We start from the raw sequence: 112298 nt of genomic DNA, 5'->3' as shown, positions 1-112298 counted from the left end.
CAAACGTTTCGTGAAGGGGTGGTTGGGAAGAGAGAAATACATTTTTCTAACAATTTTGTATTACAATTGAAGTTTATTTTAACTGTAAATCAAATGACAAGGATATCTATATGTCAGTCACATAAAACAAATATTGAGTGGCTCAGAGTGGAATGGGCGGAATATTATCACTCGGTAAAATTTGGACTTTTCTATTTCACTAGGCTCCATCTCGTGAAGTAGAAAAGACCACATTTTACTAGGCGATAATATTCCTCCTGATCCACTCAATATTTGTATACTATACAATAGTTGAAACAAAATCTAGTAAATTTACTTTCGCTTTGATATGTAATTCTTCCTTAATATTCAACTTCAAAATCGAAATTTATATCATCTCCTAACATGTACCCATTGATTATTAATAAAAGCAAAACACTTTCTCAAAGCTAGACAGAATTTCGTATTAAACACACCTTTTTTTCAGCAACTCTTAAAATCGCATTTTTCTTTAAATTATATAAATTTCGACGGTAGAACAGCCTATAAAACTTCTTAGTAACGATTTTTTAATGATGGCATTCAGATGTGAAATATAAATAGAAAGAATTAGGTACTGGGCGCTATTTTCTTTTGCATAGCATTCTTCAAATACCAGCAGCATGCATTAATATACTGTACATGTATAAACGCTGTGAAGTGCCTGACAACGATTACAGAATCTCACTCCAAAAGAAAATTGACTGTTTACTTGCAATATTAGTCACAATTAACAGCCTAATGCAAGTTTATCTTCAAGTCCAATACAAATGCAATGCCTAACAGCGCAGCAAATAAAAAAAAAACTTATTTAAAAAGCAATAACAAGCAAAACTGTGTTCCACCAAGTTATTTCATTGTGTCTACTATCTTCTAAAAACTACATGTACTCAATTTAAAAGGTAAACAATAGCGTCCAGATTCACTACTTACAAGACGTGTTCATCTTCTTTCAACGTCATCTCTGTCAATGAAATCAAAAATACAAACAGAAGTTGATTGAGATTAAGCAGCATTGAAGGAATTATAGTTGTAAAATACACCTTAGTTGAAAAACTAGGCAAAGCCAGTGGTATTGGAAGTTTCGCAAGTTTGGCACTCTAAATGAAGACAAAGAAGCCCCTCTTGCATTGTTGAAGATAATGGACATTCCTGTTTGTCAATGCTTGATACCAATAAACGTGAAACAATATCGGGCTGAGCTGTTCACGAAAAGCAACTGGCTTTGTTTGAAGATTGCAAAAAGACTTGACCGTGAGAAGTGGACCATAACACTGAAAATCACTTTAATGTTGTCATTGCAATCTATGAAAACCATAAATATAACGCCTAAATAAGAACTAGCAAGCATAATAACTAGTAGACTCACCTCGGAACTGCTGTGCCAGATCAAGTCTTCCAGCCTTCTCCAAGGCCTCGGCTAAGATGCTTTCATCAAACCACCCACACCGTTTCTTCCACTCGACAAGCATCGCAAATATCTGATTATCCACGTTACATGGGTTGTCTTCTTTAATCTTGAACAGCTTTACACTAGAGCAGCCTAACTCTGTTGCCAGTGTCTCCCATTTCGGTCCCAATTTCTCGGCAAGCCGACGGAAGTGCTTCTCGATGGCAATGTCCGACTAAAAACAAATAAAAACCGTCTTAGGAACAATACAAAAAAACCCCAGATTTTGAAACAAAGTAACACAATGACGACAGGAAATTGCGCTAGTGCCCGGGTAAATGGAGAAAAGATAAAAGACAATGAAACATCTGAACAGATCAAGACACCGGACGACACGTTCAATTTCCTCCGTCGTGATCCACTAATTCACAATGGAGTATTCTATGTTTCCTTTGCATCGACCAATAGAAACTGCCAAGCAGGATACTCACGGCAAGCCGAGACCTATCTTCAGGCTTTCCCATTGATGTGGAACCATCATCTGGCGAGTTTTCTGGGGTAGGAGCAAAATGAAGTAATTTTAGTCTCCTTTGCAATGATAAGAGACTATTTGGTTACTCCAGCGAACAATATTCTAAATATGACTCGCTGTCATTTCCGTTTAAAATTAATTTTATTACTTTTTAGGGGTGTCAATTAGTTTTCCGGAACTTATTTATTTATTAGCCATTGTGTTTTCTTACGATCCCTGGGCAAAAGAAATTCCATCATAGCAACATCTCTTCAGATTGTTAAAAAAATAAAAATAAATAAACATTTTATTAACATTGTGGCAGTAGTAGAATTCCTTCCATAATGGAACAAAAAACTGTGACCAATTTGTATTTCTTCAATTCAGCTTACTGCGTCCGCAGACATTCAATCCAATCACTGTAAATCAACTCTAAGATGTACCAAAATAACTAAGACACCATTTCTTATCATTTAAGGTGATTTGATAACTGCATTAACTACAGTTATTAAAAGCGGTCTTGTCCGGACCACACGGGTCTTAGTTGGCCTTATCACATTATGGTTATTTTATTAGGGTGCCTGGATGTCTATAGAATAATAAGTGTCATTTCTTAGAAACTTATAGAATTCAGAAATCTTCAAAGAACTCTAACAGATATATGGCACAAATAGATATTTTGCTTCACTCTGTAACGGACATTTGGGGGTACACCATGGTGTCTCGTGTTACACGTGAAAATAGCAACATATTTGCACTATATTTCTTAAGCCTGTCAAATTCAAATGTTCATAACATACATAAGTATCTTTATTGCTTTATATAATATATGTATTGAATTTTAGACATTTTCGATGAAAACCAACATAAATATGGCTCAAATAATTCAACAATGTCACATGTAACAGGAACGGTGTCAGTTTTACAAGTGAAAGCGTGTTTTTTTGTCATGTAAGAAGGAAATTAAGTTGGAATATGAAAAATGTACGTTTAAGGCACTAAGATCAACCAGTCCTACAAGTTTAAACTGCAAAGGTTAAAGACAATATTTTGCATCCAATCATATATAACAATTTTACACTTTGGACCCCTTATTTATGGCATGACTCATGTGAGAGTTAACAATTTTCAGAAGCCTTCATTTTTGTGTAAGAATTCCAAATTTTAGCATTGGCAGTCACCAAAATGCACACCTTTAAGTGGCAGTCATGGACTAGTTTTGAGTAAAGTTTCGACCTTTGTGGGGGTCTCTAAAGACGCGTGATAAAACTGAAAGCGATCCCATTCTAAACAGTCTAAATTTCATCCGGAATCAGGGTTCTATTGAGCTTTACACTTTTATGGGTCAAAATGACACTTTTATCAAGATTTCGGGGCAAAACAATGATCAACCAATGAGTCAGAGAAATGTCATTTTGACCCGCTACTTGTCTGTATACCTGTCCCTCGCAGCTTCTTCCTAACATTCTTCACAGTGGGCTCATCAAAAGAGTCCAGCAGACGCTTCACAGCCGTCCTGTCTCGGACGCCACGCGCCCTTTGACCGCCAAAGAAGACCTTTAAGGAATCCTGTGCTTCCATCGAGCTGTGGTCGACATCTGCTAGCTCCGCCACAACTCTGGCCGTGTCTCCTTTTTTACAGAAAATGTGTACCATCACCTCTGATAAGCCTCCATAATCACCATCCGACAGGTCTCGATTCTTGAGGACTTGAACACATTTCATCGCCTCCTAAAAAGACAATCAGTAAACATACATGTCTAACACAATATCAGTCCATACACTAATTAAAACCTGGTGTTACCTTTGGAACTCTTATAAACGCTGTTTTTGCAACAATTTATAAACATTCTAACGCTTTTAATGGGCTCAAATTGGTGGATTTTACCATCTATTTGCTGCTTCCGTGTTTGTTAACACCATAATTATTTCACAAGCATGTATTTATTATAAAGTGCATGTATTCAAGAGCATAGGCTCGATATGGTACAGCACAATAAAGCAGAGAATATTAAATGAACAACGGAAGACGGAAAAGTCGTTGACAAAACTGTCTCGACCGAGTTTCTGTCTCTAGTCTCACAATAAAAGAAAAAAATAAGTTTCACACGAACGCGCATTATCTCACCTTACAGGATGGGCAGATTGAGCGGGCTTCATCCTAAAACAAAAGCAAATAATTTAGTTCAGGATCCAACAAAATTCTGGTGTATGTCACTTTTTATCTCTATTCCAATGTGTAGTCATAAACCAATACACATAAACATAAAAGGCATGTATCACACAGATTAGAAGGGTTCAGCGTTCAAATAGAACTTATGTACACTATTTTTTAAAGAAATATAAAGTTATCTCATACCCTGCTAGGACTTATTTTCTATTACTCCAGAAAAAATACAATCGAAAAAAGACCATTTCTATGTAAGCATATGAAAATGTCTAATACACAATGTTATCTAAAAAAAAAAAAATATAGACTGGCATCCAATAAATCGATTGGTATCAGTTCGAAAAAAAAAATCTGTTGTTCGTACTTATTTAGGTTTACTTACAACAATTATCAGTACGACTTCCAAAAAACACCCAAAATCCAAGGCATTTTTTGAAAAGCAAATATCTCTCTAAACTGTTATACTTACATTTCGGCACCTGTAGCACGGACTCTGATTTTCGGTCACTGGTATCGATCCCTTATATTTTAAGAAGAACAAGAGAAAACAAACACAGTCTTGTTAATGTTGTTCATAAGACAGTTGAGGTATACTCATCGCTTATTCTATTGCTTATACTTAGAGCAGAGAAGCTGAATTGCGAAGGACGCGGCTACAACGTGGTCAAGCCGGAGTCATGTAAAGGCGATTTACGCAGTCGCCATACGACCCATCTATGACCACGGCGCACAGCCAGAGACTAACAAGACTTTAGGGGCCCTGTCACACTTTTGCGTATCCTAATTCCTTATGAGTTGCGCACTGACATTTTTTTCATACGCAGTCGTACGCACAATACGCACCTCATATGCATCTTTATCGTTTTGTGTAGGTTGTATGTACGCAGATTTACACATGGTACGGCCCAGCACGCAGGATAGTTTTGGGCATGCACAAAACTACGCTGCGTACGCTGTTGCGCAGGTCATAAAATATATATACGCAGCGCATCGGTCCCGCATCGGTCGAGTGCGTTACGAGTACGCTATGTGTTCGGGACGCACCCCGTCAGCATACAAGCCGCCTGTATTGGACGTATACAAAGCGTACTTGCAGCACAGATGCAACGCACGCTGAACGGCGAGCGGCGGAAATGCGGCGGGAGTACGCTCAGAAGTGCGTCAAGCATGCGGTCGGCATAAGTCGGGTGCGTCCGGAATACGCTCGGCATGCGCACTGCATAATGTAATAATGTTGTGCACTGCATACGCATCTCATACGCATCTCATACGCAATGGATGCGCTGAATTGGTTACTTGTACGCTAGATGTGCGTCGCACATAAGTAAAAGTGCTTAAGCCCCTGTCACACCTTTGCGTATCCTAATTCCTTATGAGTTCCTTATCAAACATTTTCAATACGCAGCCGTACGCTCAATTAACGTCGAAATGTTTTGATCACTTTGACTTATGTGTGACGCGGTCAAGTAACGAATTCAGCGCATCCAATGCGTATGAGTTGTGTATGAGTTGCGTATGCAGTGCGCAAGTTTGCTATCCGTGCGTTTCGCATAAGTTACGAATAAGTACAATGCGCTGCCCGCTCGTAGGACGAGCGTTGCTAATTCTTGCAATACGTCGCACTTGATATGAGTTCGTTCAGCGTGCGTTGTAGCTGCGCTGCAAGTACGTTATGTATACGTCCAATATAGGAGATCAGCGTATTACCGCGTGTGAACGGCTTATCCCCCATGAACACATAGCGTACTCTTACCGCGCTCGACCGATGCGGGACCGATGCGCTGCGTATTTATAACTTATGACATGCGTAACAGCGTACGCAGCGTAGTTTTGTGCATGCCCAAAACTATCCAGCGTACTGGGCCGTACCATGCGTATGCCTGCGTACAGAAAACTTACACAAAACGATAGAGATGCATATGAGGTGCGTATTATGCGTACGACTGCGTATGAAAAGAATGTCAATGCGCAACTCATAAGGAATTAAGATACGCAGAAGTGTGACATGTTGATATTTGCTATTCAGGGTGAGTCCAAAAGAAAGTGACCCGGATTAAAGGGTTTTTGTTATTAAAAAGCAACCACATTATAAACCAATGAAGTATGTCTTAAAAGAGCATGTTCTCCCACTCAACAGAAAAAAAATACTGAAATTGATCCATGCCATCAGAAGTTATGCATTTTTAACTAAAATAACCCATTTTATAGCCGTCCATTGAATGCCATTGGAAGCTTTTGAGCTTATTGAAATTTACAGAGTACATACAAGTATGTAACTACAAATGAGATGTTAATAATTGAAATCAAGACTTTAACATTATTTTTACTGTCAGAAGTGTGTTTTGAATATGAGGAACAAGTCAATATTTTTTCCCCTGAAATATTGAGGGCTTTTTCTTATGTTTTCCTGTGCAAGTTCTCGTTCATTCATCGAGGTGGGAAAACATCCATGTTTCATTGTACTCAGTGGGTATTCATCAGTTAGTAGTACGGTAAATGATCAGTGGTGGACACCCGAGTTTTGTGATCTTTTTATTGAAATAGTCATAACTTGAAAATAGAGTATGCAAATTACGTGAAATTTCTACAGTTACAAGTCAATAAAATGTATTTTACCCCTTTTTTATGAAATGGAGCAAGCCAAATATTTTAAAAATATTTTTCAAACTCGGTCACTTTCTTTGTTACTCACCCTGTACATGTATGTTGGTATGCCATACAAAAGTATTAGCCCTGAATAAAGTAATTGGGAACAATAAACATGAATAAACAATGAATTTTTGCAATAACAGTTGGAAAAGTAAATCAGCAGAAAAACAGCCCGGTATGCATTGACATCTGGCTTTAGATTTTAATTTAGTAAAGTGCTCTCTCGAAAGAAGTGGGAACAAACTGGAAGCACCCAGAATATTTTAAAGAAACTTTACATCGATGCAATGTGTTTACATGGACTTTTTGTTTATGTTAATTCTTCCTCGAGACTTACCCTCGGTGGTATAAAGTGGAAGTCAACCCTGTCTCCATTTGAAACCTCTTCTGTGTCGGAACTAATCTGGCAAATGAAACCGTCGCAACGGGGTGCTTTGTTCATTTGGCAATCGTGGCGCTCGACTAGAAAGGTGAAAGAGTCCGTGGGTAGCTCCCAGATTCTTTTGACTGATATGGTTTGTTTCTAATAGGGAGAGATGCATCAATATCGATTTTTTGTTTATCGATTTTTTCTCTTTGTTGTCTTTTTGAAGAAAAAAAATGAATAGATTGAAATACGACTGCGAAAAGTTGTGTAAGGACAAAGTTATACTCGTTATTTTCGTGTTTCCAGAAAAAAATGAGTAACCATACAGTATAGTGATTCTACCATGATCACTGTTACCAAAATTGGTTGACTATTGGACCAACGATGGGCGAATAGTAAACACATTCAACTATCGGGCAAAATTGCATGTACATATTGCGTTGTTTTCATTTTTTCCAACGGATTATTTGCCCAACATTAATTTGTACAGTTAATTATACACTTTGTGCATCAAAACATCAAATAATTTGTTGCATTACCAAATTCCATGATTTATGCGAAAGGCCCTACGCCAGCTGCGATATGTTCGCTTCTGTCATTGTTCCTTTGTAGTATTCATGTACTGTAAACACTGTAATTGGGACAGGCGACTATTGTATGATTATATGGTTGTAGACCAGTAAAAAAAAATGCCATAGTCCCCCATGATAAATGCTCCACTTCAGAAAATCAAGTAAAATACTCACAACTCTCCAAGATGTTCAAGACACACATCAAATTAAAGCTTATTACATCATCTTTCATTTTCTTTTCAATTTTTTTGGGGGGTTAACTGATGACTTTTAGAAGAATTGTCCATCCAATGATGGTCACCCCTTAAAAAAGTCCTGCAGCCCATCACCATTTTGATAAACGATGTCTACGGTCCATTCAAAATAGAGCGCTTTTAGGGCCCCAATTTCATCCCATTGCACAGAACTACACGCTCACAGTCCTCTGCACGGCTTCCACCCATATTTTTTTTACCAAACCCTCAAGTTCATGGCCCAAAATTTGCTCGAAAAGCGAAGAATTTGAGGGCATGCAAGTTGTGATTTGGCCGGCGATTGCAATTTTGGTCCGATTTTTTTGTTATTGGCCTGCAACCTTTAAAGAAGCGAAGTTTTGAAAAATTCTCCCATAACCGCTTGTACGGCATGGGGTAGGATGGATGACTTATATTTCATCAATAAATTGGGAGAAAACGTTCTCTGAGTTCGATATCTGCCCTAAAAACAAACCTTCTGTTTGCGGCTGGCGTGCTGTAGGGCACCCTCAATGCGAGTTAATTGAGTTCCAGTTCCTTCCAACCCCCAAATTACACCCCCCCCCCCATTTGTTTTGGTCACAATTGCTTTATTTTGATGACGGTATATCGGTCACTTCTGATTTAGGTGAAAAATTACGGAACCACCATTGATGATCCTTATTTGAAACGCTGCCCCCCCCCCCCGGCCACACCCCATAAAAAACACTGTCGTGGCATATAAAGCGCATGCGCCCGCCATTTTGGCAAGGAACCATTTAATAATTAAATTTAGGTTGCAGACCAGTAATAAATTCTTAAATGCCCCCACTTCAGAAACTCAGGAAAAATACTTACAACTTTCCAAGGTGTTCGAGACATACATCAAATGAAAGGTTTTTTTTCATCATCTCTCATTTTCCTTTCAATTTTGGGGGGTTAACCAATGACTTTGAGGAGAAATGTCCATCCAAAGATAATCATAGCTGGAGTCAGTGTGAATAAAATCACTTCCACATTTCTTTGTTTTTTATTGTCCCAGTCACGTGGTAGCCATGCCCAGGTCATCTAACACTAGATCCTAGTATGGACCATGGTACATCCACTAGAGGGGGTGTCAGTCTTGTGATCCGACTGGAGGGGTTGGAAATTGGCGGGAAAACCTAGTGTGCTTGTGTGCATTTACATAGGCTTGTGTACAAATGCATTGTTCACATAGGGATTACCTCGATCACCCCTGTGACCAAAATGGAACTGTCAAATGGCATTGCGGAGATTAGTGTCAAGTTTTATTGACTGTTTAGGGCCTGAGGGATACCAGGGGTAAAAAATGGGCCTGAAGCCCATCGCTTTTTTGAAAAACGATGCCTACACTCCATTGCAAAATAGAGCACTGTCTTGTAGGGCCCCAATTTCATCCAAATTGCACGGTTTCTACCCCTATGTTTTCTACAAACCCTCAAGTTCATAGCCCAAAATATGCTCAAATACCGAAGAATTTGAGGGCATGCAACTCGTCATTTGGCCGGCGTAGACAATTTTGGACCAATTCACTGGCCTGCAACCATATGCAAAAGCTGACCAAGATATCGTGATGAATGCACTGTCAAATACACTCTTGAAAATGTTGAATTGAGAATGCATCAATCATTCGTACAAATGTCAGTGTACCACATGTAATATAATTAACTTCATATTGAAGGAAATGGTTTAGTTTATTCGAAAATGCATCCTACGCGCCAAGAGTAAAACTTAGAAACGGTACACTTTGTAGGTCTCTGTCTCAAACAAAGAGTTCTTCACGATAAGAAAATTGGCTTTGTTGTTCCATGCAAAACCTCTATAAACAGGTGTTGTGTTGTGTTGTTTTTGAAATGAAATGCGTGAAAAACATATATCAATTTCTCTTGGGTATGAGCCAGTCTTGACGCCATACTTTTGACAATGGAAGTTGTCTAGGAAAGGGTCTGATCTGCAGGTAAAGACAATCACATAGACATTTGGGAAAACATTAACACTACCTGTAATGCAGGACATGCCAGTTCCCAACCCTCCTTGATGTTCTCGATTTCAGCGTGCACGTCTCCTGACCTGCAGACTATCAGTGATCTGTAAGTGTCCAATGGCTGGGAGCCCATTTTCTCTTCCATCTCCACAACTTTCTGTGCGGCGTGAATAAAAGACGGGTTTCGCAAGTTATATTATAAAGACGCATATTCAATTATTTTGCGTTTGTATGTACACATTATTTGTTACCTTAAATATTACTCTTTAATTACATTTACCTCGGTTTTGAAGTATATTTAAATGATAATGGCTTTGCATTCTTTTTATCCACACCAAAATATTCCACTCCTTGCATTATGTACCCAAAATATCAGTTGATAAAGTGTCAACCATTACTTACAAAGAATCAGGTGCTTTACCTGTTCGACAACTGGCTCATTGTTCCAGAGATGAAACCGGAAACTATAAAGATCCTCAGACTGATCAAAGGGGCTCCCAAACACTCCAGCCTGCATTATCTTGGTGCTCGTTGCGGAAGGTTTGCCAACTAGAGCTGCCCCTGTGAAGTGTTTCATCAAGAGAACGACGGTCTTGCCTTTAGTCGACACCACGACGCCGTCAACACCTGCATCAAGCGTCTTCCAGGTTTTGAGTGAGCCTTCTTCGCCATTGCACAACTGTGCACGCAGCTCCCATCCGCTTCCCTCCTTTGCAAAGTGAGGGAAGGACAGCACCACGCTGTCCAGAAACTCCAGACCTGTTGGGCCACACTGGATCATCGGTGACAAGACACAATTTGACGGATCGATCCCGTCAACAGGTGGCGCATTCGGGTTGACGTAGATGTAAACCTGCTGTAGTGATTTTTTGGGAAGTGCGCCACGAGGGATGTACAGGTGGACATTGTACTTGCCCAAGGACAGGCTTCCACCATCATGGTCGAAGTAACCGATTGCAATGTACGGCAACTGAAAGGTGTTATCCTTCAGTGTGTCTTCGCTGCAGTCTTTGGCGAAGTTGTCGTGTTCCTGAAGGATCCTCTTTAGGTGTGTTGCCGGAGTGGGTGGGATGCCTGTTAACAAAATCAGGATGCAAGTTACACTGTAAACAAAGCATTGGTTAAAGTCAATGCAAACCATGAAGAAAATTACTATTAATGGGTGATTGAGTGGCCTTCAAATCATGAGTTTACGTAAAGGTTTGCTGCTTCCACTGCTTGGAAGTTCTCAAAATGCTGAATTACTATAGCTTCCTACTCAACTTGATTGTAAACAACATTGGTTAGAGTCAATGCAAACCATCAAGAAAATTATTCTGAATGGGTGATTGAGTGGCCTTTAAATCATGAGTTTACGTGAAGGTTTGCAGCCTCCACTGCTTGGAAGTTCTCAGAAAAATGCTGAATTACTATTATAGTTTCCTACTCAACTTGATTGTAAACATTAAAATCTTAACACATAGACAATGTCATATAATTTTAACGTAAAACACACTGCACATTCACACAAATTTGACGTATAGGCCTACTAATTGAGCTTGGGTGAAATGTGACGTGTACTATTTCGAGCTGGGTTGAATTACATTATCCACATATGATTTATGTCTACACACTTTGAAGTTTCTCTTCTTTTTCTGGGGGTGATTGCACAACTGATGATGTCTCTGCTTGAAGAACTTCCTGCGGTTCAAAAGAGTAAAAGCGAGACACTATAAATATCTGTATTTTGGTATATATTTTTTTAGAAATCCAAACAATCTGATAAATGAAAAAAGTCGTATGCATCAGTAAAATTATCATCGGCAATGCCAACTTCTATGCGACAATTTATAACTACGTTCTCAATGTAATGCGTTTGAAGATATGAAAGAAACCAATATGCATCGGTCAATTAAAGTAAACCCGTAAACCAAATGGAGCTAACTGGAACTTGTAAGTAAATACAAAAAAATATCATGCTTTGGATTGTTTACTTATACAATGTACTTTTTCAAAGGTCTGATTGAAAGGAAACAATCACAATGTTTTACCGTTCGCGAGAAAAACCCCGGTTGTTTACATCGGACGCAACGGAAATTTTGTGGCATACCCACTCAGGTTTGTTTATGATGTAAATCGAGGATTTTCACATCGTTCCTCTTCCCTTTTCCTTTGTTTATATTTACATGTTTTTGCTCTCATTGGTGTTATACAATTCATCGATGATTTTGCACGTGTGTGTCCTTGATTTGCACAATAAACAAACGCGTTGTGTGCGTGGTACATGATACATGTACACACTTTACAAATACACACATACTGGAATTCGCATCCTTCTGGACGGAGACATTTCTTTGTTCTTGTGTAGTAAAGTTTTTGAGTTTGAAAGTGAAGTTTCAAAATGCTCTTATTTCTTATTATTCTTATTATAACCAGAATTAATTTACTTGTCTGAAATTTGGACTTAATATCCCTTTTCTAAAACTCTTCCATTATGCGACGGATCAACCCAACTTGGAAATTCCTAGTTTTTGAGTAAAAGCCATATATCTATTTCGTGAAAAACTTGTATTCATCTATAGAAATTGCCCTCTGGAGACGTATACAATCTTTTGTTCCCTATTGTGTGCACGTCTCCAGAGGGTACCGTGTATAAATGTTGTTTCTTACACATCCACAGAGTGCGAACCACTGTGAGACTGGATAAAACTAGCACTGAATGTTTCGTTCTTGCATGGTAGTCGCTAAAATAACACAAAACGCCTACTTTTTAAAAGATGGTTGTGTGGACGTTCATATCCTACTTTTAAATGAACTTTCTATTTAATATAATCTCGTATAAAACGCGTTTTGTAGCCCAATTGGACGCATTCCAAGCCGTATCGTCCCTTTAAGCTTAATAGCAAGCTGGGCATTGAAAATGAACAGCATTCAGAAGTTATGGGTAAACCGTGTATACTTACCGATGATAGGCCACGGGATACCCCTCTCTGTATTAAAAGGGGAAAAAGAGCTGTGAGAATAACAACTTCTACAATGTCAAAAGGAAAAACAAAATATCCGGAAATGACATTGCATTTGAATATTTTAACCCATTCAAAAAGACGGAACTTGGTCATCCGTTGCGTTGAATCTAGCTGAGTCTCCGTAAACATAATAAATTATTGACACAATTATATCGACAAATACTGTAAACTTGTTAAGAGTGAAATTAAGTTTATATTTTTTGACAGAAAAATCCTAAACGGAACGAAAACAAAAGAATCAAGACGATTTCGATCATTTTGACTCAATGGTGTACGTTTTTGGACTGTTGTTAAAGTTGTGGTTTCTTTTCCTTTCGTTTGCGCATTTGTTTAATTGCGACTCTAGTGTAAGCTGAAGATTGAATTCGGTCAAGGAGATAGTAAAATGCTTTTAGGTATTGGAATAGCGTTTTGTATGCTTTAGAGTTTTTGTTCACCGAAGCTAAAACCTCTTAAACGGGTAGGCTGAGATCTCTATACAGATGTGGCATAAAAAAAATCAACTGAACCCAATTTTTTGAAAATAGTTCATTTTCTGCTTGGTACGAGAGCTTTTTTTCCCCAAAAAAACTGAATCAAAGTGGAGTTCGGTCTTGCATCATATTAAGTTAGATATAGGCAGTCTCGATTACTTCGACCCATTTATTTTTTAATGTTTGGGGGATATAAAGTTAGTCTGTGGTTGCTTCATCTCAATAAAAGTAGCCGAGTCTCTGTAGACAAAACAGGTTCTCAATGGCGGTATGAGAAAAACGCTAGTTTTTAAGGTATAAGGAAGCTGGATATTTTTTTTTTTAATGAACAACAGCAGACTTTTTACTTGTTGCACAGACTAGATTGTAACAAAATGCCAACATGATATCTTGAATATTTCTTCCATTCCTCCCTTTTTCTTTTTTTGGTCGAAATTTCTAACAAATTGCTTCAAAAAGCTGAACTTAAAAGGCTTTCTTGTAAGTTAAAAATGAAACTCCCCCAGTTTTGGAATGTTCGACTTTCACACTCAGTCTATGGTTGCAATAAAATGTTATAGTGTATTTGTAACAAATCTTTACCGTTTGTTCTCGGTCTTTCTTTTTAACCAGAACTGTATGGGTAATTAACCGGGAAAGGAAATGGGTTACTCCATTTCTGATATAATTACTTAAATAAATGGCGATTTTTGTGGCTGAACCCCCCCCCCCATGATTCCACATAGTCGCTTGAGCAATTGTTCCAAAAGGTGTATCCAACATCCTTCAGATATCATCCACTGGCCCGTGACAAGAACTGATCATGTAATTCAGTACAGAAAATATGCTGCCCTCTGAAATCATATAAGCCTTAATGTTATTGATAAATAGCGCACAGGGAATCAAACTTATGAACACCAAAGTAAACAAAGAAAACGAATTTTTATACTTACAGAATGCTTTGTGATCCGAAATGTTACATGTAAGGGAATAAAAAAAAATACATTAATTAAAACATTATTGTAATACAATCGTGTGTCTAAGAACAGCAAAACCGGGAAAATGTTATTGGATTTGACTTTTGAAAGAATACAAATCAGACATTAATTACATTGTATCTACCTAAGCGTATTCGTAAACAAAATAAATGACCTATGGCTGCAAATGAAATAAAACGCTCATTAAAATAAAAGCAAGCTGTACAGTATTTCTTAAAATTGAACAACAGCAGGGTTTTTGCTGTTTTGCAGAAGGAAATTGAAACGTTGAAACATGTAAACATCATATTCCCTCCTTTCCTTTTTTTTGTTTCAGGCTAAATTACCATAATTGCCTCTAGTGGTTGAATCTATAATTATAGTCTTCATTTAAGTGCAAATTAAAACACCACCATGTAATGAATTACATTTTTAACGACAACAGACAGATTCCCGGAAGTAAGGATAGCTTTAAAAAAAAAGTGTTACACCCGGAAATCTTTATTTTGGAAAGAAATTAAACTGAGCCCACTCTGTTTGTAAAATTACAATGTTAGGTTTGGTAGTTTCATTTTTTTCCTGTTTAAAATTATATGTTCTTTCCCCTTCGCTTGCATAGACAAACTAGTTAAAATGAAACTTAGTTTCTGAGTTTTGAAATAATGTTTTTGATATTCGAAGGTAAGAAAGGCTGATTGTATCCTGTACATACAGTGCGTTCTTTTACCCAAGAGAAACATCTTCCAATGGTCGACTGATATGGATAGTTGCAACATCGAAAGAAAAGTAACCGAAACCGTTTTTTGGGGAATCAGTTTATGTTTGGTTCGGTGTGAGAGGTTTTTTTGTGGGGGGGGGGGGGTTAAACTAAATTAACACTTGTTTAAAGTGAAGATTGGTGTTGAATGACACCATTTCAAAACTACGGTGGCCCTGGAACTACATTTTAATATTGACCTTTTTAATATGAACCTTGTAAAGGGTTTGTTACAAAAGACGGAGTCAAAAAGTGCATCCAACATCCTTCAGATACCATTCACTGGCCCGTGACAAATACTGATCGAGTCATTCAATACAGAAAATGTTATTGATCAATAGCGAAACCGGGAACCAAACTTAAGAACACCAAAGTAGGCAAAGAAAGCGAATTGTACACTTACCGGCACCTTTGTCATCCAAAACGTACCATGTAGGGAAATGAAACAAAATTTAAACATTAGTTGAAAGTATTGTTATACAATCGTGTGTCTAAATAACAGCAATGTCGGGAACATGAAATTGGGTCTGACTTTGGAACGAATAGAAATCAGACGTTAATTACATTGTATCTGCCTCAGATTCTTCGTAAACAAAAAATTATCATATTTGATATGTTTTTCTCTTCCACTTCTTTTCCCATAGGTTATGTACATGTTTTCATTCTACAAGCCACTTTTGGAATTATAATACATACAATCAACTAAGAAAAAAACAACTGAACTGTTTGTAAATATCGAATTTTTGGTTTGGTTGGTGAAATTGTTCCTTTTTTTATTGTTGACTTCAAAACGTATGTAAATTTGTTGAAGTGGAAATAGGTCAAAGAGATATGCGGTATAATGCTTATTGGGTTTTTGTTTTACCGAAGATGAAACCTCTTAAACGGGTCGGCTTAGATCTCTAGACAGTTGCAACATCAACAAAATTCCGACTGCAAGTTCAAAGCCGATTGACACTGAATATAGTCATTCGTGTTAATGCGTTTAATAATTGTCGACAAGGTCAAAAAGGCATCCTAAAATATATCACTGAGAGGCTCTTCAAAATATTTGCAATTATTCTCCAGACCGCGTCATTACTAAATAGAGAAAAACTGCTGCATTCGGGAATTATGTAAATGCTGTTAGTGTTAATATTATAACAGTGACAGAAAATCCGCCAGATATGGCGAAACAGCGATGCAGACTTAGGAACTCCAAAATAATACCAGGGAAGGCGAAATCGTATACACTTACCGATCTCTGCGAGTTTACGTTCGGGAGCAGTATTGAGAAATTAGTCTATTATAAAATTGTGTGCCTAAAGTCAAGAAATATGAAACAAAATGTCATACGATTTGATCATTTTAACAGGACTGAAACGAAAGAGTCGATTCAAATTTCCCAATAGTTGTAGCATCAAAAGAAGTTCAACTAGACCAAATTGCTGCAAGTATGTCGTAGCTGACTTGGTTTTAGACGTTTTTTTTCCGGTAAACTAAACTAACACTAGTTAAAGTGGCGTGTAGACTTGAAAGACATCAAGTGAAAAGAAATCTTCCAGGCCTTAAAAGCAATTGAACCGTATACAAGTTTTATAGTGAACCGATATTTCCAGACAGAGACTGAAAAAGTCGGAAAACAGAAAATCTGAAAAAGAACTACGTTAGTCGAAGCTCGGGTGAAAACTCGATCTTTAAGATTGAAGAAATTTCACTCTAAAACGAAATTTAGAGAGAAGCTTCCAGAATTATTACTACATCGTGTTATTATGAAAGAACAACAGCTGACGTTTTAATTGTCTTAAAGAATGAAAAAAAATAGACAGAAAACGCTGTAACCAAACGAAAACAGAAATATCAAGACAATATCGATCATATTGGCGTTCGTTTGACAGTTTTTGGGCTTTCACTCAGTCTGTGGTTGCATTGAATATCAGTCATTCTTAGTCTGTAGGCCGTACATTTGCTACAATTCCTTGCCGTTGGTTCTGTTTGGATGTTGAATCTGTAAAGTCTATGTTTAAGTGAAAAGTAAAACACCGATATGCAATTATTTTTTTGCTAATGAATTAATAAATTAATTTAACGAAGACTGACATATTCCCGAAACTCAACTGAACCCGCTCTTTTTGCAATTAACTGATGTTTGGTTCAGTAGGCGAATTGTTTCCGTTTTTAAAGTTATGGTTTCCTTTTCCATGTGCTTGCAAAATGTTTGATTTCTGACTTGAAAAGAAATGCCAACTAGTTGAATGTGGAATTAGGTCAAGGAAATATGCAGTTTAATGCTTGTTGGTATTCGACTGTTAAAAAAAGCGAGTTGTATTCTTTGCGTGGTGAGTTTTTGCATTGAAGATGAAACCTCTTAAACGGGTCGACTGAGATCTCTAGACAGAAAGTTTCTTAACAAAATTAATGTGTAAACAGAAAACATCAAAACAGTCTCGATGATTTTGACCCGACGACATTTGTTAAAATGTTGCCCGGACTGTATTCCGACTGTGGTTGCTTTGTTGAATAAATGAAGACGTTTATGTTGAATCAGTTATAAACTGAGGATGTACCTGACCGAAGGATCTCTGGTTACCGTGCGAAATTCAACTAAAGACACTTTTTTTTCTGTAAATATCTTGTGTTTTGGTGCAGCATAGATATACGATTTGATCATTTTAAATGAAAGGGTCTATTCAAATCTCGCGATAGTTGTAACATCAAAAGATATTCAACAAGACCAATTTTGTGGAAGCATGTCATGGCTGGCTCGATATGAGAGTTTTTTCGGTAAACTAAATTAACACTAGTTTAAAGTGGAGTGTACACTTGAAAGACATCTAGTGAAAAGAAATCTTGCAGCCCTCAAAAGCAATTCAACTGTATATAAGTTTTATAGTGAACCGATATTTCCTGACAGAGAGAAGCTTCTCGAATAATTTTGAAAGAACAACAGCAGACGTTTTACTTATCTTGAAGGATTAAAAACAGAAATATCAAGACAATCTCGATCACTTTGGCGTTCGTAGGACTGTTTTGGGGACTTTTACTCAGTCTGTGTTTACATTGAATCTCAGTTAAGCTGAGAGTCGGTACATTTTGTTACAATTCTTTACCGTTTGTTCTGTCTAGTGGTTGAATCTGTAGGTATTCATTTAAGTGACACTTAAAACACCGGTGTGTAATAATTTTTTTTAAATTTATTAATTAATTAATTATGTTGTATCTGCCTCAGATTCTTCGTAAACAAAAAAGTGATCATATTTTATATGTTTTTCCTCTTTCACTTTTTTCATAGGTTATGTAAATGTTTTCATTCTACGAGCCACTTTTGGATGAAATGTTGATGAAACGCTGGTTCTTTTTTTACCAGAACTGTTTGGTTAAATACAAAAGGTGGCATCGATTGTGGGGGGGGGGGGTTGTCTCTTCTCCCATACTGATTTAATTACTCAAATAACGGACCATTGCATGTGGCCATATACATGTAGCTCCCCCCCTCCAATGATCCCACATAGCCGCTTGAGGAATGTTGCAAAAGACGTCATAAGTCATAATGTGTGTTCGACATCCTTGAGATATCATTCACTGGCCCGTGACAGTACTGATCATGTCATTCAATACAGACAATCTGTAGCCTTGGTCAATGCTGTCGTCGTTATTCGTCTCGTACGCGGTCAATCGTCGGCATATATCCTCACGCGCTATGCACGTAAAAATACAGCGCGAACAGCGACCTCACGCGGCCACTATTTTTATATGCAAATCAGTTGGGGACGATCGAGAGCCTTGGTTCAATCGTCCATGTGAGGTTTTGGAGGTGGTGCTCATTATGTTAATAGCCTTAGCTGACCTTAAATGTCGTTTTCTTATTGGTCCATTGTTGCGTGGATACTTGCATAGTGAAACGTGGCACCGTACATAATACATACACGTACACGTTGTGTGTCTCTGCACACGGCACCAATGCACAAAAACTGTGGTTCCTGTCACGTTTGCAAAAGGCGAATAGCTGCAAATAATTTGATTACGTCCGGATTTACCAAGGTGTGATTGGACACTCCACATATCAGCCCCGCCTACACTTATCTGTATTCGCATACGAGGTCGTACGCTAGAAATCCAGCGAAAAACATATGCTTTTGCTGACGATTGAACCAAGGCTCTCGATCGTCCCCAACTGATTTGCATAAAAAATAGTGGCTGCATGAGGTCGCTGTTCGCGCTGTATTTTTACATGCATGTGCATAGCACGTGAGGATATATGCCGACGATTGACCGCGTACGGGACGAATAACGACGAGAGCATTGACCAAGGCTAGACAATCTGCTGCCCTCTGAAATCATATATGCCTCAATGCTATTGATAAATAGCGAACAGGGAACCAAACTTAATAACATCAACGTAACCAAAGGAAACGAAATGTATACTTACATAACGGTTTGTCATCTGAAACGTACCATGTAAGGGAATAAAACAAAATAAAAACATTAATTAAAACAGTATTGTAATACAATTGGGTGTCTAAAGGTCAACTGCAAAGGAAAACAGTTCATTAAATTAAAAGCAAGCTGGACAAATTTTTTGAATGGAACAACAGTAGAGTTTTTTCTGTCTTAGAGAAGGAAATGGAACTGGTTTTCTTGTAAGTAAAAAATATAACACCCCAGTATTGGAAGGTTTGACTTTCACACTCAGTCTATGGTTGCGTAAAAACTCAGTAAATGTTACAGTCTATTTGTGACAAATCTTTACCGTATGTTCTCGGTCTTTCTTTTAACCAGAACGGTACTACACCGGCCGCGGGAAAGGCAATGGGTGCGTCGACTGGACAAAAAAGGTGTCTTCACTCCACTTTTGATTGAATTACAGACTGAAATAACTGGCGATTTTTGTGGCTGTCCCCCCCCCCCCAGATGATTCCACAAAGTCGCTTGAGCAATTGTTCCAAAAGACGGAGTCGAAAGGTGTATCCGACATCCTTCAGATATCATTCACTGGCCCGTGACAAGTACTGATCGAGTCATTCAATACAGTAAATCTGCTGCCCTCTGAAACCATATATGCATCAATGCTATTGATAAATAGCGAAACCGGGAACCAAACTTAAGATTACCAAAGTAACCAAAGAAAGCGCATTGTACACTTACCGACACCTTTGTCATCCAAAACGTACCATGTAGGGGAATGAAACAAAATTTAAACATTAGTTGAAAGTATTGTTATACAATCGTGTGTCTAAATAACAGCAATGTCGGGAACATGAAATTGGGTCTGACTTTGGAACGAATAGAAATCAGACGTTAATTACATTGTATCTGCCTCAGATTCTTCGTAAACAAAAAATTATCATATTTGATATGTTTTTCTCTTCCACTTTTTTTCCCATAGGTTATGTACATGTTTTCATTCTACAAGCCACTTTTGGAATTATAATACATACAATCAACTAAGAAAAAAACAACTGAACTGTTTGTAAATATCGAATTTTTGGTTTGGTTGGTGAAATTGTTCCTTTTTTTATTGTTGACTTCAAAACGTATGTAAATTTGTTGAAAGTGGAAATAGGTCAAAGAGATATGCGGTATAATGCTTATTGGGTTTTTGTTTTACCGAAGATGAAACCTCTTAAACGGGTCGGCTTAGATCTCTAGACAGTTGCAACATCAACAAAATTCCGACTGCAAGTTCAAAGCCGATTGACACTGAATATAGTCATTCGTGTTAATGCGTTTAATAATTGTCGACAAGGTCAAAAAGGCATCCTAAAATATATCACTGAGAGGTTCTTCAAAATATTTGCAATTATTCTCCAGACCGCGTCATTACTAGATAGAGAAAAACTGCTGCATTCGGGAATTATGTAAATGCTGTTAGTGTTAATATTATAACAGTGACAGAAAATCCGCCAGATATGGCGAAACAGCGATGCAGACTTAGGAACTCCAAAATAATACCAGGGAAGGCGAAATCGTATACCCTTACCGATCTCTGCGAGTTTACGTTCGGGAGCAGTATTGAGAAATTAGTCTATTATAAAATTGTGTGCCTAAAGTCAAGAAATATGAAACAAAATGTCATACGATTTGATCATTTTAACAGGACTGAAACGAAAGAGTCGATTCAAATTTCCCAATAGTTGTAGCATCAAAAGAAGTTCAACTAGACCAAATTGCTGCAAGTATGTCGTAGCTGACTTGGTTTTAGACGTTTTTTTTCCGGTAAACTAAACTAACACTAGTTAAAGTGGCGTGTAGACTTGAAAGACATCAAGTGAAAAGAAATCTTCCAGGCCTTAAAAGCAATTGAACCGTATACAAGTTTTATAGTGAACCGATATTTCCAGACAGAGACTGAAAAAGTCGGAAAACAGAAAATCTGAAAAAGAACTACGTTAGTCGAAGCTCGGGTGAAAACTCGATCTTTAAGATTGAAGAAATTTCACTCTAAAACGAAATTAAGAGAGAAGCTTCCAGAATTATTACTACATCGTGTTATTATGAAAGAACAACAGCTGACGTTTTAATTGTCTTAAAGAATGAAACAAAAATAGACAGAAAACGCTGTAACCAAACGAAAACAGAAATATCAAGACAATATCGATCATATTGGCGTTCGTTTGACAGTTTTTGGGCTTTCACTCAGTCTGTGGTTGCATTGAATATCAGTCATTCTTAGTCTGTAGGCCGTACATTTGCTACAATTCCTTGCCGTTGGTTCTGTTTGGATGTTGAATCTGTAAAGTCTATGTTTAAGTGAAAAGTAAAACACCGATATGCAATTATTTTTTTGCTAATGAATTAATAAATTAATTTAACGAAGACTGACATATTCCCGAGACTCAACTGAACCCGCTCTTTTTGCAATTAACTGATGTTTGGTTCAGTAGGCGAATTGTTTCCGTTTTTAAAGTTATGGTTTCCTTTTCCATGTGCTTGCAAAATGTTTGATTTCTGACTTGAAAAGAAATGCCAACTAGTTGAATGTGGAATTAGGTCAAGGAAATATGCAGTTTAATGCTTGTTGGTATTCGACTGTTAAAAAAAGCGAGTTGTATTCTTTGCGTGGTGAGTTTTTGCATTGAAGATGAAACCTCTTAAACGGGTCGACTGAGATCTCTAGACAGAAAGTTTCTTAACAAAATTAATGTGTAAACAGAAAACATCAAAACAGTCTCGATGATTTTGACCCGACGACATTTGTTAAAATGTTGCCCGGACTGTATTCCGACTGTGGTTGCTTTGTTGAATAAATGAAGACGTTTATGTTGAATCAGTTATAAACTGAGGATGTACCTGACCGAAGGATCTCTGGTTACCGTGCGAAATTCAACTAAAGACACTTTTTTTTCTGTAAATATCTTGTGTTTTGGTGCAGCATAGATATACGATTTGATCATTTTAAATGAAAGGGTCTATTCAAATCTCGCGATAGTTGTAACATCAAAAGATATTCAACAAGACCAATTTTGTGGAAGCATTTCATGGCTGGCTCGATATGAGAGTTTTTTCGGTAAACTAAATTAACACTAGTTTAAAGTGGAGTGTACACTTGAAAGACATCTAGTGAAAAGAAATCTTGCAGCCCTCAAAAGCAAATCAACTGTATATAAGTTTTATAGTGAACCGATATTTCCTGACAGAGAGAAGCTTCTCGAATAATTTTGAAAGAACAACAGCAGACGTTTTACTTATCTTGAAGGATTAAAAACAGAAATATCAAGACAATCTCGATCACTTTGGCGTTCGTAGGACTGTTTTGGGGACTTTTACTCAGTCTGTGTTTACATTGAATCTCAGTTAAGCTGAGAGTCGGTACATTTTGTTACAATTCTTTACCGTTTGTTCTGTCTAGTGGTTGAATCTGTAGGTATTCATTTAAGTGACACTTAAAACACCGGTGTGTAATAATTTTTTTTTAATTTATTAATTAATTAATTATGTTGTATCTGCCTCAGATTCTTCGTAAACAAAAAAGTGATCATATTTTATATGTTTTTCCTCTTTCACTTTTTTCATAGGTTATGTAAATGTTTTCATTCTACGAGCCACTTTTGGATGAAATGTTGATGAAACGCTGGTTCTTTTTTTACCAGAATTGTTTGGTTAAATACAAAAGGTGGCATCGATTGTGGGGGAGGGGGGAGGGTTGTCTCTACTCCCATACTGATTTAATTACTCAAATAACGGACCATTGCATGTGGCCATATACATGTAGCTCCCCCCCTCCAATGATCCCACAAAGCCGCTTGAGGAATGTTGCAAAAGACGTCATAAGTCATAATGTGTGTCCGACATCCTTGAGATATCATTCACTGGCCCGTGACAGTACTGATCATGTCATTCAATACAGACAATCTGTAGCCTTGGTCAATGCTGTCGTCGTTATTCGTCTCGTACGCGGTCAATCGTCGGCATATATCCTCACGCGCTATGCACGTAAAAATACAGCGCGAACAGCGACCTCACGCGGCCACTATTTTTATATACAAATCAGTTGGGGACGATCGAGAGCCTTGGTTCAATCGTCCATGTGAGGTTTTGGAGGTGGTGCTCATTATGTTAATAGCCTTAGCTGACCTTAAATGTCGTTTTCTTATTGGTCCAATGTTGCGTGGAAACTTGCATAGTGAAACGTGGCACCGTACATAATACATACACGTACACGTTGTGTGTCTCTGCACACGGCACCAATGCACAAAAACTGTGGTTCCTGTCACGTTTGCAAAAGGCGAATAGCTGCAAATAATTTGATTACGTCCGGATTTACCAAGGTGTGATTGGACACTCCACATATCAGCCCCGCCTACACTTATCTGTATTCGCAAACGAGGTCGTACGCTAGAAATCCAGCGAAAAACATATGCTTTTGCTGACGATTGAACCAAGGCTCTCGATCGTCCCCAACTGATTTGCATAAAAAATAGTGGCTGCATGAGGTCGCTGTTCGCGCTGTATTTTTACATGCATGTGCATAGCACGTGAGGATATATGCCGACGATTGACCGCGTACGGGACGAATAACGACGAGAGCATTGACCAAGGCTAGACAATCTGCTGCCCTCTGAAATCATATATGCCTCAATGCTATTGATAAATAGCGAACAGGGAACCAAACTTAATAACATCAACGTAACCAAAGGAAACGAAATGTATACTTACATAACGCTTTGTCATCCGAAACGTACCATGTAAGGGAATAAAACAAAATAAAAACATTAATTAAAACAGTATTGTAATACAATTGGGTGTCTAAAGGTCAACTGCAAAGGAAAACAGTTCATTAAATTAAAAGCAAGCTGGACAAATTTTTTGAATGGAACAACAGTAGAGTTTTTTCTGTCTTAGAGAAGGAAATGGAACTGGTTTTCTTGTAAGTAAAAAATATAACACCCCAGTATTGGAAGGTTTGACTTTCACACTCAGTCTATGGTTGCGTAAAAACTCAGTAAATGTTACAGTCTATTTGTGACAAATCTTTACCGTATGTTCTCGGTCTTTCTTTTAACCAGAACGGTACTACACCGGCCGCGGGAAAGGCAATGGGTGCGTCGACTGGACAAAAAAGGTGTCTTCACTCCACTTTTGATTGAATTACAGACTGAAATAACTGGCGATTTTTGTGGCTGTCCCCCCCCCCCCCAGATGATTCCACAAAGTCGCTTGAGCAATTGTTCCAAAAGACGGAGTCGAAAGGTGTATCCGACATCCTTCAGATATCATTCACTGGCCCGTGACAAGTACTGATCGAGTCATTCAATACAGAAAATCTGCTGCCCTCTGAAACCATATATGCATCAATGCTATTGATAAATAGCGAAACCGGGAACCAAACTTAAGATTACCAAAGTAACCAAAGAAAGCGCATTGTACACTTACCGGCACCTTTGTCTTCCGAAACGTACCATGTAAGGGAATGAAACAAAATGTTAACATTAATTGAAAGTATTGTTATACAATCGTGTGTCTAAAGAACAGCAATGTCGGGAAAATGTAATTGGATCTGACTTTGGAACGATTAGAAATCAGACGTTAATTACATTGTATCTGCTTCAGATTCTTTGTAAATAAAAAAAAAAAAAACGATCATATTTGATGTTTTTCCTTTTTCACTTTTTCCAACGGTTATGTACAAGTTTTCATTCTACAAGCCACTTTTGGAATTATTATAGAAACGATCAACTAAGGAAAACAACTAAACTGTTTGTAAATATCTTCTTTTTTTGTTTGGTAGGTGAAATTGTTTTTTTTTTTAAGTTACATATATTTTTCCTTTAATTCCACTTGCATATTGTGTGATTTGTGACTTCAAAACATATGTAAATTAGTTGAAAGTGGAATTAGGTCAGGGAGATATGTTCTATAATGTTTTTAGTTTTCGAAAGCAGAAAAAAAGTGAGTTTTATCCTTTACTTAGTTAAATATTTTTACCCAAGATGAAACCTCTTAAACGGGTCTTAAACGACCGGTCGGCTTATATCTCTAGACAGTTGCAACACCAACAAAAATCGTACTGAACCCAATTTTTTGAAATTATTACATTTTTTGGCAAAGTATAAGAGGTTCCTTTTTTCCTGTGAACTAAATAACATAACTTTAAAGTGGAGTTTGGTCATGCGTCAGTTAAGCAAAATCAATTAATTTGACCCTACGACATTCAATGGATTATTTACGGGATTCAAACTTAGTCTGTGGTTGCTCTGAATCACTGTAAAACTAGCTGAGACTCCGTGAACAAAAGCATTCAGAAGTTATGGGTGAACCGTGTATACTTACCGATGATAAGCCACGGGAACCCCTACTCTGTATTAAAATGGGAAAAAGAGCTGTGAGAATAACAACTTCTACACTGTCAAAAGGAAAAACAAAATATCCGGAAATAACATTGCATTTGAATATTTTAACACATTTAAAAAGACGGAAGTTCTGGGTGAACCGTGTATACTTACCGATGATAGGCCACGGGAACCCCTGCTCTGTATTAAAAGGGGAAAAAGAGCTGTGAGAATAACAACTTCTACAATGTCAAAAGGAAAAACAAAATATCCGGAAAGTCATTGCATTTGAATATTTTAACCCATTTAAAAAGACGGAACTTGGTCATCAGTTGCGTTGAATCTAGCTGAGTCTCCGTTAACATAATAAATTATTGACACAATTATATCGACAAATACTGTAAACATGTTAAAAGTGAAATTAAGTTTATATTTTTTGACAGAAAAATCCTAAACGGAACGAAAACAAAAGAATCAAGACGATTTCGATCATTTTGACTCAATGGTGTACGTTTTTGGACTGTTGTTAAAGTTGTGGTTTCTTTTCCTTTCGTTTGCGCATTTGTTTAATTGCGACTCTAGTGTAAGCTGAAGATTGAATTCGTTTAAGGAGATAGTACAATGCTTTTATGAGAAAAACGCTAGTTTTTAAGGTACAAGGAAGCTGGATATTTTTTTTTAATGAACAACAGCAGACTTTTTACTTGTTGCACAGACTAGATTGTAACAAAATGCCAACATGATATCTTGAATATTTCTTCCATTCCTCCCTTTTTCCTTTTTTTTGGTCGAAATTTCTAACAAATTGCTTCAAAAAGCTGAACTTAAAAGGTTTTCTTGTAAGTTAAAAATGAAACTCCCCCAGTTTTGGAATGTTCGACTTTCACACTCAGTCTATGGTTGCAATAAAATGTTATAGTCTATTTGTAACACATCTTTACCGTTTGTTCTCGGTCTTTCTTTTTAACCAGAACTGTATGGGTAATAAACCGGGAAAGGAAATGGGTTACTCCATTTCTGATATAATTACTTAAATAAATGGCGATGTTTGTGGCTGAACCCCCCCCCCATGATTCCACATAGTCGCTTGAGCAATTGTTCCAAAAGGTGTATCCAACATCCTTCAGATATCATTCACTGGCACGTGACAAGAACTGATCATATCATTCAGTACAGAAAATCTGCTGCCCTCTGAAATCATATAGGCCTTAATGTTATTGATAAATAGCGCACAGGGAATCAAACTTATGAACACCATAGTGAACAAAGAAAAAACGAATTGTATACTTACAGATGTCTTTGTGATCCGAAATGTTACATGTAAGGGAATAAAAAATGCATTAATTAAAACAGTATCGTAATACAATCGTGTGTCTAAGAACAGCAAAACCGGGAAAATGTTATTGGATTTGACTTTTGAACGAATACAAATCAGACATTAATTACATTGTATCTACCTCAGATTCTTCGTAAACAAAAAATTATCATATTTGATATGTTTTTCTCTTCCACTTTTTTTCCCATAGGTTATGTACATGTTTTCATTCTACAAGCCACTTTTGGAATTATAATACATACAATCAACTAAGAAAAAACAACTGAACTGTTTGTAAATATCGAATTTTTGGTTTGGTTGGTGAAATTGTTCCTTTTTTTATTGTTGACTTCAAAACGTATGTAAATTTGTTGAAAGTGGAAATAGGTCAAAGAGATATGCGGTATAATGCTTATTGGGTTTTTGTTTTACCGAAGATGAAACCTCTTACACGGGTCGGCTTAGATCTCTAGACAGTTGCAACATCAACAAAATTCCGACTGCAAGTTCAAAGCCGATTGACACTGAATATAGTCATTCGTGTTAATGCGTTTAATAATTGTCGACAAGGTCAAAAAGGCATCCTAAAATATATCACTGAGAGGCTCTTCAAAATATTTGCAATTATTCTCCAGACCGCGTCATTACTAGATAGAGAAAAACTGCTGCATTCGGGAATTATGTAAATGCTGTTAGTGTTAATATTATAACAGTGACAGAAAATCCGCCAGATATGGCGAAACAGCGATGCAGACTTAGGAACTCCAAAGTAATACCAGGGAAGGTGAATCGTACACACTTACCTATCTCTGCGAGTTTACGTTCGGGCGCACTATTGAGATATTATTCTATCATAAAGTTGTGTGCCTAAAGTCCAGAAGTATGAAACAAAATGTCATACGATTTGATCATTTTAACAAGACTGAAACGAAAGGGTCGATTCAAATTTCCAAATAGTTGTAGCATCAAAAGAAGTTCAACTAGACCAAAATTGCTGCAAGTATGTCGTAGCTGACTCGGTTTTAGACGGTTTTTTTTTTCGGTAAACTAAATTAACACTAGTTAAAGTGGCGTGTAGACTTGAAAGACATCAAGTGAAAAGAAATCTTCCAGGCCTTAAATGCAATTGAACCGTATACAAGTTTTTTAGTGAACCGATATTTCCAGACAGAGACTGAAAACGTTGGAAAACAGAAAATCTGGAAAAAAAAAACTACGTTAGTCGAAGCTCGGGTGAAAACTCTATCTTTAAGATTGAAGAATTTTCACTCTAAAACGACATTTAGAGAGAAGCTTCCAAAATTAGTACTACATCGTGTTATTATGAAAGAACAACAGCTGACGTTTTAATTGTCTTAAAGAATGAAAAAAAAATTAGACAGAAAACGCCATAACCGAACGAAAACAGAAATATCAAGACATTCTCGATCATTTTGGCGTTCGTTTGATAGTTTTGGGGCTTTCACTCAGTCTGTGGTTGCATTGAATATCAGTCAGTCTTAGAGTCTGTAGGCCGTACATTTGCTACAATTCTTTGCCGTTGGTTCTGTTTGGGGGCTGAATCTGTAAAGTCTTTGTTTAAGTGAAAAGTAAAACACCGATATGTAATTATTTTTTTTCTAATGAATTAATATGAATTAATGTAACAAACACAGAAATATTCCTGAAATTCAACTGAACCCGCTTTTTTTGCAATTATCTGATATTTGGTTCAGTAGGCGAATTGTTTCCGTTTTTAAAGTTATGGTTTCCTTTTCCATGCGCTTGCAAAATCTTTGATTTCTGACTTGAAAAGAAATGCCAACTAGTCGAATGTGGAATTAGGTCAAGGAAATATGCAGTATAATGCTCGTTGGTATTCGACTGTTAAAAAAAGCGAGTTGTATTCTTTGCGTGGTGAGTTTTTGCATTGAAGATGAATCCTCTTAAACGGGACGACTGAGATCTCTAGACAGAACATTTCTTAACAAAATTAATGTGTAAACAGAAAACATCAAAACAGTCTCGATGATTTTGACCCGACGACATTTGTTAGAATGTTGCCCGGACTGTATTCCACCTGTGGTTGCTTTGGGGTCCGCTCATAAGTCCGACGCCTCATAGGTCCGACGCCTCATAAGTCCGACAAAATCGCATCCCCTAACCAAATAAAGGCCCATAAGTCCGACGCCTCATAGGTCCGACGACTCATAAGTCCGACGCTTCATAAGTCCGACAAATTAAACGCCTCGTTTTTCCGTTGTCCGTTGTTCCGTTTAAATTCCAAAAAAAAAAGAATTGTTTCAAAAAGCTGAACTTAAAAGGTTTTTTCTGTAAGTTAAAATAAAACACCCCCAGTTTTGGAATATTTTTTGGACTATTGTTGCATTAAATCTTAGTAATTTTTAAGACAAATCTTTACCGTTTGTTCTCTGTCTTTCTTGTAACCACAACTGTATGAATCATAAACCGGGAAGGCAATGGGTTGCGTCGATTGGACAAAAAAGGTATTTTCACTCCACTTCTGATTTAATTACTTTAATAACTGGCGATTTTTTGGCGGCACCCCCCCCCCCCATGATTCCACATAGTCGCTTGAGCAATTGTTCCAGAAGACGGAGTCAAAAGGTGTATCCGACATCTTTCAGATATCATTCACTGGCCCGTGACAAATAATGATCGTGTCATTCAATACAGAAAATCTGCTGCCCTCTTAAACCATATATGCATCAATGTTATTGATCAATAGCGAAACCGGTAACCAAACTTAAGAACACCAACGTAACCAAAGAAAGCGAATTGTACACTTACCTCTTCCTTTGTTATCCGAAACGTACCATGTAAGGGAATGAAACAAAATTTAAACATTAATTGAAAGTATTGTTATACAATCGTGTGTCTAAAGTACAGCAATGTCGGGAAAATGTAATTGGCTCTGACTTTGGAACGAATAGAAATCAGACGTTACTTACATTGTATCTGCCTCAGATTCTTCGTAAACAAAACAATAATCATATTTGATATTTTTCCTCTTTAACTTTTTCCATAGGTTATGTACATGTTTTCATTCTACAAGCCACTTTTGGAATTATTATAGATACGATCAACTAAGGAAAACAACTAAACTGTTTGTAAATATCTATTCCTTTTTTTGTTTGGTAGGTAAAATTGTTCTTTTTTTAAGTTACAGATTCTTTTCCTTCAACTTGCATATTGTGTGATTTGTGACTTCAAAACATATGTAAATTGGTTGAAAGTGGAATTAGGTCAAGGAGTTATGCTATAATTATAATGTTTTTGGTTTTCGAAAGCTGAAAAAAGTGAGTTTTATCCTTTATTTAGTTCCATATTTTTACCGAAGATGAAACCTCTAAAACGGGTCGGCTTAGATCTCTAGACAGTTGCAACATCAACAAAAATCGTACTGAACCCAATTTTCGGAAATTATTACATTTTTTGCAAGGTATGAGAGGTTCCTTTTTTTCGGTAAACTAAATAACATAACTTTAAAGTGGAGTTTGTTCTTGCGTCATTTAAGCAAAATTTAAACATTAATTGAAAGTATTGTTATACAATCGTGTGTCTAAAGAACATCAAAGCCGGGAAAACGTTATAGGACATGACTTTTGAACGAATAAAAATCAGACATTCATTACATTCATTACACAAAAGGTGTATCCGACATCTTTCAGATATCATTCACTGGCCCGTGACAAATAATGATCGTGTCATCCAATACAGAAAATCTGCTGCCCTCTTAAACCATATATGCATCAATGTTATTGATCAATAGCGAAACCGGTAACCAAACTTAAGAACACCAACGTAACCAAAGAAAGCGAATTGTACACTTACCTCTTCCTTTGTTATCCGAAACGTACCATGTAAGGGAATGAAACAAAATTTAAACATTAATTGAAAGTATTGTTATACAATCGTATGTCTAAAGAACAGCAAAGCCGGGAAAACGTTATAGGACATGACTTTTGAACGAATAAAAATCAGACATTCATTACATTGTTTCTGCCTCAGCATATTCGTGGACAAAACAAATGACCTATGACTGCAAAGGACAAAAACGCTCATTAAATTAATTTTAAAAGTAAGCTGGGCTTTTTTTAAAGAGTAGAGTTTTTGCTGTCTTGCAGAAGGAAATGGAAATGTTGAAACATGTAAATACAATATTTCCTCCTTTCCTTTTTTTGATTTAGGCTAAATTACCGTGATTGCGTCTAGTGGTTGAATCTATATAGACTTCATTTAAGTGCAAATTAAAACACCACCATGTAATGAATTACATTTTTAACGACAACAGAAGGATTCCTGGAAGTAAGGATTGCTTTAAAAAAAATGGTGTTACACCAGGAAATCTTTGTTTTGGAAAGAAATTCAACTGAACCCGCGCTGTTTGTAAATATATAATGCTTGGTTTTGGTAATTGAAATTGTTTCCTGTTTACGATTGAAGAAATTTCACTCTAAAACGTCTAGTCCCTAGTTTCCGACTGTGGGAGTGAATCTTCACTCGATTGGAGTGAACTTTCACTCTTCAGAATTTAGAGAACAACAACAGACGTTTTAAATGTCTTAAAAATTGAAGAAAAAAATTAGACAGAAAACGCCATAACCGAACGAAAACAGAAATATCAAGACAATCTCAATCATTTTGACGTTCGTTAAAGTCTTTGTTTAGGTGAAAAGTAAAACACCGATATGTAATGAATTTTTTTAATGAATTAATTAATTAATTTAACGAAAACAGAACGATTCACGAAATTCAACTGAACCCGCATTGTTTGTAAATATCTCAGTTTTGGTTCACTAGCTGAATTATTTCCGTTTTTAAAGTTATGGTTTCCTTTTCCATGCGCTTGCAAATTGTTTGATTTGTTACTTCAAAAGATATGCAAACAAGTTGAAGACGGAATTAGGTCTTAGAGACATGCAGTATAATGCTTGTTGGTATTTGAACAGAAAGCGAGTTGTATCCTTTACGTGGTGAGTTTTTGCATTGAAGATGAAACCTCTTAAACGGGTCGGCTGAGATCTCTAGACAGTTGCAACAAAAACAAAACATTAACAAAACCCATCTTTTTAACATTATTTTTTTTTCGGTTCGGTTTGAAAAGTTCCATTTACCTGTGCACTAAATAACATACGTTTAAAGTGTAGTTTCGTTTTGCATCATATTAGTGAAATGGGCAATTTCGAATCTTTTAACCCTAAAGGAGCCGGGTTATTATGACCACTTCGCTGTTTCCCCTCCCCTTTTTAATCTCAGCCATTGAGTGACGACTAATTATTAAACTTGGTGCATGCATATAGAACAACTTAATATGAACATACCCAAGCAATGTCATGACTATAGGTAAAGGGTTTTAGAATCACTTAATTATTCATATGCACCAATGACAACTCTGCTTTGTGTACAATACATATGGGGAAATTGAAAAAAATTCTGCGCGGTAACCAATGGTCCGAATTTTCTATTTTTCGCATCAAAAGATGCGCAAGACTCGAAGCTAAAAGTCAGGAAAGCTCTGGGCGGGAATTTTTTTTTGGCAAGGGTATCGCAGAAAAGTGGGGGGGGGGGGCGGGGTCCGCCCCGACTCTTTTAGTGTTTACACAACGACATTCGTTTGAATGTATTGGGGATTTAAACTCAGTCTAAGGTTGCCTTGAATCTCAGTAAAACTAGCTGAACCTCCGTGAACAAAACAAATTATCAATGGCGGGGAAAGAAAAACGCTATTTTTAAAGTAAAAACCAAGTTGGATAATATTTTAAAATAAACAAAAACAGACTTTTTAGTTGGAAAAGAAAATGGCAGTTAAACAATTCTAAAATTGTTTCTAGAATATTTCATCCTTAACTCTCATGTTTTTGTTTAAATTCCCATGATTGTATCTAGTGATTCAACCTGTATAGTCTTCCTGTGATGGAAAAGAAAAACACCAACATGTCATGAAATGAATTTGTAACGAAAACAGAAACATTTTCGCAAGCAAAGGTTGGCAAAAGAATAACACCACCGATTTGTTTTTGTTTTCGAACAAAATTCAAGGGCATTGAAGTTTTTTTGCAAATATCAAATGAAGATATTTATGCCGATTCAGTAGTTAAACGGAGGATGTACTTCACCAAAGGATCTCTTGCTACCGAAAGAAATTCAAGTAAAGACACTTTTTTTCTTGTTTTGGTATTGCTACAAACATAAGGTCTATAGCTGTTCCTAGGCGTACCTCACGATACGTCAGACGATCAGACGATCCTCGTGGAGAAAGGGGCTTTAAACTGTTCGGAAAGTGCCTTTAAATGAGCTTGACGACCAGTTATAAAGATCCAATCATTGCCAAGCTCGGCACGAGGGGATACAAAGGTGGCAACAAGTAAAACGACAGACGAACGAAAATCTTTTTTGCCCGGAATTGAATTATTTATTTTAGTTGAAGGTATTACATTATTATCAGAGCTATACGTATAACTTCCATTAGAAGAATAAGTTTTAAAACCAGAAATTTGTCTAAAAAGCGAGACTCATCAGGTACAGTTCGCTAGACCTTGGGTAGGTTTCGGAGGATACTTTTTAGTAGGAAAAAAGGCACGGCTAGAAGGATGAATAGTGAAGGAAGTGTACGTTAGGCCGTAAAAAGGCACTTTCCGAACGGTTTAAACCCCCTTTCTCCACGAGGATAGTCTGATCGTCTGACGTATCGTGAGGTACGCCTCGGGATAGACCTTATGTTTGTAGCAATACAAACACAAAGGTTTCTTGTCAAATTTACCAAAAAAAGACTGGTAAGAGCTTTTACATGCCGGCATTCCTTACTACTTATACTAACCTATAAACTACTTCACTTTCCGGTTTATGTTTTAATGATCCGTTCCTTACAATCCTTGTAATTTCCCGCGTTGCGTTTTTACGGCCTAACGTACAATTCCTTCACTATTCATCCTTCTAGCCGAGCCAATTTTCCTTCTAAAAAGTATCCTCCGAGCCATGCTTGTAGTCTTCCCCACTTTGCTTTTTTTAAAATATCCTCCTAGCCATGCCGGCTTGTCTTCCCCATTTTCCTTAAAAAAAATCCTCCTAGCCATGCTGGTTAGTCTTCCCCAATTTTCTTTTTGAAAAATATCCTCCTAGCCATGCCGGCTAGTATTCCCCAATTTCCTTTAAAAAAAATATCCTCCTAGCCATGCCGGCTAGTCTTCCCCAATTTCCTTTTTTTTAAATATCCTCCTAGCCATGCCTGCTAGTCTTCCCCAATTTCCTTTTTTTTTTAAATATCCTCCTAGCCATGCCGGCTAGTCTTCCCCATTTTTCTTAAAAAAAAAAATCCTCCTAGCCATGCTGGTTAGTCTTCTCCAATTTTCCTTCCAAAAAATCCTCCTAGCCATGCTGATTAGTCTTCCCCAATTTCCTTTAAAAAAAATATATCTATATTATTCTAAGGGAAGTTATACTTATAGCTCTGATAATAATATAATACCTTCAACTAAAATAAATAATTCAATTCCAGGCAAAAAAGATTTTCGTTCGTCTGTCGTTTTACTTGTTGCCATCTTTGTGTCTGTGAACATTCGTATCCCCTCGTGCCGAGCTTGGCAATGATTGGATCTTTATAACTGGTCGTCAATCTCATTTAAAGGCACTTTCCGAACGGTTTAAACCCCCTTTCTCCACGAGGATCGTTTGATCGTCTGACGTATCGTGAGGTACGCCTAGGGTTAACTATAGACCTTATGTTTGTAGCAATACAAAAACAAATGCCATCATACTTTTTCCTCTTTTCCTGTGCTGGTTTAGCCATATTACCATGATTGTGTCTAGTGGTTGAATCTGTTAAGTATTAATTTAAGTGAAAAGTAAAACACCACCAGATAATGAATTAAATTTACTCAGTCTATGGTTGCATTAAATCTTAGTAAATGTTTTAGTCAATTTGTGACAAATCTTTACCGTTTGTTCTAGGTCTTTTTTTAACCAGAACTGTACGAATAATAAACCGGGAAAGGCAGTGGGTTGTGTCGATTGGACAAAAAAGGTATCTTTACTCCACTTCTGATTCAATTACTTAAATAACTGGCGATGTTTGTGGCTGTACCCCCCCCCCCCATGATTCCACATAGTCGCTTCAGCGATTGTTGCAGAAGACGGAGTCAAAAGGTGTATCCGACATCCGATATCATTCACTGGCCCGTGACAAATACTGATCATGTCATTCAATACAGAAAATCTGCTGCCCTCTGAAACCATATATGCATCAATGTTATTGATAAATAGCGAAACCGGGAATCAAACTTAAGAACACCAAAGTAACCAAAGAAAGCGAATTGTACACTTACCACGTGCTTTGTCATCCGAAACGTGCCATGTAAGGGAATGAAACAAAATTTAAACATTAATTGAAAGTATTGTTATACAATCGTGTGTCTAAAGAACAACAAAGCCGGGAAAATGTAATTGGAACTGACTTTGGAACGAATAGAAATCAGACGTTAATTACATTGTATCTGCCTCAGATTCTTCGTATACAAACATTATCATATTTCATATGTTTTTCCTCTTTCAATTGTTCCATAAGTTATGTACATGTTTTCACTTACACGTTTTTGCTCTGATTGGTGTTGTACAATTCATCGATGATTTTGCACGTGTGTGTTTTACACAATAAACAAACGCGTTGTGTGTGTGGTACATAATTATGTACACACATTACATACACATAAATATTGTTTCTTACAGATCCACAGAGTGCAAACCACTGCGAGACTGGTTCAAAACTAGCACCCCCCCCCCCCATTCGTTCTTGCATGGTAGTTGCTAAAATAACACAAAATGCCTACTTTTTAAAAGATGGTTGTGTGGACGTTCATATTCTACTTTTAAATGAACTTTATCATTTCGTATAAAACGCGTTTTGTAGCCCAATTTGACGCATTCCAAGCCGACTTTGGAGCAGACTTTTTACTTGAAGAAGGAAATGGTACCTTCACAATTGCAATTTTTAAGGTCATTTCGGTCAAGAAAAGTGTCGTTTTGAACCGGAAAAGGTTAGAGCAAATTTTGACGCGGATTTCAGATTGCTCTGACCCGGAGGTTTTTTGAGTGTATTAGTCAGGCAGCTTAGGCCAGCTTTTGGAATGGATGTGGACATTCCGGACAAAAGCGCCAAATTTTCCATACATGCTCCTCATTGCCTTAGCTTTCAATTTTTGATAGGAACCAACTTATCCAATAACAATATGGCGGCCATCTTGAATTTTAAAGATGGCTGCCATTGAAAACCTATTTTTACCCATATCTCATCTCTTTTTTTGAAGATGGCCTCCGGCATTGAGAACTGCATGTATTGCATCTTTATGCCACTTAACATTGAAATCTTAGTGTCTAAACATATATTTTCAGGGTCAAAGAACGCAAGTGAACCATTTGGGTCAGTGCTAAATGGTTAATTTGTCCAGATACATTGCGGTGGCCATCTTGGATTTTAAAGATGGCCGCCATTGAAAACCTATATCTACCAATATCTGTTCATCTAAGCCACTAAGGATTAAAATGTTGGCGTCCAAACATTCAGGGTCAAGGAATGCAACTTTACCATTTATGACAGTGTCAACTATTCAGTTTGTACACTATTGTGGCCATCTTCGATAAAGATGGCCGCCAGATAATAATTGCATTTACTGATATCTCAGCTACTACTTTATATCAAATCACAGTCTAGGTACGTGTCAAAACATACATTTTTAGGGTCAGGAAATACAACTCTTTTATTCAGAAGAGACCAAGATGATTTTAGTTATACACACAAAATAGTCAAACTGAAGATAAAATCTCCAACAGAATACCGTTGATATATACTGCAGTCACTGAAAATACTGTATGAAGTATAAGTAAAACAACATTATGTGTGAATAAATGTCATCACTCACAAAGGTTTACAGTTTAAAAGTGCTCGCCCTAATCCTCACAGTTGCAACCGCAGAACCTATTGCACTTAGCAAGGTGCTGCATGCACGTCTTGCACCGAATACACTTTGATTCTTGAAGCCACATTAACTAGTTCACTGCAGGCTTTGGAGGCCACATGTAACATGGTCCAGACAGGAACCCATTACTGTTTTTGTTCATGTTCGAGTGCCTGATCATAAACAGGCTTGTCCCCATTGCTAAAACATCCATTATCCCTCAGCAACCCGGATTGCGACATTGCAAGTCAACAACAAGCCAACTCTTAATCTGGCACAGCAAGCTGAGGATGGGTTTCAAAACGACAAATAATTGGGGCTATTTTTGTGGATCTTTCAGTCACATATGCAACTGTAAACCACTGCCGCCTCCTGAAAAAAAAGATCTTAAAGTTGACCCAATACCTCGCATTTACGGATCATTTTCGGAGCCCTTCTCAAAGACAGATGCATCTTTGTTTTTCAGAACAAAACAAAAACGTTGTCGACGGCAAGAAAACGTTCTTCCTCAAGGCACTGTGCTAGCTCCGTTGCTATATAACGTCTACACAAAATAAATCACAATTTAATAGACCAGGACACTGAGCGTTTCATCTACGAAGACGATCTTTGTCTTACATCTCAAAAGATTCCGTTCGAAGCCATAGAAGCAAAACTTACCTCAGCGATTAGCCGTCTCTATACTATGAGCGCAATCATCTCCGTGCCAATGTCGGTAAGACCCAAGTGTGTTCATTCCATCCCAGGAACGTTAACCGCGAAGCCAACCGACCCCTTAACATCAAATGGCTCGGAACACCATTGGCCCCTTGGTCCCTTGTAGCCATCCTGTCTACCTTAGGGTGTCCCTCCATCGTATCCCGTCAAATCATCCAAATTTAGTTCCCCATCATAAAGAAGTTGAACAACCTCCGAAAGAAGAGCTAAACCACATACCCTAAGATGAACCGTTTTGGCTCCGCGCCATTCTTCAGCAGAGTATGCGTGCCCCGCCTGGGAGAGATCAGCCCATACCATGAAACCTGACCTAGCCTTAAACAACATGCAGTTTGATCACTGGATGCTTGAAACCCACTAACACAAGTAATTTGCACCTCCTTGCTGGAATTTCCTCTTCGGATTTCCGAAGGGAAGTTGCCAGCCTTGCTAAGATGTCCAAATATTGATAAATGACGAGTGTCGCCTCCTCCAGGGACGGCAAGCTTCGGCACAAAAGGCCGAAGTCAAGAAAAGCGTCCTCATCCATGTCCACTCCTTCACAACATTCAGGGAAGTGGCAAGACTCCAACACTGGAAGCAACGACTGGGAGCAAACGCCCACCGATTGTCATGGTTATACTGTAACAACGGTGGAAAACCTCCCAACAGGTGCTACATCGACATGGGTTCAATGGAAAACTATCAGCCGCTTGAGAACCAGGACTAGCCGATCACAGACCCGCCTTAATCAAATGGAGCTACACTAGTGGTTCAGCTGCATGAAGTTGTGGAGAGGTAGATTTGTATCAAATCCTGTGGTGCCAGAGATTTCTACCTGCCTAGGTTCAAAGATGGCTTTGACCCAGTAAACAGGACGGTATTGGGCCGATACCAGCTGATTATGGGTTTGTTGTGGCAGTACCATACAGTTTAAACGGTACAAGACCAGAAGCGGGTTAATGCTGGCTCGATTTCGCCAAAGCGGTTCCGTGTTGACGGTACAGACGCCAAAGAGAGTCGGAATTGATCCAGGGCTCGCCCTATTAAGTGGCAGGCGGCTATGGTAACACCGTTCAGAGCCTGCATCGGACAAGTGCTGGTCTTTTTAAGGCAAGCAAGACGGCGCACATCCTGAATCGGGCCATTGCAGGTCCTTACGATAACCCATGATGAAAAGACAGCAAAAGGCCTGAATCGGGCCAGTGTTGGTCCCTTTATGGGAAACTATAATGGCAAAACAGTACACAACCTGAACGGGACCGGTGCCGGCCCTTTCAAGTCAAACCAGAATGACAAAAAGGTACATAGCCTGAATCGGGCCAGTGTTGGTCCTTTTACGGCAAACCATATGGCCGCCTTATTAAGTATCTGGGCAAACTGACCATTTTGACACGATCCCAAATTCATGTAGTACTAATCCGCATTGTTTAGTTGCGTTCGATGACCCTGAAAATATATGTTAAGACACCGAGATTTAGATCCTTAGTGGCTTAAAGATGCAATACACGTATTCGGAGATTAAGGTTTTAAATGGTGGCCATGTTTCAAATAAAGATGGCCACAACACTGTATTTGGACAAACTAACCATTTGACACTATCCCAAATGGTGCAGTTGCATTCCTTGACCCTGAAAATGTATGTTTAGACACCAAAACTTTCCTCCTAAGTGGCTTAGAAGATGAGACATTGGTAGAAACAGGTTTTTAATTGCCGCCATCTTTAACATCCAAGATAGCCACCATAATGTCATTGGATAAGTTGGTTCCTATCAAAAATTGAAAGCTAAGGCATTGAGGAGCATGTATGGAAAATTTGGCGCTTTTGTCCGGAATGTCCACATCCATTCATAAAGCTGCCTGGCTATATGAAATAAAGAGGATGAGGGAACATTTTTAGACAGAAAACTCTTTAAGACGTTCAATTATTGTTCTACAAGTGAGAGTCAATTGTTTCCCTTGTCATCCTGTCATCAGTTGATGGTTTTAGTATTGAATATTGTGCATGAAACCAACCACTCATTTCCAAATAGAGAACAATTCTGCTACATCGTGAAATTGTTATGAATGCTACTGAAATGAGAGCGTATCCGCCAACCTTTGCGAAAGCATGAAACGGCCTTTAGCATTCCGAAGTTATGGGTGAACCGTGTATACTTACCGATGATAGGCAATGGAAACCCCCGAACTGTATTTAAAGGGGAAAAAAGAGCTGTGAGAATAACAACTTTTGACATACTACAATGTCTAAAGGAAAAACAAAATATCAGGAAATGACATTGCATTTGAATATTTTAACCCATTTCAAAAAGACGGAACTTGGTCATCCGTTGCGTTGAATCTAGCTGAGTCTCTGTAAAGAAAATAAATTATTGACAAAATTATATCAACAAATTCTGTAAACTAGTTAAAAGTGAAATTAAGTATATATTTTTGACAGAAAACTCTTAAACGGAACGAAAACAGAAGTATCAAGACGATTTTGATCATTTTGACTCAATGGCTTACGTTCTTGGACTGTTATTATTTGTTGTGGTTTCTTTTCCTTCCGTTTGCAAAAATATTTGAATTGTGACTCTAAAAAAAATGTAAGTTGAAGATTGAATTCGGTCAAGGAGATAGAATAATGCTTTTAGGTATTCGAAAAGCGTTTGTATGCTTTAGAGTTTTTGTTCACCGAAGCTGAAACCTCTTAAACGGGTCGGCTGAGATCTCTATACAGATGTGACATTGAAAAAAATTCAACTGAACCCAATTTTTGGAAAATAGTTCATTTTCTGCTTGGTACGAGAAGTTTCTTTTTCCGGTAAACTGAATCAAAGTGGAGTTCGGTCTGGCATCATATTAAGTCAGATAGGCAGTCTCGATTTCTTTGACCCAACGACTTTTTTTTATGTTTTGGGGATATAAACTCAGTCTGTGGTTGCTTCATCTTAGTAAAAGTAGCTGAGTCTCCGTAGACAAAACAGGTTCTCAATGGCGGGATAAGAAAAACGCTAGTTTTTAAGATAAAAGGAAGCTTGATATTATTTTTTTAAATTGTACACTTTCCGGTAGCTTTGTCATCCGAAACGTACCATAAAAGGGAATAAAACAAGGTTAAAACATTAATTGAAACTGTACTGCAATACAATCATGTGGCCAAAAGAAAATCAATGTCGGGAAAATGTTATTGAATTTGACTGTTGTACGAATGGAAATCAGAGGTTAATTACATTGTATCTACCTCAGCTTCTTTATGAACAAAACAAATGATCAATGACTGTGAATGAAAAATTAAAATTCAATTAATTCAATTAAAAGCAAGCTGAACATTATTTTGAATTGAACAGATTGAATCTATAGTGGTTGAATCTGTAAAGTCTTCATTTCATTAAAGTAAAACACCACCATTTATTTAATTAATTTGTTTAACAAAAACAGAAAGATCACCGGAAGCAAGGATTGGCTATGAAAAAGTGAAACACCGAGAAAATATATTTTTTGGAAAGAAATTCATTTGAATCCGCTCTGAATGTAAATATATGATTTTTGTTTCGGAAGGGAAAATTGTTTGCTTTTTTTTAAGATACGGTTCCCTTCCCCTCGCTTACATATTGTGTGATTTGTGACTTAAACAAATACGTTAAAAAAATGAAAGTTGAATTAGGCCAAGGGAAGATAATGCAGTATGCCTTTTGGTATTCGAATGTTAAACAAAAAACACGCTAGTTTTGAAGTTAAAAGCAAACTGGATGTTATTTTTTTAAATGAACAACAGCAGACTTTTTACTCAGAGCACAGACCAGATTTTAACAAAAAATACCAACGCGATAATATTGAATATTTCCTCCATTCCTCCTTTTTTCTTCTTTTGGTTTAAATTCTAAAAACAATGTATCAAGAACATTAATTTGAAAGGTTTTCTTGTAAGTTAAAAATAAAACACCCCCATTGCCTTTCCCGGTTTATTACTCGTACACTTCTAGTTAAAAGAAAGACCGAGAACAAACGGTAAAGATTTGTCACAAATAGACTATAAAATTTAATGCAACCACAGACTGAGTGTGAATGTCCAACATTCCAAAACTGGGGGTGTTTTATTTTTAACTCACAAGAAAACCTTTCAAGTTAAGCTTTTTGAAACAATTTATTTTAGAATTTAAACCAAAAGAAGAAAAAGGGAGGAATGGCGGAAATATTCTAGATATCTTGTTGGATTTTTTTTTGTTATAATCTAGTTTGTGCTCTAAGTAAAAAATCTGCTGTTGTTCATTTAAAACAATTAATATCCAGTTTGCTTTTAACTTCAAAACTAGCGTGTGTTTTGTTTAACATTCGATTACCAAAAGGCATACTGCATTATCTTCCCTTGGCCTTATTCAATTTTTAACTTTTTAACGTATTGTTGGACTTTCACACTCAGTCTATGGTTGTGTTTCAATCTATTTGTGACAAATCGTTACTGTTTGTTCTCGGTCTTTCTTTTAACCAGAACTGTATGAATAATAAACCCGGAAGAGGCAATGGGTTGTGTCGATTGTACAAAAAAGGTGTCCTTACTCCACTTTTGATTTAAGTACTTAAATAACGGGCGATTTTTGTGGCTGTCCCCCCCCCCCCATGATTCCACATAGTCGCTTTAGCAATTGTTCCAAAAGACGGAGTCAAAAGGTGTATCCGACATCCTTCAGATATCATTCACTGGCCCGTGACAAGTACTGATCGTGTCATTCATTACAGAAAGTCTGCTGCCCTCTGAAACCATATAGGTCTCAATGCTATTGATAAATAGCGAAACCGGGAACCAAACTTAAGAACACCAAAGTAACCAAAGAAAGCGAATTGTATACTTACCACACGCTTTGTCATGTAAGGAATGAAACAAAATTTAAACATTAATTACATTGTATCTACCTGTCGGCAAAATGTTATTGAATTTCACTTTGGTCGCTTCGATTGGTTGCCGCTTGAGTAATTTTTCCAAAAGACGGAGTCAAAAGGTGTATGCGACATCCTTCAAATATCATTCACTGGCCCGTGACAAGTACTGACCATGTCATTCAAAAAAGAAAATCTGCTGCCCTCTGAAACCATATGTGCGTCAATGTTATTGATAAATAGCGAACAGGGGACCAAAGTTAAGAACACCAAAGTAACCAAAGAAAGCGAATTGTATACTTACCACGTGCTTTGTCATCCGAAATGTACCATGTAAAGGAATCAAACAAAATGTAAACATTAATTGAAAGTATTCTTATACAATCGTGTGTCTAAAGAAAAGCAAAGCCGGGAGAACTTTATAGGACATGACTTTTGAACGAATAAAATCAGACATTAATTACATTGTATCTACCTCAGCAGTTCGGGAACAAAACAAATGACCTATGACTGCAAAGGAAAATACGCTCATTAAATTAATTTTAAAAGCAAGCTGGACTTTTTTTAAAGAGTAGAGTTTTTGCTGTCTTGCAGAAGAAAATGACACTGCTGAAACATGTAAACATAATATTTGCTCCTTTTTTTAGGCCTAATTACCATGATTGTGTCTAGTGGTTGAATCTATATAGTCTTCATTTAAGTGCAAATTAAAACACCACCATGTAATGAATTACATTTTTAACGACAACAGAAAAATTCCCGGAAGAAAGATAGCTTTAAAAAAAGTGTTACACCAGGAAATCTTTATTTTGGAAAGAAATTCAACTGAACCCGCTCTGTTTGTAAATATATACTGTTTGGTTTGGTGGTTGAAATTGTTTCCTGTTTAAAATTAGGTGATCTTTCCCCTTCACTTGCATAGATAAACTAGTTAAAGTGAAATTTAGTTTCTGAGTTTTGAAATAATGTTTTTATATTCGAAGGTAAAAAAAGGCTGATTGTATCCTGTACATACAGCGCGTTCTTTTACCCAAGAGAAACCTCTTCCTATGGTCGACTGAGATAGATAGTTGCAACATCGAAAGAAAAGTAACCGAAACCTTTTTTGGGGGGTAATCATTTTATGTTTGGTTCGGTGTGAGAGGTTTATTTTTGTTAAACTAAATTAACACTTGTTTAAAGTGACGATTGGTGTTGCATGACACCATGTAAAAACACATCTTGCAGCCCTAAAGTGCAATTCAACAGTATACAAGTATTAGAGTGAACCCAACATTTTCAGAAAGAGACAAGCTTCCCGAATGACTACTACATTAAATTAAGGCACCCGAGGCTAAACCATTCTTGATTTTACCAAAGGATATCAGGATATGCAAAAAGAATATCAGTTGTTCCCTTGCGGTAACTCCTACTGTTTCTATTTAAGAAATGTAAACAGGCTATTCTTTTGACAGAACAATTCCTTAACATAGTTAATGTGAAAGAACAACAGCATCCGTTTTAATTGCCTTAATAAGAATGAAACTTTTAGACAGAAAACTCCATAACCAAACAAAAACAGAAATATCCAGACAATATCGATCATTTTGGCGTTCGTTGGACTGTTCTGGGGCTTTCACTCAGTCTGTGGTTGCATTGAATTTCAGTAATCTTAGAGTATGTAGGCCCTACATTTGTTACAATTTTTACCGTTTGTTCAATTTTGGGGGTTAAATTTGTAAAGTCTTTGTTTAAGTGATGACACATTAAGTTGGGGCCCACACGTTGAATACGTGAAGAAAACAGTTTCCTCTAAACTAGGTATGCTAAATAGAACCCGCGACTATGTTCCCAAAAGCAGTCTGCAATCTCTTTTTGTTAGCTTAGTTATGCCATCTTTCGATTATTGTAGTACTGTATGGGGAGGAAGGTACACATCACACGACAATATTCTTAATAAATGTCTGAAAAGAGCCGCATGGATAATGTTGAATGTGCATTCTTAACTCCTTCAGCCGATATGTTTGCTAGTCTTAATTGAATGTCAGAAATGTTAAAAATGTAAACAGGGCTATTCTCTTTGACAGAAAAATTAATTAACAGAGTTAATGTGTTAACATAAAGTATCAAGACAGTCTCGGTGATTTTGACCCGACGACATTCGTTAGAATGTTGCCTGGACTGTGTACTCCGTCTGTGGTTGCTTTGAATCTCAGTCAAACTTTATAAATATTTGGTACACTCTAACCAACATTTTACCATTGATAGAAAAATAAATAAATTTTGACTGAGAAAAAAATCGTTATTTTGCACAGAGTCGTTGTGAACAAATGAAGATATTTATGCCGATTCAGTAATTTAACTAAGGATGTACCATACCGAAAGATGTTTTTGTTACCGACAAAACTTCAACTAAATACACTTTTCTGTAAATATGTTGTGTTTTGGTGCAGCATCTAAATGTATCGTCTGCAAGTTCAAAGCCGATTGACAGTGAATATAGACATTCGTTTAAATGCATTTAATAGTTGTCGACAAGGTCAAGCGGACATCTTAAAATAAATCACTGAGAGGCTCTTCAAAATATTTGCAATTATGTACCAGACCGCGTAATAAATAGATAAAGAAATACTGCTGCGTTCGGGAATTATGACAATGCTGTTTGTGTTAATATTATAATAGTATCGTTTCGGTTTTGCGGTAACACCATGTGGTAATAACTACTGCTTAGAAGATATTAGTTCTGAGAAGAACTTGTCCTGCTTATTATCAACTTGCTATTATTATTATAATAGTGACAGAAAATCCACCAGATATGGAGAAACAGTGAAGCAAAGTAAGGAACTCGAAAGTAATAATAGGGAAGGCGAATCGTTTACACTTACCGGAACCTAAGAGTTTTCGTCCGGGAGCAATGAGGAAATAAAAGAGATATGAGAATAACATTAATTGAGAACTTTTTCTATTATAAAATTGTGGGCCTAAAGTCAAGAACTATGAAACAAAATGTCATACATTTTAACTGGACTGAAACGAAAGGGTCTATTCAAATCTAGCGATAGTTGTAACATCAAAAGAAACTCAACAAGACCAACTTTGCCGGGGGTATTTTATTGCTGGCTCGATATGAGAGTTTTTTTCGGTAAAGTAAATTAACACTAGTTTAAAGTGGAGTGTACACTTGAAAGATATCTAGTAAAAAGAAATCTTGCAATCCTTAAATACAATTGAATCGTATACAAGTTTTAGAGTGAACCGATATTACCAGGCAGAGAGAAGCTTCCCGAATTTACTACTACATTGTACTATAATTATGAAAGAACAACAGCAGACGTTCTACTTATGTTGACGATTAAAAAACAGAAATATCAAGACAATCTCGATCACTTTGGCGTTTGTCGGAATGTTTTGGGGACTTTCACTCATTATGTGGTTGTATTGAATCTCAGTTAATCTTAGAGTCTTTGATTTGTTACAATTCTTTACTGTTTGTTCTGTCTGGTGGTTGAATCTGTAAAGCCTTCGGTATGTAATGACTAATTTTTTTAAGGGATTATTTAATTAATTTAACGAAAACAGAACGATTCACGAAATTCAACTGAACCCGCTTTGTTTGTAAATATCTCATTTTTGGTTCACTAGGTGAATTGTTTCCGTTTTTAAAGTGATGGTTTCCTTTTCCATTCGCTTGCAAAATGTTTGATTTGTGACTTCAAAAGATATACAAACAAGTTGAAGACGGAATTAGGTCCAAGAGATATGCAGTATAATGCTTGTTGGTATTTGAACAGAAAGCGAGTTGTATCCTTTACGTGGTGAGTTTTTGCATTGAAGATGAAACCTCTTAAACGGGTCGGCTGAGATCTCTAGACAGTTGCAACAAAAACAAAACATTAACAAAACCCATCTTTTTAACATTATTTTATTTTCGGTTCGGTTTGAAAAGTTCCATTTACCTGTGCACTAAATAACATACGTTTAAAGTGTAGTTTAGTTTTGCATCATATTAGTGAAATGGGCAATTTCGAATCTTTTAACCCTAAAGGAGCCGGGTTATTATGACCACTTCGCTGTTTCCCCTCCCCTTTTTAATCTCAGCCATTGAGTGACGACTAATTGTTAAACTTGGTGCATGCATATAGAACAACTTAATATGAACATACCCAAGCAATGTCATGACTATAGGTAAAGGGTTTTAGAATCACTTAATTATTCATATGCACCAATGACAACTCTGCTTTGTGTACAATACATATGGGGAAATTGAAAAAAATTCTGCGCGGTAACCAATGGTCCGAATTTTCTATTTTTCGCATCAAAAGATGCGCAAGACTCGAAGCTAAAAGTCAGGAAAGCTCTGGGCGGGAATTTTTTTTTGGCAAGGGTATCGCAGAAAAGTGGGGGGGGGGGCGGGGTCCGCCCCGACTCTTTTAGTGTTTACACAACGACATTCGTTTGAATGTATTGGGGATTTAAACTCAGTCTAAGGTTGCCTTGAATCTCAGTAAAACTAGCTGAACCTCCGTGAACAAAACAAATTATCAATGGCGGGGAAAGAAAAACGCTATTTTTAAAGTAAAAACCAAGTTGGATAATATTTTAAAATAAACAAAAACAGACTTTTTAGTTGGAAAAGAAAATGGCAGTTAAACAATTCTAAAATTGTTTCTATAATATTTCATCCTTAACTCTCATGTTTTTGTTTAAATTCCCATGATTGTATCTAGTGATTCAACCTGTATAGTCTTCCTGTGATGGAAAAGAAAAACACCAACATGTCATGAAATGAATTTGTAACGAAAACAGAAACATTTTCGCAAGCAATGGTTGGCAAAAGAATAACACCACCGATTTGTTTTTGTTTTCGAACAAAATTCAAGGGCATTGAAGTTTTTTTGCAAATATCAAATGAAGATATTTATGCCGATTCAGTAGTTAAACTGAGGATGTACTTCACCCAAGGATCTCTTGCTACCGAAAGAAATTCAAGTAAAGACACTTTTTTTTCTGTTTTGGTATTGCTACAAACATAAGGTCTATAGCTGTTCCTAGGCGTACCTCACGATACGTCAGACGATCAGACGATCCTCGTGGAGAAAGGGGGTTTAAACTGTTCGGAAAGTGCCTTTAAATGAGCTTGACGACCAGTTATAACGATCCAATCATTGCCAAGCTCGGCACGAGGGGATACAAAGGTGGCAACAAGTAAAACGACAGACGAACGAAAATCTTTTTTGCCCGGAATTGAATTATTTATTTTAGTTGAAGGTATTACATTATTATCAGAGCTATACGTATAACTTCCATTAGAAGAATAAGTTTTAAAACCAGAAATTTGTCTAAAAAGCGAGAGTCATCAGGTACAGTTCGCTAGACCTTGGGTAGGTTTCGGAGGATACTTTTTAGTAGGAAAATAGGCACGGCTAGAAGGATGAATAGTGAAGGAAGTGTACGTTAGGCCGTAAAAAGGCACTTTCCGAACGGTTTAAACCCCCTTTCTCCACGAGGATAGTCTGATTGTCTGACGTATCGTGAGGTACGCCTCGGGATAGACCTTATGTTTGTAGCAAAACAAACACAAAGGTTTCTTGTCAAATTTACCAAAAAAAAATGGTAAGAGCTTTTACATGCCGGCATTCCTTACTACTTATACTAACCTATAAACTACTTCACTTTCCGGTATATGTTTTAATGATCCGTTCCTTACAATCCTTGTAATTTCCCGCATATTTTTGGCTCTGTGTGAGAGGTTCTTTGTTTCCGGTAAACTAAATAATGTAAGTTTAAAGTGGAGTTTGTTTGTTTTTGCATCATATCAAGTCAAATAGTAGCCTTGTTCAATGCGGTCTCTCGGCTTTTTGTCGAAGGGAGATAATCGGGCCCTGCACCCACAATCAACGCGGCTACGTGCGTGTACCACCGACCCTTGTCCGTACGGGTACGAACGGTTCGGTACTAACACAAACCAGCAATCACACACACGCGAGTACGGACTGTACGCATGGTGTAATAAGGCAGTAAATGTAGGCCTACTGTGTTCTGCGTGTGGGTGTACTTACGAACGTGTGGGGGATATACGCGCCGCGTGGCCTGTCGAACGGCCGCCTTGTTGGGTCTGCAACTTCCGGGTTTAATGTCTTTCTTTACTTTTTCGTCCAGTTTTGGAAAAAAATGGGCGGGCTTCAGGATATGCGGGTATGCCGTGCATGATTATGTAGATTCGTCTTGGACCAATCACATGAAACAACCTTCCCAATAGTATGATTAATTCATTTTTAAGCTGACCAATCGTAAGCTTCACAAGAATCATGTGACGTCGCGCGGCATGCATAATGCATTACTCATCATGACGTCTTCCATGTCTTTTTAGCGGGAGCGAAATGTTCGTCACTTTTTCAACAATTTGACATTGATTCGAGTTTTTCGGCTCGTGTAATGAATCCATTGGAGTGGGCAACGATCGTCTTCTGACAGCATTTCCTGCATAATTCGTTGGAGCCTTCAATACTGCTTCGGACAGACTGGGACTGAACGACTTTCACCCACAGCAACGGGCCGCCACTGCAGCGTTTCTTCGCGGATGCGACGTGTTTGTTAGCCTATCGCGGGCTGACCAATGAGAATTCAGTATACGCAGGGGTGGTACCCCATTACCGTAATAGGTTTTGCTGGGTCAACTCAAAACCATCAAGGCGTTGCGTTACGCGGACTAGCTCATGCATGTACTGTGTGTGCATGGCTGTTGTACGAGTACGTACGTGTGTGTACATGTACGTGCGTACGTGCAAGCATAGCCTCGCTGTATGGTACAAGTTACTTTCTCACTAGCAGCGTACGGGCATCGATATGTGCACGCAATTATGCCTTGCCAAGTTGATTAGGGATTTTCTTATGGGCGATTTTTTTTTCGGCGAATCGATAAGATGGCTTTTTTTCTAAGCAAAACTGTATGGTTAATGAACCGGGAAAAGGAATGGGTTGCGTCAAAAAAAGCTGTTCCTACTCCACTTTGATTCCTTACTCAAATAATTCACGATTGTGTGTGGCCGTATGCCCCCCCCCCATGATCCTATATATGCCGCTTGAGCAATTGTTCCAAAAGACGGAGTCAAAAGGTGTATCCAACATCCTTCAGATATCATTCACTTGCACGTGACAAGTACTGATCATGTCATTCATTACAGAAAATATGCTGCCCTCTGAAATCATATAGGCCTCAATGATATTGATAAAAAGCGCACAGGGAATCAAACTTATGAACACCAAAGTAAACAAAGAAAACGAATTGTATACTTACAGAATTCTTTGTCATCCGAAACGTAACATGTAAAAGAATAAAACAAAATTAAAACATTAATTGAAAAATTAATCGGGAAAATGTAATTGGATTTGACTTAGGAACGAATGGAAATCATACGTTAATTATGCCTAAATCGTATCTACCGTAATGACCAATGACTGCAAAATAAAAAAAAGGCTCGTTAAATTACAAGCAAGCTGGACATTATTTTGATTTGAACAATAACATACTTTTTACTAGACGAAAATGGAAGTTTAAAACAATGCAATCATACTTTTTCCTCCTTTCCTGTGTTGGTTTAGCCAAATTACCATGATTGTGTCTAGTGGTCGAATCTGTAAAGTCTTGATTTAAGTGAAAAGTAAAACACCGGTATGTAATGAATTACTTTTTAATAAATTAATGAATTAGTTTGACGAAAAAAAAAAAGATTCCCGAAATTCAACTAAACCCGCTTTGTTCGTACATTTCTGATTGTTGGTTAAGTAGGTGAAATTGTTTCTTTTTTAAAGTGACGGTTTCCTTTTCCATCCGCTTGCAAAATGTAAGATTTGTGACTTCAAAAGATACGTTAACTTATCTCTTTAGATAGTTGCAACATCAAAACAAATCAAGTAAACCCAATTTTTAAAAATTATTTCATTGTCGGTTCTGTTTGAGAAGTTCCTTTTACCGGTACACTAAATAAGACAAGTTTAAAGTGGAGTTAAGTTTTGCATCATATTAAGTCAAATGGGCAATTTTGAATATTTAAACCCTAAAGGAGCCGGTGTTTTTGTTACCATCTTACAGACGGCGGTGCCCCCCAGATCTCGGCCACTGAGTGTCGACAAATTATGAAACTTGATGCATGCAAAACTATTTGATTATGAACATTCCTCAGGAATTTCATGACTATAGATTAAAGGGCTTGGAATTATAGGCTTATTAATTATTCACATGAATGCTAATTCTGCTTTTTTGTACAAAACATATGGGGAAATTAAGTTTTCATGGCGCGTACCGCCGAAAATGTTTGTGCTGCGTGCTAACCCATGGTCGGTATCTTATGTTTTTGGTATCAAAGATGCGCAAGACTCGAGGCCTAAAAGTCAGGAAAGCTTGGGGCGGGAAATTGTTTTGCCCAAGGGTATCCGCCCCGGCCTTTTTAGGGTTAACCCAACGACATTTGTTTGAATGTATGGTGAATTTAAACTCAGTCTGTGGTTGCTTTGAATCTTAGTAAAACTAGCTGAGACTACGTGAACAAAACAGATTGTCAATGGCGGGAAAAGTAAAAAAAAACACCAGGTTTTTTATAAAGATAAAAGCAAGCTGGATATTATTTTGAAGTGAACAACAGCAGAGTTTGTACTTGAAGCAGAAAACATTTAATCTTTAAAATTTCCTTTTTAACACTATTATTTTTTTGGTTTAAATTCCCATGATTGTAACTAATGGTTGAACCTGTAAAGTCTTACTGTTAGTGAAAAGTAAAACACCACCATTTAATCAAACAAACTTATAACGAACAATTTCCACAACCAGTGGTTTGCAAAAAAAGTAATACCAGTGAAATGTTGTTTTCGAACAAAATTCCACTTAAACTGCCTTTTTTTTTCAAAATTACAATTTTGGTTCAGCAGGTGAGCTTGTTACCTTTCTACGTTTAGTTTTACTTTCCTTTCGCTTGCATACGGTGTGATTTGTTTATTAACATTGTTTATCTAGTTAAAAGTGAAATTTGGTTTTATAGTTTTTGCAATAATGCTTCCAAGGTAAAAAAGCGAGTTGTGTCTTTTACAAATAATGAGTTCTTTCATTCAAGGTAAAACCTCGAAAAAGGGTCGACTGAGATCTCTAGATAGTTGCTACCCGCAAAAGAAATTCCACTGCATCAACCTTTTGGGAAATATTTCATGTCCGGTTTGATATGGAGGTTTTGTTCGGTAAACTGAATTAACACCAGTTCAAGTGGTGTTTAGACTTGAAATAAATCAATTTAAAAGACATATTGCAGCCCTAAAAGGCAATTCAACAGTATACAAGTTGTATAGTTAACCATAATGTATAACAATATTATGAAAAGAACGTTTACACAAATACGTTTTAGTTGTCTTGAAGAAGAAAATATATTTAGATGGAAAACTAATTACAATAAAACAAAATCGATCATTTTAATTCAAAGGCGTTCGTTGAAATGTTGGTGGGATATTGACTAAGTCTTTAGTTGCGTTGAATCTCAGTAAATCTGAGTCTATATATTTGTACATATCTTTACCGAGTGTTGGTTGTGGGTTTTTTTTACCAGAACTGTATGATTAATGAGCCGGGAAAGGCAATAGGTTGCGTCGATTGGGGAAAAAAAGTGACAACTGACAATTGTTTGTGGCCCTAGCCCCCCCCCCCCAAAAAAAAAATCCCACATAGCCACTACAGCAATTATTCTAAAAGACGGAGTCAAAAGGTGTATCCGACATCCTTCGGATATCATTCACTGGCCCGTGACAAGTACTGCTCATGTCATTCAATCGGCAAATCTGCTGCCCTCTGAAATCATAAAGGTCTCAATTTTATTGATAAATAGCGAACTGGGGACCAAAGTTAAGAACACCAAAGTAGGCAAAGAAAGCGAATTGTACGATTACCGAACGCTTTGTCTAGCAATGTCGGGAAAATGTTATTTGATTTGACTTTTGAACGAATGGAAATCAGACATTAATTACATTGTATCTTCCTCAGATTCTTCGTAAACAAAAACAAATATCATATTTGATCTTTTTTTCTCTTCCACTTTTTTTCCCCATAGGTTATGTACATGTTTTCAATCTACAAGCCACTTTCGGAATTATTATAATTACGAAAAACTAAGGAAAACAACTGAACTGTTTGTAAATTTCTTATTTTTGGTTATTAGGTGAAATTATTATAGATTCTTTTCCTTCCGTTTGCATTTTGTGTGATTTGTGACTTCAAAAAGTATTTAAATTTGTTGAAAGTGGAATAAGGTCAAGGATATATGCTATATAATGTTTTTGGTTTTCAAAAGCTGAACAAAGCGAGTTGTATCCTTAACTTAGTTACACATTACCGAAGATGAAACCTCTTAATCGGGTCGGCTTAGATCTCTAGACAGTTGCAACATCAACAAAAAATCCACTTCACCCAATTTTTGGAAATTATTACATTTTTGGCTCGGTATGAGATGTTCCTTTTTTCCGGTAAACTAAATAATTTAACTTTAAAGTGAAGTATTGTCTTACGTCATTTTAAGCAAAATCGAATGTTTGGGGGATTCAAACACAGTCTGTGGTTGCTCTGAAACACAGCAAAAATAGCTGAGCCTCCGTGAATAAAACAAAATATATCAATGGCAGTAAAAGAAACACGCTAATTAGTGAGGTACCTTAGTGAAAAAATCGTGACACAGTGGACAAGAGCACCATTTTTTCACCAAAGCATCTCCATGGTATACCTTTTCGAAAAAAAAGACGGACGCAAAAAATTGGATGATGGGAAGGGCATGTATGACGTCATTATGACGTCATCAGCTAATTATTACATGAAATATATATAAATTGATAATATCTTCTGAACTACAACCATCACAACAACAAAAGTCGCATCAAATGAAAGGGAACAACAAGATCTTTTATTTGAGTGGTATGTCAGGAGCGTGGAATGTAGTAAAGGGTGGTTTTTGGGGCCAAAAACATTTTTTTTTTCAAAAACCTGATTTTTGGCTAAAATCAGGTATTTTTGTTTGGCACCTTGTTTAACATGCAAACCGTATTTGTTATTGTGAGATTTTGTTTTTAAGTCAGAGAAAAAGGTTCAAATTCTATGCCAAAAGAGTTTTTGCAATTGATTATTATTTTTTATAATTGATTATTAGTATCTTAAATGCTTACACTTGTTCCTAAGATAGGTGGAAAAACTGCAGTTACCGTAACTAAAACTAAAGTTATCACCATTTTAGGGTATGGGCCAAAATGGGACTTAAGATTTCCTGTATTACCTTGATAAGGCCCAAAAAATAGTTCTGCTTCCCATTACATGGCATTTGAAAACAGGGTTGGTAGGTAAGGATTTTTTTGTTTGTGTACAATCATATATGGAGGCGTCTGCGCTTAGTCAAGGGTGAAAGGGAGAAATTGATTGTTTTGGTTTTTTTCCTCATTTTTTCCATAAAACAAATTAGGGTAGGGGCTGTCAAAATAGGGTAGGTAGGGAAACCGGAAGCAGAACAGTGTACTATCATTTTTGGGGACTAATACATAGTTTAGTTGCCAGCAAATGGATGGTGTGCATTACTTTTATCAATGCATGTCCAGTTTGAGGATACTTTTGAATCAAGACCTCCAACAAATCATGCATAGGCCTACGTTCTTTTTATATATCGAAAGTAAAAAAGCTTAAACTGTTGTGCAACAGCCCACAAATAAAAGCTTACCACTTCATTATGTATTCATTATGTTGAAATTGATTTTTGAAACCAATGCATTTAGTGGTGAGACTCCTTTTTGCGTCTCAAAGTGCCTGAAAATGTAAAGTTGTCGTGGAATCGCACAAAACAATCAGAATAAGTCAGGAGTAAGCCTAATCCATTTGGGGTCAAATCGGTTAGGATGTGCTGGGATGAAATGGAGAAATGAGCAGCCCTATCTCCACTGAAGTACTCCATTGCATAGCACAGCGTCTCAACATTATCATCTTCCAATACAATTCTAAGGACCAGTTCTACGAGGAACTCACCACCACCATCAGAGGTATCCCTGTCGTAGAGCAACTGTACCTCCTTGGCGAATTCAACGCCCGAGTGGGATCTGACCACAACTCCTGGCCCAGCTGCATCACTCACGTTGGCGTTGGCAAGCTAACTGAGAACGGGCAGAGGCTGCAGAAGCACCTCAGATCCCGTCACTGGCTTCAGCTTCATCTCATCATCACAGGAAGACCCTCACGAAACTGCGTTTTCATCACACGCAGCGCTGACTGTAATACAGACCACTCCCAAATAAACAGATCCACCGCTCAAGGCAAAAAAGACGCCCATACTTCAAACATCGCCAGGACGTCAATCCCAGATCTGTGCAACACGAGGAATCTCCCTCCTCGATATCGTTAAGAAGGCCTTCGCCCTTGTAGTGCTGAACAGATCGCAGCTGCGAGCTGAGTGCATATACCCTGAGAGGCAGTGCGGTTTCAGAGCTGAAAGATTAAAGATCGACATTATCTTCTCCATTGTCTTCGACTTACGGCAGCTCCAGGGGAAGTGCCGAGAGCAGCGACGACCAATGTACTGACCGCCGGCCTTGCCGATGAAGGCCTTCGACCTTCGTCAGTAGAAAAGGCCTCTTCAGGCTACTGCAGAAGATTGGATGTCTCCAAGTCATCAAAACATTCAACTCCATTACCTTATCAGCATCGGACATATGATGTGCACAACAGCTGAACACCGCCGAACACTGGATGTGATCTGTCCGGATCATCTCTAGCAACATGTCTGCAACGAGGTTAACACAAACTCGAGAGCAAATACCTTACCAGTTCGTTGATGCGTCACAAATTGGAGAAACAAACCCTCCCAATGAAGGCATATAATGTTTCCGGAATCATCTGCCATGGTTCGATACACCTTATGGGTATACCAGCAGAATGACTGGCAACGTGAGAAGTTCCAAGTGGTCATTGTGCCAGGACCAGCTATCAATGGGCTCCCTACGAGCCGCACCCTACACTTGGTCAAAACCTACACTGGCACACTGCCCCCAAAGCCTCATGCCCCCACAGGAACCAAAGGGCTGACCACTACCACTCCGGTGAGAGACATACAAGACCTGAAGGACCGGCTCCCAAAGCAGTTTGATACTTTCGACGACTTAGATACACGCTCTCCTACACTTCAAGCCAGATACTCAGTCCCACATAAATCCACCACATAGGTGCAGCTTTCATGCCAAACCAAAACCGCAGGCCAAGCTGAAAAAGACTGAGAAAGGCTGGGTCATACGAAAAGTCTCCCATCACACGGACGGGTGCAGCTCTATCACAGCAACTGCCAAAAAAGACGGCCCGTTCAGGATGTGTCTGGATCCCAAGCAGCTAAACACATAATGTTTTCTAAAGATCCCCACTCTTGAGGAGCTCAAGCCAGAATTTGCACTGGAAAGGTTCTCCTCCAAGCTAGACGTCAAAAGCAGAGTATTGGTCTGCTCACCTAGGGCAGTCTGAAAAACTGACAACATACAATTTGGTTGTTAACAGCTTTCGTCGCCCATTCATCGGCTTATCAGTAAGCCAAGATAATGGTCCAAAAAAATATTGATGGTAAAATAGGCTAGATGCCTTGATGCATTGGAACAATCACCGTGACGACAATGCAGTATTCGGTCTCCCTTGAAGAGCATGACGAGCGGCCGAATGTCTCATCGCCCTAATGGAAACTGCTGGTTCCTTAGCATAGTCAACAATGTCTCACACTACACCCCAAATTGCGCAGACAAAGTTGCTCCCTTCAGCGATCTTCTTCGAAAAGATGTACCATTTCTCTGGGAAGAGGACCATCAAGCTTCTTTTACAACCCTTAAACACTCCATCTGATCTCAGTCCTGGCTACGATTCTCCGACACACATAGAAACAATCCTCAAAGTAGATGCATCTGAAAGAGGATTGGGCAACACCCAGGAAGGTAAACCCATCGCATTTTCCTCAAAGAGCCTATAGATCCTCTTCCCAGAGCATATTCTCGAATATCGAGAGGGAAGCTGTGGCACTGCTGCAACTTCATTCGGCTCCAACTTCATTGTTGTCACTGACCATTAAAACCATTGGTTACGATCTGGCGCAAAATCCTAGCTAGTACACCACACCGTTTGCAGCGTCTTAAGCTACAAGGATACAACTTCGACGATGTCTACAAACCTGGTGTTATGATGGTGATCGCAGATGCACCCGGCAGATTGCCCAACCCCTCCAAGCTCGACAACGAGACATGTGATGAATCTGTAACTGAGATCCACTGGAATGGGCACCCGACTGTAACTTATGTTGTATTTTTTTGGTCCACCTATCTTTGGAATAAGTTTAAACATTTAAGATACCAATAATCAATTACGAAAACTCTTTTGGCATAGTATTTGAACCATTCTCACTGACTTAAGAACCAAAACTCACAATACCACTTACGGTTGTTGTTGTAATGCTTGTCGTTCTGAAGATATTATCAATTTATATGTTTTTCAAGTGTAAGCATTTAAGATACTAATAATCAATTACAAAAAATAATAATCGATTGCAAAAACTCTTTTGGCATAGAATTTGAACCTTTTTCTCTGACTTAAAAACAAAATCTCACAATAACACATACGGTTTGCATGTTAAACAAGGTGCCAAACAAAAATACATGAATTTAGCCAAAAATCAGTTTTTTGACCAAAAAATTGCTTTTTGGCCCCAAAACCACCCTTTACTACATTCCACACCCCTGACATACCACTCAAATGAAAGATCTTGTTGTTCCCTTTCATTTGATGCGACTTTTGTTGTTGTGATGGTTGTAGTTCGGAAGATATTATCAATTTATATATATTTCATGTAATAATTAGCTGATGACGTCCTAATGACGTCATACATGCCCTTCCCATCATCCAATTTTTTGCGTCCGTCTTTTTTTCGATAAGGTATACCATGGAAATGCTTTGGTGAAAAAATGGTGCTTTTGTCCACCCGTGTCACGATCCTTGGCATTTTTGTCACTAAGGTACCTCACTAAATTTGAAGTTAAAATTAAACTGGATTTTATTTTTTTTTAATGAACAACAGCAGACTTTTTACTTATGGCACAGACTAGATTGTAACACAAAATGCCGACATTATATTTGGAATATTTTCTCTGTTCCTCCCTTTTTCTTCTTTTGGTTTAAATTAATAAAAAAAATTGTATCAAAAACCCTTACTTAAAAGGTTTTTTGTAAGTTAAAAATAAAACACCCCTAGTTTTGGAATGTTGGACTTTAACACTCAGTCTGTGGTTGCGTTAAATGTCAGTAAATGTTACAGTTTATTTGTCACAAATCTTTAGCGCTCTTTCTCGGTCTTTCTGTTAACCAGAGCTGTATGAATAATAAACCGGGAAAGGCAATGGGTTGCGTCGATTGGACAAAAAAACGTGTCTTTACTCCACATGTAAAAATAATGTTGAAACATGTAAAAATATTATTCCTTCCTTTCCCTTTTTGTTTTAGGCTAAATTACTATAATTGCCTCTAGTGGTTGAATCTATATAGTCTTCATTTAAGTGCAAATTGAAACACCACTATGTAATGAATTACATTTTTAACGACAACAGAAAGATTACCGGAAGTAAGGATAGCTTTAAGAAAAGTTTTACACCAGGAAATCTTTATTTTGGAAAGAAATTCAACTGAACCTGCTCTGTTTGTACATTTATAAGGTTTGGTTTGGTAGTTGAAATTGTCTCCTGTTTAAAATTATGTGTTCTTCCCCCTTCGCTTTCATAGATGAAGTAGTTAAAGTGAAATTTAGTCTCTGAGTTTTGAAATAATGTTTTTTGATATTCGAAGGTAAGAAAGGCTGATGGTATCATGTAAATACAGTGCGAAGTTTTACCCCAGAAAAACCTCTTCCAATGGTCGACTGAGATAGATAGTTGCAACATCAAAAGAAAGGTAACCGAAACCGTTTTTTGGGGAAGCATTTTATGTTGGGTTCGGTGTGAGAGGTTTTTTTTCCGGTAAACTAAATTTTCACTTGTTTAAAGTGAAGATTGGTGTTACATCACATCATGTCAAATCACATCTTGCAGCCCTAAAATGCAATTCAACAGTATACAAGTATTTTAGTGAACCGTATACAACCGTGAATCTGAGTTAATCTTAGAGTCTGTAGGCCCTTCATTTGTTACAATTCCTTGCCGTTAGTTCTGTTGGGGGTTGAATCTGTAAAGTCTTTAATTAAGTGAAAAGTAAAACACCGATGTGTAATGAATTATTTTTTAATGAACTAAGAAATTTATTTAACGAAGTTCAACTGAACCCGCTCTGTTTGCAAATATCTGATATTTGATTTAGTAGGCGAATTGTTTCCGTTTCTAAATTTATTTTTTCCTTTTCCATGCGCTTGCAAAATGTTTGATTGTGACTTGAAAAGAAATGCAAACTAGTTGAACGTGGAATTACGTCAAAGAAATCTGCAGTATCATGCTTGTTGGTATTCCACTGTTAAAAAAAGCGAGTAATATAGCTAGTAATATAGGGAAAAAAGAGACATGAGAATAACTTTAATTGAGAATTATTCTATTACAAAATTGTGTGCCTTAAGTCAAGAAATATAAAACGAAATGTCATACGATTTGATCATTTTAACTTCACTATCTGAATTGTTTCCGTTTTTATAGTTATGGTTTCCTTTTCCATGCGCTTGCAAAATGTTTGATTTGTGACTTCAAAAGATATGCAAACAAGTTGAAGACGGAATTAGGTCCAAGAGATATGCAGTATAATGCTTGTTGGTATTCGAAAGTTAAACAGAAAGCTAGTTGTATCCTTTACGTGGTGAGTTTTTGCATTGAAGATGAAACCTCTTCAACGGGTCGACTGAGATCTCTAGACAGTTGCAACATCAACAAAAACATTAACGAAACCCATCTTTTTAAAATTATTTTATTTTCGGTTCGGTTTGAAAAGTTATATTTACCCGTGCACTAAATAACATAAGTTTAAAGTAGAGTTTAGTTTTGCATCATAATAATGAAATGGGCAATTTCAAATATATTATAAGCAAGCACTGCTTAAAAAAGGTATTACACCAGGAAATAATTATTTTGCAAAGAAAGTCAAATGAACCCGCTCTGTTTGTAAATATCTAATTTTTGGTTCGGTATGTGAACTTGTTTCCTTTCAAAAGTGTTTTTGTCCCCTTCGCTTGCATGTTTTGTGATTTGTGACTTAAAAAAAGTTTGTAAACTAGTTGAAAGTGGAATTAGGTCAATACAGTATATTACTTTATGGTACCGGCATTTGACGGTAAGAGAAAAATAAGCTAGTGCATTTTTTCCACAGAAGATGAAACGTTTTAAACAGGTCGGCTGAGATATCTAGCTAGTTGTAACATCAAAGCACTTCATCTGAACCAAATTGTTGGGACATTATTTTATTTTTGGCTCTGTGTGAGAGGTTTCTTTTTTTTCCAGTAAACTAAATAATGTAAGTTTAAAGTGGAGTTTGTTTGTTTTTGCATCATATTAAGTCAAATAGGCATTCGTGATTATTCTGACCCAACAAAATTGTGTCGAATGTTTAGGGGATTTCAACTCAGTCTGTTGTTGCATTGAATCTCAGTAAATCTTAGAGTCTATACGTTTTGAAACAAATCTTTACCGTTTGTTCTGTTGTTTTTTTTCTAAGCAGAACTATATGATTAATGAACCGGGAAACGGAATGGCTTGCGTCGAAAAAAGCTGTTTCTACTCCACTTTGATTCCTTACTCAAATAATTCACGATTGTGTGTGGCCGTATGGCCCCCCCCCCCATGATCCTATATATGCCGCTTGAGCAATTGTTCCAAAAGACGGAGTCAAAAGGTGTATCCAACATCCTTCAGATATCATTCACTTGCACGTGACAAGTACTGATCATATCATTCAATACAGAAAATATGCTGCCCTCTGAAATCATATAGGCCTCAATAATATTGATAAAAAGTGCACAGGGAATCAAACTTATGAACACCAAAGTAAACAAAGAAAACGAATTGTATACTTACATACTGCTTTGTCATCCGAAACGTAACATGTAAAAGAATAAAACAAAATTAAAACATTAATTGAAAAATTAATCGGGAAAATGTAATTGGATTTGACTTTGGAACGAATGGAAATCATACGTTAATTATGCCTAAATCGTATCTACCGAAGCTTCTCCGTGAACAAAACAAATGACCAATGACTGCAAAATAAAAAAAAGGCTCGTTAAATTACAAGCAAGCTGGACATTATTTTGAATTGAACAATAACATACTTTTTACTAGACGAAAATGGAAGTTTAAAACAATGCAATTATACTTTTTCCTCCTTTCCTGTGTTGGTTTAGCCAAATTACCATGATTGTGTCTAGTGGTCGAATCTGTAAAGTCTTGATTTAAGTGAAAAGTAAAACACCGGTATGTAATGAATTACTTTTTAATAAATTAATGAATTAGTTTGACGAAAAAAAAAAGATTCCCGAAATTCAACTAAACCCGCTTTGTTCGTACATTTCTGATTGTTGGTTAAGTAGGTGAAATTGTTTTTCCGAAATTCAACTAAACCCGCTTTGTTCGTACATTTCTGATTGTTGGTTAAGTAGGTGAAATTGTTTCTTTTTTAAAGTGACGGTTTCCTTTTCCATCCGCTAGCAAAATGTAAGATTTGTGACTTCAAAAGATATGTTAACTTATCTCTTTAGATAGTTGCAACATCAAAAAAAATCAACTAAACCCAATTTTTAAAAATTATTTCATTGTCGGTTCTGTTTGAGAAGTTCCTTTTACCGGTACACTAAATAAGACAAGTTTAATGTGGAGTTAAGTTTTGCATCATATTAAGTCAAATGGGCAATTTTGAATATTTAAACCCTAAAGAGCCGGTGTTTTTGTTACCATCTTACAGACGGTGGTGCCCCCCAGATCTCGGCCACTGAGTGTCGACAAATTATGAAACTTGATGCATGCAAAACTATTTGATTATGAGCATTCCTCAGGAATTTCATGACTATAGATTAAAGGGCTTGGAATTATAGGCTTATTAATTATTCACATGAATGCTAATTCTGCTTTTTTGTACAAAACATATGGGGAAATTAAGTTTTCATGGCGCGTACCGCCGAAAATGTTTGTGCTGCGTGCTAATCCATGGTCGGTATCTTATGTTTTTGGTATCAAAGATGCGCAAGACTCGAGGCCTAAAAGTCAGGAAAGCTTGGGGCGGGAAATTGTTTTGCCCAAGGGTATCCGCCCCGGCCTTTTTAGGGTTAACCCAACGACATTTGTTTGAATGTATGGTGAATTTAAACTCAGTCTGTGGTTGCTTTGAATCTTAGTAAAACTAGCTGAGCCTACGTGAACAAAACAGATTGTCAATGGCGGGAAAAGTAAAAAAAAACACCAGGTTTTTTTATAAAGATAAAAGCAAGCTGGATATTATTTTGAAGTGAACAACAGCAGAGTTTGTACTTGAAGCAGAAAACATTTAATCTTTAAAATTTCCTTTTTAACACTATTATTTTTTTGGTTTAAATTCCCATGATTGTAACTAATGGTTGAACCTGTAAAGTCTTACTGTTAGTGAAAAGTAAAACACCACCATTTAATCAAACAAACTTATAACGAACAATTTCCACAACCAGTGGTTGGCAAAAAAAGTAATACCAGTGAAATGTTGTTTTCGAACAAAATTCCACTTAAACTGCCTTTTTTTGCAAAATTACAATTTTGGTTCAGCAGGTGAGCTTGTTACCTTTCTACGTTTAGTTTTACTTTCCTTTCGCTTGCATACGGTGTGATTTGTTTATTAAACAAATTATTTTGGTAAAAAAGCGAGTTGTGTCTTTTACAAATAATGAGTTCTTTCATTCAAGGTAAAACCTCGAAAAAGGGTTGACTGAGATCTCTAGATAGTTGCTACCCGCAAAAGAAATTCCACTGCATCAACCTTTTGGGAAATATTTCATGTCCGGTTTGATATGGAGGTTTTGTTCGGTAAACTGAATTAACACCAGTTCAAGTGGTGTTTAGACTTGAAATAAATCAATTTAAAAGACACCTTGCAGCCCTAAAAGGCCATTCAACAGTATACAAGTTGTATAGTTAACCATAATGTATAACAATATTATGAAAAGAACGTTTACACAAATACGTTTTAGTTGTCTTGAAGAAGAAAATATATTTAGACGGAAAACTAATTACAAAAAAAGCAAAATCGATCATTTTAATTCAAAGGCGTTCGTTGAAATGTTGGTGGGATATTGACTAAGTCTTTAGTTGCGTTGAATCTCAGTAAATCTGAGTCTATATATTTGTACAAATCTTTACCGAGTGTTGGTTGTGGTTTTTTTTTTACCAGAACTGTATTATTAATGAGCCGGGAAAGGCAATAGGTTGCGTCGATTGGGGAAAAAAAAGTGACAACTGACAATTGTTTGTGGCCCTAGCCCCCCCCCCCAAAAAAAAATCCCACATAGCCACTAGAGCAATTATTCCAAAAGACGGAGTCAAAAGGTGTATCCGACATCCTTCGGATATCATTCACTGGCCCGTGACAAGTACTGCTCATGTCATTCAATCGGCAAATCTGCTGCCCTCTGAAATCATAAAGGTCTCAATTTTATTGATAAATAGCGAACTGGGGACCAAAGTTAAGAACACCAAAGTAGGCAAAGAAAGTGAATTGTACGATTACCGAACGCTTTGTCTAGCAATGTCGGGAAAATGTTATTTGATTTGACTTTTGAACGAATGGAAATCAGACATTAATTACATTGTATCTACCTCAGATTCTTCTAAACAAAAACAAATATCATATTTGATCTTTTTTTCTCTTTCACTTTTTTCCCCATAGGTTATGTACATGTTTTCAATCTACAAGCCACTTTCGGAATTATTATAATTACGAAAAACTAAGGAAAACAACTGAACTGTTTGTAAATTTCTTATTTTTGGTTTATTAGGTGAAATTATTATAGATTCTTTTCCTTCCGTTTGCATTTTGTGTGATTTGTGACTTCAAAAAGTATTTAAATTTGTTGAAAGTGGAATTAGGTCAAGGATATATGCTATATAATGTTTTTGGTTTTCAAAAGCTGAACAAAGCGAGTTGTATCCTTAACTTAGTTACACATTACCGAAGATGAAACCTCTTAATCGGGTCGGCTTAGATCTCTAGACAGTTGCAACATCAACAAAAAATCCACTTCACCCAATTTTTGGAAATTATTACATTTTTGGCTCGGTATGAGATGTTCCTTTTTTCCGGTAAACTAAATAATTTAACTTTAAAGTGAAGTATTGTCTTACGTCATTTTAAGCAAAAGTTTTATAGTGAACTGATATTTCCAGACAGAGACAATTCTCTAAATTCCAAAAAGTGAAATTAGGGACTAAATGTTTTAGAGTGAAAATCACTTTCATTTTCGATTGAAATAGTCTGAAAAAAAAACACGTTCGTGGAAGCTCGAGTGAAAACTCGATCTTTACGATTCAAGGAATTTCACTCTAAAACGTGTAGTCCCTAGTTTCCGACTGTGGGAGTAAATCTTCACTCAAATGGAGTGGATATTTAATGAATTATTTTTTAATGATTTAATGAATTATTTTAACGGAGACAGAAATATTCCCGAAATTCAACTGAACCCGCTCTGTTTGTAAATATTTGATATTTGGTTCAGTAGGCGAATTGTTTCCGTTTTTAAAGTTATGGTTTCCTTTTCCATGCGCTTGCAAAATGTTTGATTTGTGACTTGAAAAGAAATGCAAACTTGAGTATTTCCTGCATTTCCTCCCTTTTTCTTTTCTATTTTGGTTTAAATTAAAAAAAAAAAATGTTTTAAAAACTTGAAAGGTTTTCTTGTAAGTTAAAAATAAAACACCCCCAGTATTGAAATGTTTGACTTTCACACTCAGTCTATGATTGCGTTAAATCTCAGTAAATGTTACAACTATTGTTGCATTAAATCTTAGTAATTTTTAAGACAAATCTCTACCGTTTGTTCTCGGTCTTTCTTTTAACCGGAATTGTATGAATAATAAACCGGGAAAGGCAATGGGTTGCGTCGATTACACAAAAAAGTGTCTTTACTCCACTTTTACTCGAATAACTGGCGATTTCTGTGGCTGTCCCCTCCCCCCCCTATGATTCCACATAGTCGCTTGAGCAACTGTTCCAGAAGACAGAGTCAAAAGGTGTATCCGACATCCTTCAGATATCATTCATAGACAAATACTTATCGTGTCATTCAATACAGAAAATCTGCTGTCCTCTGAAACCATATATGCATAAATGTTATTGATAAATAGCGAAACCGGGAACCAAACTTAAGAACATCAAAGTAACCAAAGAAAGCGAATTGTACACTTACCGGTATCTTTGTCATCCGAAACGTACCATGTAAGGGAATAAAACAAAGTTAAAACATTAATTGAAACTGTATTGTTATACAGTCGAGTGGCTAAAAGAACATCAATGTCGGGAAAATGTTATTGAATTTGACTGTTGAACGAATAGAATCAGACGCTAATTACATTGTATCTCCCTCAGTATATTCGTGGACAAAACAAATGACCTATGACTGCAAAGGAATAAAAGCAAGCTGGACATTTTTTTTAAAGAGTAGAGTTTTTGCTGTCTTGCAGAAGGAAAGGAAACTGTTGAAACATTTAAACATAATATTTTCTCCTTCCCTTTTTTGTTTTAGGCTACATTACCATAATTGCCTCTAGTGGTTGAATCTATATAGTCTTCATTTAAGTGCAAATTAAAACACCACCATGTAATGAATTACATTTTTAACGACAACAGAAAGATTCCCGGAAATAAGGATAGCTATAAAAAAGTGTTACACCAGGAAATCTTTGTTTTGGAAAGAAATTCAACTGAACCCGCTCTGTTTGTAAATTTATATTGTTTGGTTTGGTAGTTGAAATTGTTTCCTGTTTAAAATTATGTGTTCTTTCCCCTTCGCTTGCATAGATGAACTAATTAAAGTAAAATTTAGTCTCTGAGCTTTGAAATAATTTTTTTGATATTCGACGCTAAGAAGGCTGATTGTATCCTGTACATACAGTGCGCATTTTTACCCAAGAGAAACCTCTTCCAATGGTCGTCTGAGATAGATACTTGCAACATCAAAAGAAAAGTAACCGAAACCGTTTTTTGGGGAATCATTTTATGTTTGGTTTGGTGTGAGAGGTTTTTTTTTTGGAAATCTATACGTTTTATAATAACATTTTTACCGTTTGTTCTTTTTTTTTCTCAGCAGATCTATATGATAAATGAACCGGGAAAGGAAATGGGTTTCGTCGAAAAAAAAACTGTTTAAACTTCACTTTTGATTTTTTACTCAAATAATTCACAATTGTGTGTGGCCGCTTGTCCCCAATAATCCTATATGCCGCTTTAGCAATTGTTCCAAAAGACGGATTTAAAAGGTGTATCCAACATCCTTCAGATTTCATTCACTTGCACGTGACAAGTACTGATCATGTCAGTCAATACAGAAAATCTGCTGCCCTTTGAAACCATATATGCATCAATGTTATTGATAAATAGCGAAACCGGAAACCAAAGTTAAGAACACCAAAGTAACCGAAGAAAGCGAATTGTACACTTACCGTTACCTTTGTCATCCGAAACGTAACATGTAAAAGAAAAAAAAACAAATTTAAAACATTAATGGAAACAGTATTGTTAAACAATCGTGTGCCTATAGAACAGCAATGTCGTGAAAATGTTATTGGATTTGACTTTTGAACGAATGGACGTCAGACGTTAATAACATTGTATCTACCTCAGCTTGCATCTATATCACCCCGACGCAAAATTCCATCTTATAATAGTTTATGCGGTACCCGCTGCTATGTACATCAGATTCGAACCGGCCGACCGATCCCGTTAGCTCGGTGGTCGAGTGATAAGACATCTGCACTAGAAAGCAGGAGGTCGTGGGTTCGAGTCCCACCTGAGTGATTTTTTCCAACTTTCACTCGGGAGGTAACACACTGAGTATACAGTGTTTAAAAAACGTCGGTGAAGGGCAAAACCTAATGTGATTTATATCACCCCGACGCGAAATTCCATCTGATAAGGGTCTAGGGTCCATAGGTACTTATGAATTGACGCTATTTTTGTGCATCCATGAGAGATTACAAAAATGGCTTAAATTGTATTTAAGCAAACAACTCTTAAATATTAACAGGACTAACTGCATGTTTAGCTCAGAAATATTAAAAAAGAAAGCAGTTTAGGGTTGGATCAGAGAGAGGGGGATTGCTTCATTTCGATAGAAATCTCACTAGAAGATGTGGGGGCTCTTTCTCTACCCCAGACCTTTTAATTGATCATAGTGGATCAATTCCCCCCCCCCCCCCCAAAAAAAAAACCCCGCAGGATACAACTATAAAGCCCGGCTCATACTTCATGCGAAAGCGAAAGCGAAGCGAATTTTACGTCATGAAACATTCGCTGCGAAATTCGGCCTAGTTGACATAATTATGTTCAACTTTTACGAATTCGCAGCGCGAATACTTGCCATGACGTCACAAATTTGCGTTCGCTTTCGCTTACGCGCTAGCCTTTAGTCAAGTCCCACGCGCTTACCCGGACACGTGACGCACCCCGGATGCTGACACGTAAAACGACTAGCACGTAAAAGACTAGCACGAGCGGCAAAGCCGCGAGGGTCTTTACCATCTCGTGGAGAACGCTTATGTTTTTCTTTACATGTGTCCACCAATTTGGTAGACATGCATAATGCATTACCCGTCGTCTGGCGCCAGACAGCACGCACGCCATGGCGCGCGTGCTTTTGCTGGTAACCGCAAACCACCGTTAGATGATTGGTTTATATGGCTTGATTTATATTACGTGAATAAATGAATAAGTTATTAGTTCCACGAGATAGTAAAGGCCCTGGCGGCTTCGCCGCTCGTGCTAGTCTTTTTACGCGCCAGCATCCGGTGTGCGTTACGTGCCCGGATGGTCCGGGTATAGGCGCGTGGGACTTGACTAAAGGCTACTTTCGTGCCGACTATGAACCGGTGTCACGGTCTCACTTCTCCGGCGTGCTAGCTTCTCCAAAAGGGAAATTTCGCTTCAACACGCATGCACAAAATTGCGCAGTAGTGTACATTTTCGTCACTGTATTAGTGTGCTGAGTTTTTCGGGGCTGTACGTAAGATGTGTACGTAAGATATTTGTATGCATAGAATTTTCGTGGCGCGCACTATTAACTACCAATATTAAAGACTTGAATTTGAAATGCACATTTATTTTAAGCCATGGTTGCAAAAATAAGGACAAAATGGACCACGAACGAGCAAGGAACACGGACCAAGGAGTTCGTTCTTAATTATTCCTCCATGAACACACACATGCATGCATGACGCTGGGAACACAAATCAGAATGCTTGCAAGACCATGGAATGACTTGACCCACAGGAAGTGTTACGTAACACATTCTAAGGTGTCCCTCACTGTGTTATTAATGGGCTTGGTAGACTTCAGAAAACAGCCCTAGGAAAAGTAAGCACAGCGGACACATGAGCACGAATCGTGCTCATGTAACGTGCACTGTAACGTGCTCAATTATCCGCCGAATCAACCCGGAGAAGCTAGCACGCCGGAGAAGCGAGACCGTGACACCGGGCTTAAGGTGATTAATGTACGCATGCGCGAACCACCGCAAACCCGAAAACCCTGCTGTCTGCGTTTTCCGAAACACTGAACACACGCATGGTATGTGAACAAGGATAACATTATGATATTTAGCTCAGAAAATAAAAACAGGGAAAAACGAGGTGTCCGTAAATTTGGCTAAAACAAGCTGAAGGGTTGCCCAACGTAGGAGACTTGAACAAATTCAAATAAATTCCAAAAACTATTGATAAGAAAACGTTTCGACGTAGACATAATTACTGTAAACAACAATTATGTCTTATTTGGGGGATTTCCTTGAACTTGTTCAAGTGCCCCACGTTAGGCAAGCCTTCGCCAAACTTTTAGCCAAATTTATGTACACCTCATCCCCTTTTTTTGTTGGGTGGGGGGCAAAATATCAGGATGTTATAATTTTTCACACGATATCCCATTTATTTGTGTCAGGGTTATATTGTGCCAGTAAGTAACTTTGTGAGTTTGAATCTCATCAATATTACATTTTTGGAAGACTACTTGATGAAATCTGAGGAAAAGGTAAATAATGCCCGCAACTTTAGGGTATAATGGTAGCCATTTTGAACTTTATTATGTCCTCATTATCATTCGGTTTTTGATATGCTTTCGAAAATGCTCTTAAAGTGAGGATATGTAAACAGAATCCCTAAAATATACTATTCCAAAGAAAAAAAATGGGAATAAATGTATTTCACGGCAGGTATTAACGATATATGCAAATTAGGCACCCTTTAAAAGAGAATTTCAGGTGTCCCCCTTCAAAATATCTTCTTCAAGGCTATAAGAATATCTGTCAAGTTTGCTGCTTTGGACGGTTTCCTCGGCTCATCCGTCCATTAGTTACCCCGTTGAACAATAGAGGACAATAGGGTCCCCAATTCCCGAAGGTCCCCAATTTACGATCACGTACAAAACATATGGGAGGCCTTCATTATTAATGAGCCGGGAAAGGCAATAGGTTGCGTCGATTGGGGAAAAAAAAGTGACAACTGACAATTGTTTGTGGCCCTAGCCCCCCCCCCCCCCCCCAAATCCCACATAGCCACTAGAGCAATTATTCCAAAAGACGGAGTCAAAAGGTGTATCCGACATCCTATGGATATCATTCACTGGCCCGTGACAAGTACTGCTCATGTCATTCAATCGGCAAATCTGCTGCCCTCTGAAATCATAAAGGTCTCAATTTTATTGATAAATAGCGAACTGGGGACCAAAGTTAAGAACACCAAAGTAGGCAAAGAAAGTGAATTGTACGATTACCGAACGCTTTGTCTAGCAATGTCGGGAAAATGTTATTTAATTTGACTTTTGAACGAATGGAAATCAGACATTAATTACATTGTATCTACCTCAGATTCTTCTAAACAAAAACAAATATCATATTTGATCTTTTTTTCTCTTTCACTTTTTTCCCCATAGGTTATGTACATGTTTTCAATCTACAAGCCACTTTCGGAATTATTATAATTACGAAAAACTAAGGAAAACAACTGAACTGTTTGTAAATTTCTTATTTTTGGTTTATTAGGTGAAATTATTATAGATTCTTTTCCTTCCGTTTGCATTTTGTGTGATTTGTGACTTCAAAAAGTATTTAAATTTGTTGAAAGTGGAATTAGGTCAAGGATATATGCTATATAATGTTTTTGGTTTTCAAAAGCTGAACAAAGCGAGTTGTATCCTTAACTTAGTTACACATTACCGAAGATGAAACCTCTTAATCGGGTCGGCTTAGATCTCTAGACAGTTGCAACATCAACAAAAAATCCACTTCACCCAATTTTTGGAAATTATTACATTTTTGGCTCGGTATGAGATGTTCCTTTTTTCCGGTAAACTAAATAATTTAACTTTAAAGTGAAGTATTGTCTTACGTCATTTTAAGCAAAATCGATTATTTTGACCAAACGACATTCGTTTGAATGTTTGGGGGATTCAAACACAGTCTGTGGTTGCTCTGAATCACAGCAAAAATAGCTGAGCCTCCGTGAATAAAACAAAATATATCAATGGCAGTAAAAGAAACACGCTAATTTTGAAGTTAAAAGAAAACTGGATTTTTTTTTTTTAATGAACAACAGCAGACTTTTTACTTATGGCACAGACTAGATTGTAACAAAAAATGCCGACATTATATTTGGAATATTTTCTCTATTCCTCCCTTTTTCTTCTTTTGGTTTAAATTAATAAAAAAATTGTATCAAAAACCCTTACTTAAAAGGTTTTTTTGTAAGTTAAAAATAAAACACCCCTAGTTTTGGAATGTTGGACTTTAACACTCAGTCTGTGGTTGCGTTAAATGTCAGTAAATGTTACAGTTTATTTGTCACAAATCTTTAGCGCTCTTTCTCGGTCTTTCTGTTAACCAGAGCTGTATGAATAATAAACCGGGAAAGGCAATGGGTTGCGTCGATTGGACAAAAAAAAAAGGGGCTTTACTCCACATGTAAAAATAATGTTGAAACATGTAAAAATATTATTCCTTCCTTTCCCTTTTTGTTTTAGGCTAAATTACTATAATTGCCTCTAGTGGTTGAATCTATATAGTCTTCATTTAAGTGCAAATTAAAACACCACCATGTAATGAATTACATTTTTAACGACAACAGAAAGATTACCGGAAGTAAGGATAGCTTTAAGAAAAGTTTTTCACCAGGAAATCTTTATTTTGGAAAGAAATTCAACTGAACACGCTCTGTTTGTACATTTATAATATTTGGTTTGGTAGTTGAAATTGTCTCCTGTTTAAAATTATGTGTTCTTCCCCCTTCGCTTTCATAGATGAAGTAGTTAAAGTGAAATTTAGTCTCTGAGTTTTGAAATAATGTTTTTTTGATATTCGAAGGTAAGAAAGGCTGATTGTGTCATGTATATACAGTGCGAATTTTTACCCAAGAAAAACCTCTTCCAATGGTCGACTGAGATAGATAGTTGCAACATCAAAAGAAAGGTAACCGAAACCGTTTTTGGGGGGAAGCATTGGACTTTCACACTCAGTCTATGGTTGCGTTAAAACTCAGTGAATGTTACAGTTTATTTGTAACAAATCTTTACCGTTTGTTCTCGGTGTTTCTTTTAACGAGAACTGTATGAATAAACCACCGGGAAAGGCAATGGGTTGCGTCGATTGGACAAAAAAGGTGTCTTCACTCCACTTTTGATATAATTACAGAATCAAATAACTGGCGATTTTTGTGGTCCCCCCCCCAAGATTCCACATAGTCACTTGACCAATTGTTCCAAAAGACGGAGTCAAAAGGTGTATCCGACATCCTTCAGATATCATTCACTGGCCCGTGACAAGAACTGATCATGTAATACAGTACAGACAATATGCTGCCCTCTGAAATCATATAGGCCTTAATATTATTGATAAATAGCGCACAGGGAATCAAACTTATGAACACCAAAGTAAACAAAGAAAACGATTTTTTTTAGAACCGGGAAAGGCAATGGGTTGCGTCCATTGGAGAGAAAAAAGCTGTGTTCACTCCTCTTGAGATTTAATTACTTAAATAACTGAGAGCATTTTGTGGCCGTAGCCCCCCCCCCCCCCATGATCGCACATAGCCGCTTGAGGAATGTTGCAAAAGACGTAATCAGTCATAATGTGTGTCCGACATCCTTGAGATATCATTCACAGGCCCGTGACAGTACTAATCATGTCATTCAATACAGACAATCTGCTGCCCTCTGAAATCATATAGGCCTCAATGCTATTGATAAATAGCGAACAGGGAACCAAACTTAGTAACATCAACGTAACCAAAGGAAACGAAATGTATACTTACATAACCCTTTGTCATCCGAAACGTACCATGTAAGGGAATAAAACAAAATTAAAACATTAATTAAAACAGAATTGTAATACAATTGGGTGTCTAATGAACAACAAAGCCGGGACAATGTTATTGGATTTGACTTTAGACTAATAAAAATCAGACGTTAAGTACATTGTATCTGCCTCAGCTTCTCCGTGAACAAAACAAATGACTAATGACTGCAAAGGAAAACAAGTTCATTAAATTAAAAGCAAGCTGGACAAATTTTTTGAATGGAACAACAGTAGAGTTTTTGCTGTCTTAGAGAAGGAAATGGAACTGTTGAAACATGTGAACATAATATTTCCTCCTTTCCTTTTTTGTTTTAGGCTAAATTACCGTGATTGCGTCTAGTGGTTGACTCTATATAGTCTTCATTTAAGCGCAAATTAAAACACTACTATGTAATGAATTACATTTTTAACGGCAACAGAAAGATTACCGGAAAGAAGGATTGCTTTAAAAAATGTTACACCAGGAAATCTTTATTAGGAAAGAAATTCAACTGAACCCGCTCTGTTTGTAAAAAATATACTGTTTGGTTTGATAGTAGAAATTGTTTCCTGTTTAAAATTAGGTGTTCTTTCCCCTTCGCTTTCATAGATGAAGTAGTTAAAGTGAAATTTAGTCTCTGAGTTTTGAAATAATGTTTTTTGATATTCGAAGGTAAGAAAGGCTGATTGTATCATGTATATACAGTGTGAATTTTTACCCCAAAAAACCCTCTTCCAATGGTCGACTGAGATAGATAGTTGCAACATCAAAAGAAAGGTAACCAAAACCGTTTTGGGGGAATCATTTTATGTTTGGTTCGATGTGAGAGGTTTTTTTCCGGTAAATTAAATTAACACTTGTTTAAAGTGAAGATTGGTGTTGCAGTACATCATGTCAAAACACATCATGCAGCCCTCAAATGCAATTCTAGTTTTATATAAATTCCTATTAATATATCAAGTGGTTCTGTTTGTAAACCTGGAAGTCTATCCGTTCCGTTCACAAGTACCCCCTCACTGGCAAAGAAAGTACAGTTGGGGGTGACCGACCGACGCCATCTTGCCTGACTTCAATTTTGACGCGACGCGCGGCCGTACCACATAGTACACATTCCCTAGTGTATGTGCGTACCAGCTAAATGTCCCGACCATGGGATGTCGTTGATAGGTAAAACAAGCTAAATGTCCCGACCATGGGATGTCGTTGATAGGTAAAACAAGCTAAATGTCCCGACCATGGGATGTCGTTGATAGGTAAAACAAGCTAAATGTCCCGACCATGGGATGTCGTTGATAGGTAAAAGGGTGCCCTCTTTGTTGGCGCACGGAGCCCATATATTTAAAAACAACTTGTTAACCTTGACAGAAGAAAAGACAACTTCAAGTGGGAAAACATTTTAGATGACTTGAAATTGGACAAAGTTAGTTGTTTTAAGTGATCAAGGAAACAACCTCAAAAAAGTCCCTTTAGGCGTCTTTTGTGAATTACATTTTTGTGGTGACTTATAATCAATGGAACTAAAAGTATCGTATTCACATCGTGTATTGTTGTATTAGATGGTGTGTCAAAAGAATCTCAAACATCGTATGACAAAAAGTTGTTTCGAAGAAAAGGAAAATATTGCCGCCGTTACTGTCATTAACTCACGTTGTATACTAACGAAGGATGTTTGTTGAAGAAAGCACTTCAAGTGAAAGTACTTCAAATATCGCCTTTCCTTGGTGTACTTTTTACTCCAACTTTGTGAAACACAATTACTGGATATAATTCCAAAGTGATGGTACTGGCGGTACTCTCAAAGCATGGTTATACTTATTCAGTATTCATAGTAACTGTGACCGTTGAGATTTTTATACTCACACGTTCAACTTCATTATCACGTCTTAAACGCCTCATACGACGACAGTACCAGCAGACAAAACACGTCAACAGGATGGCTAGAGCAGCGGCTACAACAATTGCGATCCGCCCTTAGATGACGCGATAATGACGTCATAAAACTTAATACATCTGTGGACAACGGTTCATATTCGTACGAGTTTCCAACTTTATCCGCTGAACCACTTGGAAGAAATTCCGTTTGCTTTTGTAATAACACTTCTTTCGGTATTTTGCATCAATTTAAATTTGACAATCGGTAGGTAACCCCGGTAGGAAAGGTCAGACGACTGTGCCTTTACAGATCAGAAATGTTCCTCAAGGTATGATCTATCAGATCACACAATTTGAAAACGATCTTTGTTCTTGTTCACGAGTTAATTATGAACCAATTTGGTAGACATGCATAATGCATTACCCGTTGTGAATTGACCAATGACAACGCAGAATTACTAACGTAAATCAGCCGTCGTCTGGCGCCCGACAGCACGCACGCCATGGCGCGCGTGCTATTGCTGGTAACCGCAAACCACCGTTAGATGATTGGTTTATATTGCTTGATTTATGTTACGTGAATAAATGAATAAGTGATTAGTTCCACGAGATAGTAAAGGCCCTCGCGGCTTCGCCGCTCGTGCTAGTCTTTTTACGTGCCAGCATTTATTTGTGTCAGGGTTATATTGTGCCAGTAAGTAACTTTGTGAGTTTGAATCTCATCAATATTACATTTTTGGAAGACTACTTGATGAAATCTGAGGAAAAGGTAAATAATGCCCGCAACTTTAGGGTATAATGGTAGCCATTTTGATCTTTATTATGTCCTCATTATCTTCCGGTTTCTGATATGCTTTTCAAGATACTCTTTAAGTGAGGATATGTAAACAGAATCCCCAAAATAAACTATTCCAAAAAAATAAATAAAATTGGAATAAATGTATTTCACGGCAGGTATTAACGATATATGCAAATTAGGCACCCTTTAAAAGAGAATTTCAGGTGTCCCCCTTCAAAATATCTTCTTCAAGGCTATAAGAATATCTGTCAAGTTTGCTGTTTTGGACGGTTTCCTCGGCTCATCCGTCCATTAGTTACCCCGTTGAACAATAGAGGACAATAGGGTCCCCAATTCCCGAAGGTCCCCAATTTACGATCACGTACAAAACATATGGGAGGCCTTCAAGAGTACAAACAAAAGAGGGACAATAAGGGGTCCCCGGTTGCAGGCAATACACATTTGTATGTTTTTGTTTTGTTTTTCACAAGACGGCAAGATCTTTTGATGCCGTCCCACTACAGAATTTTAATTAATTAAAAGTAAATAAACAAGAAGAATTCCTGAACCCGGAATGGAGATTGGTTGGTTAAGAACGATGAATATTGCTTTTGAGTTCGAGTATAAGCGTAAGTCGATAAATTGTATTGCTTGTACTGACAATTCTGGTATCTTTGTTACAGATATTGTGTAATATGCAGTGAGTTAATGATCATTCACAATCGACGGTATATTTCCTACAATTAGGACCTGCACCCTGAGCCTTGAGGTCGCTCTGAGTGGATTCTCGTCTAGGGAAGAGCCTTTGGAAGATTGTCTTCACCCGAATAGGTGCCAGACGGGAACCTAACAGACTTAAGTTAGGCCCGGGAATGACCCCTCTTCCGTAAAAAAAAATTATTATAAATTGTATTGAAAATGATAATGTATCCGGCTTTTTTTTTTTACGAAAGCATGAGACGACCTGAAGCATTCCGAAGAAAGGGGTGAAAGTGTGAAACGTATACACTTACCGAGTGCCGATCCACAGGTACATAGTGGAGGCCCTGAATTAAAGAAAATAAACGAGGTGTGAGAATAACATAAATTGACAAAGTATTCTAGACTCGAAAAACAAACACAAGTAAAATGGCATTGGATTTTACCACTTTCAACCTAGTGAATGTGGATGGGACGAAATGGAAACTAAGCCATACGGGTGTCAACCGGATGTTCCTCAAAATCTAGATATTTAGGTAATGGGGAACACAGGTACTGGGAAACATAGGTATGCACCCGCCGCAAGTTGCGTTAAACATTTTTCTTTGATAGTGGATATTTTGCCGGAGGTAATGACGGCAAACTAACGATTACTAAAGGTTTGCCGGCGGCAATCCATATCAACAGAGGGCGCTGTACTCTTTAAAAGAGGGCTGAATTATAACATGTATTAAATTCCCACCCAAAATTGTGTAGCACATTTGGTGTAGTGGTTAAGCAAAGGTTCTAGTAAGCGGGATGACTCGCGTTCGATTCCGACTGCACCACATTTTTAAGTTTTTGTTTTCTCATCCCCAAATAAATAAGAATATTCTTCTTTTATTAATTTAACATGTCTCAAGCATTTTTTGCAGAGTACTACATTTTCTTTTTCAGATTTGTGGCTCTGGAGGATTTTTTTTAAAAGGGAAATAAAGTCCGAAATTATAAAATGGTCTGAATCTCATCTTGTTAATACGAGGTAACAACGATAATTTTGGCATGGAGCCAGACTAAAACTTGTCACCGGAAAATGTTTAAGTACAAAAAAACAGTAACTGCGCATGTTCAGTGCATATCCGGCAAACTAACGTTTACTAAAGGTTTGCCGTCTCCGGCAAAATATACACTGCCTTTTTCTTTTCTTTCCTTTTTCAAGTATTCCCTTCCTTTCTATTTTTTATATAAATTCCTATTAACATATTAAGTGGTTCTAATTGTAAACCTGGGAGTCTATCCGTTCCGTTCACAAGTACCCCCTCACTGGCAAAGAAAGTGCAGTTGGGGGTGACCGACCGACGCCATCTTGCCTGACTTCAATTTTGCCGCGACGCGCGGCCGTACCACATAGTACAAATTCCCTAGTGTACGTGCGTACCAGCTAAATGTCCCGACCATGGGATGTCGTTGATAGGTAAAAGGGTGCCCTCTTTGTTGGCGCACGGAGCCCATATATTTAAAAGCAACTTGTTAACCTTGACAGAAGAAAAGACAGCTTCAAGTTGGAAAACATTTTAGATGACTTGAAATTGGACAAAGTTAGTTGTTTTAAGTGATCAAGGAAACAACCTCCAAAAAGTCCCTTTAGGTGTCTTTTGTGAATTTCATTTTTGTGGTGACTTATAATCAATGGAACTAAAAGTATCGTATTCACATCGTGTATTGTTGTATTAGATGGTTGATTCTAGTAACTCTTCCCGTGTGTCAAAAGAATCTCAAACATCGTATGACACAAAGTTGTTTCGAAGAAAAGGAAAATATTTCTGCCGATACAGTAATTAACTCACGTTGTATACTAATGAAGGATATTTGTTGAAGAAAGCAATTCAAGTGAATTTTTTTTTAAATATCGCCTTTCCTTGGTGTACTTTTTATGCCAACTTTGTGAAATACAATTACTGGATATAATTCCATAGTTATGGTACTGGGGCACTCTAAAAGCATGGTTATACTTATTCAATATTCATAGTAACTGTGACCATTGAGATATTTATACTCACACGTTCACGTTCATTATCACGTCTTAAACGCCTCATACGACGACAGCACCAGCAGACAAAACACGTCACCAGGATGGCTACAGCAGCGGCTACAACAATTGCGACAAAGCCGGGGACGCCTCCCACGCCAGCAAACGGAGTTTGGCCGCACATTCCCTGGTTTGTTCCGTCAACCAAAGACAGGCTGAACCCTTCGTTGCATTTGGTGCACTCGTTTTCCGCTGGGCCAAGGCATTTGTCACAGTTGCTACTACAAGTGAACGAGGGAAGTGGTTGTGTTTCCACAGAGACCGTAGGTGGTTCAGTGGTGGCACTCTGCCAAATACAAATAAAGGCAATTATATTGAATTCCCAATAAATTGTTGTTGTTTGTAAATACAGAATATGAACATACATCAACATTTTTTGTATTCATCAGTGCATTAATAATTACACAACAAATAAATTGATATTATGATCATACAGTTCAGAAATGGCAAAAATATATTATATATTGGTGACAGAGCAAGAAGGAACCACTGAGATACATCAATGGATACCATTTTCTTTGATGGGTAACTAATTTATTCCTTCTAATTGCAATATAAAATTCAAATCTTTCCATCAGTTTAACTAAATTCATAAAATGATTGATTTGAGGAGGCTTCTCTTCAAACTTACATTTATAAATGTTCTGCTTACCCAAGATAATTACATAGTTGACAAAAAGGTCAGGGTCATAAATTTTATTACCAAACATAATAGAACATTCTGCAGGAACAATATTGACTTTACAAATTAACGTTAACCATTCCTCTACCTTCTTCCAAAAACAAGAAACGAAAGAACAATTAAAAAAAATAAAACGGTTTTACAGAAAGTACAAAAAGGGGTTTCAGACAGGCCAATTTTGTGAAGAAAGTCATTATATACCTTTAACCTGTGCAAAAATTTAAATTGGAACTCTCTACATTTAACGTCCGACGCACATTTCAACGGTAGCATAAAAATACTGTTCCCATCATCTTCATGTACCTGATACATCTCGGTCCATTTGTCAATACTTTTACACGGGATAGTTCTAATTGTATCCATAAGGAAATTGTAAACTTGTTTAACAAAAATTAGATTGTTATAGACAAAGTAATCTGGACATCACACACATTCTGACCCTTAATTTTGTCTTTCCATTCTCGGGGAATGGCTTTTAAGACACCATTATATTCAATGAAATTACTCTTCAATTCATACGTTAATCTAAATTCATTCAAAGTCAATACAAATTCCGAGTCTGCCATGAGATGCCTAATTTTTAAAATCCCTGCCTCAAACCAGTGTCTATAAAGTATTAAGCAGGGGATGCTGGCGCTGATCAGTGAGGCATATCGGTGTGGAGTCCATGCAGAAGCTGGGGATGCATGAAGATCGGTGAGGCGTATCTTTAGCTCGTGTTATTTTACCGGGGTAGCCCATTCAGTTGTCGATGAACTGTTCTCCCTGCATGGGGGCCCTGAAATGTGGAGGAAGGGAGAGAAAGGGAAGGTTGCCAAGTGTAGGGGACCCATAGGCTGACTATAAGGTGGTTATTAAACTAAGTTGTCCTTGGGTATAGAAGACCCATTGGACTGAGTGGTGAGGATGGGGCGGAAGATGTCACTGATGGAGGCGCCGATGTCTTGGTGTACTGTGTCGTACTTAAAATTTGGCCTCTCTGATGCGGCGGGGAAGCCAGTGATCTGATGATCTTTGGTGTGTGAATGCTTGACCGTGGAGGACTTGTCAAAATATCTGCGTCTGCTATATAGGTTATATTCATTTAGTCTGGTAGGGAGGTTCTTGCCTGTCTCGCCGATGTACAATTTGCTACTTCGCCAGGGGGATTCTGCACACCCCTGGTCTGCGTTTGGGTTCTTGTTCTCGGTCTTTAGGGGCTGTGTGTGGAAAACCCGAATGCCGTGTTTGTGGAGAGTACACAGAATGTGGTTGGAAGTACTGCAGAAGTAGTGAGGGTAATGCAACTAGTGTAGTTGACATTGGGTGTAGGAGACCCTCTGGTCGGGGGTGGTTCTGGAATCTTGGGTTTTGATTTGGCTTGGCTTGTATCCGGTTCGTCGTAGTGCTGTGTTGATATGGTTTCTAGGGTAGGTTTTTCTTGTGGCAGATGTTGTACGACCTCCTGACCGGGGTGACAGGCATCTTGATCTTGGAGTGATGAAAGGAACTGCTGTCGGGATATGAGGTTGTGGAAACCTCAACATAAGGAAACGAAATATTGCCATCTCTTTTTGGCTCCATGGTGAATTGGATGATGCGGTCAAGCCCGCTGAGTGTTCTTAGAAGTACAGGAGATTCTCCTGCCCGTGTAACAAGATGATGAAGGTGTCATCAATGCACCAGAGCCAAATACAGAGTCTGCGTTTTTTTGTGGCGGTGGCGGTCAGCTCAACTCTTCCATGAATATATCGACCATAACCGGGGATAAAGGGACTCCTTGTAAGGTTGCACCCGAACGTTCGAAGAATTTCTCTTGCTATCAGAGGCTATTTCTGTGTTTATTTGGATGTGAACCATTAACAAAATGCAGCTGATTTTATTTGTGCAACAATCATCGATTTTGGGTACGGAATTATAGTGTTAAATTAAAACAAAACCCGCTGTACTGCAGCTGTGACGGCATTACTATTGTAGCGAAAACCACTTGAATTTGTTGTCTAATACTATATAGAAATGAAATAAATTAAATAACTATTGATAGTTTTGCCAGCTGAAAGGTAGCCTTGACCAAGCCTATCAGCTTGTTCCCATATGAGCTTGTTCCCGCTACCGCACACGGCGCGCGCAGCAACACAATGTTGTACTATACCGTTAGCCCCAACGACCCTTGCGTGTGCTTTGTGTGCATGTACGTACGCCCCACACTCACTTCCGCAAACAGCCGTACAGTAAGTCGAGGCAGAAGATAGCCTTGACGCAACCGTGTATGCTGAATATGATAATTAGTTCGCCCTATGGTAAATAGTCTTCTCTCATTGGATAACGGCTGACCATTAATATGAATATTTATTAAATTGCATAATACGACCAAAGGTTTATAAACCAGACGGCCTGTGGTAACAATAATTATTGTAAAACACCCCCTTCAAATCTTAAATAATAGTAGAATAATATTTATAAAGTTACACATAGTTTGGGTCGAAAATGAAATGAAAAGGATAAAAAATTAGACCTTCAAAAAACGGCAAACGGTACAAAACCGCACGCCGGCAAAAACGATGTCACCATGCACAGAGGCCACGTTGGGGCCGTCCACTGTAGGCACCGGCCCGGCTGGCGCCATGCAGTGAGACACGCTGCGCTTGAAATCACGTTCAGCGGCCAAAAAAGCGCTTACACTATTGAGTATGTATGTACTGCTGACTTTTTTTTTGGGGGGGGGGGGAGGGGTATCTCTCCTTCAGCAAACTTATTCTGTAAGACTGATTTTAACTTGTATGAACAACTTATAAGTTATATGTCGTATGTACGACTAATATATCGACAGGGTACGACATATTTCAACAGGGTACGACTAATATCATCGACAGGTTACGACATATATGTCGACAGGGTATGACATATCAAACATATGACATAATGTCGACAGGTGCCGGTACGACATATATGTCGTGCATAAGTCGAGTCGACAGGGTACGATATATTTCGCATATGACAAAGTCGTATATATAAGTACGACTTAATATCTCGTGTGTACAAAATATGAATTGTAACTCGTATGTTCGACTTGTTTGTCGATTATGTCGTACATACAACATATCTTGTGAGAACGACTTGTATCTCGTACGATTTACATCTACGACTTACATGTCGTACGTATGTCGTAGGTACGACATACGATTCATACGTACGCGTTAAAATACATGTGTCATACGTATGAGATGTACATGTATGTTGCACATGGTACGAATTCAGGGAGAGTTTTTTTTTTTCAACATGTACCTGACAGTTTCGTATATTTCCATCCCAAAGTCAATAGCTCGTTTCTTGCACTTACTTCATACGGGTGCTTATAGATACGAGTTAACCTGCATTCGATTAAATGGGTACAATTTGACCTGGGTCCGAGTTGACCTATTCCCTACATTCGCTGTCCGGCAGAATAGCACGGGCAGGTAGCGGCGTGATAATGTACGCTGTTGCACCGACAAAATGTCGGCGGACGGTCTTGAACTGCATGTCCAATTCGCAATACATTGGAAATATATCATTTTGAACAATTGTTCACTCATATAGCGGCATATTTTATTTGTTTGTAATAAAACTGGAGAAATGGTTTAAAATGGGACCATGGTTTGAGTGAACATACATGTACGTGGTGTATACAGTAATTTGCGGGTCATGAATATGTATATCGCGGGTCAAAGTTTACGGGCTTTGATTGGATATCGTGTAATATATGCGCATCAGAAATTTTCGGCCGATTTCGGTCGAAACTATAAAGAAACACATAAGAATTCGCCACGGTTGCGTCAAGGCTATCTTCCGCCTCGACTTGCTGTACGTACGGCTGTTTGCGGAAGTGTGTGTGGGGCGTACGTATATGCACATAAAGCACACGCAAGGGTCGTTGAGGCTAACGTTATAGTACAACTAGTGATTGTGTCGCGGTGTGCGGTAGCGGGAACAAGTTCGTATGGGAACAAGCTGATAGCCTTGGTCAAGGCTAGCTGAAAGGTCATTTACTAGACATGTACAGTAAACAGTAACCATGCCGTGGGAGTCGGAACTGCGACTGCGTATTGGTTACTGCATGGGGTGCACGTAGTACGTACGTACGTAGGTACTGTATACGTACCGGCAAAGCGCGCAGCGTACGTGTGCCGTGACAAGTACAGTACAGGCAAGCGGAGCTAGCCAGGGGGCTGCGAGCGGCGTACGTTGCCGTGAGCGTAATTTTTATTCCTAGGAGGGTTAGGGGCAATGTCATGACTAATTCATGTTTATCCATGAGAACGGACAATGACATCAACAGCATTGTTGTTAGTTACTCAACTAGTTACAATACATTAAAGCATTTTAAAGAACGGTTGTCGTCGAGCTACCACACAGAAGCCTAGTGGATAGCGAGATGAGCTATGGATACAAAGATCCCTGGTTCGAATCCACGTCGTCGCTGCTCCTTTTCATCAGCTATTTTTCTTCTCCAAATTTATCACTGAGATAATTTTAAATTAAGGGAAAAATAGAACGAGAACCTAAGTCTTGCAATGTTTCAAAGGAAAAACTGAATTATTCATGACATTGCCCCTTACCCTCCTAGGAAAAAAAATTACGCTTGCCGTGACAAGTAGGGTAAAACGGCTGCCGGACAGTTCAGGGTAAAAGCTTGGCTTGACAGCATTGGTCAAGGCTAGGACTGGTGTCGTAGGAGAGACTGGTTTCTCTTAGCTTGATTTCTTTTACCTTTGGACCTGCCAGGATGGAGCAAATTGTATCCGAAGTTCAGTTGCCAACTTATTGGTGTTGTATGTAAGTTTTACTTTACATGCAGTAATGTGCCCCGTGCCCCATTACAGCCGTGCTCTTTCATTTTATTATATCTTATGATTCTATTAAATTGTGATACTCAAATTTGCTAGACTGTGATAATAATAATTGGTTGCTTGATTTACTTTTCGTGCATGTGGCTTTCCTGTTTTGGTGGGTGCTTTTTGGTAGGGTTCGGTTGCTCATCGGCGAGGGGTTGATTCGTCCCCCTTGAGTAGCAATCAACGTCTTGTTCCTTCTAAGATTATTTTTGTGTTGCTTTCACTTAACTGGCGGATCCCTGAGTAGGTTTCGTTACACTATGCAACTTCGAAAAAATATCGATTTGCCTAAAAACATATTTAGTTGCAATTGTGTACAATTTTGAAAAGTCCTCTCCAAAATATGAAAGCAATCATCTTTCTTTGACGTACTGCTAGGGCCCTTTTGTGTGGTGAGGTTATCATGACTTCCTTTCTGTTTAGCATCCCCCATTGACCATTTGAATATTATGCTTGATTTTCCCCACAAACAATTTTAAAACCTCAAAAACTGATATGTTTGATGACGTTATCATCTCGAATTTTAGTAGACTAAAGTAACTTGCTTTAGTCCAAAGGATGTTTAAAGGCAATTTGGCAAAATGTTGACAAATGGTTTTTAAATTAAAAACAATGCTTTGACGTGCCACTTGCGGGCGTGCTTTTAAGTGATAACGTCATCATGACATCTTTTGTGCTTGGCATCCTTCACTTAACATTTGCTTAAATTCTATACTTAAAGTAAAATCGTTCTTTTTCAATGTACTGTAACGTAGGTGCCGCGCCGCCGGCAAAGGGCGCCAGCACGGACCCAAGGACAACCGTAGCGTTGGGACCCCTGCTGCTGGGCCAGTGAGACCCGTTGCTGGACTGCGCCGACTCAGTAGTGTGACATTTTGTATAACGTTTTCTGTTGTTGTGAGTTGTATAAAGAGAGAGCTTCGTGTAAAGAAAGTGGCAAGAATAAATGGCCTAGAGCCCCGAAACCCTGACGAATAGTTAATGTAGTTTCCTTCGTCTGGCGTGTGACAACCCAGGATCCGGTCAACGTACGTTACAGTACATTCACTTTTTATTACACTTTCGGTATCCCTGGATGTAAATGTCCAGCCGTTTTGCCCGGGAATCAAACATGTTGCTCAGGGCAATATCTAACACCTCACACACATAAAAAGAACACGGCACTCAGTTCTATTCAGAATTTATAACTCCAACTATATTTTGTAAAAATGTGACCTTAAATTGCATGTGATGTGATATAATTATGATGACAAGTGGCGGATCCAGGGAGCGGAGGGGGCGTTTGCGGCAGCGACCAAAATCGTGTTAAATAAGGATTGTTACCCCTCTCCCCCCGCCACAGCGTCAGCCCCCCCCCCCACACACACACACTAACCTCTCTGGATCCGCCCTTAGATGACGCGATAATGACGTCATAAAACTTAATACATCTGTGGACAACGGTTCATATTCGTACGAGTTTCCATCTTCATCCGTTCAACCGCTTGGAAGAAATTCCGTTTGCTTTTGCAATAACACTTCTTTCGGTATTTTGAATCAATTTAAATTTGACAATCGGTAGGTAATCCCGGATGGAAAGGTCAGACGACTGTGCCTTTAAAAAATCAGAAATTTTCATCAAGGTATGATCTATCAGATCACACAATTTGAAAGCGATCTTTGTACTTCTTCACTAGTTATGAACGAGGAAAAAAATAATCTAAATAAAATGGCTTGTAATTTGATACCTGATGACGTCGGCATAACGTCAGAGTTAAATACACACTTCAGGATCAGGAATGATGTTGGTTCAAAGTTTTAAGTTAATGCTGTGTATCGTAATTGAGTAAAGAACTCACGGAGATTTAATGTACGAGGAGAAAACGGAAGAAATCGTCAGCGCCTGTGCAGAATGGCTATTTTTATGCGTCTTGGAACATCTGTCATCGAAAGAAGCGCTTTTGGCTCATGAATATGTATAAGTTTAATAATTATGATATAACGGTGAAGTTAGTAAACTCTGTAACAAATTAAAGCTGTTTGTGACCCTAATGACACTTGTTCATGGGCAGACAAATCACGAAGCTCCAGCTTCCCTAGGTGGCCTGTACCAGTTGGTGTAATTATCTGAATGGGATAAACACGGTGTAATGATGTAATTGGACTTTCCCTTCCAAAACCAACCATCATTTTACAACCGCCTCTTTCGGCGGTTTTCCCACAGATTTGTCATACCATAGCAATCAACGTCTTGTTCCTTCTAAGATTATTTTTGTTTTGCTTTCAGTTAACTGGCGGATCCCTCAGTAGGTTTCGTTACACTATGCAACTTCGAAAAAATATCGATTTGCCTAAAAACATTTTTAGGAGGAATTGTGTACAATTTTGAAAAGTCCTTTCCAAAATATGAAAACAGTCATCTTTCTTTGACGTACTGCTAGGGCCCTTTTGTGTGGTGAGGTGATCATGACTTCCTTTCTGTTGAGCATCCCCCATTGACCATTTGAATATTTTGCTTGATTTTCCCCACAAACAATTATAAAACCTCAAAAACTGATCGGTTTGATGACGTTATCATCTTGAATTTTAGTAGACTAAAGTTATATGCTTTTGTCCAAAGGATGTTTAAAGGCAATTTGGCAAAATGTTGACAAATGGTTTTTAAATTAAAAACAATTCTTTGACGTGCCACTTGCCGGCGTGCTTTTAAGTGATAACGTCATTATGTCATCTGTTGTGCTTGGCATCCTTCACTTAACATTTGCTTAAAATGTTAACTTGAAGTGAAATCGTTCTTTTTCAATGTACTGTAACGTCGGTGCCGAGCCCGGCAAATGGCGCCAGCACGAACCCAAAGGACAACCGTAGCGTTGGGACCCCTGCTGCTGGGCCAGGGAGACCCGTTTCCGGACTGCGCCGACTCAGTAGTGTGTCATTTTGTATACATTTTGTTGTTTTGAGCCTCGTGTAAAGAAAGTGGCAAGAATAAATGTCCCAGAGCCCCGAAACCTTGAAGAATAGTGTCTATGCTTTCCTTCGTCTGGCGTGTGACAACCCAGGACCCGGTCACATTGAAAGTACATTCACTTTTCATTACACTTTCGGTATCCCTGTATGTAAATGTCCAGCCGTATTTGTGCCCGGGAATCAAATATGTTGCTCAGGGCAATATCTACAACCTCACACACACACAAAAGAACACGGCACTCAGTTCAATTCCGAATACGTTGACCTTAAATTGCATGTGATGTGATATGTGATGACAAGTGGCGGATCGAGAGAGCGGAGGGGGCGTTCGCGGCAGTGACCAAAATTGTGTTAGATAAGGATTTAAAAGCCCCCCCCCCCCCACTAACCTCTCTGGATCCGCCCTTGGATGCCGTGATAATGACGTCTTAAAACTAACTACATCTGTGGACACCGGTTCATATTCGTACGAGTTTCCATCTTCATCCGTTCAACCGCTTGGAAGAAATTCCGTTTGTTTTTGTAATAACACCTCTTTCGGTATTTTGCATCAATTTAAATTTGACAATCGGTAGGTAACCCCGGATGGAAAGGTCAGACGACTGTGCCTTTAAAGATCAGAAATGTTCATCAAGGTATGATCTATCAGATATCACAATTTGAAAGCGATCTTTGTACTTGTTCACGAGTTATGAACGAGAGAAAAAAAATTCGAGCTAAACTCGCTTGTAATGTGATACCTGATGACGTCGGCATAACGTCAGAGTTAAATACACACTTCAGGATCAGGAATAATGTTGGTTCAAAGTGTTTCAAGTTAATGTTGTGTATCGTAATTGAGAAAAGAACTCACGGAGATTTAATGTACGAGGGGAAAACGGAAAAAAAATCGTCAGCGCATGTGCAGAATGGCTATTTTCATGCGTCTTGGAACATCTGTCATTGAAAGAGGCGCGTTTGGCTCATGAATATGTATAAGTTTAATAATTATGGTATAACGGTGAAGTTAGTAAACTCTGTAACAAATTAAAGCTGTTTGTGGCCCTGATGACACTTGTTCACGGGCAGACAAATCACAAAGCTCCGGCTCCCCTACGTGGCCTGTACAGGTTGCTGTAGTTATCCGAATAGGATAAACACGGTTTATATAGGGGGTAAGAGTGGAAAATGATGTAATTGGACTTTCCCTTCCAAAACCAACCATTACTTCACAACCGCCTCTTCATGCGGTTTTCCCACCGATTTGTCATACAATTAAGTAAACACTCGCCGAAATACTGTAATATACAATGCGATTTAGTTCCATTGACAAAACGTCACTGAGAAAGCTCCTCTGTGTATAGAAACGGTTGGCGAAACAAACTGAATGAAAAAAATACCGCGCACATTAGGTCATTGTTATTCCCCTCCAAAAACCAAACACCATTTCGCAACAACCCCTGTCGGCGGTTTTCCCCATACGCAGCAAGATATGTGACAGAGGCCCCCCCCTTGTGTTAGTCATTGTTTTTTATACCAGAATCTCTGGAATTCGTTCGAGATATGTGGGGGGGGGTGCTAGGTAGCAACAGTCGGTGGTGTGTACAGGGTTTCGGGACACGGGGAAGGGGGTAGCCCTCTGTCACATAATGCCGGGTTTAATGTTTCCATTTGATCCGTTAATTAACCGTTTTGAAGCATATTCACTCGAAATTTATGAGTATATTTGTGAGGATGAACCTGATTTACGAGACGTCCTATCCCCTGAAAGCTCTTAATTTACAAACTAAATAACACATTTGTAAATATACATTTGGTGATAGTTGGGGCAGCTATAGCTTGGAGGTGGAAGAGTTTAAAGTCAAAATGTTCGCTTTGAACATAAATGTACAAGGATGGCTAACACAAGACACTATAGACAAGTTGCATTCAGTGGCCATCTTTGAGGTGTCTTGACTATTAACTCAGTAACAACGAATGTGTACAAAATATTTACTCATGGTTTCCCAAGGGGAACAAAAGCACCACCAGCAAGATGCCTACAGTGCAAACAATCTATAGAATATCGGTCCCTCTGCAACCTACGAAAATCTTGCATTTAAGAGAGATTTTGGTGTAATATGGACCAAACAATATCATTTTTCGAAGATTCTACCTCTCAATGTTTTCTATTGTTCTCGAAATGTAATTTCAAATATTGGAAAAGTGAAACAATGGACATATTTGTATTAGTGAAATTACTTTAATTTTAAATCGAAATACTTTGGAATTAACAATCATTTAAGGCCAAACACGACTGAAAAATTGGAACTTTTTGATGAAATGAATGTTACTCTGAATGTTCCTCGATGGATAGAGTGAGTGTTGACTCGAAAAGAGTGAATTTTGCCTGCTCCGGAAAGAGAGTTGGGTCTTATCCATGTTGATCTACTGCTAATTTTCACTCAAGTTTAGACCTAATGCGCACTGCAAACATTTTTAAACACAAATTTTCTGATTGCCTTGACTTAGATACACAGAACCATTCGTTTCCTGACTTTCCAATACTGTAACTGCTCTGCCTTGTGAAATGGTGCCTGAGAATCCTGTTGGAAATAAAATAAAAACCTCGTTCTTACCTGGGCTTTGCCGACTGACATCAACAGTGTAAATCCGATCAACACCATCACAAAAATCCTAGTCCTTGAACTTGTCAACGCCATTGCTCTTTATTGTACAGATTCAATAATTGTACTGTAAGCAGTTGATGTTTAACTTCAACAGTATTCAAAGGACGTCTGTACCGGTCGCTACGTATTAGTCCAATGGAAACTGGAAAGTTGATTGTGTCATACATACCCAGATGTATTCAACCGTGAAAGTTAACTAGACTGGTTCCCAGTCTCTCCATCAACGACTCTCACTTCGTGGGTATAGGGATCAACGATCTGCATGTTAAGTAGAGACTGCGGATAAATTAGGAGATATATCTGAACAATGCCATTGTTATTGGAGCGCCAATTAGCCAATGAGCTATATAGACTGTTAAGGAGTTCAGCGAGACGGTACTGCTATTGAATTAACATCCATCGTGTTCAGGCCCTAATTACCTACGAACATTTCGGGGGCCTACGAAAAATCGGGGGCCTACGAAAATACCGCGGTGTGCCATAAAACACATATAGGCCTACCCACACCGCACCCACGCGCACAGAGAAGTTTTTAATCTTTTCTAGGGTACCTCTCGGAATTTTCGATTTCACCAACAGACGCACGGGTGTCAACCATAGGCGTCGATCGGTGGGGGCGGGGGGGGGGGATGGGACATGTCGTTCCCCCAACTATTTTCGTCCCTGAATAAATAGCCTACATTTAATTCTGTTGCTCAGAATAGCTGATTCAATGACTCCAAACTCGAAAATGATGTTTAAATGAGGATATTTTGCTAAAACGTCTGGAGCGTCTAGAATCTATTTTCCCCGGGGTCCTAAAGGCCCCCCCCCCAAAAAAAAGGCTCCAGTTTCTGGTATGCACGCGCATATCGCCGTAGCCATGAGCGTCGGCAAAATGAAAAGGTCTTTTTTCAATGTAAGATGATGTCTCAAAACCGCCAAACTCACTGGTTTGACTGGAATCCTGCTACTGCACAATTTTGACGTGTTTTTAGATGGGGTTACGATCGAGTATAAGCTTTATGTGGCCTCTCTGGACTCCGATATATTTTGCACAAAATTAAGTCTAGCACCATTTGCAGTCATCAGCCGACATTTGAAGAAAAAAAAAAGCCGCATCGCCGCACCACTTTTGAGGCAAGCTCCCTACCAGAAACCAGAGACCTTTTTTAGGCCTAAACGGACCCCGAACCCCACGCCGTTTAGGCTTCGCATTCAAATTACTTCTCTTCAGAATACACATTTTGTACCACCACTCCCCCCCCCCACACGCACACGTTTGTTTTACATACGCTATGTGTGGACTTTCCTTTGTTTTCGTGTAGTTAAAAAACTCGTTACAAAAAATAACTTAAACTGTGAAAACTCTTTTAACACAAAAATGCCTCTAAACCTGTTTTCCAGAAAACATTCGTTATGTGGACACCGTGACGGCTTAGTCCACATAACTTCAACACAACCTGCATTATGTGGACATCGTTTGTTCACAAGTCCACATAGTGAATGTAAGACAAACTTACCCACTCATACGTGTGTAAATGTCGGCAATCGTGGACGCCCCATTGTCCCTAATCCTCTTTCCTTTGTTTGTACTCAACTTTTTAGCGACAGCTCTCATTGGTTTTGTACACGATTTGAGATCGTTGACGTTCGGTCAATCGTGGACGTATTGTTTGCGCCCACATTCTTTTGGCCTACGTCAACGATTGCCGGTATTTACACACGCACACATACACACTTTTGAGAAGTGATTGACGCCCTTGGTGCCAACAGGCTTTTAGAGCTAGGACCTATACCAGTTTGGTCTGGCTTTATTCGTACAGTGCTTGTACGCTGAATTTGGTGCCGGTGGCTAGGGTGGAGTAGGGCCTACGGAACACTGGTGCCTAGGGCCCACGAAACACTTCATCCGGACCTGATCATGTCGTGTATGTTAATAAGTAAATAGTAATTAGCTTGTCGGTATTCCCACCATGCAATGAGCCTTTGTGTTGTGGGTGTAAATCCCGGGGAAGGGGTAGGATATTTCTCCCACACTTGTTGATCCGGGGAGATGGGCCATTGAACTCCCCCACCCCCTAGATGTTTGTGGTGAGAAAGAACAAACGCTGAATTTGAGGTTAATATCTTATAACGTTCAAACGGTCCATATTTATTACATTTGAAAAACGGAGAACAAACACTACTACACGAGCTTACATTGCACTATTACGTAATTTTAAGAACGCAACATGTACATTTGCATCATGTACAGCGCCCCTAGTGTCACGTGATATTCAACACCAACCCCCTCGCAGCTTTTCGAATTTCAACTGCCGGGCAATTTTAGGATTTTGCGGGTGCTGTCGCCCCCCCCCCCCCCATCACACACGTTTACGTTACATACGTAGTGTGGACATTCCTTTGTTTTCGTGCAGTTAAGAAAAACCTATGAAAAACAAAAATGCACTTACACAGTGAGAACTTTAAACCCAAACATTTTACTATGATTTCTTTGAGTGTTTCTCTTCATTTTGCGACGCATAAATCTGACCCAAAAATGCCTCTAAACTGTTTTTTTTTTCAGAGAGTGGAAAACCTGGTGTGGACGTGGGTAAGTCCACACAACGTTTCTGAAACCTGGTTTATGTGGAAATCTTTTGTAGGGAAGTGCACAGAGTGAATGTGGGCCGAATTTTCGTTCACTCGTCGACTCATTGCTGTGCTTTTTCGTATCATAAATTTCAATGCCTTTGCCCATGCATGGGTGGGGGCAAGTTTCCAAGTGTCCAATTTCCATCAAAACCCTTAACCGTGATCACTTATAGGAAGACTTATCAATCTGCAGTGGGTGCGACTAACAACAATCTTAAAAAAATCTGATGCCAGTATACAATTCTGATTTTTCCTTTAAAGAAATCTGATCCAGTATACAAGTCCCATTTTTCCTTTAAAGAAATATGATGCCAGTATACAAGACCCATTTTCCTTAAAGAAATCTTGTCCAGTATACATGTCCCATTTTTCCTGTAAAGAAATATGATGCCAGTATACAATTCTGGTTTTCCTTTAAAGAAATCTGATCCAGCATACAAGTCCCATTTTTCCTTTAAAGAAATATGATGCCAGTATACAAGACCCATTTTCCTTAAAGAAATCTTGTCCAGTATACATGTCCCATTTTTCCTGTAAAGAAATATGATCCAGTTTATAAGCGTTAAAGTCCCATTTTCCTTTAAAGAAATCGGATGCCAGTACACAAGTCCCAATTTTCCTTTACAGAAATCGGATGTCAGTATACAGGTCCCATTTTTCCTTTACAGAAATCTGATGCCAGTATACAAAACCCATCTTTTCTTAAAGAAATCTGATCCAGTATACAAGTCCAATTTTTCTTTCAGAAATCTTATCCGGTATACAAGTCCCTTTTTTCCTTAAAGAAATCTGATCCAGTATGCAATAAGTCCCATTGTTTTTTAAAAGAAATCTGATGTCAGTCAGCAGCGTTTCCAGCTTTTGAAGTCGGGGGGGGGGGGCATCAAAAGCTGGATACGATGCTGACTGACATCAGATTTCTTTCGAGCCGGATAATTACCCGAGCCGGAGGCGAGGGTAATTATCAACACCCAGACTCTAAGCGTGCTTATTAATACCGACGGGCACATATTTATTTCCATTAATATAATACCTAGTAATGAACTGTGATAACCTGGTTTATTCTCGATTTCTTGGCTCGGCACTGGAGAGCACTATTTATTCAACACTGCAAAACACACCACACAACTACAGCAAAGCACGTAATATAAATCATGTACATGTACAGTGAGAAAAATGTATACACCGCGTGTGTGAATGTAACAGAGTTTTGTACGCGGGTCAGGGGTCATGACAGTACACGCTAACAGTTAGTAGAGTAGCCAACATGTCGATTGGCGGAATGTTACATACCTTTTTAGTCAAAAAAATATATTTCGGTAAAAAAAAAACCGATTTTGTTCAACAAGTTCACTTCATGCTTTTTGAAACATCCCTCTAGCTAAATAATGAAGTGTTCAGCTGGCGATTAAGATGTTAACAACCCTTATGGAGATTGACGAGCGCGTGGCACGCTCTGGGCGATGTCGCGCTGAACGCACCTGGGGGCGTTGCGTTTTGAATTTAGAATTATAAAATTCTGACTCACTGGTAGTGTTGCACATGCCTACATGAGGACTGTGAACGTTCAACCAATAACACAGTAAGAGGCACGAGATTATTAGGAGTCCACAGTTTATGTGACACTGGGAAAAGTGTTTAAGACCAGCTAGCCACGTCTTTATCATCCGTTTAAAGCTATAGTACATCATTTGCAGCCATCCGAAAAAGTAACTGGCGTATTATTGTTGAAAAACAAGCCATCATTTTGAAGTAATCAACGAAAGAGGCCTTTCGACTTAAGACCATAGAGCTATATTAAATTACTAGAGCGCTAACTTCGTGTACAAAGTAATGCCTGCTGGGCGCATCCATGTTTGTGCACAAACCTATTGAGACATAGACATTTTGTACAGCTATTTCCATATCTGCGTTTGTATTCTATGCCGGAGCGTTATCGAAGCCAATACGCCCAGAACTGAAACGCACGATCAGAAAATGAGCGTGTCATTTTTCTCTACGCAAACAGCGCTACGCGTGCGCGTATTCGCTGCAGATGCTTTTTACCGTTACGTTTTTCGAACCGTCAATGACGCGCTTTAATTGTTTGCGTATGTTCTACTTGCGCATTGCATGTAGAGTACACTTTCAAAATTCAATCCATCTTATTTCATTATGTTCTACAAACACGCACATGAATTCAAAATGTCTCCGCCCAGGACGGCTTCAAAGCGTCTCCGCGCGCAAAATGACAAGTTAGCACTCTAGTAATTTAATAGAGCTCTACGCTTAAGACGCATCGTAGGGAAATTTAAATTAGTAGATCGTTTTGTTATTCGGCGCAGCGCGCGCAAGCATTTGCACGACGCACAGGCGCGCGCGGCTGTAATAATTCGTCGGATCAGTGCGCGACATCGCGAATAGCTGCAATTCAAAACAATTCAAAAAAATGATTCAGCAACTTTTGATTTGAAATTGAGATCCTAGAATGCTGTTTTTCTCGGAATATACAGCTGAAAGCTGAGCTCAAACTTCATCAGGTTAGTTGTTCAATATCCTTCATTAGATTTTGAACACGTTTGTTACTTCAAACGAACAAAATGCACAAATTACAAATGATGGACTATATCTTTAAGATCAGCTAGCCATGTCTTTATCATCCGTTTAAGACCGGCCACGTGACGGGCTCTCGACCAATAGGAATGGCTAAACTGTCTGAGGTATTTATGAATGTATATTTAGCTGGAGGAATTGCCAAAAGGACCATATTTATTTATTTTATTTTTTTTACATAAATTCGTAAATTACGCGTTTATGAACAGCGCATCCAAAAGTCGAAGCATGTCCCCGCCCCTAACCACTTTGCGATTTTTCCGCAGCCGATTTTTTCCGCAGCCACTTCTGATGAGTGCTTTGCCGCCTCTAGAAACAAAAACCTAGTGACGCCCATGGTACTTAACAGCAGTTTTGAAATGTTTGTAATTACTTTCTTAAAAAACAAATGAAATGTTCCAATTCATTCATTTGTTATTTCTCAGGTAAGAACACATAAAGACGCAAAGTATAATACCAAGATGTTAGGTAACAGGCCAGTGTAACACATTCTAAACAAACCAACAAAATATAAGAAATATTGATAACGCCCCCGAACGATTGCCAAAAGCGAACTTAATCACTATCTGATGGCTCTCCTCATATGCTATCAAGTACAAAGAAAACAAGAGCAACCATGCTTAAAATACCTTATCCCATCGAATATGTAATAATGTTAACCCCCCTCCCAATAAAAAAATAATAACTAATATTTACTCTTTTTGCTACACTAGGGCGACTTTCCCGTAGAGGTGTGCACAAACCCTAACTGTCACCTAACCCACGTTCACCTTTTACTAATTGGACCACGAGAAATCGATCTAGATGGTTTACGACGCAACATTCCTTGTCCTAAGGGTCGTTTTTACAAAAGGGCGACAGTTATTTGTCGCCTTAATAATTGTGGACGGAGTTAGCAAAATCCGTCGCCCTATCCTAGCTGTTAGTAAATAATAAAAACGATAATATAGGTTTTCCCGGCCAGTTTCACCAAGTTTTCATTCAATTTAACGCCTTGCTCATTCGATTAAGATTTAAATTGAAAGATCACGCAGATCGGCATTCGACAATCAAAAAGAATCATTCAATTTCACTATCTGAGCAATTTATCGCATTTTAGCTTCACTCGTCCCTATCAAAGATGCATTCATATTAAAAAGTATCGCGTTGTTCATTCAATTTCGTCTAAACCATTACTAAGGGGTTGAGCGGGCATTAGTTTTCATTAATGCAAACATATTTCTCATTTTGTCAAACATCTTTTAAGACTTCATACGTGTCCGTATGGTTCCTCTGGTTCCTTTCAGAACCATTCTCTTAATTGAGAAATTATTCGCACATGGTGTTTCCGCAAACCTTTCATTATTCATTATTTAGTGCCCGTATTTCTTAGCGTAAATCATATTTGATGACTTCAAACCGTAGATTGTCTTTCTTTCTTAATTAAAAAGTATGTGCAATGAATTTTTCTGTAGAATTCTTTTTGCGCAACTCTGTGAAATGTAAGAAAACTACACATTTGACAACACTTTTTCGGTTAATCTTATTGCAAATGTGCACTTCTTTAAACATTTAAAAGTTTCCATGCTTTTCCGCACTAGAGCTGTTACTGTGATGTCATTTCAGGAAGACACTGTTCAGTTTAGGGTTTTTTCTTTCAAATTATTCATCCAAAATTTGCTAGTTGAAAACATTTGTGGGAAAGAGTTGGTATTTGGCTTACTGCCATGTACTGACACATCATATAAAATCACCAAATAAAAGAAATTTATGACAGCAAATTATCCACAATTCTAGCAACTTTTTTTGCTGAAATAGCCGTGTAACATTAATCATGCTCGGAATGCCATCACATGTTTTCTAATGAATACGAAACTTTGCTTTAGCATTAAAACAGAGAAGGCACCACAAAACAACCCTCAAAATGGAAAAAAAAAACTTGCAAATAAGGTTAAATGTGACACAAAGATGTATTTTCAAAGTTTGCATTGAAAACTTTGCACGGGCCCTGTAAATATGGTAAGTGTTCGGTCAGACATACGCAAGAAAACATTTAAGAAATAACGCAAAAGAAGTGTTCCTGATGGTACAACCATTGCCAAACATACGTGTCCCGATGTCTTGCACGTCAAGAAATCGTCAACGTAAAAAAGTCCCTTGATCAAACGTTTAAACAAGTAGAAAAGATCAACAGTGAAAAAGAAATTATCTTAGTCCCTTTAAATTCATTATTTCGTTGCATCTTGTTTCCCTCATATCAGTTGATTTGTAACATTGTAAATTTTACAGTCATCAAGATTTTTTTTTTGGGGGGGGGGGAATGAACCTCGGAGAAAAATAGGAAAAAATATCGATTAAAAAATCTTACTAATTTAAATGACAAAACGATGAAAGCGATTGCCCATAAACGAATAAGAAATGAAAAGCATGGTTATACGTTATAAGCGCACAGATGTTCGCTAATTTGAATGCGTCAACCGTCAAAAGGTTGCAAAGACCTGATTTAAGACTGCTACAAGTTATGTCTTGAATGCACCAAAACGAAATAGGCTGCCCGAAAACGAAAACGCAAAATCACAGCAAAATCTTGGCTGCCTAAAAATGAAATTGAATGAACCCCAAATGAAAAAGAAACCCAATTGGACCACATGTGCAAAACTCACGCGAAATTGAATGGCTGATAACGAAACTGATTAGAAAAAATCGGAAATTCGCCGGGAAAACCTATAATAATAAGACCAAGACAATTTCAGCCTGGGATATCAGATGTACAATACAAACACTTTGCAACAAATAAGACAATTGACGAGTAGAACAAAAAAACCTCATTTTACACACTAAACGCTTTAAAAAATGATTAAACCTTTCACAATGGATCAAGTTAGCCTACATTTTTACCACTAGTCCACAGCCACAAGAATCAAGTTGCAACATTGTTTCTTTTAACCCTCCTCTCCCAACACAAGGATTCAGTAAATGTTTTCAAAATTGATCGATTTATATTTGTTTTTCATTATTTGCATTCATGTTTTCACACTATTTCCAACTACTGAGAATCACTTATGCAATATAATGAAATGGTGATGTCAGGATACTACATTCTTTCCATTGCAATTTCGAAAACCAAGCAATGAGCGGTGTTTTACCCCCCCCCCCCCTACAAAACCACCACCACCACCACCAACTTAAAACGAAACGATTTAAGCTTAACAATTTACAGTCCCAGGTGGTATTCAGCAAGGCATCAGCTGAAATCACCGGTTTTTTTTTTTTTACAATGAGGTTACACTTGATTATACATTTATAAAGGTTTGAATAACATGCATTCAATTTGTTTTTAATATAAGGCACCCGATGCATCATAAATCATTCTTACTGTCATAATTAAATATACATCTGAGTCAAAATGTTCTTTAACTGTACAAATATAACGTGAAAAATAATTCAAGACACATTTGGAAATGAATGGTTGTTTATGTAACTTAAAAAAAAGTCTTTATGAAAAAGCTTGCATGGCAATTCCGTAAAATCAAATTCTCTGCGTACGTCCACATGATGTATATTACAAGGTGCGGTGGTACCTTAGTTTGTGCTGTAATTGTTTTCTTTTGATTGAACGCCACACAATGATGTATCACATTTACTTTTCCAACATCGGCCCATTAAAGTGTCTCACATGTACGTTTGAATTTACGGAACGTTCCCGTAACAATAACGACATGAAACAAATATCTGTACAGGTGTACCTCAGCCTGCGTAATTAAGGATCAAACAAAAAATATGTAAAATAGCTAAACATTTTCATGTAGATTTAGTTTTCGCTTACACACGATTCTTCCTCAATTGACTTCAAAATTACATTGACCTCATCTTGTAATATCGTCTACCCTTTAAATAATAATACAAATGAACTACTTTTCTCAAATGTAGAGAACATGAATTGTGTTTATTATAATTATTCTTTTTTTTTTACAAAAATATGTGTGTATTGTCTGTTTAATTGAAGAATAAGTCATAACTGTCAGTCTGTTGCGTGATTGTTTTCAAAATCCCATCAAGCAGAAGTGTCCCACTCAAAGCAAAATCTATAGGACCTCCAAGTTGCTTTATTGTTCCACAAAAGTACTCACTGCTGAAGACTGTAAAAAGACTTGACCGTGAGACCATAACACTGGAAAGCACGATGATGATATGGTTGCAATCTATGAAACCATAAGCGCAAAAAAACAGCAAGCATACTAATTGGTAGTCTCATCTTGGAACTTCTGTGCCAGATCAAGTCGTCCAGCCTTCTCCAAGGCCCCGGCTAAGATGCTTTCATCCAACCAGCCACACCGCTGCTTCCACTGGACAAGCATCGCAAAGATCTGATTATCCACGTTACCTGGGTTGTCTTCTTTAATCTTGAACAGCTTTGCACTAGAGCAGCCTAACTCTGTTGCCAGTGTCTCCCATTCCGCTCCCAAATTCTCGGCAAGCCGACGGAAGCGTTTTTGGTCATTTATTTCGGACTGAAAACAAGTGATTTATGTTTATTCGATATGCATGAAAGTAAGTAATGTATCGTTTACAAAAGGCAAATACTATTACTCCACTCTGTGGTATTTTTGAAGGGTCAACCCCCCCCCCCCAAAAAAAAAGGAAATGTATTCACGTCTTTGCACACTTAGATGAACCATGAAAGTGAATTCCATTTTAATGCCCAAACTGGCATTGCGAATGTGATGATATAGAACTTGGTCAAAAGTAACATTACTCCCCAGAAAATCACAAAAATTTACTTTCAGTTTGCTCACAACTTCTTTCTGCCAAAAAACAACTGTGGATTTTACCTGTTGTTGTGATTTGGAACGTCAAAGGATACAATCACATCTACCCTTTCACTGTTACATTAACTAAAAGAAACATACACTGAGTTGATACGGTGTCAATCTGCTGACGTCACTGTTTGAACCAGGTGCAGATCGCTGATGTAATTCAAAGTCGCGTTTGACAACACAACTTGCTTCGGCAGCTACTGGCTTTTCCATACCTGAAACAGAAAAAAAGAGGATTCTTCATTAGGGGAATAGACCATTATCATGTTGCGGCCATTTGGATTTTTCCCATTCAAATCAACGTAACCAATGCGAGGCTGGAAGGAAAAGTAGTCTGGTTCCTTTTTGCACAAAAACCATTATCATTCAGTACTGTTACTGGATACAGGGAACATGACTGAAAATGGTGGCAGCATGATAAAGGTCTATAGCCGGTTGGATGAGTCCCCACAGATGCTGAAAGAGGACTTGGGTTTTCTCAAGAATAAAAGTATTGTATAAATGGATACAATACATGAATACAATATTTCCTGAGGTGTAATGTCTCCCTTTTCAAAGGGCTTCCAGCGGCAGAAATCCGAGAGGACGTTGCTACTATTTTGGGCAAACCATGTGAATGAACTCAATCTTTGCCAGTTGTACCTGATGGTAGACCCTCTTCCCACGCACGGCGGACTTCATTCCTCACAATATCCACTATTTCACTCGCACACTTCTCGATCAGATGCTGAACTGCCAGCTTGTCTGGAGTATGATCCGCTCGACAGCCTGCAAAGTAGACTTTGATCGTCTCCTTTGCAGGACTTTCTTGACAAGCGATGTCGTTTGACCGAAGACCTTCTCCACGTAGGTCCTGGGCAAGTTCCGTCCAGTTGTGGCCGTCCATTTCGGTATCTAGTTGTTGGCAAAGTTTCTGAACCAATTTCTCCGAGAAGCCTCCGTAGTCGCCGTCCATTAGTCCGTGCACCCGCTTTGTAATTGCCGTTCTCACCTTTTCCTTGAGATAGACGGACAAAGACATTCTGAAGATTTGAATAAAGGTCTAGTGTTGTTTAATACGGACATAATTGCGATACGTTCTGTTTTGTGCCTCACAGCAGCTTTATATGGTTTGTCAGGGTTTTTTTTCCCTAGACAAAATTTAATTTGCTGTTACACTTACCTTGCAAATTGAGCAGAGCTCTAAAGACGTACCCTACAGAAAAGGAATAAAAAAAAAATTAAGCCCCTACAAGTCTTACATATGTAGCCTACGAACTGTAAAATATGAGATATTTTGTTCGCAAATTTTCTTTTCCAGGATACGTTGACAAGCTCAGACGGACTTACTAATTATTTTAAATAAAATTCATATTTCTTACTTTCGTGCAGGTGTTACATGCTTCATTGAGAGACGTTGCAATTTTCACCTGCAAAATAATTTTTGAAGAAAAAAAAGAGGGAACCACTTTTAAAATTTGATTTTCCGCACCGAAGCGAACTAATGTAGTACCGTATCAAAACTGTTGTGATATTATCGAACGTGAAAATAATAGATTAAGATTGAAGTCATTGTGTGAGTCTTGTCACCTACTTGCGAATTCTATCTTCAGTCGAAGTTGTGTCGGATTCCGTGATACACTGGTATATGACTCCGTCAGCCCCAGGAAGCAGCTGCATTAGGTCACTCTCTTCACTAGTCAATTGTCTTCTCTGGTCAAAGGTCGCAGAGTTCTTCTGGAACTGCCAAACTCTGGACTTGCTTATCTCTTGTTTCTAACAAATACAAAGAAATTCATCCATCTCATGTTTAGTTCCTTGAAATTTGTTTGCTCAATGATGTTTATATATAGACATCAATATCACAGTTCACTGATGCGATCAATTGTTCCTTATACGATGTTAAAAATACAAGTATTATTATACTTGAATGATTCATTCACATGATGTAAAAAAAAAATATGTGTTGGGCCTCAAGACTCCCAATACTGTGTGTATGACAGATTTGATTTCTTGCGTGCAAATATCTGCTTGAAAGAGAAATGACGTGACATCACTGTTCTAATCATATTCATCTTTTAGAGAGCAATACCTGTGATGCATTTTTCTCCAATTCCCAGCCGGTCTTGATGTTCTCAAGCTCAACAATCACACCTCCATGACTGGGATGGACTAACATGTCTCTGTAAGCATCCAGCAGCTTGGATTTAAGCTCCTTCTCCATATCCAAAACTTTCTGTAAAGGGATAATATCAGACTCGGGGGAGTTGTAAACACAGAGAGTCGAGTAGGAGTGAAAAGAGAACTCTGCTAAATATGGTTTTCACATACTTTCACATGACTTGTTTTTGGTTGCATCTACCCAAGAATTGTGTTTTATTAATATAACACAAAAAACAAACAAAATCCTCCATGAAAAACAATATAACCGAATATAATACATATGCAAAAAAATATAGTAATCTATAACAATAGTGGTTTCAGAGTGGGTGGCAGAACCGCAGGTTTTATACCTTAAAACAAATGTTCATATATCAGACACCATCGGTCTTACTTTAACATGTTTAGGTGTGTTGAGATCATTAATTGTTATATTACCTGCTTAGCAACTGGGTCATCGTTCCAAACGTGGATTCGTACGGCATACGAGGTATCTGCTTCGGTACATGGCCCTCCGAATGCGCCAACCTCTACTGTTTTACAGCTGGTAGAGGACGGCTCGCCCACCAGAACTGCTCCCGTAAAATGCTTCATCAGGAGAACGACCTTCTTGTTTTCAGTTGACACCACGATGCCATCTTCCTCGCCGTCGAGTGGATGCCAGGCCTTGTACGCCGCATCAACGTCGTCGCAGATCTCGGCGTGAAGCCTCCAGCTGGAGTTCTCGCTTGCGTGATGTGGGAACTGCAGCACCATGCTGTCTGAAAACTTCAGACCTGGCGGGCCGCACTGGATCACGGGTGAGAGAGCAACCTGCGGAGGATGGATCCCGTCCACAGGTGGCGCATTAGGGTTGACATAGATGTACACCTGCTGTAGTCGACCTTTGGGAAGAGCGCCACGAGGGATGTACAGGTGGACATTGTACTTGTCCAATGACAGGCTTCCACCTTCCTGGTCGAAGTAACCGATTGCAATGTACAGCAACTGAAAGGTGCTCTCCAATAATTGATGTCTAGTAAAATTTGATATTAACAGCTCATGTCCCTGAAGAATCTTCTTAAGGAGAGTAGGTGTGGACGAATCACCTTCTGGTGGCGAAATGGGGAAAGAAAAACACCAAGATGAGCACTTGTAGGTGAAAGAGCATCTAAGATAAACTTTGTGCTTGAAACGGCATCAAAATTTGCATTAGAAGTTATTTAAAAAAAAAAAATATTAAAAGTTGTACTCTCCAGTGCCAACTACAAATAAAACACATTATTTTATAAAGTGGAGTATAGTCATTATTAAAGCAGCGAAAAAAGAAGGATGTTGGTAATGTAGTGAGACGTCTTTTACGAGGCACCGTACAATTGGCACACAGCCCAGAAAAAAAATATACAAACGCGCACTCAGTGCCGTGAACGCACGAATATCATCCCTTTTCTGCCTGCACACCAAAGTGTGCAATTTGGAGGCCTAATTCACAACAGCCGTATACTGGCCAGGCGTTCGGGGAACCGGTGAATCTTAGAAACCGGAGAATCTTAGGAACCGGTGAATCTTAGGAACTGGTGAATCTTAGGAACCTCACTTTCAATCTGGGAACTTTAGAAATACAACCTTTGTGATTCAATATATTTTATCATTGGCAACTTGTCACAATTATAGAGCTAGAAACTGAATCTATTATCATATCAGTACTTTTTGTAACAGTTGTTTTTGTGAGTTCAAATTGAGATCATGTGTTAATTTAAACTATTGTAATCGATTTTTGTGAACACGTTCATGAGACCAAGCATAATTTGACTCCTGCTTTGATTTGTTTCTGTTTGTCTTGATTAGTCCTTGGCGTCCTTAAATCTAGTCATTTGAGCGGACCTCTACAAAAGTGCCGTCGTAGACAGGATGCCTTGGACAATGTAGAATAAACAGTCCCTTAATTGTAAATTATTATGTTCCCCGAACGCCTGTTCCTTGCTGTGGCCGACCGTCTTTCAAGGAGCATATTCCCTCCATTATCATGATTCAAGGAGCATATTCCCTCCATCATCATGATTCAAGTCTAAGCGTCGGCCATATTTATGTGCTGGTGGCCTGATCCCTGACCTTGGCATCATTGAAGTCAAGACTACATCTCTCTTCCAACAATTATTAATTGTGATAGCATTTTCCAAATTACACTGTCACTGACCACATTATTTTTTTGTACACACTTGACCACATATGCATTAGTTGGGTGCACTGAAGTTGCACTAGTTATTGTGTCAGGAAGTGTTTGTATTTTCTTGTTTATTATAACAAGCTTGACAATCGTGGTCCTTGAGTTTTAAGTTGAGAATACCACTGACGCATATTTGCAGGTACATTTGTACTTTAAGTTATTTGTTATCATTCAGATTTGATATTTTAGTGTCTGCACATGTGATATACATACAGTGTTAATTGACCACAGGTACTGTTAATTGCAGACTACTTTGAGTGTTTTCTACATTGTATTACAATGTATTGAGTTGTACATGAGAGAGTCTTGTGATGGCAGAGGGCAGGATTTGTCGGTCTCATTATTGAGGATTCATCACTTTGTAAGCTGTTATTTAAATGGGAACATGTGTATGTTTAGATTCCCTCACTAAAACAGCATTGTGTGCCAACTTGATTGGTATCTTTGTATGTATGATCCTCATTAGTGCTTTCACTTAGTATTTAGAGGGCTGTGAATTTTCGAGTCCCTCTTTGTTTCTTGTGAAGCAATATTCTTAATGATTGACAGGTCCATTGCTCCAGTCCCTATTGATTTGTGACCGTGTGTATCGACCCTCTTTGTCTCCAACTAGAGGGGAGTCTATGTAAGTTTGGGCGAATTTTCTGTGGTCCTAGACCAGGTTTGTTTGATCACTTGTTGTGTTTGTGGAGAGGTCCGTCGTGTTTGTGAGCAGAGCGTCGTGCGTGTGAGTAAAACCGTCGTGTTTGTGAGTAAAACCATCGTGCCTGTGAGTAAAACCGTCGTGCCTGTGAGTAAAGTTTTACTCACAGGCACGACGGTTTTACTCACAAACACGACGGACCTATCCACAAACACGACGGACCTCCTCACAGGCACGACGGAGCTCCTCACACGCACGACGATAACAGATAGGTGTCCTTTATAGTACACCATACAGACCTGATCCCTCATGTAGGAGAAATAATACCATTAAACATGATTTGAATACATGTACTCTGAATAATTGCCTGGGTTAATTTTACCCAAGAAAGGGTGAAAACTGTAATACCCAAACTTGGGTTGTTCTATAACCAATTGTTTGGGTTAGAATTTCTGCTAAATTCAACAAAAGCTTGTGGTCGTTCAAGACCAAATTTAATTCAGTCTTGTATGACTACAACTTTTTGTTGAATTCAACATAAATTCTAACCCAAACAATTGGGTATAGAACAACCCAAGTTTGGGTAGTCGCAGTTTTCACCCTTTCTTGTGTAAAATTAACCCAGGCAATTTGTCAGTGTATGTAACCTCACATTGCACAGTGTGCAACGATATTCTAAAAACGGAGAGCATTAAAAATGCTTTAAATTGTACCTTACAATTAACCGGAAAAATAATCTTAATAATCTCAACAAATGTGTGACAACCTCGTACTGGTATATGTATTCTTTAATACTTACTCTTTTCCTTGCCTGCTCATGGTGATAAGAGCGCGTGCTCATTACAACAATCGATGCGACCAGGACGACCAAGACGAGCATGGAAATATAAACTGATGCCATATTGGAGCTACGTATTGGCTCAGCAAGGCAGCGATCACAGATGCACATCCAAATTTCGGTTTTATTAGAAAAACAAGGCTTGAAACCAGGATCGCATTTTGTACAGTTGTCGTCACACGGTTCAAGCCACTGATCGTACTTGGTGCTACAGTACCGGTAGCCCTTTGAGTTATTGGTGGCAGCAGTGGGAGGCGCCGTTGTTGGACTGGTGGTTGCTGAATTGTAACTGTCGTTACCCATTGATAGCATAGTGGTTTCCAAGGAAGTGGTGGATGCTTTTTCAAAACTCTGCAAAAATGAAAATCCGTATTAGGCCTATATGTCTTCCTAACATTTGGGTTCCTCTTCCTTTCCGTTAAGTGTTCATCACAGACTAATTCAATTACAAGACCGGTTGCCATTTCAAGTAAGCCTCTTGATAATGATTCAGTAATTTATCTCTTTAAGGGCAAATGCAAATGATCCTGAAATGCCTTTAATCTCATCAAACGAACCAGAAACTGAGTTTTCCGAGGCATAGACGATCGGAGAATGGAATGTTCTGTGGATCACCGAGGGAGGTTGGTTTACTATACCGTTTGTGAAAGCAGTCAATATTTGCTTTATCTCCAATAAGCCTTTCACTAATAAATGATATTTTATGCAGAAGACATGAAGCCAAAGCAGCACATTGAAATGTACAGGGGTAGTTACATTCAGGTCATTTTCTCTCAATTTCTCCATTGTTTCTCTTTTTCTTTAGAAAAAGCCCTAAAATCGTCATAGGCATTACTTTCTGGCCTACGTAGGTTCTTGGTAGTCTATGTAATAGACCATGGCGGAGCCCAGGTTTATAATTTTTGAGCAGATTTGCTGATTAATTATGCAAGACAACCGCATCGTGAGCAATAGATTTTGACCTATCAGCGGGCGCTTTCTATATCGGGTCTTCGGTCATTCACCCGTTGTCGCGTCATAGACATGGATAAAAATAAAAGCTTATGCACAGCAACAAAGGCTGTGGTCACGCGCTCTGTATTATGTTACGCGATACGCGCCCGGCTGTTGTTGGATTACAAAACCCTGCATTCGAATTGACCAATCACACATTTAGTCCCTATTTGGGAATGAAATGACGTCAAGATTTAGTAAAGTCAACTCCGATTGGCTGAGGCGCGAGATCCATAAATCAGCATGCTTTGACATGTGGGCTCTGTGGATAACGGGTGATATACTCAGACTGTTTTCTTGGGAGCACAAAATAGAAATTCATAAAACAAAAAAAATGTGTTTGTCCCGTGTACACGAGAGGAAAAGAAATTAGTATAGCTCCTTTCCGCACGAGTGTAAAAAATAATAAGGGTACCATCCACAAAATTACGGGCCGAAGCGCGTGCTATCGAAAGCTGAATCACGGGCTGCGCGGCAACCCGTGATCCTCCAGCCCGCGATTTAGCCCGGCAATTTGGTGGATGGTACCCCAAATCACACAGAAATGTTTTTCACTCATATGGAAAGGAGCCCTATATCTGTGCGTAGGCTGGATCATACCTGTGGCGATTGTAGGGGGGGGGGAGGGTCTAAAGAAAAAGGCAAGAAATCCTGGAGAAATTGCGAGAAAATGACCCGAATGAACCCTTGAAACTTTCAATGGACCGCTTTCTCTCCTTGCCTCATGACCATATATGCGCATGCGCACACATAGATATCATTTAAGCTCTAGACCAATTATTTAAGATGAATAATGGATTTCGTCGTGCACAAGCAGCGAATTGTGAGCACACTGTCAGATGCAAGACGATACCTTTTGGCATCTCTCTAAATTTTCCGACATCAAACCCGGCTTAACGTGTCCATGTTTGACCTTACGGTATTCGTTATAATTCTGTTCCACGTTGGGATTCTAGGAATTAATCTTAAGATGAAATATTTTCATCGGACTACAGACACCGTACTTCCAACGATAGACGCGTCGAGCTGTGTGGGTGCGCATGTCAGGGGTGACTAATGTTATGCATTGGAACGTCGCCTAATAAAAGAAGCGAGTTTTGACTAATAAAAATAAGTTGAACAATACAAAATAGCAGTGAATTAGGTGAACACAGTGATATTCGATGCAATTTGTGACCTTGACGACTGTTGTTCTTAGGCAGAGAGCAACAAATTCCGGCTCCCCTTTGTATAGTGTCATGGTTGGTGTCATGGGCGTCGCGGGGATTTTTTCTAGAGGGGGGCAAAACATATTTTTCCCATAAAAATTCTTGTATTTCTCGACATATTCTCGATTTGTCAGTTTTAGAGGGGGCAGGGACATTTTGCCCCCCACCCACCCCATTAAATTTACACCACTATGACTTTGCGCCTCTTTTTTCCTTCTATTTTTTTTGGGTTTTTTTTGGTGTTTTTTGGCCTTTTCCGGGGGGAGGGCAAACGCCCCCCCCCCCCGACGCCCATGGTTGGTGTTACTACTTGATTGAGGCAGAGATGTTTTGTATTGAAAAGTCGGAAATGACGTAATTGGAATTCCCCTTCAAAAACCAAACCATCATTCACAAACGCCCCCGTCGTCGGCGCTTAACAGTCACTGAAACACTGTAAAACATTCAAAGCGAGTTCAAGTCAATGGAAATACACTGCTGCGTACTATACGGTTGGTAACGCCAACTGAATGGGGCAGAGACTACACGTATGAACAAGTGGGAATGATGTCATTGCAAACTCCCCATTTAACGTTTCGCAACAACCCCCCGTCGGGTGTTTACTGTGTTTTCCCACCGATCTGTCGTACAATTAAAAGTCACAAAGACAATTCATATCACTCGAGTTAGTGTGGGAAGGTAAATCTGATACTACCATTCCCTGCAGCTTTGAATTAAATTGTTATTGTATTTAACTCGGCATTGTCAATAAGAGTTACTCTTCTGTTTCCCAAGGAGAACAAAACCATCACCTCCAAGATGGCTTCAATGCAAACGATCTATAGAATATCAGTCCCTCTGCCATTAAACAAAGGACTTTGGAGAGAGATTTTGTTGTACTTCAGGAAAAACATTTTTTTTTCGAAGAGTGATACTGGGGACGATTAAGAGTCCAAAATCACTATAATAATCAATCGAAATACTTTGAAAAACAAACAAACACTTGATGAAATGGATGTTACTCCAACTGTCTTGTTTTAAGCGTAGTCGGATGGAGTGCAGCGTGCACTCGAAAAAGAGTGAGTTTTCACACTTCGGAAGACTATTTGGTCTTAACCCTGTTGACGTACTGCTAATTAACACTCGATGTGGGAACTGATTCACAGCCTAGATTTTCAAACACATTCTGACTGACCTGACTCATGTGCATAGAACTATAGGTTTCCTGACTTTTTTATTCAGTGCTGCATATAACTGCAAGCGTGACGCGGTAGCTGCAGGAATCCTGTTGGAAATAAAATGAATTCTTCTTCTTACCTGGGCTTTGCCGATTGACACCAAGAGTGTAAACCCGATCAACACCATCACAAACAGCCGACCCCTTGAACTTGTCAACACCATTGCTCACTAGTGTAGAGATTCAATTTGCGTGTGGTAATTAGCAGCAGATGTGTAACTTCAACAACATTCAAAGGCCTGTGACTTGTTTTTTACATGAGTGTTTGTGGTAAGAGTTGAACTTGTGAACAGGTCTGTACGTACGTCACACAATGTGAAAAAAAGGTTGATTGTGACATGACTTTTATCCAGGTGAATGTAACCGTGAAAGTGGTACACTTTCTAGACCCGTAGACTCGTTCCCAGTCCCTCCATTACCTCTTCTAACTTCGAGGATGTGGGTAACTGATCTGGATGTTTAATTAGCTGGGTAGCCCATTGCGCTGTATACAAATTTGAAGCTGTGCCCTTGGTCCGAATCTTTCAATTCAAATATGTTACGGGAACCGATAGACGATGTGGTATTTGTTTAATGGATGTTGTCGTCACGTGATGCCAACTCCCAGCAAAGTGTTCTCCTCTGCACTGCGTGCATATCTCTTGGAATATAAATAATATATATAATATATGGTTTACATGTGTGTGCACATACTGTTTAATGAGGCCAAAATAACATGAAAAGGTTGCTTTAAATGTTTTGGGGTTTTTTTTGGGGGGGGGGGAAGTATTTTATCTCAATAGAACCGAGTATAAAAAATTTGAAAGTCGCACCTCATTTCAACTATTAAAAACCCGAATAGACCTTCATTCAACCTCGTCCCCAGGGTGTTGAACAGTTTGCGCACACCAATACCTTCTCTCTTACCCTGGTTTCTGGATCATTTGCATGTGCAAGATTTTTGAACACGTATGCAAATGAGGAATAGTCTGATGCCTGCATGTGCGTTACATTAGCTTTAGTTTCTGTATGCGGTGTCTGGGTTAAAAACGGCATCAATTCGTCGCGCCTTGAGTTATGAAAAAAAAAACATTTTTTGGAAGTTAAAATGTTACAATCTGGCCCGCCAATATGCAGTATCACATTTCATATTATTATGAGCAAACTGGAAAGGAAAGGAGTATTTTTGAGAAGTCGTGCACATTATTGTGACGTTGTCGTGTCAGCTCTCCTTCGTCAGGCTGGTTTGATAGGTAGCGTGCCGCCTCGATGGTGTCCAGTCCCCGCAGCGGTGGGCCACAGCACAAGTTATCCTCAGTGGAATACCGTCAGTAGAATCCTCAGTGGAATACCGCCGATGGAAGGTGGAAGGGGTTTGTGGAATGGGATTGTGGAAGGGGAGTAGGGAGGGGGAATCCCTGAGATTTGTAATCCTCTCAGGCCCTTTTTAACTACCCTGGGACTTTGGCCCTGACATTCGGTGACTATAAGTCTAATTAGCAATAATTTGAGCAAGTGGAATGAGTGGAATCGGAGTCAGAAGATCACAAGCAATGGTCATGCCTTTAATCAATCCTCATCATCATCCTTATTTGTCTAGTATTACTTAAACCCCAATTACTTGCTCCAATCATTAAGTTATCACTTGAATCATCTTTGAATCATCTGCCTAAAATCCTGTCATGCAGCTGCTTTTATACCCCTGAGTTCACCCGCTATCCTATAGCCCCCAATACAAATTCACTCTGCCATACAATAGTGCCTAAGTCCAACTGACCAATCAGCGATCAGGATCTGCCAATACGTAAAGTGTGGGTGACTCGATGTAATACAGTCATTATACAGACAGTGGTTGCATTGAATTTATCACATACACTTCGTGCTCCGTCACATTATGCACGTTGGAAATAACAACACCAACTACACGATAAAAATCCATTACCAGCAAATTGCGGTATTGAATCAGTTTCCTATCCAGGGGTTGCTATTGGAAACGAGGTTGGAAATAAAGTAAGCACTGGGGACGAGGTTAAATTACAATCAACTTAAAGAAAATAATAAAGACTGCGGCCAGATTAGGACAGATTTCTTTTCAATTCCATTGTAATGGGAGTGCCAATGAGCTATCGAGATTGTAAACATGGAAATCAGTGAGACCATTGCCATACAGTTTGTGATGTGGGGAGGATTTGAATCGACACCCCCCTCCCCATTTTTTTGGTGAGAAAGAAAAATGCTGAATTTGAGGTTACTATCTATTAAACTTTCTAATGGTCCAAATTCAATAATTTTGAAAAACGGAGAACAAACAGCACAGAAGCTTACATTACACCTTTTGTACGTAAGTTCAAGCACACAGCATGAACGTTCGCATCATGAATTCCGCCCCCTAGTGTCACATGATGTGCAGTCCAAACCAAACCCCCGGTCGCTTTTCGAATTTCGACGGCTGAACCAGTCCTATATTTTTCCCAGAGATTGTAATGCCTTTTGTGTATGCACACAGGGGAGGGGCGAGTGGGGGGGGGGGGGCTGGATGTTACAGTAGGTAGCACTCAATTTCTATTAAACCCGTTAACCGTGGTGACTTATAGGGCTAAAAAAATGTCCAGTGGGGGCGATTGCGATGCGACGATTTGTTTTGGGGGCTGCCCCAACCCACCTTCAAGCAATAAGCTGTCAGGTAGGAAAATGTCACAGCAACCAATCAAATTCGATGAAAACGCCCGTGAATTCCCCTCCCCCCCACACACACACACACGCAGTCGTGTTGTACTTTACGCCTGAGGACAACCTATTGTGTTTCCCTTTGTCCCTGTACTTTTACATTTCCAATGGACTAAGCACGTAAACGTACTATCGAAGACAGTTTCGAACAAAAGCACCATCGTTCAAGGAATTGAAAGGATCTTTTGTTATCCTTTTGTGGGTCTGTCCTCAATCGTAATGCCATACAAGAGCACACACACGTTTGTTTATGATGAAAATCGATGATTTTTTGTTGTTCCTCTTCCCTTTTCTTTTGATTGTACTCAAACTTTTTCGAAAGAGCTCTCGTTGGTTTTGTACCCAATTTTTAATCGAGGTCGTCCTCGATTTGGTTCCTGTCCTCGATTCACCAATGCACGTGTGTGTCCTCGGTTTACACCACTAACAATCGCCCACAAAACATACAAGTGTGTATTTGCCTGCAATCGGGGACCCCCTATTGTCCCTCTTTTGTTTGTACCTCAACTTTTTAGGAAGACCCCCCAAATGTTTGTACACATTGCCAAATTGGGGACCTTCGGGAATTCGGGACCCTATTGTCCTCTATTGTTCAACGTCCCCTATTGAATGCAGAAACAAACTCATGGATACGCTGCAGAGAACCCACCTGTAATGACAATAAACGTTGCGTTTGACAACAGTATGAAGTAACAATGTGGTTTGTCAATGTTTAATGTTGATGCCAATAGTTTGCAAATAATACACAAAAGTACAGCACTACATTTCTAGAAGGTAGCTATTTTAAATAAAGAGAATTATTTGAATTTGAAGACTTTATTTTATGCCAGATGCGGAGCTGTCAAATCGACTGGTCGAGAATATGGACAGCAAATCTTCATTGAAAACCACTGATACAAAGGTGAAACAGTATGTTGAGTTATCTAATGATATATAATAAAATCCGTGAAAACTATGACGCTAAAGGCGCTTCACACTACATAACATGATTTAGCAATTAACTAAAAACCTATAAAATGTTACCAAAACAGCATTCATATTACATTTCAAAATTAACACAAAATGCGCAAAAATAAGCCTTATTCAGTACATAAAAAGCATGAAAGCGTTTTAAGAACCATAAGAGCTAAAATATAACAGAATCATTAGAACTTAAACTCATCTTTAACTCAAAATTGAAGACTAACTAATAAAAATATTAATGACCCAAAGATTAAAATATAAATTTTAAGGGAAAATACACCAACCCAATAAGAATGACGCAAACACTCGAACAATAACAAATACAAACAAATAACACACAAGAATTAAAACAGACAACCAGACCAACAAACAAAATGGCATACACGGAGGCAAAGATATCAACCAACAGCCCAACAAATAAACAAACAGAAACACAAACAACCATTAATCAATTCAACAACCTAACATACAAAAACAAATGCAAAATGGACAAAGTGACACCCTAATCCACGGAAGTACCCAACCAATAGACAGACAAGAGCAACAGGCAAAAGACCCTTTAAAACCTGATAGACGAGTGACGAGTTAACACAAACAAAGTGCGTAAACTACACAAGCAACATGATACCAAACAGAAATAGAATACAACAGAACGAAGCTGCTGG

General features: G+C 38.3%; 1 protein-coding gene across 1 annotated transcript; it reads right to left on the bottom strand.

Annotated features, from left to right (window-relative positions):
- Positions 1 to 947: 947 nt before the first annotated feature.
- LOC119735181 lies at positions 948 to 78582 on the bottom strand. The gene is made up of 12 exons (XM_038208887.1): positions 78574 to 78582; positions 77560 to 77874; positions 11508 to 11574; positions 10316 to 10968; positions 9911 to 10051; positions 7076 to 7261; positions 4559 to 4609; positions 4048 to 4080; positions 3359 to 3650; positions 1900 to 1961; positions 1388 to 1643; positions 948 to 982 (listed from the first exon to the last, which is right to left on the bottom strand). The coding sequence occupies exons 1-12, from the start codon at positions 78580 to 78582 to the stop codon at positions 948 to 950; spliced, it is 2100 nt and encodes a 699-aa protein (XP_038064815.1).
- Between the last annotated feature and the right edge of the window lie 33716 nt (positions 78583 to 112298).

Source organism: Patiria miniata, unplaced genomic scaffold (assembly GCF_015706575.1).
Source record: "Patiria miniata isolate m_02_andy unplaced genomic scaffold, ASM1570657v1 HiC_scaffold_29, whole genome shotgun sequence".
NCBI lineage: Eukaryota > Metazoa > Echinodermata > Asteroidea > Valvatida > Asterinidae > Patiria > Patiria miniata.
This window is presented reverse-complemented; position numbering and strand designations above follow the sequence as displayed.

Coding starts and splice junctions, on each gene's coding strand:
- LOC119735181 (XM_038208887.1), bottom strand. Junction 10,969..11,507: donor AAAAGAAGAGAAACTTCAAA/GTGTGTAGACAT, acceptor TTTTGTTAACAG/GCATCCCACCCACTCCGGCA. Junction 1,644..1,899: donor AAGATAGGTCTCGGCTTGCC/GTGAGTATCCTG, acceptor ATTTGTTTTTAG/TCGGACATTGCCATCGAGAA.